We start from the raw sequence: 106,994 nt of genomic DNA on the forward strand, positions 1-106,994 counted from the left end.
CATCTTCTTTTTTCTTCTTTTTTGTGGCGAGTTAGGGCCACTAAAATTTTTGAATGTGACATTTTGGTGGACCAGAAGATATAATGTAGTGGCCTGAAATAATTGCAAATGTAACAATCCATCCTAAATCTTAATTGCTCCATCAGCCACCAAAAAAAAATTTTTTTTTTTCTAATTTAGTAGCCGGACATCAATTTTTAGTGGCCCAGGGTCACCAATTATTAAGTCCATTCAATTGAACTACTGCCAAACTAAAGTCTCCTGACAAAATACAGGTACATATGAAATCATCTTCATGTTATTCATGGAACATACATTAGGTCCTATGTACACTGTATTACACCTGGAGAAAAGAAATTTCCATTCTCTGCAAATGAGTTTACATCTAAGAGTGCTAGCAACAAAAAAAAAAAAGTACATGTAGGGGTAATACCTGGGGGGCAGTCCTCAATGGTACTGGTGGTAGGGCACCTACTACCAGCGGGGCAGCTCAGACACACCCCGCCCCCTAGGAGGGCATACTCCCCACTGACACAGTCCGTGGGGTCTTGGGTGGGGTCTGTGCACGCCTTGCCCGCCGGGCAGGGGACACAGTCCGTCTGGGCACTGTTGGTGATCTCGTTGTAGCTGCAACGGGTGCAGTTGTCCGAACCAAGGGGGGCGATGTACCCCTTGGAGCAGGCAACAGGTGACTGGGAGGGGTCAGTGCAGGAGTGACCCTCTGGACAGGGGATACAGGCTGAAGCAGCAGCACCACTGCAAAAAAAAAAAAATAATATATAAATAAATAAATAAAAAAATAAATGAATAAATGAATAAATCCACAAATAAAGACACAAAATTATGCACATTATATCTGCACATAAAACACAAGCCTCAACAACTACCGTAATGACTTTGTTGTTAGGTTTCACATATTTTGCAAACCTGTAGAATACATTTTTCTTAATGAACTACTAATTTACTTGCACAAGACTTCATTGTAAAAATGTCTCTAGATTACAATATCATACATTTCGAAGCTTACATACTTTTATCAGTCAACAACAACAAAAAAGTTGCGGCAGCACAAAAGGACGACTACGTAAATACATTTCATACATTGTGAATTCAAACTATCATTCCAATAAATTCAAGTCACTTTTAAAATTCCTTGTACTTCAGAAGATAATGACCATACTGTTACCAAAGCACTTGTTCCAGTTATTATATTGACCAGGAAAGTCAGGCAAATCAATGTATAACTGCCTGAAAGTTAGTAGCATGAGCAATATCATAACATGAAAATCAAATGTGACATATGTTTATGCCATGTCTTTGTTTTACAGCTAGCCAACAAATTTTTGGAATAGATGAATTATTTTACAGTGAGTATTCAACACAAGTTTTTGTTAACCCTACCAAAAGGCAGAAACTCCCATACCCGTAGGGAATATAACCATGTGCCACTTTACAGAACTTTGCTAATCTGAATGTCGTTGTAGTTTTTTTTTTTTTTTTTTTTAAACAGGTATTTGTGTTTAACATGGTCCCTGCAAGAACTACATACATGTACACCGTAGTACCTATACATGTACATACATTGTATGTGATACAATGTCACCATAAACTTCAGTTTAATCTCTTTCTCGATCATTTACAGTATTGTACGTAACCATATAAGCCTTCAAACTGCACACCATGATTCATTTTAAAGCCTGACAGTGTGCAGAAAAACCATCTAATACTGGAAAGGTCCACTGAAGGCACCCACTGGTTACATACACGTACATTGTACATGTACTACCAGTACCCGTACTTAGGTAACTGGGTATCATACATTTACATACAACAGCCAACATTTCTTTACACCTAGAGAAAAAACTATGCTGTTTCATAGTGTCATAAACTGCAGACACAAAAATTATTTAAGGGACATTAAAATAAAGTGACATATGAGTACATATACATACTAACTACAACAATTGTGAATGCTGCTAGCAAAACAACAAAAAAAAAATGGACTTGATCATACTATCAGGTGTATCAACATTATTCCCTCAATTATCAAGGTTTCAACTCTTTTGCTTCCTGCGATTTTTCAAATGTATACAAGGAAAATGATGGGAGAAATAATCAAATGATCAGTTTTCAGACAATTATACTTCATGTAGATTGCATGAAAATTTGTGCAGATCATAAACATTACAGGTAAGGTATTATAAAAGTACAGAGAAACTCTGTGAGAAAACTCAATCCATGTGATAACAGTATTTGCATGATGTAAATGATCTTCTATTGCGCATCTAGGTTGCAAAACGCATGTTCATAAACACCCTTTCTCCCTCTCTCTCTCTCTCTGGTGGCTTCAGTTGTACAATGCTCGACTGCCCTCGACTTCAATTGGGAATTTGCGATTACGCACCAGCGGTCTGACCACACAATAGCCCAGTGTGGTCTCTCTATAACTACCATTAAACTGTTGATCAGTGCACACATTCCCACACAATGGAGTGCTGCCTAGGCTACTGAAAATAATGAAGCACCGTGTTCGCTTGCATCACAAGAAACTTATCAAATCAAACCATTTGATGAATGGGCTGGGAAAAGTTGCGCCCTACTAAAATGTACATGGCTTTAGTTAAGAGACTTGAAAGAAGAACATATAAATCAACTACATTAAACATAAATAAGAAGTAACTAAATTATATTTTGATTTTTTCATTCACAAATAGCTATGCAAGATGGGAGGTTGGGCATATTGTTGCATGAACTCTAAGCTCATTTCACTCCATTACCATACTACAATGTAGTTGTCATAAATTGCATTGTACGTAAATAAATATTCACTGGCTAACCATGACTTGAACAGACAAAAAACAACATCAAAAAGTCCCCGAAACTTTAAAAATCACATTTTCATATTTTTAATGGTTTTCAAAGATTATCATTTGCTGTGAACTCATGGCATACAATGTATTGAAGCAAAACTGGCTGATTTTTCCATCAAACTTCAACTTACAGGCCGGGGCCAATCATTGGAAATTCATGGAAGTCGCAATGATTACATTTACTTAATAAACAGCAGCCAAGGACCAACTACTCATTTGTGAGTATTGAAGCAATTACTACATGGTAACCATGATTGTAATAACTTCCAGTCATTGCAAACACCTAAAATGCAAAATACATGTAGGTCTCATATATTAATCATCCTCTGAAGAGAAATCATTTCACATAAAACTGTCCATATCACACAACAATCCCATATCCCCATGACCAGTATTCTCCACTGAATCTGATACAGTTCGACCTCGATTATCCGGCCATGTCGGGACTGGCGCTCATCCGGATAAGCGAATTGGCCGGATATGGGAGACACAATGTTAATGTATATAGTATAGCTGCCGTACAAGCTGCCGTCCCAGTGCACTGGCAGCTAGGCAGATAGCATACTCCGCAACAGTGGTGTAATCTATGCTAACCTGCCCAAAATTGTAGTCCCTTCTTCACAAAAATAAAGTATATATATCTTTATGTGAAAATCATACACGTTTTACCTCATTAGATATTGAGAAACCTATCATGCACATCTTATGAAATTAGTGAAATAGATCCATGAAAGTCACTGTTTTTTCTCAATTTTTGGATGAAAAAAAAAAGTCCTTCACTGCGTGAACGTGTCCAGAAAATAGAGATTTCCGGATCGAACTGTACAATGTTCAATAGACTAAACAACAGTCCACCCAAAAGAGAATTCAATTTGATAAAATAGGATTTTTAGCCAGCAAGGATATAATTTGAACACACACTCACACACACAAAAAAAAAAAAATTATGAAGAAAATATATTCATATGCGATTGTTTAGAAAATCATAGTCACTGTGAATTGCTGAACAATGGCACTAATAAAATCACTAAAAAAAAAAAAAAAAAAAAAAAAGGCCATCTTTCATTATTTAAAGTGACCTCCATGCCCTCAACACTCATCCCCGGGAAAAGATGGCATACAATCATACAACAGTGTTCCTCTTCATCAAGGTGTATACACCTGGCAATAAGAGGGTAATAATGTAGCAGAGCCCGCTGGTCCTCTACAGCAGCACCAGCACTAAACAGGCTACTTTGGTTCTATAACCACATGAAAATATTTTTACTTTCTATCATCAAATGGAATATGTACTGTCTGCATAAAACTGCTGCAGTACAGATGTATTTTAATTGCTGTAAATACATTTCACTAATTTTTCTTTTTCCACAAATCAACAGTTAATCATTTCCTACAAAACTGCTTTACGGTAAGACATTTTCTCAAAAGGGTTCAAAATTCATCTTCTACCATTTGGAATTGCTAGCAATATATCGGAAGGGGCTACCATGAAACTTGTCTGGCTGGCTGATGTGATTTGCCAGGATAACGAGTTCTTTTGGAGTATTTTGAGATCAAAGCTTTAGTAAAATGCCATAGCTTTTCACATATTTATTTTGTATAAAAGTTTCTTCAGGCACTTTGCATTCAAAACTGGTCCTTACTAACTGGTAGAAAGTCTTCTGCTTTTTTTTTTTTTTTTTTTTTTTTTTCTATCAAAGATCCTTATACCAAAAGCAGCCTTCCAGTCACTTCTGAGTTGAGTTTAGTTCATTTAATATTTAATGCACACAGCATTTTATATCCTACATTTGATAAATGTTGTGACAGTCTAAGCACAGTTATATCATTGCACTCAATTTGCTAAATTGCATCTAATCACATGAGCTTGTCCACACTACATACATGTAATCATCAAATATACATTGTACACATATACATTGACAATGATAAGAGTCTGCCAAAACAGACTAATCCTGCAGCAATGAGTGGCAATAAACTCATCAAATACTGTATCTATAATGCTAGTCTCTGAGCCATACTCTGTTAAAAACCATTTAGAGACTGAATTGTTTGAATACAAGAAATGTATGCTTCATAACCTGAATTCATATCAGTATGGAAAATGGATACAAACATATAGGCACATAATTCATGAGCCTTTTTAAATGCTCAATTTTATTAATTATCATTACCATGACAACTTCCATAATCTCTTACATCAATAACTGAAGTTGCTGTCTGGTGAATCAGACTAGGACACATCCAATACTCTAAGGCTGGGAGACAGCTATTCGTCACTGTAAATTAATTGCATTGTCTATTGATGAGGTGAGCTTGCTCAGCTTTCGCACAGCCACAAAAAAAAAAAAAAAAAAAAAATGCAATATTCAGGGGCTTGATCAATTCTTTTCTCAAATAATGGAATATGCCAATATGAAGGGAAAAGTGTTGTATCTGCAAACACTGTACCAGTATTGTCAGTGATTTAGACCAAATATTTACCAATGTCTGGACTGCATGTACAGTAGCATGGGGACATAGTCAAATAAAAAGTGTGACAACACAAAATGAATCAAGTACAGACAGGAAAAAATGTTCTTAGTAATATTAGTATCAAGAAAACTCCCCGCAATTGGTAGTGCAAATATTGTACATCCATCATAAAACTGTGAATTTAATCCATCCCCTCTCCATTATGTATGCATTGAATTCAAAGAAATCAGTTTCAAAAGGGTATGGGGAAGGATACTGTATGTCAAGAATATTGCAAAAGAATCAACATTTTTAAGAGGCAAAATTGGCTGTTGTTTTTGTTGTAGATGTACAAGGAGATTGCAGTCCGTTATCAGAAAACCTAGTGAATCTGTGTAACCAAGACAATGTTCTGCTTTGACCTTTTTTTTTTTTTTCAATATTAGCAACAAATTACTGGTTTTAATAAGAAACTGAAAACATTGAATACTGTTGCAGGTTAATACTTTGGATTACCCCAACCTTGTTTGATGACATTGCAGATGAAAACGTCTTTGTTATTGATGGGTAATATGAGTTGTTTTTTTTTAAAGACTTACCTCCAAACACAAAAGACTACGGATATACAACTCTACATGTAGTTCCCTTTCCACAATATCTTCTGATCATACCTATTTGAGGTTTCGATCAAATGCTAAAAAAAAAAAAAAACAAAAAACAACAACAACAACAACAACTTCCAACCGACCATTAGCAATTTGACAGAAGGTCGACCAACTACATTCACACAATGGTAGCCATGGGAACACAAAGCTCATGTGGAAGGGAGGCAAAATGTGAATTTCACTTCCTTTATTCCGAATCCAATCGCATGGGTTGGTGGATAATAACAATGATGAGGAACGGTGATAGGTACACTGTATACGCCTGCATGCACACAGCTAATTTGTTCTCATTGGGACAAAAGTTGATAGTGAATAACAATGGTTGACAATTTTTATTAGCGTTAGTTCGATGAGGATCACAGCAATTGATGGGGTACCTCCTTTCTCGCATACCTACATGTAGGCTTCCCAATACAGTCCAATATACAAACACAGGAGTTTTTCTAGCATTATCAGTCGAGTGTTACATACACTCACGAAGATGCATGGCATTATCTTATACATATGAGTATGTATTCAAGATTTCTTAAACAAATACTTGTCGGGCTATACTTCTGATGATATCTAGATACAAAAGTCATACCAGATGAATATTACATGTATCTTCAGTCAGCCAGAAAGAAGTCAGTACTGTAAGCACTGAATTTTTTGCGGTACATTAATTTTCACATATTTCGTGCTTGTTTTGGCTAGCATAAATTCAATAAACTCGAAAAGATATCTTCTCAATTTTATCCCCACATTTTGAATGGGTTGACAATTCCGCAGTGCAAATTCAAGAACCTGCTTATATTTTTTTGATGCGCTCAGCACAACAACAACAAAAAAAAAACCACCTCACATTTCTATCAAGACTGCTGTTTGGAAGACCACTGCCCAAGGTCACAATCCCATCTTATCTTACGAGGCATTTATACTTTGTCAGACTTGAAACACTCTTCAACCAACTAATAACTGTCCAATAATCTAAGATGACAACTGTGATGATTATAATGATACTAAAAGTAACAAGTAATGCAAATAATAATGATGATAATAATAACAATAATAATAATGCTGATGATGATTATGTAATAATAATAATAATAATAATAATAATAATAATAATAATAATAATAATAATAATGATAATAATAATGATGATAATAATAATAATGATAATAATATTCATATCAATAAGAACATATTAAGCAATGATGCAGATAACAAAGAATTATGCATAATACACATAGTTAAGAAATCATTAATTTCATTAACAATAATCGTGACAATTACAATCACCAATGTTATTGTCATCATTTCATTACCAATTCTGTGCCTTCATTCCAAAGAGGAAAAAATGAATAAACAATGAAGATGTATTCCTGTATGAATGATGCTTAAAAATGAACAGCGGTTCTCACCTGTAGTATCCCTGGCTACAGGAGGAACACGAGCCATCCCCCAGGCGGCTGATGTAGCCCGCCCCGCACTCCTGGGTGCTGTTCCGGTCCGGGCAGGCGTACCCCGCAGGGCACTCCTGGCAATCGATCTGGCCCTCGCCGTTGGAGTAGTAGCCCTCCTCGCACAGCACAGGGTCCTGGTACGGGGAGGGACACTTGTGACCGATGGGGCACAGGTTACAGGTGTCACTACCATTGTAAGAGTACTGGCCTGTGGAAAGGTGAAAACCATTCATGGTACATTATGTTACATATCCATCCTTTGCACACTTCATTGATAATGTCCATTCTTTATGCAATTGACATGCAGACATAAAATGAAAAAAAAAAATAACACTCACCTATTTCAAAACATCAAAGTGTGAACAAACAATGTTAAAAAAACACACACACAATAATGAACAAGGTTAAGGCTAAGTCCAGCATCCAAAAAAAATTCATAACTGGGCTGCATAGATTTTTTTTCCCCTTTCTTTTATGGATTTGATTACTTTTTTTTTTAAGTTTTGCATTAACAAGTAGTATAAGAATTTTAACATTCATGTTGTTTGTTTTCACTGTTGATTTGTTTTGCTTTGTTTTGTTTTATTGTTTTTTCTGTTCTTTTAAATAAAATGGATACAAAAAAAAGAAAACATGCCACATTTCTGGTGTAATCATCAATGATATTTAAAACTTTCCTCACAATTCCATTTTCTGAAAATTCTTGACATTTGTCCTCACCTTGACCGCACTCTATGGGCTCCGAGAGACCATCGGATGGACAGGCAAAACCGGCTGGACACCACTCGCAGAATTCGGCAGCATCACGGCTGTAGGTACCCGCAGCACAGTCCTGAAATCAAGAATTAAGCCTCTCTCATCTTTAACATTTACATCCATGCAACTGAATCCATTTCTCTCAAAGAAAGCTCATACACTGCAAACTTTGATACCATATCAAAAGAAAAATGGCACTGCATTGTTTCATTCAAAACCTTAACAGAAATTCACTTCAAATTGCAGTTTTCATCTACATCATAATAAACAGAGTAGCTTACTGCTCTCATAAAATTAAGGTACATCCTTTGTGAGAAGTCCAGAATGAAATAGTATTGAATAATTTCCATCTAATCAAATAACAACAAGATTTACAGATACGATGTACACTTGTAGTGTGTGTCAGGACAGATTTTAGGCTGTTAAATGCATAAAAGCGAGAATGTGATATCCTGTTTGAACAATACATGTTGAGCTGTCATGGTGCAGTGTATATACCAACTGTACTTTGTAATCAATAAATGGAGACTAAAATATATAGTATGAGATCTATACACGTTTCTTCCCTTATTGATTTTACTGCAGATTCCTGGCAAGAATGGCTTTCACTTGTAGTACATAGTGTATATTGACAAACCTAGATGAATTTTGTGTGTGTGTGACTTCCCTAATTTTTGACATTGAATTCAATATCCTCGATGAATATTCACGATGCATGACATTCATGAATATTCATAATTATGACTGGCAGGAGGAGTAAGAATGTGATTGGTCAATGAGGCAAGGATTAAGTCTCACCAAGCAGTCCGCCTCTTCATCCTGACTTGAGAGGCTGTTGTAGGTCCCTGCAGTGCACGGCACTCTGGCAGCATTCCCACCTGCACAACTGAAAGAGAAAACAGAAAATCAATAGCAAATTAACATTTTTCTGCTTGTACAATGTACAGTTGTACATATCATACAGGACAGTGCTACATACTGTACTGCCCATTTAAACATTGATTTTTTTTTTCTTTTAACTTCTGAGATCCATACAGGACAGTGCTACATGTACATACTGCCCATCTAAACATTTTTTCTACTGTTTTTAATAGTGGGATCCATAGTAGGACAGTGCTACTACATGTATACTGCCCATAATTTCTAGTGTGCTGGAAATATTTGGAGCGATTCTACAGTGTGGCATCAAACATTGCACAATAAGTATAGCATGATGCTTTAATATCATGATCCTAATCTTACCCCATGATACGCTATGTCCATCTGAACATGTCATAACAATGCACAAAATGTACACTGTATAAATTGTACCTTGACAGAGTAACATCGTCACACACTGAAATGACATCTTTTACACGCACATTGATGCCACATGGCTGCAAACAGTAAACACTACAGTGCACTCCTGTTATAACGAACATGGTTATAACGAAATGCCGTTTAGAAATAAAAATCCAGCTCACAAAATTATCGGCTCTACACATGTTTTCTTATTGTTTATTCAACGCTGCACACTGGCACTGGTCCGAGGGTCCCTGACGTAAAAATCACTGTCAGACCAGTAACTTTTTCAAGATTGGACCAGTAACAAATGGAAAAACTGGGTACCTACTGGTTCGAAAGACAGGTCAGACCAGTAAAAAAAAAAAAAATGAGTTAGTGTGCAGCCCTGGTTTATTTGTTTGGTTAGAACGACATTTAACGAAAGAAATCTGCCAGTCTCGAGGACTTCTTTATAACGGGAGTCCACTGTATGCGTAAGTAAGAATCTGCTAACATTCAGAACAAGCAGAAATATATTTGTAGACATCACTGAATGTATACAGTAGTCACTTCTTGATTTCATAATATCTGTTTTGTGTACGCCCTGCCATTTACAACATACAGTACAAGTGTAAATGCCATAGGGGTAAAAGTCTTTTTCCTTTGTCTACTTTTTTTCTTAAATTATGACAAAATACATGGTATGCAAACCTAATCACAAGTCTTGATTAAGCACTGAATGCTACAAAAAGCAATTAGCGATCATGCCATAAAAACAATTTTATCAACTACACTATTAAAACAAGCACTAAAGTACTGAAAGTCCACTAACACAGTTTTGATTCAATATCTACACTGTAGTTGTTGGAATAAAATTTGATTAGAATAGAATTGACCTGTGTATCTTAAACTATGTAGCACCGAGGTTTACACATAAAAGTCAAGCGCTCACAATGTCATCATAAACCTTGACAATAAATATCAAGGAGCCAAGGAAATATTGATTTTTTTTTCTATCCTGCACTCAAAGGGGGAAAAAAAGAAAAGAAATTGAATTGGAATACAATCTTTGAAAAAAAAATGAATAAATGATTTCCAATTCAAAACTTTTAAAGTAAGTACTGCAAATGCATTTTTATGGCGGTCTAGAGTATTTGTATTCAGCAAGCCTTTGATAACACAAGGCCCAGAAAAGTTTTACAATGGCTTCAGAAAATCAATATCACGTCTCCTCTATGGCGCACAGTGTACAGATAGAGATCTGGAATTATTGATTTTTACTAGAAGTGATTTATAAATACACTTTTGAGGCATATCACTTACAATGTGTACACAGGTGTAGTCAAAACAAGATTTGTTGTTCGTTTCAGATCAATGATAAATTGCTAGAAGTACTGCAAGCTACATGTAACACAATTTACTTCAAGGGTTTGATACATTACGGAGCCCTCTTGGCTGACTTGCTCTTACTAGTACAACATACATGTACAATGTATTTCAACCAAATATCAGTTCAGTAGGACATCTCGGGTGAAAGTCGCCATGAGATACTAGCTCAACCATTTGCAGAATTTTACATAATTATTGAACAATACTTTTTGAGTTTTTAAAGAAAAAAGAACCATTTTAAATTTCTTTTTAAAGCAGGCTGTACATTGTAGGTACGTAGTATACATGAATTATACCATGAATTTTCTCCGAATGTTCAGAAAGCATTGATTACAATCCTCATGGTAAATTTAAGACAATGATGTTGCAACTTCCAGCTGAACAACATTATCATCATCTTTGAAGATCTTAACATTTCTAAAAGGCTCTGTTGATGGTAATGGTGATGATGATGATGATAATGATGATCAGTATATTATTCATACTACAGTACATACATGTACAAAATACGTATGTGACAACATGAATGTCCTTTAAAGGGGCCCTGAAATCCAAATGCGTGTTGCTTTGTGTTGATTTATGATACCCGTAATATCACTTTTGCGGTGAAACGAATATCTAGAAACATTCCATATATTTTTAACGATTTTTTTCTTCTATTTTTCTTAAGATTACTTGGGAACGCCCACAAAAAAAAAAAAATCCTTCCAAACCAATATTCTTGAGATGACCTCATCTGTCAATCATTGCTAAAGTACTGAAATGTTTAACAAAGGACATTGGAATGCAGCTTCCCCTTGACTCAGGATAACTTGCATGTTCCCTCGCCATGTCTTTTACTAGTCACATTAATATCACAGAAACATGCATCTTTAATCTCCATAGAAACCTTATAAAAATGTCACATTTGTTTGAAACAATGCTTAGTGGAACGACTCAGTAGACTGTTAGTATGCAATCTTGAACATATCTTTATCCATCATGGCAGAAAGGCAAAATGTCTTGAACACACTGTCATGTAGGGCATTTTTAAACTTCACACTACTCTGGATTTACTGTACAATTAATGCATTTGTACAGTCAGGTTTTGCTTTCTCTCTCTCACTCTCCCTCTCTCTGCCTAGAGGGATAATATTATGCTCACATCTATATTCCCACACCTGTCACTAGCTTCTATTTTACTGCCTTAATACAGAGCTTGGCACCTTGCTATTTCAGCATCTGTGGTACATGCATTATTGATTGTTTACTCGTTGCTATGGAAAACAATGGCACTTCGCAAAACGTGCAACCTTTGATAATACATCGTATCCGGGAAACAATCTTAGACTTTGGGCAATTCCCCTCGTTAATCCTACTAGTGTCAAGACATGCATTGCATGCACGTTACAAAAGCCAACATGTACTAGCAAGTCTATACAGAGATTAAATGTCATTTGGTATTAAATACATTTAATCTATATCAAGTACAATTACATGTTACCACCTTATTACAAACGTGATGTAGCCATATTACTGTAGTTATAAATTTACAGAGCTCTGTGCAGACCATTAAGTGTATTTATACTGTACATGTATGTACACACTGTATTCTTGTGTAGCACTGCAAGAGCTCCTGATAAAGATCAAACAATAAATGAACAGTTAAATGAATAGATCAATACATTTCATCTCAATTTAATGATGCTTCAGTTTGGGATTTCCTGAGTTCTAATGTTATTCCAGAGTTTGGTGGCCGCATGGGAAAATGCTTGGTCTCCTTAAATGCATGAAATGTTCTTTCTGTCCTTCTTTTTTTTTCTTTTTTTTTTCTTTTTTGGGCTTCACTATTGATGTCAGCAAAAACTGTCGATGAGAATTTGCTTTTTCCTCAAAACTTTCAGATTACTAAATTGTTTTAATCTTTTATGGATGGTTTTGCTCCTTGTTTTATTTTCATCCATGTCTTACTTTTTTTCTTCTTGATTTTGAATGCTTTATATAGCCTATAAACATACTCTTGATGCTAATGAATGCAGAATCAATTACTAGTAACAGGTGGATGATGTAAAAACAACAAATTGAAATTAACCTTTCATAAAACCTTTCATAAAAAGTATTTAGAGGAACTATGCAATGTACAGTACACTGATTGTAGTTGCCTTCCAACTGAACTGATGAAAGAATGTTTGAAAATGCACATACAGTCTGTACAGTACAATTGTATTGTCACAAATGTACACACAAGTAGTTATGTACATGTATCAAGGCTGTATGCATGGTTGTTTAATGTGTATGTACACAGGGTGACCAGATTAATGGAGAACATTCCATATGATATAGATATAGTACATACAGGCTGACCAGATCAGTGGAGAATTTTCTACATGGTATACAATGTAGCTACAGTACATGTATGCATGTGACAGGAAATACATTATAGCTCACTCAATCTAGAATGATTTAACCCATTCCAGAAAATTCTAGGAAGTGCTGGCTGAGTGAGGCACTGCCCTTGTAGCCCAATGTGATTGGTAGTTAATTTTGGCAATGATGTTATGCACATATTAGGCAGTGAGTCATCCAGGATTCCTGGAATTTGGACTTGCTGGTATGTTCAGGTATGTAGCCCCAGGTTGGAGAAAATTACAGAATGTACTAGAAAGGGGTGAATGAAGCCGGAGAAATTCTGAGGTAGGGAGAGTACCCAACACCTCTGCTCTGAGAGTTACGTCACTTCTGGCTCTGAAGCGACTTGTTATAGTCAGTCCTGTGTTACCTGCTGACCTGCTATACAAACTGTGTTTGTGGAGATAAGGCCTGGGAGACATTTTGCCTGCAGAGAATTAATTTGCCTACGTTGGAGATAGACTCCATATTTTAGTGTCAACGGACATTATTACGGCAAAGCTGTGACGGGCTGGATTCCTTGCTGGACATTATAAAGTGAATCATTATTCAACGCATCAACTGGACGTGGTCGTCATAACATTTGGATTCTACACGTTTTGCTGTGGACATCTATCGTGGATTTTTACCCCGGATTAATACCGAGGATTATCACAACCTGCGCCTTTTTACGTCTGAGGTATCATTCATCGGTGCATCGTGGATCATTCATCTGTGCATCGAACATCGTATCTGGACACTGTCAAAGGATTACTTGCTTTCAAATTTGGCAGTACTACGTGTAAGTGATGCCACTACCGATTTATAATTGTTTCTATTGATTATTATTGTACTGATGTGAGATCCGATTACGAGTCTGTACCCACAATATCACTGTTAATAAACCGCCTGAACATTAGTTGATTGTTTCTTTTGTGCGATCATTCTCAGAGTGATTTTGGTCGTAACAGTATGTATGAAAATGAATCCCATCTAAATTTTCACTGCATACTCTAGATGTACGCTTCAATTACATATATGTAGATGACCGTATGCCCCAACAGTTCTAGTTTCTAATCATTGATACAGCTGTACATAACCTGTGGAGGATTGACAATCTGTATGAATGCTGTTTAGAATAAACCTCTAGAAAATTTCAGATATTTTGTTTAAATCCCACCGTAACTTTGTGTGTACAAGTGTAGGCTACAGTTGAACAGTTGAAAAAAAAAAATGATCATTATATACAGTATGTTGTGCCATCCCAAATGATATGCTGCTTAATTAAAATTTTTTCCAGTGTATTTTTTATTGGGCAAGTCCAAGATATCGCGCACCTTACGTATGGGACATTCAGAGATTTCAAACCTCTGAAAAGTAATGAAGGAGCACTTGGATTTTATTGTTTATCATCAGGAGGACTGGTATCCCTGAGAAGAATATTGTGTTTAAGTTTGATGTCATTTGACCTTGGGTTGATGGTTTTATTAAGAAAAATATGCCAACTTACGTATGGGACCAGAGAAAAACTGGATTTTTCAAAATAAAGTTTGAACTGAAAATTCTCTGAAAGTACCTTACTGATCAAGTTCTGTTTGGAAGTGAAGAAAGGTACAATACTGAAGTATCTTTCAGCAAAGTTTCACTGCAAAAGAATAAAGCATATTTTCATGAAGTTGGTTTAATCAACGAAAGTACACCTTACGTATGGGACATGGCTCAACTTACGTATGGGACATTTGTCTTTAGTGCACAAATGCATTCATGGGATTGACTTTAAATTTCCCCATAGTGTCATATTCAGTTCCACAAATCATGCTACAACATGTAACAAATGAAATAGACTTCTAGGTGGGTACTTTCCCGGTTCAGGTACCTAGCAAAAGCTAAAATAAAACAAATAAAAGTAATTACCAATTTATAATTAAATGTCTTAGTTTGGATTCCCTCATGCATCAACACTGTCCTCATGATGTCTACACATACAGATACAGTATACTGACACTCTATTTCTAGCCCATTTGTAATTACTCTAGTCAATATTTTTTCATCAAATGAAAAAAAAATAAGCGAATTCTAGCTTGTGACCTTGATATAGCATACATGTACATGTACAATAACTAATTTGTAGTCTTGATAATTTCAACTTTAGAATCAAATGTCATGTACAATGTAATTTGCAAATACAGTTTGAAGTGGGTACTTTCAGTAGCTCTAGGCTTACCTTGCAAGTTGTCTAAGTTTTTATAAAGCTTTATAATTGTTTGAAATGCAGCACAAAACACAACAACAACAAGAGTACTTCATTTTGCTCTGTAATCATCATGTTTTGCCATGTGAATTTTAGCTGAACTGCAAAATCAATCAAATTTTAATGAAAGTTTTAGATTTTAAGGAGATAGAAGAATGTATGTACCAATGCTGTTTGTTTTGTTTTTGTTTTTTTTTTCAAATTGCTTGGCTTCGTGTCTATGAAACCAAAGACGACAAAATTTGTGTTACTTTGTGCATACATACATGCTTGTGTAGTGATACAGGAAAGATTATCATTTGCACATTCAAATCTAGATTTGAAACACTTAAGTAACTCACTGATCTGCAAATTACAATTTTGAATAAATTCTAATAACCTCATTTGATCATACACTACCAGATTGCAATGTATGTTGATAATTGTGTAGATGTGGGGTACAAAGTAAGTATGGGTTGATGAAGGTGTCTCAGAGCACATCTGTCTCTTCAAACACAAAATAGAAAAGAAAATTGAATTCCCTATTTGTTTGTGTAATTTGTGTTTTTAGCACTCCAACCACAGAATCAGTATTGATATTGTGGTTTATAGCAAATGTAAACTATAGTCTTCATTTTACAGGATTTTCAGAAATCATGTTCATGACCTTGATAAGTCATGACATATTCTGAGGGTGAGCAGTTGAAATATTAACAATCATATCAAAATAAAAAGTATTCTCATAAGGTTTTTCCTTTGCTATCAACTCTAGTACTGACAAAGTTACCTGCTCACACCTTAAGTGATTTTTCTTTTCAGTAAGACCTATAATGTTGTCATTGATGCGCGCCATAAGCACAATTGTTTTGATTTCGCTTTTGAGGCTGTACAACCTGTGGTACATGCTGAACAGTGTACTGCACCTAAAATGACACTCAGAGAATCCCATTCTTGGACAAAGTCATTTTGTAGAGAGGTAAAGTTGAAAATGATAACTGAATTAAGAAAATGTCCAATATCAAAATGTTAACGGGGAATGTTAATTTAAGACCAGCTGCACAGCCTGTAATGAAAATAAGAAAATACAAGTATAAATGAATATTCTTTATTTTCCTTTCTTAATCATAGAATGACTCAATAATGCTGTTCTTACACTCTCCCTGAGGTCAACTGAGTAGGAGAGGCAGATATATAGACATATCCTTCAGAGTAGGTGCAAAGATAACCATTAACCAAACAAATGTAAGGACATATAGCATCCATGTCAAAAGGCGGTTTTCCCATTCACTTTGCATGTAATGTCCCATACGTAAGGCATTTGTCCCATACGTAAGCAGACTTTAATTAGTTATAAGATGAAGGACTAATTAAATTTCCTCATTTAGTTTTGCTAATCTGGAGTTGAAATGAATAAATTAGAACTTCCTAAAGTATGATTGGTCAATGTTACAAATCTTCAGAAAAAACTTAAAAAAACATACTCAAATCCTTACGTATGGGACACTATGTTCTGGGAAAGTGCATAATTTGCATAATTAATGTGCTGACCTTGTCTTACCAATTGCAGATTATACTAACTCATACAGGGGTCATGTCCATAAAGGAACTAGGTCAAGGACAAATTCAACTGATTTTAGATGAATATTTATAATTTGTCCCATACGTAAGGTTTGTTTTTGATTTATGCAAATCAAGGCCATATTTCTTGCATAAATTTGCATAATTCAATATTTTCTTTGCTGGAAATATATGATTTAACTCTTTGGCTACAACATGATATCAAGAACTTTTTGATAAAATCAAGATGAATTTTGAGCATCTGAGGGGACATTATCTTGGACTTGCCCTATTCCATTTTAATTTCACTCGACGAAACACAGTCCATTGTCAATGAAATGTACACAGAAATTGTATAAAAAATCTCATGTCAAGAAGACAATAGACAAAGATGAATAAACTTTTTTCTATTAAACACACACACACACACACACACACACACACACACACAACTTCTGTCCCCGTCCAAAATCTATGGAGAGTGTATTCAACCTCTTTGATCATTGGAATAGAAGCTCATCTGTCATTCTGCTGATGCGTGAACAGCCGAGATCTTCAGAGGTACATTGTAAACACAGACCATGTAGTTTGTATTGAGATCAAAAGTTTAATGCCATTTTCAATTCAATCTGCTTTGATCATTTTAGCTTTCACAGAAATTACTGTATGATTTCCTTGATAACAATTAGCAGGTGAATGAATTATTCCACAGAGAGAGAGAGAGACACAAACACAGGCAAAGAGACAACCTTCAAGTGGTTCTTGATCTCTGCCACCAGTCCTACAATTGTAGCCTTAAAAAGGGGAAGCTAAATAAAACCTGGACCATGTACAAACGGACTGAAGCATAGTCTATACTGGGATAGTTAAGAAAGCAAGCGAACCCTGAGTAAACAGCAGACAAAGAGGCGTGTTTTCGCTTTAGCGTCCAGTCGCCATGACACTGCATGCACCTCCACTTGGCGTATATGTATAAAGCTCTCTCGGTGCGCACGAGGTTTTTCCGCACGGCAAGGTTGAGTAACTACAAACTCTCAACAACAATTAGTCTGTGATGCCTTAAAGTGCCTTGTTCTATACTGGGGAAATAACAGGCATTTCCATCAGTTGAAAGGCTACTGTGCAAACACACAGCAGGACAAACAGACAGTTAGATTCAAATTGTCTCCCCTCTCGGGATTGCAAATCCTGGCCCAATTGAATAGTTAAAAGGTTTTGATGATTTCAATAGTTGACGGTAAACCTGATGACACAGTAATCAATGCCATTCAGCATTAACCGACAATCTATCTTTATCTTCTATCAAATGAATTGGTGTATTTTTCTCTTCTAAGTAAACAAAGACAAGAGCTTAGAAGTTCTTCATTTCTACACACACGTACGACACTTGACTGATATACAGTGGAATGTTTTAGTGAGGTCATACAGTAACTGGACTTTGATTCCAGAAGAAAAGGATACTCTGATTCTTGCATTCATGCATGATTCACTACCCTTTTCTATTCCCTTTGATTCAACTAAAAACATATTTTTATTGACCATTGCAGTACACTTCTTGTAACAGCTAAACTGCAATATATAATGTGACTACACTGTGCACAGTGGATATTTATTTTCCCCTTTTGTACCATGTATGACAATCAAATTATACCAACATGGGACTGAGGCATGATGGTATGTATTCTCAGTCATTTCACAGGAAACTTAAGATACAATCATACTTGCAGTGCCCAGCTGTAATTGTCTTGGTACAGTGTATGTCATATAAATTATGTTTCACACAAATATCTGGGAATTGGTAAGTTTTTGCTCAGGAATGTACAATGTAAATTCTACATATTATGAAATAAACACTTGGATTTTATCATCTCATATTATGAAAGATGATTTTAGCCATGGTCTGAAATTGCACAGTTTTTTTTTTTGGGGGGGGGGACAAATCGTATCTTCAGTCCAACAAACAGAATAAAAGAAGTTTAAATTCTAAAACTGAACTTAAAAGGAGAGTGTTTGTATGGAAACTTTACGCTTCATACATACAAACCATATACAATGTATAAAAATGATGATTCTGATTCTCATATTTACATATCATTCTAATTTCAAGATAAGTGACAATGTCTTTACAAGTTTTAGAAATCTTCCACTGACCAGCACACAAATCAAATACTAAATTTCAGTTTCTTTTTAAAATGGAAATAAAATCAATAAACTACAATTTCTTGTAACATTCAAATTGTAAAATTATTGTGGAGTTGTTCCAATCAAACTTTTAACAGTCAGGAATTTTTAAAGGAGGAGAAGAAGGAGATGGGGAGGAGGAGGAAGAGGAGGAAGAAAAGAGAAGAGGAAGAAGAGGAGGAAGAAGAGGAGGAGGAGAGAGGAAGAGGAAAAGAAGGAGGGATGAGGGGGAGAGAAAAAGAGGGAAGAGGGAAGAGCATGACTGTAAGAAGAGGAGGAGGAGGAGGAGAGAAGAGGATGAGATGAAGGAAAGAGAAGAAGAGTAAGAGGAATATATATGAAGGAAAGAAGAAGAAGAGGAGGAGGATGAGACAGGAGGAGGAGAGGAGGAAGAGATGGAAGAGAGAGAAGAGGGAGGAAGATGAGGGGAAGAGGAAGGAGAACAGGAAGAGAGAGAAGGGGGAAGGGAAGAGAGAGGAGGGGAAGAAGAGAGGAGAGAGAGAATAAGAGGGGGAGGAAGAAGAGGAAAAGGGGAGAGGAGGAGGAGGGGGAAAAGGAGAGAGCAGAGAGAATAGAGAGGGGGAGGGGGGAGAGGAGAAGGAGGAGGAGAGAGGAAGAGGAAGACAAAGAAGAGAGGAGGAGGAGCTCAGGAGAAGAGGAGGAGGATGAAGAGGAGAGGAACAGTACAGAGAAGGAAGGAACAGCAAAGAGGAGAGAGGAAGATGAGGATGAAGAGGAAGAGAAGGAGGAGGAGAAAAGAGAGAGAGGAGAAGGAGGAGGAGAAAAGAGAGAGAGGAGAGGGAGGGAGGGAGGACAAGGGGAAGAGGGAGAGGAGGATGATGATGAAGAGAGGAGTAGGAGGAAAGAGGCAGACAAAGAAGAGGAGAGGGGAAGAGGAAGAAGGCAAGGAAGAAGAGGAGGCAGAGGAAGAGTAGGAAGAAGAGGAGGAGGTGGAAGGGAGAAACAAAGTTCTTGATGAGAAGGTAGAGCAAGAGGAGGAGGAGGTGATACGGTGGGATGAAGATGGAAGATATGACGCCAAGGAGGAGATTTATTGAGAAACTTACTAGTATCCAGGGGGGCATTCGACGCAGGCTGTGGCATTGCTGTCCCAGTACTGACCCGCAGTACAGCTGGATACACAGTCAGTTCCGCAGTCACAAACTCCTGTCAATTGGAATGAACAGTCAATGTCAATGCAAAACAAACTGAGCTACAACTGTAAACGGCTCATCCCAAGTACCAGAGAGATGGAAAACACTGATCCAAAGTGCATACGAGTATACGATGGACGCGGATCACTTGCGCGATATCTGACTTCCCACAGAAAATTGATGGCAAAATGGACTACAACTTCCACCAGTTTGTGAGTTAAGAAATACAACTGTACTGTGTCTACTCACTGCTCAGATACATGATACATTGTACTATACATGTCTGAAACAGGCTGTGTACAACACAAAATTTTCTTGCATTAATATATAAAGTTGGGTTTTCATTTTCTTGTGCATGACAGTTTCTTACAGAATGAATACTTTGATGTATTACATGTATGGGGAATATTAGGGAATTGTACCCATACACAAGGTTTGCACAACAGGATTGTAAATTCCGGGGTTCCCCACGCTGATCTCACAACAGTTTTAATGACTTGTGAAAGAGGCAATCACATTCATACAAACTGTACTTCGATGTGTCAGGATTTTAGATGGCCTGACAATTTCATTGTAATTTTTAATAAGAGAAAGAAAGATCTCATCAATGGCACAGGGGCTTACACTTTAAAGGGACTGTACAGTACTGGTTGAGGTGGGGATTCATGTTTTGAACATTCCTAAGTGAGATAATGAAAAGCCTCTTATGAAATATGAAAGAGCATGTAATTTTAAGGATTTAACGTTTATTTGATGAAAATTGGTGTTCAAATGGCTGAGATATCCAAAAAAGTGCTAATAATAAAAGGCGACATGCCACAACTTTATTAGGATCTCTTTGTTTCACCTTGTTTTTGGATATCTCAGCCATTTCAAAACCGATTTTCATCGAATAAACTTTTGATACCCCTTAGAACTGCATGCTCTTAGACATCTCATAGAGTGGTTTCTGAATATCTCACAAAATGTTAGAAGCTAAATCCTCACCTCGACCAGAACTGTACACACTCTTTAAGTCCTTGAAACCCAGGGCACAGTAAACACATACAGTAGGCACCACAAGATTTCTTAACTCTATCTGGCTTAATCATCAACATCTAAACATTAGCATACAACTTGTAGATACAAAGTGTATACTTGATATGCATTGCCGGAACCTTCCTCATTATACAAACTGTGATTGCACCACTGTGAATGTCGATCCATTAACTACTCGAGGTGATTTTATACAGTACGGAAACCCAGACCAAAGGGCAATGTTCTGATGATTAATATTTGAAGAACCTTTGACATTTCTCTCGAACAGGATGCTTTTTGCTTGCAATTTGACAATCAATGTAACTTTTAAATTAGACCTAACTTGTATTTAATGTTAGCATAAATTTAATTTCCAAAGTTTCCCCGTGTATACAAAGCTTTATGTAATTACAGTTGAACATCATTATGCCCAGATTAGCTGTGTTGCACTGCTACAATGAATGTATTTTGCCACAGCTCAAGAACCTACATGTACACATGTATCTATAACAATCACAGTGGTCAGTAATTTTAGACGCCTACTGTGGGTGTTACTGTGAGTGGTAGTGTTAGTATGCATCTTCACCAGCGTTTAGTGTTGTTGTAGGGTGTGTGAAATTGTGAGACTTTTTATTAATACACAGCATGATTCCTTCTTGACCGAAAGATCGGTCTGTATCTGTCCGTCGGCGAATGTTCCGCGGAGACTGCGTCTGGCTTCACGGATCCCCTCCGTATACAGACCGAAGTCAATGATTGCGGCTCCTGTGTGGAGCAGTCGCGCACAGATCAAACGTTACGATAAACCAAATTTCAGACAGCTTTTTTACATTCAAACAATTTGACATGACATGACACATTATGCAGCAATATTTGGGATAAATTTCTCAATTGTGCAATCGAAATACTCACATAAACTCGGTTATAACGTAGAAATTTTATCGATATCGCAACATCGCCGTTCGCAAGCTGTAAGTCGCCATTTTGAATCTGTAAGCCAATCACATGCGAGGTACGTGTTTTAGTAACACAAACACGTAGAAACTACCTCGCATGTGATTGGCTAATAGATTCATAGTGTATGTTTCTGGAGTTTGAACGTGACGACGCGACAGGCTGTGTTTTACGTTGAAAATTCTTCTAAAATGTTGGATTATTCATTAATCTGGTGAGTGTAATGTATTCTTAAAAGGCTAATTTCACTATACAAGCTTAAATTTGCCGACCTAGGGCCGTGAATTAGACGCAATCGAGAAGGGTGAGGTACCTCACCCAATTTTCCATAGAGACAGTGGTTAAGAACATCCACACAGCAATGGGTACTGCAAGCTTCCGTCTGTCTACGGAGGACAGCGTTAATGGCAAAATATAAAAAAGAGTCCTCCGGACAGACGGATCTTTCTGTCTAGATTCCTTCATGAAAAATAATACATCAATCTGCAATAGTCATAGATGGATTGATAACATACAACAGTGGTTTATATAGCGTCTAGTAAACTGTTAAGCAGAACCTTACCTGCAACACTTTGGGTGTTAAAAACCACACAAAGAATCACGATGGCAAAGATTTTCCAGAGCAGGGGTAAATTCCAATGCATGATCCACGGGCGCGCTGCCCCGTCACCCCAGGGCAGTGTGTTCACCCGCGCGGTCCCCATCATCGCGTGGGTAGCTTCGTCGCCGTGCAAATTCTTCGTAATCACTTCGACTTTCTCTTCTGACACTTTGATGAAAGAAATATGTATCTTATCGTTGAATAAATTGCAATGTCACCCTCATTATTTCCTTCGTCAAATGCTCTCCATGTTGTTTGGTAAGATCATCGACCAGCGATGCACATTTTTTTTCTCCGTTCTCGGAGGGTTTTGCGTAAACTTGGTCAAACTTCCTCGATCTCGCGTATACGTGTTACAGGTGCCTGTTAAAAATCAGTGGGCTAGGCAGTACTGGTATAACGTCATGGTTGTCTTGGATCCATGTACACTATCTATGGACCGATTCCGGATTTGGGGGGACTCGCGCTCGCGCGATCGTCGTACAATGTATTGTATGCATAGCAATATTCAATGGCCTGTACAATGGAAAGGGTGCCGTTTGTATTATGAGATGGTGGAGGGGGAACGCTCGAGTGGTTCTATGCACCGTGGAGTCTTGCGTAAAATTGGTAGGGAATCATGACGTAAGTTCGAGTGTCCCATGTCCATTATTAGTATACAACTGTACTTCGGAATGGTCTTTTGCAAGTTCTTGGTTGACCAGTCTTTGATGCACAACTGATCCTTCCACTCCAGAGAAAAAAAAAAAAAAAAGGAGTTATGATTCGCACTTCAAGACTCAGTCAAGAGTGCATATTGATTAACATTTTTGATAACGCGAGAAATTTGTCATTGGTTACCTATATGTGCATGGGTTTGTATGAAATACCTTTGACTTTAGTAGTCATGTTCATGTTCATATGAACATACAGTGTGTATGAACATATGAACATAATATGTTCATTATTATGAACATACAGTGTATATGAACAAAAAGTTCATATGAACATATTCATATTCATGTTCATATGAACATACAGTGTGTATGAACATATGAACATAAGTTCATATGAACATGTTCAATGAACTATATGAACATATTATAGTGCTCCACGTCAGCACAGCAAAGCTGGAATTCAAAGCACATCATGTCGATAGTCTTTCTCGTTTCCACTTCTTCCATTTTTGAAGCAACACGGATGAATGACTTCACAAGAACATTGTTAGTATCTCAGAGTTCTAAGAAGAGGTCAACGATACGAGGTTTGCCTCACAGGACCTATTTAGAGTCAATTTGAAAACAAAGTATGAATTTCAATTTTCATTATAGGCCTATCTAACAAAATGAGACCATGTGTCATCATCCTATAGTTTCATGTGTTTAATAATCTAACTGAAAGAGACACAGACGGACAGACAGACAGACCCCGAAACAGACAGAAAAGAACAGTCAGAGTTCGTAAATCAAAATGCATCACTGGTTTGATGGGAAAGAAATCTATTTCCTCCTTATATGACACTTGAAGAAAAAAAGAATGAAATTGAACATTTAATTTCTTTTCTCACTTATTATAAATAGATACGACTACTTTAATGGAAATCATAAATGAGAAAAAAATAGTGCGCTTCATATCATAATAGCTGAGTAATGGAAACGTATAAAAAAAAGGAAAGCAATGCAATTTCTGCTTTTTAGCTCCCCCTCCACTTTCAGCATGTTTAACACTAATGCAGTAAATAGCATATAACTATTTCTTCTTTATTTTATCGTGTTTATATAGTATTTCGATGTATGTAAGTTTAGGCCTATATTTTTCTACATTATATGTTTAGTGCATTGACACTCTATGTTGAAAATGAAAATGAAAATAAATGAAATGGGGTAAGATGAACATTATGGTAATGAAGTAGTGATAACGCAGATGGCTAGAGGGAGATACACGTAGCCCATAATGGGAAATGCCCGCGGGAATCCCCACAGAGGTCACACCACGACACGTCTTCAGTCAAACAGAAAGAGTCGTTCGAAACATGAGGTGTGAATGCACTTTGTTGGCCGTATTTCATGAGATCGACGAGTCATCCCAGGTCTAATATCATTGATGAGTCCAGAAGGATATGGCGAGCTTTCAATTCAACTAAATTTGATGACTTTTCCTAACATTTTATTGCAAACATTTTGATATACATGAATAGCAATGTCCGATATATCGCTCGGTGCCATGGCAACCACAAACACACAACCCGATCAGTCCCATTGACACTGTCTTGTAGCGTGTTTTTTTTTTCAGTTAATAATTATGATATACTGGAATAAATGCATTTTTTGGCTATACGTTGGTGAAGGGCCAAAATATTCTGATTGTGAATGGCCCCGAAATTATCTTCTTATTATATTTTCTCTTTTTTTTTTTTATGTGGTAAAAGGTATTGAAAACACCACAAAACACACAAAAAGTCGCCAGACATCATGGATTTTTAGTAAAGGGCAGATTCTGAAAGAGCAGACTCTATATAAGCTTTAAAATGATGTATAACTCAATTCAATTGGATTCTCCTAACCTATATGAATATTGGAAAGAAAGCACACACTCAGGAAAAGTGTGAATTGAGAAAAGAGGCTCTCAAGTACAGTGTGTATAATTCAAGCACTTAATCTTTACCAAGCTGTGCTGCCTGTGCGATGAATGGGACAAAAACAGGAAGTAAACCACCGGAGTAACAACAATGAAGGGATTATCAAATTGAACTGAAATTGAGCATGCCTTATTAACACACTCTGCCCATAATTAATGTTAACTTTCAAAGCAGTAGGGTCATCCTTTCAAAAGTTATTAGAGTTGAAAGTGAAGAGTGTGCACAAGGTTTCTCAGAAATGAAAATTGGACTCTAACGACACATCTAATCACAGTATTCTACCAAAAATGTTCGACATAAACTGATAAAAAACACACTTTCCTAAAAGTTTTATGATCCCAAATTCTAACATAATGTAGAAGAAGACTTGTTCTTTCAGAAAATATGAAAAAGTCAAGATCGGCTAGGTTGACCCATTTCACCTATTTTCAGTCCTCATTCAAAATCAGTGTGTGCGACTTTTTGTTCGTTTTGTGATGCACGGTCACATATAAAGGTAATACATTGTTGGCCGAGAACGGAAGGGTCCTATCAGAGTTCTAAGATTTGAGCTTATAGAAACGGAACAATCAATTTTCATGAAATAAAATGTCTATTCAGTCAAAACTGGATAGATTTTTAAGCATTGTTCCAAATATTTGGTGAAATGTCACCCTTGTGGTTGGGATTCTTAACATATTTCTGAAAATGAAAGTGATTAAAAATTGACTTCATATTGTACCAAGAGGAGATCGAGCTCTGCATTTTCATACCAATAACTAAGTACCCCCAAATATTGCGATAAAGTCCTTCTCGTTCTCAGGGAAGATGTGATATAATATAAATCATTGAAAAACAGTAGTTTCCGAAGATTGCCCATTTATTTTGTATTATTTTTTATTTTTATGTCTCACAAGTTTTACCTTCATGATCATTTTCTATCATAATCTACAAACTCAAGATTTTCAATATGAAAATATGACATGTGATACCTGTATTAGGGCGTACCTGTATGTACTTATCCCATGGTAATGAACAGCACCCCCATGTGGTGACCTTGAACAATTTTAAATTTTAAATTGTTCTTCTTTTTTGGCAAATATGAAAGTGATTGTTCTAATGATAAAGACAGTAATGGGAAAACATGACTTCAGCATATTTTCAATGTATTTCTTTATATTGTGGTGAATAGCGCCCCAATGGGTGACCTTGAAGAATTTCAAAGGTGGGTGCCGTATGGTGTAGAGTTGTTCATACCCAATACCGAAGTGTCAACGATGACTCAAAGTAATACAACAAAAATTATGAAGAAAAACATCGTCTTGGCATATTTTTATGTTTCTTTAAACTTGTATAGTGGTGAATATAGTGCTCTATGGGTGACCTTGAGAGGTGGGGATTCAGGTTTATAACATTCCTACTCATTTATGCGTGAGATAATGAGAAACCTCTCATGAAATATGAAAGAGCATGTAATTTTAAGAAGTATTCAACGTTATTTGATGAAAATTGGTTTTCAAATGGCTGAGATATCCCCAAAAGTGATAATAATAAAACGCGACAGGCCACACATTTTATAAGGATCTCTTTGTTTCACCTTGTTTTTGGATATCTCAGCCATGTCAAAACCAATTTTCATCAAATAAACTTTTGATTCCCTTGAATTGCATGCTCATTCTCACAGAGTGGTTTCTGAATATCTCGCAAAACGTTAAAAGCTAACAGAACTGTACACACCCTTTAAAGGGAAGATAAACCCCAAGAGCAATGTGGATTGAGTGAAAGCAGCAACATTAGTAGAACACATCAGTGAAAGTTTGAAGAAAATCGGACAATCGATGCAAAAGTTATGAATTTTTAAAGTTTTGGTGTTGGAACCGCTGGACGAGGAGACTACTAGATGTTATGACGTATGAGTGGACAACAATACCAAGAAAATATAAAGAAAATTCTACAAAAATCCATTTTTCATGAAAATTACAAATTCCATTAACTTGATATTGACATATGTTAGGGGTAGCAATTATTCCCCCTGCTTTCTGAAAGAGGTTGGTCCATTGCTCTTTCATAATTCTAGAAAAGTGAATTTTTGTTGAATTTCCTTTATATTTTCTTTGTATTGTTGTCCACTCATACGTCATATCCTCTAGTAGTCTCCTCATCCAGCGGTTTCAATACCAAAACTTTAAAAATTCATAACTTTTGCATCGATTGTCCGATTTTCCTCAAACTTTCACTGATGTGTTCTACTAATGTTGCTGCTTTCACTCAATCCACATTGCTTTTTGGGTTTACCTTCCCTTTAAATTCGCGATCCGACTGTGATTCGCGAAATTCGCGAAAATTAAACCCTCGCGAAAATAACGGCATATACAGACTACATCAAATGGTAAAGAAAATACAGGGGAAACTGCTGCAATGACTTGGAGAATCGACCTCTTCTAACATACTCTGCGGGAAATATGGATTGAAATGAGAGATTTATTATAGTTCGTCATAAGGTTCAAATAACGTTTCTAGTGTGATATATACATTCATTCATTTTTTTCCTCCTATACTTTAAATGACCATGGCATATTCAATATCTCGAAATATGTATATTTTTTTATTCAACATAGAACTTCATGAGTGAAGACAAAACGTATTTGGGATATAATAAGCTGGCCTAAAAATGATATTCAGTTTAGACGTAATTGGCTTAGCGACGCAAGTAAGCAGGAAAGAATAAGAGAAAGAAAGAATGAGATAGATAGATAGACAGACAGACAGACAGACAGACACAGAAACACACACACACACACACACACACACACATAAAAATAGGACACGTATAGCCTGTTATATAGGTCAATGAAACAAAGAAGGCAGATAAAGACATTTGAAAAACAGGTTAGAGATAATAGTTATATAAATTAAGTTCTCTGGTTTACCCTTTAGCGGGTGTATTATTTGAGATTGCGCACGATTTAAAGGGCCCATTATATAAGCGTCATTATAGCATTGATCATTTTTATTACAGTATCTTAATTCGTGCTCATTACAACTATGGTTTCCTTTCTCGCCTCCGTTTCGAGGGCACGTTTTGACATTCTTGATTATTCCTCCTTTAATCTGATATTCTCATTCCCTCACTCCCCCCCCCCCCCCGCTCTGTCTTTATCGTCGTATGTTTTCTGTCGATTTTTCGCTCAATGTATGCTTTCCAATGTGCATCAGAAGCGACCCGCTGATTGAACGAGTTTACAACCTTGTGTTGTCTGTATAATCAAACGGACAATAGAGGGCAGCAACACCAATTCGGTTACCATTACTCGCGGGATGAGGAATACTAGTACATGTATTTTTTATGCAGGCTGCAATAAAATAAACCACAGATTGGGCATTTCATGCCCAGTGCTTAAACCCGTTGTATTTTATCCTATGATTTGCAAAGTCAGTTATTTTATTTTATTTTACATTTTACTCAAATGACAGTTGAGATTTTTCTTGTTGAATCGCATCACCCAATAATCTTTTTATCATTCTGTGAATAACCCAATTATTCATAACAGTCTTTCAAGAAAAGAAGGAGAAGAAGAAAGAAGCAGCGCAAGAGGAAGAAGAGTAATTGAAATGAAATAAAAATGTAATTTCTTAAGATTAGGAACTTATTCTGCTCTCCTGTACAAAAATGAGAATGGTGTTAATGGCTCACAATACTCGGTGATATGAGCCATGATTGTATATCAGATATGTTAATTTCATCACGGAACAATCATAAGCTAATTATCGTGAATGACACTGCATCGGTTGAACTTTATTGTGAACTCCGTGTGTGGGCGATTGTAATTATCAGTTTTCTGAAGACCTTGAAATTGTTAATCAATAATAATCATTGTGATTATGTCTGTATGTGAGCCTGTGGGTGTAACTGTGATATTGTGTAGGATCTATGTGAATGTGTGCGTGTGTGTGCGTGCGTGCGTGAGTGTGTGTGTGTGTGTGTGTGTGTTCGTGTTTGTGTGTGTGTGTGTACGTGCGTGTGTGTGTGTGAAGTAGAGCGCGCTATAGATAGGCGATTATTTTCGGTTGACTGTTTATTTGGCAGCTTATATTGGCAGTGCTTGGCACTGTATTGGGAGCACTGGAAAGGTGTACTGTTCAACATTATTATTGTCTGCATAGAATTAGTATCGTCTGCATTATTATCGTCTGCATTCTTACCGGTATAATAAATGTACCCAATTCTTCGCAATATCAATCCAGGCTGGGTGCGTCTTATCATTACTCTTAGATCATGGAATCAAGTTTGCTTGTGTCCACGATGGCGCGTGATTTACTTTCATTTTTTTCTTCTTTTTCCCCCTTTTTGCTTTTAGTTTTCTTTCCTTCTAATTTGATTTTATGTCAGTTGACATTGATTTCTTTGATTTGGTTTCATGAATCTTTTCGTAGTTTCATTAAATCATTATTCGTTCTCTTATGTATTTCTGAGGGCCCATATCGTACAAGCTTTGCTTTATAGTGGGGCCCTCCGTTTCCATTATCCTTGTACCATTGTGTACTATGCATAGTTTATGTATATACCTTAGAAATGCAAATATGTTGTAACTCATGATCACATGTATTTTGTTAATTTACGTTTTAGAAATTGTTACACATATGTTCTGTTAATGCATTGTGTATACTTTTCCCCGTTTATTGAATGAAAACAGAAATAAATTGAATTGAATTGAATTGAATTGAATTGAATTGAATTGAATTGAATTGAATTGAATTGAATTGAATTGAATTGCATTGCATTGCACTGAAAAAAAAAAAACACAACTTGACACAGAATATACAGTATTGCGTGTAGATCGAAATTGCATTTCACCCATTCACTGCCATTAGGACCCATTGTTGCAGCGGGTAATGTTCGTTATTTCGAAGGTTCCTTATTTCGAAGGTTCGTTACACACCGTTCGTTAACGAAAAAAAAAACAATAAAAAATAAAGGGTTCGTCAATCCGAACATTACGAACGAAGGTTCGTTACACAGAAAATGAAATAAGGTTCGTTATTCCGGAGGTTCGTTATTCCGAAAATTACAGAAGGTTCGTAAATCCGAAGATGAAAAAGAAGGTGCGTACTACCGAATTTTCGGAATTACTCGTGAACCCGATTTCGTTTCCGGATTGACAAACCTTCGGAATAACAGCTTAAAACCGTTGGAGCAGCTATTCCAGTCATTCATAAACTCGTCCATTCGAATCGTTGTCATTATAGGAGGGAAGGAACGTCGAGGGTTCAATCAGTAGTATTAATGAAATTTTAATGAAACAACTACTGTACCATTCTGTTGGTAAAATGGCACTATACTAGAAAAATGTGGTTATTTTTTTTAAGTATTAAAGAAGTATTTAAGAACGAAACATCGCAAAATTCAACACCGAGTTCCGATATCCCCCTCCCTTTCCAATTTGAGACGAATGAGGGCGCACTCCCTCAAAAGAAACATTCGTTTACATTAGGAATACTGTGATGGTGAGATTAGTTGTAATAATGGTGGACATTTACACGTTTATATTGCATAGCTACTACTGAATGCGCATTACAAAATAGTAAAGTCGTGACATGTATAATCCTAAGTAGTATTGTTTTTGAAGATTAGTTTTTATCTTGAATTTAAACCTGTTAAGGTCCAACGGACTTTTTTTTTTCCGGGTGGCGGGGGGAGGGGGCTGCAGAAAGCGAGGTGTCAAGGTCAATGATCAGTATCTCCAAAGATGAGGAATGCTTCACATAATTATATATACATATTGCCTACACACAAACATTTACTGTATTATTTCCTATAACGTTTTGCAACAGAAAATCCTGACCTCCCAGTCAAACACATTTTTAGTTGTAATAACTAAGTTAATAGAGTTATAAGGTGACGTTAAGTTGCAAAATGATGAAAAACACTTTATTTTAATTTTTATGTACAAACCAACCGAAAAAAAGTTGAGAGGTGACTTACAGACCTGATCCTAAGTCATAAAAATACATTTTAACCTTCTATAGCGTTCGTAATTTGTAAACGTAAGTACCGTGTATATTGTCCCTGAGTTTACTATGATTTACCCAGGGTATAGTCTTCTAAAAATTATATTCCAGAGGACCCTGCCGTTATGATTAGACCCCTATATAATGGTATCCCATAAAAAAAGCATTGTCAGGTTCCCATTTCTGCACATGGGGCGAGTGAAAAATAACCTTATAGGTATATCAATATGTTGTCTAAAGACGCTGGCACTTAACAGGACTCGAACATGAGGATGATGATGATGATGATGATGATGATGAGGAGGAGGAGGAGGAGGAGGAGGAGGAGGAGGAAGAGGATGAAGATTATGATGGTATACACTGCAAAAAGTCCGGTGTTAGATATGAAACACCGAGCTGGTGTTAAATTTCCGGTGCTCATTCATGGTGTTAGATTAACACCTCCGGGTGTCATTTCAAAATTTAAAATTGTTTTTTTTTAACAGTTTCTTAATTACTGCACTTCTTGTTAATTTTGAACTTCAACAAGATGATAAAGAATTTTCCGATGTAGTACTTAATTTTTGAAAAAAATGTGGAAACACATTTACACCACAGTAACGCCAGTTGGTGTGGTCCCCTATTAAAGTTGGACGGGTGTTATACCATTGAAATTAACACCACCAATATCAAATCAACACCATGCGGTGTCATTGTGTCAAAAATATCACCAGCCACAGTGTCATATTAACACCACGAAGTGCCAGGTGAACACTTTTTAACACCATCACAATACATTTTCTACACCTGTGGGTGTGGTCCTCTATTGAAGTTTGACCGGTGTTAGATTTAACACCCATGGTGTTAAATCTAACACCGATGTTTTTACAGTGTAGTGATGAATGATAGCAATGATGACAATGAAATAATAGCAACGATGACTTTGAAATTACATGAAGTATATGAAGAAGATTCAAACAAGGAAGATGACAAGAAAGAATCTCCCTTTTTTTCTGTTTTGCATGGCGAAGACTAAATCTGATAATTCAGAAAGGCTGAAGATACTAAGAGGGGCGAAATGATGAATGCATAAACAAAATCAAACAGATCAGAACTTTGCTTACTGGTAAGCCAAACACATACTATTGCAATCACCAACAAGGTTAAGAATCATAATTTAACTTCATAATACCAGTATACAGTTCCAACAGTTTGCTAATGATAATTCTGTGAAATATTATCATCTGTCTAAAATTAGAAATTATATATCCGTTGATTCTAAAATTCAACCATAATAATGCAGATGTGTGTAATTTTGTTGTTTTCAATTCGTGTGAATTCAAACTTGCTTTGCGTGCACATAAAGTATTGTATATAACACACGGTAAGTGTGGGCGGAAAGTACTAGTATATCACCACATTATGTGGCCAATTCATTAGAAACTATATATTATTCATCAATCCTCGCACGAAACTCGCACCAGTGCCACGAAGATGTAGATCCTGTTTTGACAGCGAATGCAACAATGATGATACACGTATCTGGAAATAATGCGTGCATCAGGGACAATCATGGGGTAACCCCTCCGGCAGAGAACAGGTTCAAAGGATCACAAGATCACAACGGAAGACTAGTCATTTTGTATTTACCAAGGAGTTAGTATTTACTTATCATTGTCCCTCATTCGGTATACGACCAAGCCGGAGATAATTCTTACGTGGGGTAATAACAACCATTGCCTCAGACCTCGTATTGATCCCAATTTGCATGACAAAAGCTCACCTCCCGGTATGCCTTTTGACAACAAGTTGTAGTCTTTTTCAGTGGAGCCCTCCTCTTCCGTGTAATCAGCGCATGTCGGTCGTCTGCTGGCATCTCACTCGGGTGTAAAAGGAACGGTGCAGTGGAGCGTCGCCATGAAACATGTGTAACTATTAAAAAGACTCATAAAGGCATTCGAACCCATATCATTGATTGTACATTTCTGGTCAGTGACAATGCGTGGTGTACACGCTTAACCTGTCGTTGCTTTTTCGTGTTAGCATCGGATACCTGAGCATTACAAGTTGTGATAAAAAACATTGCTGTTTTCCTGGTTTCAGCTGAACTGGATATTAGTGACGGAGATTGAGGAGAGAACATCGTGTAATGCGATGTTTATGACTTATGCTTCAGCGAGCCTGCGTGAATATCTGCAGAGATAAAGAGAAGATTGAAATTGACCGATTGGGATCGCACCCCGTTTGGATTGCTCTGTTTCTTGGGGGTATTGCCCCTATGACATTGTAAAAATAAAATAGGACAAGCATTATTATGCTCAAATTTGACTTCGTGCAATAATCGTCACAAGAGGACCTCACGAATCTATCAATTCAGCTTTGTCTAGCTTACAAGTCTTTGAGGAGTTGATCATCTGCGTAAAGGAAAAAAAAAATGTTCATCACCGTCAAATATGGAGGTGAGTATATCTATATTTACTGCTGAGACCAACCGTACATTGACAACAGCACGTAATATAAGACAACTGATTGAGTCATTAATGTCATGCATTCATGAGTAAAGTCTTATGTGTATCGATTAATGAGTGTGTCCAAGCGTCCAAAGTTCAATTTATTATCTCGTCAATTAATATTTGTTCTGCCGATGAACAAACTGCATGTATGCCGAGGTGTAATAATCACCCAATGATATCGTGAATGACTTGTCATAATTGGGTACTAGTACCGGTACTCGATTGTCGGTATGAATTCAGCGTATATATGCCTATACATATTGCAATTCGGCAGGAGTTCCATTATTATGTACTCCGCGAAAATTGAAAAAAAAAGGTGACATGAATAATTAATATGATTAAATTTAGATGGCTTAAGGGTTATTTCTTAGAGTTAAGGGTCAGAGTTTAGGGTTAAAGTTTAGGTTTGGGTTAGGGTTATTGTGTATAGGGTAACGTATTGTTGATCTCGAGTCGATGTCCTATAGGGTAAGTATAGACCCCAGAGTCCTACTACTATGTTGGTGGGGGTACAATCATATAACTCTTTCCTGCAATTCATAATGATGTGTATCATGACTAAAATTTATGCAAAGACCGACACAAAACTACAACAGTTGCAATCGTACCAAATGTAGGTTAAAGAGCACATTCCTGAAAAAAAAAAACAACGTGGAAAGCTGTGTGTTCTGCATTATGTTATAGGGTATTTTCATTATTATGCTTCACCGATAATGTTGAACATAGCTAATTATCTCAAGACCTATAATAGAACAGGGAGGGAATATCTGTCTTCAAAATGTCAATATACAATTAAGAAACTAACAGCTATAACATAATAAAGGAATGTAACTGTGGATTCAGATTTAAGGAGACATCAATCATGCTCATAATTATACTTTATTAAGGAGACACTTTAGGGAGAGGAGACAATTTTGTGCCTCCTTACCGTTTTCAAATATCCAATTCAATCGTATGCTTTAGTGCTGTGAGACATAACTTACCTATACATTGTCTCCCTAGAGCTAGCTGGATCCAATATATATATATATATATATACACGTATATAAGTAAAATTTACTATATTATATGTATACACATATGTGTGTGCATGTGTATGTGTGTGTGTTTGTATATATGTATTATATATACATATATTGGAATAATGTACTTTCAGTCTTAAAGAATTGTCATTCATCAGATTTCTTAAAAAACGGTCTAAAAATCCACTTACTTTATTTTCATCTTTTTGATTATCTACAGCTGTATGTTTTTGTTTTCCTGTACTTCCTATGCTTCTTATAACCTTCTCTTTCTTGATTCTACATTTGCGCATTTAGAGCTCTCCACAGAGTGGATTTGTCGCAATATTAATCATATCGACTATTACAATTATTTTTTATTATTGTTGATATCATTATTATTATTATTATTATTATTATTATTATTATTACTATTATTATTATTATTATTTTAGTCATCATCACTATCATTATCATTGCTATAACCCTACCATGTCGCTACATTATGAATGATGGATCCTGTCACGTAAATATGAAGAAGTAGAAGTCTACATGTGTATATATATATATATATATATATATATATATATATATATATTATATATGTAATACATATATATATTATATATAATAAGAGAGTGTGTGTTTGTTTATGTGTGTGAGGATGTGTGTGTGTATGTGTGTGTGTGCGCGTGCATGGACCTAACAGCTAGGTCCATGGTGCGTGTGATTTATAAACATAAAATGAGCCTGATGAAAGCGGATCGGTACATGCCAAGTGCGTTCAAACTCACCCAAACATGCTGAAACATTTTTCTTTTTCAGCTTTGATGCAATAACAAGCAGGTTTTGGGTTTGTTTCTTCAACTAGCGGAGGATGAAATCCATACACGTTATTCAGTTTCATCATCAATTACATCTGGAGCAAGATAATCGCAAGTGTCAATAGCGACCTACACGTCGATATTTGTTCCTTCGCGGTCTGATTAGCACATAGAAGTGATATAATCGAGTGGCGGATCCAGAGGGGCGCAACCGGCGCACGCCCCCCCCCCCCTTTATTTTTCGTTAAAAACAAAAGAAATAAAAAGAAAGAAATGAAATGAAACCCGGAAGTGGCACCAGAAATATTAGTTGCGCGCCACCCCCCTTTACAGAATTCCTGGATCCGCCCCTGTAATCTATAATGTATATAAAAAAAAATGAAACCTTCGCGCATAGGACAATGCTATTGTAATTCTCCACGCAACAAATTGCCCCGTAGTAAGACGAAGCATGTATGGGACAAGGTACGTCCGTGGGCGAAGAGATGACGTTTCGCGCGTTGGTTCTCTTGTATTGCTCCAGAATCAGGCAAAGTGCCTAGACTCCTGCAGCACAAAGCAGTTTCAAGATGCAGAAACCGTAGAAGCCCATTAGTCTGTGAGACAGAAAAAAAAAGGACAAACGGACTAAACATTGGCTGTGGAATTCTATAGCTGTTAAATGAAGCCAAAGAACGCCCAATTGAAGAATGTGGTTATCACAAAGGCTAAGAATCAAAGAGAGAAGTGGTAGAAGAGATTCCGGAACGCATATTAAGGAGAAACACTTTAGCAAATAAAAACATTGCGATAGGTAGAAAGATGAGTGTTTACCACTGCCATGGCGATGAAAGTAAATGGTGGATTACACAATAAAGCCATTACAGTGAAAAGGATACCTCTGCCACGGAAAACAACTAGGCCTATACAAAAAAAAAAAGTGAAAAGAATGAGTGCATAGAGCAGCAGCAAAAGTAGAAGGAGTAGTAAAAGAAGAAGAAGAAAACGTTTAAGAAGAAGATAAAGAAGTAGTAGAAGTTGTAGTAGAAGTTGTAGTAGTCGGGTAGTAGTCGGGTAGTAGTAGTAGTAGTAGTAGTAGTAGTAGTAGTAGTAGTAGTAGTAGTAATAGAATGAGAAGAAGTAAAAGTATATAAGTAGAAAAAGAAGTATAGTGTATAGAAGAAGATAAAAAGTCGACGTTTAGAAAGAGAAGAATTAGTAGTAACAGCAATAGTAGTAGTAGTAGTAGTAGTAGTAGTAGTAGTAGTAGTAGTAGTAGTAGTACTAGTAATGGTGGCAGTAATAGTAGTAGGAGTAGAAGTGGTTAAACTATACGAGAAAGAACGGAAGGAAAGAGTGAAGAATAAAACGAAAGATGTGATCGAAGAAAATAATAATATAGACTCAGAAAAGGGAAAGAAAAAATAAGAGACAAAGAAAAAACGTGGAGAAGTAAGAAAAATGAAATGATGGTATTGTCACAGACTGATGTTGAGGCAAGGGAGGAGGAGGAGAAGGACAACGCGAGGGTTAAAACTTGAAGGAGACGAAACATATTGAATCCTACAGCTGAATTCAAAGTGTGGAAACGCACACCACTGTTGTGTTGACCAGGCGAAGGGAGCTGTATGCTTCTCTTCAATTAGCCCAAATCGAGTATATACTATTTACCTTGAGCAAACAGGGTTGCGCCATTCACTGCCAATGACCAGTTGGTCCCTTGACAACCAAGTACGCCCCGAGATGTTTGTGGTTAAACTTTACGGACATCCTTCTAGGGTTGGGTAAAGACAGTGTGGCTGAGCCCAAGCTCGATGCAATATTTACTTTCATCATTAAATTGATCTTGGATGTTGTTTTAGTACCCGGCAGCCCACAATCATGTTATAGAGCTACAGAGGGAGATTTATACTCATTTCGGTTTAAGCGCCCACGTTGCCACTGAGACACACAAAACGTAGAAGCTTTTTATTTGTTCTGTATGAAAAGTTTAATTGCAGGATGGGTTAAATGCCATTCTTTAACATTTAAATGCAACTACATCATCAGACAGAGAGAAATAATTCCTTATCAGTGATACCTCACTTGTTATATATAACGACTAATATATACTTGAAGTTATGATTAAAAATATTCCACATTTTCCATGTTTTCTTATTATTTTTTTTTTTTTTAGCAGGTTTAAAAAGCAAATATCTCAAATGAACACGAATGGAATTAAGTCGTTTTGTGATCAAACTTTTCATGTCTATACCTTTGTATCTTTCCATCCATCCATCTATCCATCCATCCATCCATCTATCCATCCATCCATCCATCTATCTATCTATCTACCTATCTATCTATCTATCTATCTATCTATCTATCTATCTATCTATCTATCTATCTATCTATCTATCTATCTATATACATGATCTATAATCTATCTATATCTATCTTTTTCCTATCAATCTATACATTTATATACGTGTCTATAATATAATATCCAGAGAGGATCAAAAGGGTTAACATCATAATATTGAGGAACTCATCATTTTTCTTCATAGTGTGGTACATACAATTCATATGCTGATGATGTGTTGATATACGTCCTTTCTTATCTCGTCACCATGGTTACAGAAAAGGAGGAGGCACTCTTCAACCCGTACTGCAAGACTATGTTACTACTGGAGGACATCAAGAAACGATGCAAATGCAGTACTGATGGTAAGTCAATCTGTGCCACTTGCCATTTTTTTTTTTAATTTCAAACACCCACGTACATTCGTTGCCAGGTCAACTAAGCCCCCCCAAAAAGAGAGAAAATAATGACAAAAATAACTCTAATTACTAATTAATAAGTAACCATGGAAGAAGTCACTAAATATTCCGATAAGCTCTATGAGAGAAACCTTCCTGGTAATAATATATATTTTACTTATAGAGTGTTGATATACCTCCATTATTCTCACACAGACATGCACGCACACACACACGCGCACACACACGCACACACACACGCTATCTCTTTCTCTCTCTCTCTCTCTTTCTCTCTCTTTCCTTTCATTACAAGGTCTGTATGGATTGTTTGATTTAAGTTGCCCTCAGAAGATGAAAGTTTGTACTTGCGAGGAATTGTTAAAGAACGCTATGCTATGTATCTAACGATATAATGACCACTGATGAGTATGACTGGATGTCTTTGGATGTGAGTTAGGAATGGCATCAACAACATGGCGACTTTCGCTCGTACAGATAGCAGGTTCTCTGACTCGTTCAGCTAATCAGAAGAGCAATGTGTCATATTAAAGAACATGACTAAAACCATTTTAGCGCTTAGAAATATGATATTAAGCGCTTTATAAATGTTGTGTATTATTATTATTATTATTATTATTATTATTATTATTATTATTATTATTATTATTATTATTATTATTATTATTATTATTATTATTATTATTATTATTATTATTATTATTTCAGAGTCTGAACGTTACTACTCTCAAATTAGTTTATTGCCCTCTACAAAAACAAGTACAACGACTTTCCTGTTCTTCCAACTCTGCTGGAAAGAACAGTGTCCCGCAGTGTGACACACAATGTGAAACCTAGTGTAAACACATGGTGAACACACTGTAAGATCTTTTCACACTCTTAAATTCGAGCGGTTTTTTCTTTTTGAACAAATTGCAAATCATCAATTCACAATGTGAAACAGAACATTACTGTGATGTGAACTCTCTGTGAAAAACCACACCATATTGTGAGATCATTTCTCACACCGTTAAATTCGAGAGTTTAAAAAAAATTCTGCCTGAACCATTTTTTAGACGAGGGATGTAGAAATTTCCCAAAAGAGATTTAACTGGAAGACTCTTTGAAATTAGATACATACTTTCATAGTTCATTATATTTTAAAAAAAGCCATTGTGGAGTTGTCATTTCTACATCCCTCGTCTAAACATGTCTAATATTCCATAAATGGCACAGGCGGACATGGTACAAGGAAGAAAAAGATGTTGTGGGTTGATGTTGTTTTTTGTTTTGTTTTTTCTTGTAGAGGGCAATAAACTCTAACATGTGTATAAGGCCTATATTTTCAGACAGAGTTTTAATTGCTATTGCTTCCAACGAGAGTTACCTCAGGCCAAACCAGTGCAACCCCGGGGGTTGTTTTGACAATTCATTCCCGACGAATATCGATCTGGCCATTATGTCCGCCTGTCTCATACGACGCCGATCGTAAAACATGATTGTTATCGCGTAATATCGCTATCGATCGTCCGGACCTCATGTCTGCGATTCCATAAAGCACATTTCTGAAAGTATCTCCTAAGCATGAATCTCTAAGTCTTTACGAGATAGGTGCTAAGGCTCTTACCGAGCCGACAAGATCGATTTTACATGTAACACAATGTATTTTGTCCTTTCGACAAACAACATCGAGCATACAATAAGCTGTGCCACATTAATGGCCTCTTTCCAACATTTAACGGAAAATTGCAGGCCAGTTAAACGTTATCAAGTGTGATAATAATGAGTAAATTCTTGCGACCGCAATAGGGAAATTTTATCAAAATCGGGGGGGGGGGTGGAATTAGGGAAGTTGTGACATTGTGTGTTTCACAAATTTCTGCAAATTAGAAATCAGTTTGACTAATTTCTACAGTTGATATGAATATGCAAATGAGTTAGCTGATGATGTCATATCACCTCACACTATTTTCCACTGATCGTGTACCAAAGCCTTATCGACCAAATTCAGATTTTCTGCTATTTGGGTATAAATGTGATTCCTGGCTGACTACCCTCAAAATAATGATATATCAGGATGTGAGATTGGAGCACAACTGCGTCTGACCAAAAACTGACATTTATGCACTTGTTATGTACACTAGATACTGTATAATAGGGCAAATTTTGAGGGGGATGACATAATCAATTCACAATATGCGTATCCATGTTGACTGTTCAAGAACTGTTTCGTGAGAATTGGCGAAACTTCACAATTTTATAACTATCTTAATTTTTCATTCGATTTTGATCAAACTTTCACTGTTGTGCTATATAGTAAGATTTTGCTCTTTATTTAGACTAACTTTTATTTGTCCTGGATTTCGTCGTCAACATATCTTATTTTTTATTATTATTATTATTATTTTTTTTTTTTTTTACTCGGGTATGGACTGATCACGTAGTTGTTTTCTTTCTTATGATTACTTTTAGTGCAAGTGGACCTCTCAGACCAGGAAGGTAACGTGAAGCACCTGACCGACGCCCCTCTAAGATACGCCAACGAGCTCCTCAAAGAGAGAGAATCCTTCGTCCTCATCAGGGTAGAAAGTAAGATGCAGTTTCCATGGCAACCTATGCACCATGAAATTCTACACATTGCCCATCACTTCCGCTGCCTTTTTCATCATATTTTGTTGTATTTGGAACGACAAAAACAATCTCACTTTTATAGATGCAGGCAATAATAATCGATAATTCGCTGAACAAAATTGCTCCAGCAAAAATAATCTCAAAGTGATACTATATCTCTGCCGATCCGCGTGCTTCTGCATGTTTTCTAGAGAGATTTGCGTTCATTTTACGCCATAAGATATTACGTACGTTTCCATGACAACGACGAATGTTTTCATATCACATGTGACTGATTATAACAACTCACCTGAATCTAGGTGTCATCATGGTCATCTGCGAAGGCAATGAAATTTGAAAAGTTTGTACTTAGGTACAGTGAAAACCAATTGTAGCAAGGTCCAGGAGACCGTCGATATTACCTCGTTATAAGCGATTCGTCGTTATACATGTTTTGTACACATAAAAAAGAAACTACGTAAACATAAAGTCATTTATACAGTACGTCAGTTTATTTAAACCGTCAGAGAAAAATGCTCATACAGAAAGCTCAGGGGCATAATAATTTCTTTGTAAAAGTGAATGCAGGTAATGGCTAAGTTGATGCCAAACATAATTACATGTGTGTTGTGTGTGATAAAGATTTTAATAAGCACGATAAGTATCTTTTTTTCACTCAATTTCGATGTGTCTTTTTCCAATAACTGTTACAGAAGGGGAAGATGAGAACCAAAAGCCGCAGTACACACCGCTGCTGAATGACGACCAAGCCATTGACGCAGCCTTTCTGGGTAAGACCAGGGGGCCGTTTCATAAAGCTGTTCGTAAAGTTACGAATGACTTACGAGCGACTGGTGATCAGTTCCAATGTGCTACACTTATCAGAATTTCCATAATTCAGCACAAGAACTGATCACCAGTCGCTCGTAAGTCGTTCGTAACTTTACGAACAGCTTTACGAAACACCCCCCAGGACGCAGACAGTCAGACGTAGACACGCTTGAAATGTCATGAAAACATGATACATTGTAATGGCAAACTTATGACAGAGTAGGAAGATTTGCTTTCCTTAATTAAACAAATCCCAGTAACGTTATAGATGATGAAACTTTTTTCTAGCAAAAAGAAGAAGAAGAAAAAAAAATAAAAAAGAAACATGGTGACCGTGTTGATGGATACTGAGTGACATATAAGTTAGGTCCTATATTCTAATCAATATAATTACCTAAAGTACTTCTAATGTGTAAAATTTTAGGATTTATCTGCTTTGAAACGGAAGGTTGTATTAGTGAGTTCTAACAGACTTTTTATAATCAAACTATAATCACAATATATGAACTCAAAACAATTCAGAACAAAACATTGGGCACTGTATCCAATGCTAATTTTACTACCTACAAATCACAACACTGTATAGTATTTCTTTGATGATGTCTGTCTTCACTTTCAACCTCCTAATGAAGCATAAAACTTACCGTTGAATTTCAATGGTAACTACCGTCAAAATTAGGCGTCACAGCCAATCAGCATCAAGGATTATAAGCTTTACTGCTAATTTGAAGACTTACCGCTAGAAAGGAGCAGTAAGTCCAGCGGTAAGGGTTTTATGCAATAGGGCACTGTTTTTCTTCCTTATATTTTCCTCTCTTTTCTTCCTCTCCTTCCTCATCTCCTATTTTCTCTTTTTTCTCTCTCTTCTCCTTCTTCTTTGCATAATAAAATTGTCAGTTTTTCGTCAATCTGTCTCAATAAAATCGTGTTGTTTGATAACGTATAATGTTATATTAAATGGGTTAGTCAAATACCCGTTAGTGATTGGCTAAATACAGTCACGTGATGAAGGTACATTCGTTATGTTATCGAACATTCTTGTAATGTTCTCCCAAGGGAAAACATTTTCACGTAACAAATGACAGAAGGCCTAGGACCGCGCGCGCACAGTGAATTTGGCTCTGCGCGAGCGAGCGAGCGAGTGCATTGTGCCGGTGGTTCGGTTGACGTTGACGTACGTATTTGACGTATTTGACTAACCCATGTAAAATATAACAGATGGTGACTTTTGTTGTCGGGAACATGTACCAAACGTTCCACCCTCAGGGGTTGAAATGCTATTGAGGGAGGTTATAAGTCCCTTGACTTCGTCTCGGGACTTATAACCTCCCTCAATAGCATTTCAAACCCTTCGGGTCATGTGCCACTGGCACATGACACGATCTGCATCCCGGTATAGCTTCCTTGGAGCTGCGAATGGGATTACTGCAACAAGTAACAAGTGGAACATTCGGTATGTTCCCTCCCCCGCCAGTCATCATCTATATAATGTGTGTGACCCATGTGCGGTAGGCCTAACGTTGCTGCCTTCTTCCTCCATTATAAACACCTGGGCCCTGTTTCATAAAGCTGTTCGTAAAATTACGAACGACTTACGAGCGACTGGTGATCAGTTCTGATGTGCTATACTTATCAAAATTTCCATCAGCACAAGAACTAATCACCAGTCGCTCGTATGTCGTTCGTAACTATACAAACAGCTTTAAGAAACATCCCCCGGCCATTCATCTGCATTTCTACCACCACCGTCCCCGCCCTACATTACTATCAAATACGAGCTAGCACAGGCATCTCCTGTTATAACGAAGTCTTCGGGACCGGCAATTTTCTTTCGTTATATTATTTCGTTATATCCGAACAATTATAAAGTGTATGAAAATATCTAGATAATTTTGGGCCCTGAACTTTACTTCGTTGTATCTGAAATTTCGTAATAACCGTGTCCGTTATAACAGGAATGCACTGCAAAATGACATTAAAGCACTTTTCATGGTTCCTCGCTGCGCAGCTCGCCTCTCGACCAAAGACAACCTCGGTCTCCACAGCGCCAAGACGAACATGCGGAAGAAAGGTCGCAGCTCCGATAGAGGGCGCGATTCCCAGCGAGGACGCACTGGAGCAAAATCCACGACGCCGACAGGCAGACGAAAGTCCGAAAAGCGATGAAGGGAGAGAAAGACATTCTTACCACCTATGAACTTTGACCTTGATACAAAGACAATCATTCGTCTCTGGCAGCTTGGCCTTTGGAGTATTACGTCACCAACTGCAACAGTTTGGTTTTGCGTCTTTCTTTATAATGACAGAAGCTTGATATATGACTACTGGTATAATTTTTAGCGATTATAAACGATTTGACGATCGCAAACGACACGATGCGAGGATTATGTCATCGGGTGACTGAAGGTACGCAATGTTTTCCTGTAAAACATCCAGTTATATTAAAAGCATAACTTCATGATTCCTGGATTTTGAAGAATACGATGTGGTAATTAATGAGGATTAAAGAAAAATCCAGTCTACCAAGTAAAAGATAATCTTCAAAGCAAACAAACGAACTAGATAAAGACACCAATCACCGCCTTTCTTGTAATGCGAAGTTCGAGTTCGATTGATGTCATGTAAAATTATGTACATAATAATTATATTTTTGTTTTTATGTATAATGCTATTCATAAGACACAGACGTACTGGTCTCTTAAAGCTATTTGCTGCCTTCATATCAACTTCTCAAATTCACTAGGCCAGATCAGTGGTGATTACTGAACATGTCATCCTTGTTTGCATACCAGAGAGATAACTCGGGTTACCACAGCACAACTCTCTAAAAACTTATTTGATTATCGCAGTACACTGGGAAACAAAGTAGCTCGTTCCCTCTGTTCTGCGATGAAATAAGAAAGTTAAATTGGACGAACAGAATGACAAAGGTGACAAAGGTTTCATCTAAAATCGGATCCAGTGTAAGAAAGTTGTCGAATGTGAAAGTTTCCATTTTTGTATGAAACACTAACATAAGTTGTAACTGCATAGACATCCTCACGTCACATGTCATTCACAGATGCATTCACAACTTTTCATAATAAGTTATCTTTTTAAACTTAAATCGGTAAGAATAGCCTGTTTCCTTTTTATCAAGTTATACTCCTGTAACCTTGCAACGGCGACTTACAGGTATAGGAAAAATTCAGTCACTAAAATGCATCCACCGAATATTGTACATATTTTATTTTGTGAACAACATGATGTCATCGTCTCTTTCAGCATACTGGCAACTATTATTGTAATCATAAATTTGGTGAAAACAGCTGAAATTTGAACATTTCTTTACTCTCTCATTTTTCTGTCCACTCTGATGAAACGTCTACCATTTTGTTCGTCAGATTTAACTTAATTCCATCCAAGTCCACTAGATTGTGGTGTGGGCACGAGCTTTAATCCGATCCTGCTTCACCCACGTGTATGATATCATAGTAGTACTGAGGCACTAGATTTCTTGTCTGCTTGTTGGTAAATTGCTCTTAAAAAAGAACTCTCTCTAAATAATTATTGTGACAATCAAGCGTTTTCGACAATCATTTCCATCGATACATATTATGAAAGAAAACATGCCAAGAAGACAAGCTCTTACGCATTTTATGTCAGTGCTATAAGTTATCCCAGTTATGTTCGCATAATGCCAACCCAAGAGTGTGAAGTGGATGTAATCTTGTGGAAATAGCGATAACGTGGTTATGAACACTGGTTACAAATGAAGATGTCTAAATTATGTAACTGATTGAGATGGACACTCCATCGACTCACATCATGATCGTCATTACATGGTTTGAGAAAAAAATGATTTGCATCCACGTGTATTTCGTCACTTTTGATCAAATAATTTGTTTGTTCTAATTACTCCCACTTGTACACTATACTTACTTCAAATGTATAGAGTATCGTGATACGCAGAAGCATTAAAGAAGTGTATAAATCACAATCATCTAATTTTGCACGTTTCGGTTGTTTTTTGGTTGTTTTGACATGATACTCCTGGGTCCAACTTCACTTCAGATGTTGGGATAGCAACTCTTGCTAGAATAGCGATTGCCCACAGCAACATCCAATCAAGAAGCTGGATTCTTCTCATTACCATGACAATTGTTATCCCAGGAAGAGTTACCATCAAAGCAACCTCTCATGAAATGGGGCCTGTACACTCAATTCATTACCTATTTTCCCCTCTTACTCTTTTACACACCCGTGAAAACACTCAGACAAACCCGTACACATACTCGTTGAACTTTTCAGACAACCGAACAAAAAAAAAAAGATTGCTTCTTCCAACGTTACCTTTTTCTTCTTTTATTTTCATATAGAAACAAAAACAAAAGATAGTCCAAAATGGACATTTTATGAATGACGTTTCCAACATTATTACTATTCTGTAGGAACAATAACACCATGAAGAATGATTCAAAGCATTAACTGTTCATTTTGGAAATGTGTATAGGTGTCTTTGTTCAAACTCATGCATACCTACGTAAGTAAATACTTCCACTTATTAATAAGAGGAATTAGTACCGAAAGCTAATCTTTTGCCTACTGACAGACTGATACGCACAATTCTTTGAGAGCTGGTAAAATAGTTCCGCCCGATACTTATTCCTGTGTCTCTTTCTTAATGCATGCAATCTTTGCTCATGACATCATCACAAAAACATGGTAGAAATAACGGAAAGTTGTTTTTGCTTTGCGATGTTGAATCTATATCTGCCATGTCTGCAGTATTAGCTTCAGTTGGATACCAAAGTTTTTTAAATTTGACGTAGGAGCCAACAATCTAAAATGTCATTCACAGCCTCGAGACTCGTGGAAAATAAACATACACACAGTAACTGTCCTGGAGATGAAGTTATCTTATTACTGAGGAGCTGAAATATTGATTCATGTTGGCCAAATATACTGCGGGCCGGGTCGCTCATGTAATATATCGTTGCAAACGCACTACGGAGGTGGCCTGGGTGATGTTAAAAAGTCAAACTCTGAACAACTGAATAGACGAGGAGTTTTATGGCTTGATGACGTCATAAAGTGTACTACACGGAAACATTGTTATAACGAGATCACCCGTACCGTTGGTTTAACTTCATTTTAAGCGCTATCTCGTTCTACAATGCTTAAAAATTATAGACCAGCACAGTACAGCGCTGTACATAAATGGAAAATTGCGACTGCCGAATTCACCTCATTAAAGCGGTAACTCGTTGTAAGCGAGCTCGTTATAGCACGGTTTCCCAGTATGACATCATTACAGTGCACTCTCGCTATAACAAACATGGTAAATAAGGAAATTCCGGTTACAACAAGGTAAAAATTCAGGCAACAACATTATCCGCTCTATGTATTGTTATTGTTTATTTGTTCGGTTATAGCGAAATTTCGATATAACGAAAGGAAACTGCCGGTGCCGAGTACCACTCCCGACCTTCATCTACTACAAAATCCTCAGCATGGTCTCGTCACAATCCAGACTCTTACATTAGGATTTCAGTTCGTTTCTTGAAGAAGCTTGTTTTAATATGATTTCAAAACAATTAGATATGAGTACCTAACATATATTTATGTTTTTTTTTTCTTTTTTTCTTTCTTTTTTTTGGGGAGGGGGGCACTGTTATGTACAGTTATATGCCTAAAGCTTCCGAATATTTACTTTGTAGGCGTGTTTATGGCGACGAGGAACTCACATAACCTGTTTTAATGCAATGTACGTTTCATCATTTAGATTCATTTTGCGTGCATTTGTTGATCATTAAGGCAATCGTCTCACAACATAATATATCTGGTTGTTAGAAACGACATCTGTAAGACATGATTTGATTTATATATGAAATAAATGGATTTAGTGCTATCCACCTCGATTGTTTTGTTTCGGTTTTTTTTTTCATTAACTCATCATCAGTCAAGTCCAACTAATGTCAGTTCATAACCACATGAAAATGCTTCAAAGTAACTATAAATGCGTATATGAAACGTGCGGAAGGCTTCTACAATATCACGCCAACGTACAAAAGAGAAAGGTATGCAAAAATCATTCACGATGTAATATAGGCCTACATGTAGTTGTAATTAATGGTACAACGGTCGGAATAGCTCTTTCATTTCGTTTACTTCATCGTGTTGAGTCATAGACAACAATCACGCACTTCGCGCTCTACAATTGAAAAAAACAATAGAGAATATCTAGGCTTCATAGTTAAGTATATCACAGAACAAACTTTAATTCTTTTGGTAAATGTATCTTACTGTTTTAGACAATTCTGAAAGGTTTCTTGCTACACTTATGCTATCGACTTTAAATCACGTAATATTTTTTATTAAAGGTACCATTAACCCATTGAAGACGAAGTGATTTTGCTATAACACGCATTTCCCATAAACACATGCTCGAGATATGCTCTGGTCTAATCTTGAACGGATTATGTAAACCACCGCTGCATCGTCAACCATTTTGAATAGCAAGTGCGTGATGACGTCACAAACCACATACATTACTCCAACAAGTTGCTTGTCCAACTCACACTTTCTATTCCTCTTAAGTTGAAAGACGATTGCTGATGTCCTACGGCCATGACGTAATAGAGGACGCTCGTAAAAGAGCGAGGTGCCGTAGATAAACCAGAAATAGCTGGTCGATCTGTATTGGAGCAATGGAACATGATTTTGCAAAACAACAACAACAACAAAACACACTCGCAAAAAAATGAAAAGAAAAACAAATTGTCGATATTCGCAAAAAAGGCTATAGGCTCCTATGAGAATTGAAGGCACAGGGAGTTTTATCATGTACGCTAAATCTGTCAAATTTCTAATACAATATGCTAGCAGTGATACCTTCTTTAAGTGCAGCAAGTGAAACAAGCAGCGCAATCTGTTATCACCAATGCGGGTTGATGGGTCATTAGCTATATAGACCTTCGGCATCTCGGATATTGCATTTATCAGGCTATGGAAGTGGAATGACAAACACACAACACACGAAAACGCGTCGGAATACAATGTACAAGTTTGCGCTTATTCAGGTGAGTTTGACTATGTTTTGACTTCCTTGCAAATCAAAACGTTGAGAAGTATTTCTTCTAATCGTATAGACCATGGAGTGTGTAAGGACATTCTGTTGTATAGAGGCTTTACTCCTCCTGTTATTGCTCTGATCGGGAAAGGGCAAAAAATGCAATCTCATTGTCAGCGATTAAAGCAGCAAAGCTTCTCTCCGACAGACCGATACCCCAAGAGTCAAACCCCTTACGACATTGTCGGGTGGGGACCGTCGAACTGGCGATGTGGCTTCCGTCCTCGCCATTATATTTATCCAACATAACCTGCGCGGCTGTCGCCTGATCCACGCTGTGGAATGAGAGGACCCAGAGGTTTCCCTGTCGATCGCAAGATACCCGTTCGGTGCGCGCCAAACCCGTTCGCTGACACAAGCTGCCCTCAGCGTCGAAAGTGAGAACAGCGTCGTCTGCTACGATCAAGATCTGGCCGGACGCGGAGACGGTCATTTCCGACACGCCGCTTGGGATGGGGTAGTCGAGGTCAAGCCGACATGAAGCACGCCCTCCCGATGGTGCGAAGACTACTACGAGGGCTTGTTCTGGGATGAGGAGAAAAATACTGTCGTGGATGTCGACAGCGATGGCGTCTACGAAATCTTCTCCTTCGATGTCGAATGTAACCTTCCTCTGGAGTGGCGACCCGTCTGACTCGTACATGTGCAGCCTGTTTTTCCTGGTGAGAGTCACGAAGCGTCCATCCGACAGCACACCGACATCCCTGGCGGATATGTTGGCCTGGATTTTGAAGCGACCCCCGTCGGCGTCGAACACTTCCATGCGTCCGTTACGGTAGCCGGTGATGAGACCGCCCTTAGAGTCGGTTGCCATGGTTTTTAGATCACCTGATATTTCGACGGTCCTCGTCAAGAAGCATCTCTGTGGACGCTGAATGTGCACAGACATGGCTGCATGTGGAGGCAAGTTGTAGGTGAAAACAGAGGAGAGTTTCACTATTCAACAGAAACTTATGTCTTGATGTTTGAGTGCAATAGAAAGAAAACGTTCCTCATACAGTACTAAGTTGGGAAATGATTATGAGAAAGAAATTGAAGTCGATGAAATGTGGACTACTTTGCTGGGTCAAGATAACATGCAATACATTTCTAACTGGGATATTTGAGACCCAAGTTGCTGGGGTTTTTTTCAGATCTCGGCCGCTGATGGCGCGATCGCCACAAAATTTTGCCTGAACATAGAGCCGGATGTCACAATTACAAGATTACATGGTCATACAAACAATTGAAAAATATTGTTTTTCTATTTTTTATAAACTAATTATGCAAATGTATGCGTGAAATCATATTTTCACCTGTATTTCCATTAAAGAGACTGACTGCAAGGATTGCTAAATTTTGGTGTCAGAATTTCTCAAGATACATGATTTTCTTGTAAAAAAAAGCACAATCAAAATAAATTTCTTTTATTGTTTTCTTAATTTCTTATGTATTTAATTGTTTTTCGACCTTTTGTTTCTGTTGATTTTTACCAAAATTTGTTGCAGGCACTTTTTCAAGCTTATTTACATTTGAAATGATTAATTTCCATGATTAATTTCCATGATTAAAAGTTGAAATAATCTAATCCATATCAATTTATACCAAAAAACCCCATGCAACCAAACAAACACAATTTGCATTGGATATGCAGACGATATCATGAATTTCGGGTTGCATTGCATATGCAAAACATTACGTAACTTCAAAACGGTTAACCCGGACGTCGCAAATTTGGTTTCAAAATATGCATGTAACTTCAATGACAAAAATCATGAAACGACGTGGCAGAATCCTTGCGCGTTGTGGAATCATGGCGCGAAATGTCGAGGGGGAGTCAATTTGACCCCCCCCCCCCCAGTTTTCATAGGTTTAAAGTAAGTTTTATTGGACTCCAAAAACAGATACACCCAAAGATGGCAATACCTTGAGGTTATTACCTTTTGTATTCCTAGTCCCCCTTGCCTGTTTAGATCTTTGGTCCTGCATTTCCCCGATGTGAAGGACCAAGGACGTTGGTAAAGGTAGTTTCTCGAAGCGCAGATTCTTGATGGTATTGAGAAGCCGTCTTTCCTCCATTCTAGACGGGACCTTCCTTGCCAGTCCCTGTTTCATCCGCTCCGAATATTCCTTGAATCCAGCCACAAGCTCCTGTGGACTTGCATCCAGCAATTCTTCTGCCGAGCCAACGAGTTTGGTAACCATCGAGATCGCGTCTGCTTCCCTCGCCATTTGTTCGTCAATCAGATTATTGAAAGAGCTCCTTTTCATTTCAATTATTTCCATATTACCTTCTCTCGCTCCACACAGCTTGCTGTGCATAGCTCGTTGATGCAAGTCATAGGCTCTCAGGATTTCAGCCACCACAGCGTCTGCCTTGTCATTCCCAGTTTTCCTCATCGTCTGCAGGTCTGTCAGATAGGCGGTGTGAAGCTCCGTCCACTCCGTCGCCTGGCCAAGGAGACGGACGGTCTCATCCGTCCGTCTACGGCAGACTTCGGCCAGAGCTTTGATTCGACGAGGGTGCCCGCCATGATCTGAGAGCGCGCATTCTGGGCAGACGACCAGTTCACACTTTTCACAAAAACGACTGCATTCAATCTGAGGATGTACCTCGCAGAAACACTTGCCTACACTCACCTTTTCGTAATGTGAAAGCGCTTCCAAGGCTTTGTTGACGAATAGATTCGATTTAAGGTTTATTCCACCATACAATGGATAGGGTAATGTTGTCTTTTCGCGGCACATCGGACAATCTACGTGGTACGTGAACGAATAAGACTTCTCGAGACTATTGAACGTACATTCAGTATGGTGCTTCAGTCCATTTATACACTCTTTGCAGAAGGTGTGCATACAGGACAAGATTTTTGCGTCTTTCATCCGTCCTAGACATATCCCACAGTCCAAATGCGAGGCGATAGAGTCTTTGAGCGTGACCAAAGACATTGCTCTGATAGATACGGCTCCTAGTCGATTCGATCGCTGTAAACTAGGCCGTGTACGTGTACCAGGTATGCACTGTAGTCTAGTTAGGCTCATAGATTAACCTTCATAGTATCGAAGTCAAAGAATGCGAATACGTATTTCACATTCTGACTCAGACAGAATCACGTAAGATTTCCATCACTCTGCAACACTCATGGACAAACACGAGAAACAGACGAACCATGCAGAGCAGTGTGATGCACATATTATTGTGAGCACTCTTCGTTGACAACGGCCAGGCCAGCACGCGACACATGGATTTGTAGGCATGATGAATGCCTTTTCCCTGACCTGCGGGTCATTGCAATTTTGCCGCGATATCCAGGCGTTTTATGATTTTTCACAAAAATCTTTCAATAGATCTATCCCACTCCCCACCCCCCCCCCCCCCCCCGTCGTTAGTAGTCTACCTTTGCATATACATCTATTTGTACACAGAAGAAATGAAAGACATCTCAAAAAGGAAAGGATGATGATAATTAAAACGTGCACACATTAGGTAATAACTTTAACATAGGACCTACTGTGCAAAAGGTGATACGTGAGTGACCTGGTAGGCCTACTGAGATGAGTGAACATTGACACGTCGGTAATTTGACGGGAAAACAAAATGTTATTTCTTTCATTATCCTGAATAAAATTAGAGATATGATTATGACATTGGTGGACCTCGTATAGAGAGAGAGAGAGAGCCAGGGAGGGGGGGGGGGGAGATCACAAAAACACCAACTTAATTCGTACAGTCCAGATCTGAACCTGACGTATTATAATTGATTAAGGATAGACCAAGAAACCTAATTAATTTCATCACACGTTGTTTATTTTTCAATAAGCCAGTTCGGGGTTCCACTTTGAGCATGAGCAGAAAAAGGTCATCAGTACCGGCAGAGCATGTTGGTTTTTTTATTCACAGAGATAAGCATCTGTGATGTAATGATTATTCAAGTGATCATTATGAGTGGTGCTTGCTAGCACATCCACCTGACAGCAAATGCGATATTTGACAATATCAATAGAAAAAGATTGTTAATACATTCAATGCGAAATAATGAAATGGATGCTTTCCAAAGTGCTAATTGATGGATCATTCTGGTCACCTGGTCTACGCAAGTTCATTCTTTCTTTGAACATGACTGATGAATTCCATAAATTGTTACGTCGGGTAAGCTGAAATACCTTCTCTCGCTTGAAAACTCGTGGAGTGCCTAATCAACTGAGAAAGAAGAAAGGTCATTTGTACCGATGTGCCCATGAGCTAACCCCGAACTGGCTTATTTGCCCTTGTCTATTATAATAATCTTATTCTACAGTCGATTACAAACGACTAAAAAAAGACTATGAAAGACCTCGCGGTGAAAGTGAGACGAAGAAACCGGGGAATTCCCACTTATATGACTTATATGTCGCAGAGCACGTGTGCACTAAAAATTGCGAATGGTCTCGAGCGCGAGCGCGATTCACACGAGAGAGGCGTTCTATTTTCAACGAGACGAAGCCGGGTTGAATAGTACGCCTCATCTTTCATCGAGTGCGAAATCTCGTTCCATTTTTCGATAAAGACCATACACTATTTTTTGTTTTATACAACATAAATGTGATCTTGCTGGAATTGTTATTTTTGGGCCCTATACACTCAATTCAATACCTATTCCTCCCTCTCCCAACCAACAACAAACACAAACCCATACACATACTCGTTGAACTTGTCAGACAATCGAAAAAAATAAAGATAGATTGCTTCTTCCAACGTTGCCTTATTTTTATTCTATTTTCATATAAAAACAAAAACAATAGATACCACAAAATGGACATTTCATGAATGACGGTTCCATCATCGCTGATCATTATTCCTGTTCTGTAGACACAATAGCAACAGGAAGACTAGTGATTCAAAGCATTAACTTTTTATGCTTGAAATGCGTTTAGGTGTCTTTGTTCAAACTCATAAATAAGTACATACTTGCACTTATTAATAACAGGATCTAGTACCAAAAAACGAGTCTTTTGCCTACTTTTATGCATAATTCTTTGAGAGCTGCTAAAATATTTCCCGATATTGATTTCTGTGTCATGACGTCATCACACAAAGCACGGTAGAATGAGCGGAAAGTTGTTTTTGCTTTCCGTCGTAGAATCTACATAAATACATCTGCTGAATTAGCTTAACCTGGTTCATACTAAATTCTGATACACAGGCCACCAGGTTCCCGTATGGAACGGGTTAACATGCATGGTGCCAAAGTTTGTTTGTGTGTGTGTGTGTGTGTGTGTGTGTGTGTGTGTGTGTGTGTTTGTGTTTTTTAAATTTGACGTTGGGGTCTTCGATCTAAAATATCATTCATAGCCTCAAGACTCATTGAAAATAAACATAAACACAGCAAATGTCCTGCAGATGAAGTTATCTTAATACTGAGGAGCTGAAAATTGATTCATTTTGGCCAACTGGGTCCGGGTCGCTCACGTATATTGTTGCAAACGTAGCATGGAGGTGGCTTGGGAATTCCTAAACACAAACTCTGTACAACTGAAGAATAGACGAGGGGAGAGAAAGCTTGATGACGTCATAAAATGCAGTACACGCAACCCGTTATAACGAGGTCTCCAGGGTCCCGTTTTATCAAAAGATAAAATCGATTATAAATTCCCTTACCTCACAGACTGCCAGAGACTTATGATAGAAATCAACTATATAATCAATTATAACTCTGCATAAAACAGGGCCAGGATCGTTGATTCAACCTCGTTATAAGCGCTACTTCGTTAGGGACCAGTAGGATACATTTAATGGAAAATTGGTACTGCCGAATTCACCTCATTGCAGCGGTAAGTCGTTGTAAATTTTAATAAAACGCGGTTTCGCTGCATGGCATCATCACTACTCTTATATCTACATTGTGACACTTTCCTCGGCATGGTCTCGTCACAATCCAGACTCTTACATTAGGATTTTAGTTCAATTCTTGAAGAAGCTTGTTCTAATATGATTTCAAAACAATCAGATATATCACGTAAATTGCACTACAGCGGTATCCTTGGTCATGTTAAAAAGCCAAACTCTGTACGATTGTACAACTGAATAGACGAGCAGATATACGGCTTGATGACGTCATAAAGTGTACTACACGGAAACCTCGTTATCATGAGGTCACCAATGATCGTTGATTTATTCTCGTTATAAGCGCTACCTCGTTCTACAAGGCTTTATAGAAATTAGAGACCAGCACAATACAACGCTGTACGTAAATCGTATATACGCTGTACGTATATATCTTTTCATTTTTAAAGCGCCATGAGCACTGAAAAGTGGACCTGTGCGCTATACAATTACCGGTAGCCACTATTATCATTATCAAATGGAAAGTTGCGACTGCCAAATTCACCTCACTTATATAGTTACAAGCGAGCTCGTTAAACCGCGGTTTCCCTGTATGACGTCATTACCACTCTTGCATCTACAACGTACACTTTCCTTGGCATGGTCTCGTCACAATCCAGACTCATACATTAGGATTTTAGGTCGTTCCTTGAAAAAGCTTGTTTTAATATAATTTGATAACAATTAGATATGAGTACCTAATATAATCAAATGCATTTTTCTAGGGGGGGGGGGCATTGTTATGTAGTATTATATGCCTAAATCTTCCGAATATTTATCTTTGAGGACGTGTTAATGGCGACGGGGTATTCACATATACGGTAACCTGCTTTGATTAATCCGCAATTTATCATCACTTGGAATCATTTTGCATGCATATGATTACAATTTAAGGCAATCGTTGTATACTTTCTGGTCATGCTGGTTGTGAGAAAGGACATCTGTACACATTAAGACATAATTTGATTTAAATATCAAATAAACGGATTTCTGCCATGCACTTTGAGTTACGACCATGCTTTTTTTTCATTAACTCACTATCAGGCAAGTCCAACTCATGTCAGTTTATAACCACATGAGAATGCTACAAAATAACTACATTGTATAAATGCGTATATGAAACGTGAGGAAAAATTCTACAAGTAATATCATGCCAATTTACACAAGAGAAAGGTTCATAGATTAACCTTCGGGTATCGAAGTCAAAGAATGTACAGTGTAGTTACAATTGTCTGATTATGGTATAACGGTTTGAATGGCTCTTCCATTTTCGTTTGCTTCATCGTGTTGAGTCATAGACAACAATCATGCATTTCGTGCTTTACAAATAAAAAGAAATCAAATACAGAACATCTAAGATTTGTAGGATATTACAGAACACTCTTTACAACTAACTAATTTGGTAAATGCATCATACTGTTTTATACAACGCTGAAATATTTCTTACTATACAACTGTTATCGATTGTTTATCATGTAACATTAACCCATTGAGGACGAACTGATTGTGCGAGGGTAACACGAATTTCCCATAACCACCTCCTTGAGTATACTCTGGTCTAATCTTGAACAGGTTAAACGATCGCTGCATCGTCAACCATTTTGGATAGCAAGTGCATGATGACGTCACAAACCACATACATTACTCCAACGAGTTGCTTATCAAACTCACACTTTCTATTCCTCTTAAGTTGAAAGACGACTGCTGCTGTCCTACGGCCATGATTTAATGGAGAACGCTCGTTAAAGAGCAAGGTGCCGTATAGATAAACCAGAAATGTCTGGTCGATCTGTATTGCAGCAACGGAAAAAAGAATTGCAAAACTAAAAAAGAAAAAAAAAATCACAGACAAAAAAAGAAAAAAAAAATTACCGATGTTCACAAAAAGGCTGTAGCCCCCAATGAGAATTGAAGGCACAGAGAGATATTTAACCTGTCACATTTCTAATATAATACACAGTGAAACCTTTTATTTTTTTAACTGCTGCAAGTGAACCAATCAGCTCCATCAATGCGGGTTGATGGATCATTAGCTGGACTTTCGTTATCTCGGATATTGCATCAACAGATTATGGAAGTGGAATGGCAAACACACAACACAAGATAGCGTGTCGTGCGGAATACACGTTTAAGCATCAACTGATTTTGACTATGGTTTGACTGATGCTTGCAGGTCAAAACGATGAGAGGCCTCTCTTCTAATCGTATAGACCATGGAGTGTGTATAAGGACATTCTATAGAGGCTTTACTCCTCTTGTTATTGCTCTGATCGGGAAAGGGCAAAAAATGCAATCTCATTGTCAGCGATTAAAGCAGCAAAGCTGTTCTCCGACAGAGCGATACCCCAAGAGTCAAACCCCTTACGACATTGTCGGGTGGGGACCATCGAGCTGGCAATGTGGCTTCCGTCCTCACCATGATATTTATCCAACATAACCTGCGCGGCTGTCGCCTGACCCACGCTGTGGAATGAGAGGACCCAGAGGTTTCCTTGTCGATCGCAAGATGCCCGTTCGGTGCGCGCCAAATCCGTTCGCTGACGCAAGCTGCCCTCAGCGTCGAAAGTGCGAACAACGTCGTCTGCTACGATCAGGATATGGCCAGACGCGGAGACTGTCATTTCCGACACGCCGCTTGGGATGGGGCAGTCGAGGTCAAGCCGAGATGAAGCACGTCCTCCCGATGGTGCGAAGACTACTACGAGAGCTTGTTCTGGGAAGAGGAGAAAAATATTGTCGTGGCTGTCGACAGCGATGGCGTCTACGAAATCTTCTCCTTCGATGTCGAATGTAACGTTCGTCTGGAGTGACGACCCGTGTGACTCGTACATGTGCAGCCTGTTTTTCCTGGTGAGAGTCACGAAGCGTCCATCCGACAGCACGCCGACATCCCTGGCGGATATGTTGGCCTGGATTTTGAAGCGACCTCCGTCGGCGTCGAACACCTCCATGTGTCCGTTGCGGTAGCCGGTGATGAGACCGCCCTTGGAGTCGGTTGCCATGGTTTTTAGACCACCTGGTATCTCGATGGTCCTCGTCAAGAAGCATCTCTGTGGACGCTGAATCCGCAAAGACATGGCTGAATGCGGAGCCAAGTTGTAGATAAAGACAGAGGAAAATTTCACAACTCAAGAGAAACTTCTCTATTCACATTACGAGCACAATATCTACAGTGAGAAAGTATTCCATTCTTATACATATAGAAATTAAAGGCAAGAAAAAAAAAGGAGTAAAGCCAATGAAATTCAATAAGGTGCATCATTACAAATCAGCATTTTACTCTATTTTGGTGGATTGATTGTCTGAGGTGAGAATATATCTTGCATGGTATTACTTGGTAGCATGAGGATCTCACGCAATAGGGAGGCTGGCCGGACTCGAATATAAGCGGTAGTCTCCATAAGGAATTGTGTACAGCTTAAACACTGATCTCTATGTAAAGTACATACACAGCCGAAGAATGTCGACTGGTCAGAAGTTGAACGCTATACCGATGACCATGCGCTGAAGGGAATATTCAGTTATAGCAGGCCTGCGCTATTCGTGGTCTTTGAATACACTCTGGTGGGCAACGAACGAAGATCGACTAAATCAGGCCAGCACCCTGCTCTCCCGACAATACAGGGGCTTGAAAGTGGGTTTTTATTCCAAACAAAATCTAAATATTTATATAAGATGACGAAAATTGAGATTTTCACCTTTTGTCATGTCATAATTTCTGGCTCCCCTCGCCAGTTTAGATCTTTGGTCCTGTACTTTCCCGATGCGAAGGACCAAGGACGTTGGTACAGGTAGTTTCTCGAAGCGTAGATTCTTGGTGGTATTGAGAAGCCGTCTTTCCTCCATTCTAGACGGGACCTCCCTTACCAGTCCCTGTTTCATCCGCTCCGAATATTCCTTGAATCCAGTCACAAGCTCCTGCGGACTTGCATCCAGCAATTCTTCTGCCGAGTCAACGAGTTTGGTAACCACAGAGATTGCATCTGCTTCCCTTGCCAAATGTTCGTCAATCAGATTATTGAAAAAGCTCCTTTTCATTTCAATTATTTCCATATTACCTTCTCTCGCTCCACATAACTTGCTGTGCATAGCTCGTTGATGTAAGTCATAGGCTCTCAGGATTTCAGCCACCACAGCGTCTGCCTTGTCATTCCCGGTTTTCCTCATCGTCTGCAGGTCTGTCAGGTAGGCGGTGTGAAGCTCCGTCCACTCCGTCGCCGTGCCAAGGAGACGGACGGTCTCATCCGTCCGTCTCCGGCAGACTTGGGCCAGAGCTTTGATTCGACGCGGGTGTCCGCCATGATTTGAGAGAGCGCATTCTGGGCAGACGACCAGTTCACACTTTTCACAAAACCGACTGCACTCAATCTGAGGATGTACCTCGCAAAGGCACTTGCCTGCACTCACCTTTTCGTAATTTGAAAGCGCTTCCAAGGCTTTGTTGACGAATAGATTCGATTTGAGGACATGTCCAACCAGGGAGGTGGAAGAGATCTTCCATCTCCCTGGTCCACCACGGACTGAAAGGAGTACAGTTGTCTTTTCGCGGCACAATGGGCAAACTAGATGGTACTTCTTCGTGTAAGACTTCGCGGGCCTCGTATATATACGTTCAGTATCGTGTTTTAGTCTATTAATACACTGGCAGCAAAAGGTGTGCATACAGGTCAGGCTTTTTGCATCTTTCATCCGTCCAAGACATATCCCACAATCCAAATGCGAGGCGATTGAGTCTTTGAGAGTGACCAAAGACATGATTCCGGATTAGAATTCGGGTAACGACGTGGAAAAAAAATCGAATAATTATTTCTCATCTAACTCATAATCATCCAACTCCCTACAAGGTTATTGCTATCAATGCGTGTGACAGACAGTTGACAAAACACGGGGAGAGGGGCATATTATCCCGGAGTGCCAAGCTCGATGTTCATAGAAGCAATGCGAATGAAGTTATATTGGCCAACTCTCGTTGGTGATCCAGCTATATATAGCTACATGAATGCAGAGAATGAGAAGTGTGTTTGTAATTATTATCATTTTTCCCAAACCTATTGCAAGCGACTAAAACAATAGGACCTATAGTGGTGAAAAGAAGAAAGTTGGGTATTCCCATTTCGGCAGCCCGACGTGTGCATAACACAAGACTAAACTATTTATTATCCATACTCTTATTGTGGGATCTGTATTTTTATCTGAATGAAACTGATGGGAAATTCTTAATCATTTGAGTTTTAGTTTTATATCTTAAAAAAAAAAATAAAGACCCAAGAGGCCGCCGAGAGGCAAACAATGATACAAATTACTCTGGGGTATTTAGTTCCCTTTAAAGCAATATTTATGTTAGTGTATCTACAGGGAGAGAGAAAAAAGTCATTTAAAGTGAATTGATACTGCATGGTTATGTCATGTAATCTGATAATTATAACAACTTACAAACAAACAAACAAACAAACCCTGAATTGCAAAAAAAAAAAAAAATAATCATCATATTTAGACATTCTTACGTAACAGTAGCAGCGGTCACGTCCACAAAAGGAGAGTGAATATTTTGAAATCGTAGGGAAAAGTCATTGGGAACTCACCATTAAGCAACAGACAGGACACACGGAAATTCGTGTAAAGAGTTGACAGTCTCGAAATTTTGTTTCTTGCAAGAAAAACATAGTACGGTGAGGGCGTCCTGTCAGATATAGTACGGAAGTTGCGCAATTCTTCATCCAGCCGCAGCGGATATTGCGCAGTGAATGGTTGAATGTGAAATCTGTGACGATACACCTCTAGTCTGCAAGCACAAACCCATGTCGGTCGTGAAGGAGTCTGTGCCAATAAAACATCTCTTTCACACAAAACTCAACTGTAACTGTTTCAGACAAACAAAGGTTTCAGACAAATACATCCCCTGTGTGTTGCGCAATGAGTATATTTTGCGTTGTGTATTTCAAAAGGAACGCAAACCCAAAGAGCAATGTGGATTGAGTGAAAGCAGCAACATTGGTAGAACATATCAGTGAAAGTTTGAGGAAAATCGGGCAATCGATGCCAAAGTTATGGATTTTTAAAGTTTTGGTGCTGGAACTGCTGGGTAAGGAGACTACTACAGGTGATGACTACAATAATCATAAAGAAAATAAAAAATTGAATTCAATAAACATTCATTTTCATGAAAATTACACACTCCATCAACTTCATACTGACGTTATGTTAGGGGTAGCACTAATTCACCCTGCTTTCTGAAAGCGGTTAGTCAAGTATTCTTTCATTTTGCTAGAAAAGTGAATTTTTGTGAAATTCCTTTTATATTTTCTTTTGTTGTCCACTCATACGTCATAACCTCTAGTAGTCTCCTCATCCAGTGGTTCCAACACCAAGACTTTAAAAATTCATAACTTTTGCATTGATTGTCCGATTTTCCTCAAACTTTCACTAATGTGTTCTATTCATGTTAATGCTTTTACTCAATCCACATTGCTTTTGGGGTTTGCGTTCCATTTAACAGTTTTAAACATTGTGGACGAGGACAACAGAAAAAGGGCATGCTTAGAAGTTATACTCTCCTGAATTAGAGGTTATACTCTCCTGAATTTCAACTCTAACACACAGGAAAAGCGCTAGGATACAAACATATGACTTATGAATACTTTCATTTACAACACACTCACAAACACACACACACACACACATACGCGTCTATGGTGGAAACCGAGGACCTATTTTACCCGTTAGAATTTTACCACATAACCGAGGACCTGTGTGTCAGTAGGACTCTTGTCAACCGAAGACTCATTCGTATATTACCATCCAACCAAGGACTAATTACGATAATGCTAATCGAAGACCTACAAACATGTACCCCTACATGCAAAAGCATGCAAAAGCAGACCGTTTGGAATGGTCTGCGAACCGAGGATGTCCTCGGTTCTCTGTGTGTCCTCAGTTTAAATGTTAAGTTTGTACTTGTGTCCTCGCTTAACACCATGGGTAAGCGATTACACACACAATCTCACAAACACACAAACACATACACAATCTGTATAACAGAACTTTAATCTGATTCAGAAAACTTTAGAAATCACGTTTTCTTACGTAACAGTGGCACTGGTCATGCCCCAAAATGAGGGCGAATACATTGGAATGGTAAAGGAAAGCCATTGGAATTCACAATAAAGCGATAGGCAGGTCATGGCGATATATAGGGATCGACGTAATACTGAGGAGATAGTTAGACCATAATAAAGTGGAGAGATGTTTTTTCTTGCTGTTGTTGTCTTGCTGTGCGAGCATGGCACGGTGAGGGCGCCCTGTCACATACATTGCAGAAATTGAGCAATTCTTTATTCAGCTGCAGCGGATATTGTGCATTCAAATAATGGTTGAATATGAAATCTGTGACGATACACCCCTAGTTTGCAAGCACAAACCCATGTCGGTCGTGAAGGAGTCAGGCTGTGCCAATAAATCATATCTCTTTCACAATCCTCCACTGTAACTGTTTCAGACAAACTAATACACCCCCTGTGTGTGTTGCGCAATGTGTATATTTTGCGTTGTGTATTTTAAGTTTTAAACATTGTGGACGGGGACAACAGAAACCATGGCATGCTTAGAAGTTATTGGCTCGAATTCACGAAGGTGGTACAAATGAAACCATGGTTTTAAACCATGGAAAAAAAAAAAAACAATGGAGCGCCAAGTGTAGCATGGATTATTTCGTTACGAAATTAGTCATTTCGTCAATGAAATGACTATTTTGTCATGAAATGACAACATTTTGTAACTTAATGAACATTTCGTCCATGACATGATAATTTCTTTAACGAAACGGTCATTTTGTCGACGAAATGACCAATTTCGTAACGAAATATAGTGTGCGACAATTGGCGCTCCATGGTTTTTGTCCATGGTTTATACCATGGTTTCATTTGTACCATGCACCTTCGTGAATTCGGGTCATTATTGAGGTTATATTTTCCCGAATTTCAACTCTAACAAGCAGGAAAAGCACTAGGATACAAACATTACAACTTATGATACTCTCATATACAACACACTCACAAAAACACAAACGCACACACACACACACACACACCATCTCACAAACACGCAAACACACACACAATCTGTATGACAGAAGTTTAAAGGCATAGTTTACCATTTGCAGATGAAATAGAAACCCAGCATTAGTGCTTTAAACTAGTTCTAAAATGCGAGTTAGGGATAGAAACAACGACTGTAAAAAAACTGAATCCGTATAATCGATGTTAAGTATTGTTAAATACACAAAATGTGAACAATAGTTATAATAAGAATACTTCCAAATTAAACCGTCTACAGTTACGGTTTATTGAGAAAAATACTGATATCTCCTTATATGTTAGGCTTTATTGCACAACTTTTATATGGTAGGTCGTTTTGTGATACAACAGACCTACACATGTGCATCAAATGTGATATCTTGAACATTTTTAAAATCACTGCTCCCAAAGGTAAACTGGACCTTTAATCTGATTCAGAAAACTTTAGAAACCACGTTTTCTTACGTAACAGTGACACAGGTCATGCCCACATTCAAGAAGTGAGCGTGAATGCATTGGAATATGGTAAAGAAAGCCATTGGAATTCACAATAAAGTGATACTGAAAGGCAGGTCATGGCGATTTGTGTATGGGCATCGACGTAATACTGAGGAGGTACATAGCTCGCCTATAGTTCCTCCCTTTTAATGGAGAGATTTTTGTTGTTGTTGTGTTGTTGTTGTTGTTTTTTGTTGTTTTTGTCGTCTTGCAGGGCGAGCACGGCACAGTGAGGGCGCCCTGTCACATACATTGTAGAAACTGCGTAATTCTTTATTCAGCTGCAGCGGATATTGCGCATTAAATGTTTGAATGTGAAATCTGTGACGATACACCCCTAGTTTCCAAGCACATTGTGCCAAAAGCAATGCTTTCGTAATCCTCCGCTGTACCAACTGTTCCCGACAAACTAATACATCCCCCGGGTCGTGCATTGTATGAAAAATCCACCCAAAATAGATTTAAGCTTAATAAGAAAGACTTTAAAAAATCCTTACACAACGTTCCCAAATGAAAAAAAAAAAAAAATCGGATAAGAAATAAGGAAGACATGACATTTTGCAACTTTACATTTCTTCGGAAAACATTTCTTGATCAGTTCTTATGAATATATACAAATGAGTGAGTTGGTGATGTTGGTGCAGGGCCCCCTAGGATAACAGTGTTTAAACCACTGATGGGGCTACCCTGGGTAAAGAAAACTGAATAAATAAATAAATGTCATGCTCTTACAGTTTTTGCGTGTGTTATATATAGAATTCGGAAATATCGTCATTTTTTGATAGCTAATTCAGGTAATTTGCTAAAGCGACATGTATTTGAGTTTACGTTTGTTCTTTCTTTTTTTATAGTGGGTAGTTGTAAGGCAAGTTTTATTTTCATACAGCTGAAATATGACATTATTTTTGTCGTTTCTCTACATGACATGAATAAAAAAATCAGGGGGCATGACACTATCAACTTGCTGATTTGAATATTCATAACAACTGGTCAAAAAGCGTTTTCAGGAATATTTTGAAATTTCAAAATGTCCTAACTTACTTATTTCTCATCTGATTTCGATCATTATTTAACTGTTCTGCAGAGATTTGTTTTCTCTTTCCTATAAAATTGATAAATTTTTGAAATGGATTTTTTCTTCAACAGTTGTTACATTGTGGACGGGGACATCAGAAGGAAGGCATGCTCATCGAGGTTATGCTCTCCAAATTAACACTCTAACAGACAGGAAGAAATCATTACTAGGATACACATGACTTATGAATACTCTCACATCATAACACACACACACACAACACACAGACACACACAAATTGTTTGCATTCCTTAAATGTGGGATTAAAAAAAAAACTTACTTATCCCATCCATTTGATACAACAGACTTCAGTCTAAATACATAAAATTAAGTACAGCACACACAAAAACACAAAACAACAAACAATTTAAACAAACAAACGCACACAGTATACAAACACGAATATATATTCATTCATACACTCATTCATTCATATTTGCATAATATTTTTCATGTATACAACTTAACGTCAGAAAGACATGTCAGGTTGATACATCGAAAATTCACTCATATTGTGCATAATGCTACAGGCTTAGCCTATATTTGCACTTTGATGAATTCATTTTATTTCTCCATTTCTTTTCCATACATGAATGTAACACAGAGTCAGATGAACAAAGGATGTTTCATGAAATTTCGGACACACGAATTGAAAAGTGCTGAAAATTTCGTGTCTCACAATTTTTTTCACCACGAAATTACAATCGGACACGATAACATCTGCATATTACATAATACAACGATGCCACCACCTTGCAAGATACCCACTGACCCATATTTACCATAAATTTACTTTCACAAATTAAGGAGAAGTACATTTTTACTTTTGCATCAAATCCTTACACTGTTGACATAACCAAGTAAGTATCTCCTTGCTAATTTACATTTGGTTGTCACCAAAACTGTTTCCCCCCAAATCTGAATCGCCGTGATTATCATCACTTGTCTTACTTGATTTTTTTTTTAACTTTTACCATAGCTTACAGTTTTCTTTGTTTAATTCATCAAAAGAAAGAAGAATGCGATATGAGGTCATCTCACGTGAACAAAATCCACGAGTCATAGAGCCCACGAGTTAGACGTTAAAAAAGGGGGTCATGGAGTAATATATACAGCCCATGAGCTCGACATAAAAAATAAAACAAGGTCATCAGTCATACGTAGCCCACAAGGTATACAGTCCATGTGTTCAACACTAAGCAAATAAAGCCCATTAATTCGACACTAGGTAAAAACAGCCATCGATTTCGACATTACAACACGGAGCGTCGGTCTATATGGGCCTTGTTTGTGTGGTGTCGAACTTATGGATTGTATATGACTCATGGGCTGTATGATATGTGGGTGTCGAACTCGTGACGTGCAACTTATGTCGTACTGAACGCTTTGGTGCCAGACAACTTAATTGCACCTTGGCACTGATTATATGGGGAGAGAAAATTAATTCGTTGCCCACCAAGGTACATTCGGGAAAAAAGACTATCGCCGAGCTGCTAGAATATGTGCATCGAAGCATGTGCTCGTTGGTAACTGGTTGGCTCTAGTCAAGATTCTTATGAAAGTCGCATGTGCAGTTTAATATGTACAGATCAGTGATATAACTGTACATAATTAAAGCCTACTATGTACTAGGGATTCCCAAATACATCCGAATCTGGAGAGCCTTCCCTTTTCGCGCCATCGATCACGTTACCAGGTCCATAATTCATAAGACTGAGGTTGGGTATATACTTTTATTTCTGTAATCGAAAGCTTAAGTTATTATTGCTTAGAGGGAACCTGTACAGTACTGGCTGAGGCACTGCCACAGCGTTTCTTGGTTAAACTGAGAGAAAGAACACGAAAAAAACAAACAAACAAACTAATTGTCTTTTGAAGTTGATAATCGTTTCGAAAATAGTGTCATCAACACATGGAAGGACTGTTTCCAAACAGGGTTATTTCAGGAATAGCTACAATTGACAACATTTTTTTTTTTTTTTTTACTCCCAGACAGAAATAAACTTCACTAAGGCTCGACACAATAAACCCATAGCGTAGCATAAGTCATCCTTCCGATGCACATTGTAGTTGCAGATTCTCTAACCGAACCGGAAAGCCATGCACGGAAAGTAAGTATAGGACAGACCCACTTAACCCACCATACGAGTTATATATACATTGCATGAACATAACATGTTTGCAACTGATTGACAAATTGCGCTACATCGATGTATAGGGCCTGATGTAGGGCGATTTGTCAGTCAATCTGTTGCAATTAAAACATCTCGACGGAAGAATTTCACGAATTTCATAATATGGTTGTGTTAAAGACATACTAAAATCTGCTATAGGAAGTTTAATCAATGGACTAGTGATATTGTGAAGACGGATTTCTAGACAACTGAACTTTTCATCAGTTCTTATCAAAAGACAATCTGACAGAAACACACACAAGCAAAAGAGGAAAGCTGTGTTAATATAAGTGGGTCGTATCGACTACAAGTATCATAGGTTGAAAGGAAACTGTTCCTTATGAAAAAAAAAATTGTTATTAGAATATGTGAATAACTTACTTTAAAGTTCAATTCATCTTCACATTCATCATAAAAATGGCACAGAAACAATTTCAGTTATACAATACAAAACTGATAAAACATGAATTAGTTAAAACTTTGCCTGTACAACAGTCTGCCTTGATATAAAGCACAAAGGTATGTATGTATACAGTCATTTGACAGTATAGTGATGGGCTATGTTCAAATTACAAGAAATAATTATGATGAGATCTAGGCTAAAAGCAGGCCTAATTGTTCGGTCGGATATAGGGGAATAGCTTTATTACTGACTAGGCAAAGATTTCGTGCGGAATCACCGTGATAGGTACATTTTATGGTATGTACGGTAAATTGTATTGTATACCATTAATATACGATTACACTAACGCGGTAATTCGCTGGCAGAAAATTCTTAACGAAAGTCACGTGGTAAACCACATATCGGTAAAGATTATATTCCTTACAAAATACATGAAGTGACGGCCACATTGAAAGAGTTGTTTTGGCATTAAGGGATTTATAATAGAAACCAACTATTGCATGGAGCTGTCCAAAATGTACCGTACTGAAGAAAGGAAAGAGTGGCGGCGAAATATAAGCGGAACACTATAATAGCAATACAATCATGACAATGCCATGGTTTTTTAACAGAAATAAAATAAAGAAGCAACATTTCATGAACTTGAAAGTGATATGCAAGATGTAGGAAATTGAATAAAGCATAAAAAAAATACAAATACGAAGTGTAAAGAGAACACCCTAAACGTTTATACAACTGTGTGAACACATTTTCTTCTGATTCTCTCTCTCTGTCTCATGTTATCATAATATCATACTTCATATATCATATATCATATACATGTATCGACATCATACATCATATATCATTTTATGCTTATTTTATGTACCCATAGTAAGCACATTCCACGTGTTAGAGATAGACCCTATATGAAGTCATTGGAGGACCTAACGTATGCATGCTTGTCAATTGCGCTGGACCTCTATATTATACATCTGCAACTGAAATGACTGTGTGAATATCCCTATGTTTCATGTTCCCTATTCATTTCGTCAGAAAGTTTCATCAAAAACTGAATTAGGTTTGGCAGAAGAACGCAATCTTTTTCTTTGAAATCAAAGCAGCAAAAGTGGTTTCTGACGTGCAGACACCGCGGAGTTCGAATCCACTTCCACACCGCGCAATTGGGTAGAAAGTGCTGGCGAGACAAAAACCGGTCTTCGTGTCATATTTCTTCAACAACAATCGCAGTGCATCCGAATCCACCCGCTCCTGAGATAGGACCCAGCGATTTCCGGACACATCATAAGAGTAGCTGTTGGCATCTCCAGGGACAAGTGCGGTACCCTCCCACTTACCGCTTTCTGGCGCAAACCGGAACACGACATCTACAGTCACGATTGTTATCTTGTCGTCTGACGAAACGGACATTTCTAAAATGTCCCTGGGAATAGTACAGCCTTGAATGTTTTGTCGACAGAGGGAACGGCTCGTTACATTGTAATACAAGATTACGTTTTGTTTCGGGACTAGGAGAAGAATGTTTTCGTGGGAGTCCGCAGCGATGGCGCTGATGAAATCTTCCTCTTGGAGATCAAGAACGACTTCATGATCCAATGTTGTGTCTCTTTTCCCATATACACGTACCGTGTTTTGACCAGTCAATGTAGCGAGGCGACCGTCCCCCAAGACTGCAACATCTCTTGCTGGGATTCGTTCGGGAACTCTGTTTCTGTCACCATTTGGATGGAGAAACTCCATCCTGTTGTCACGGTAACCAATGATGAGACAACCACTGGGATGGGCTGCCATAAACTTTACTTGACCAGAAGTCGCATATTTGTCTGTCACTGTGAAGTTTGTCCCGTGAGCTGAAAAAGTCAGAAAAACAGATAAAATCATGGACGCATAACGATAACTATTCTTATATGGCATAACAACGATTCGTGAGCTGTATCCCAGCTAACGCAAGGACGTTTCAGGCGCGGTGGAGCACCCCAATTATCTCGCAGAAATCCATCGGCAGCCGAGCCTCATTTGCATAAAGTAAACAACATGTACTCGCGTAGTTGAGAAAAAGTAAAAAACTTCTCAAGCTAATAACAATTTAAGGAAACCTATTTTCGGATTAAAATTGAGTTAGTTTGAATTTGAAAACATGTCCGAATATGCACATATAACATATTAAAGGATTTGACAATGATAAAATGTGAAATTTTAGCGAAAACCTGGCGAGCAAAATTACCAAAAATATGCCTCGAAAATCATCCTAAAATTCACGAAGTGTGATTGCGGAACCAAAGCGCCATTCAAACAAAGTCCATCGAAATTTATTTATCTGCATGCATTTTAAATTTCATACCGTAATATTCCCGGCCATGGTTGTGTCGGAAAAAAACAGAAGGTGATGTCAAAAATGACACCAACGCAAAGCGTACAGGTCGGTCCCATGTACATATAATCGCGTCACTGTAGCGTTGCATGCCACAGCACACACAACGCATTGCTGCATGCAGCGTGCGCGACAGCAGCTCAGCAGTCACCGCCGTGCGGCACTCATTAAAATTGACTGCGTCACATGCAAACCAGCAATGAGCACGAAATCCTGAATCTCACGTACCATGCATGCCCAATATTACGGGAAAAGAAATGACGTCATTTTCAATTGTTTCGCTGACTACAATTTTCTATTCCAAACCCTGTAGAAAAAAGTTGATTTCTCAAAAAGTACAGGTGGAACCAAGCGAAAACTTTCATCATAAATGGATTGAGGCCTGATGAACTTATGTTGCCAATTTCGGACACATGTCATTGGAGCCCGGCCATAGTTCAGTCGGAAAAAAACAGAGAGCATGTTTTGCGAGAGGTCATTTTCAAAACGCTTTAATATCTCAAGTTCTAGTGCAGCAAATTTCATAATTTTTTCATCAAAAGGAAGGTTTTTCAAAACTTAGATAGTGTGGGAAGTTTGAATTTACTAGCGGCACGCATAGCGGCACAAGGAGAAGGTAAAGATTTGACTTTTTCATGGACACAGTTTCGGGCAGCCGTGGATGCCCGTTGGAAATTCAAATAGAACGGGGCGATAATGAGATGCAAATTGGGCTGCTCCACCGCGCCTGGTTTTCTGAACATTCTTGAAACATTCCAAGTTCGTTATTTGGACGTTTTGTCAAAACGTTTTCAGAACGTTTTTTTTTTTTTTTTTTGAAGGTTTTCGACTTATTTAAAAACTTTTCAAATGGACGTTATAAACACTTTTTTAAACGTTAAGAAAACCAAGTGAAAAGCTTTCGGAATTTTGAAGGACCTGCAGAAAACCTTTTGAACGTTGTGGACGTCCAGAAAACCTTTGAAAACCGTCTAGAAGTCAAAAGTCATTATAAGAACGTCTAAAAAGTCTTATGACCCTTTCAAGAACGTTCAGAGAACCTTCCACATCCGTCTAGAACGTCTAGAAAACCTTTTAAGAATGTCTAATGTTTATTTCTTTTAGGGTATTTATAAAAATTATAGTTATGAGATTACAGACGGAATCTGAGATTAATACTTTGTCGTGGTTCAGAAGTTATTTAAGTCATCGAAAACAATATGTTGCATTTAAATCCAGTCACTCTTCATATTCTAACGTGTCATGTGGAGTCCCTCAGGCATGTCAGGGATCTATCTCGGGCCCCTACTTTTTTGATTTACATTAATGATATTATCAATTCCTCTCCTCGTTTAAAATTCATTTTATTTGCAGACGACACCAACGTTTTTTATTCCAACAAGGACATTGTAACACTGGTTGATACAGTAAATTTGGAATTAAGTAACATCTCGAAATGGTTTAGAAGTAACAAGCTTTCACTGAATAGTGATAAGACACGTTTTATACACTTTCATACGCTTCAATCCCAACCCACCCTTCCTCAAAGTATTTCTATTGATGATACAAACATTGCTGAGAAACGTTCAACCAAGTTCCTAGGAGTGGCCCTAGATAGCAATCTGACATGGAATACTCATGCCCAGAATATTACAACAGCAATATCTAAGCAACTGGTGTTTTAAGGAGAATAAAATACTAAATTAACGATCAAACTTTAATAATGTTATAAAACACTTTATTTCTACCGTATGTAATGTACTGCAATATTGTATGGAGCAACTGTAGCAAAACTTAATTGAACACAATTTTTCTTCTCCAGAAAAAAGCTCTTCGTATATGCACACATTCAAATATCTTGGCTCACACTGATCCCATATTTTATCGTCTAAAAACTCTAAAGGCCCATGATATACATTTATACCTAACTGCCACATTTATAAACACACTCGAAATTTATTACCATTTTTTCATAATGCCCTAGTAACCAATGACCATATTCACTCATACCCTCTCCGTCGTTCCCATGATTTTCATTTAAGTAATCCGAAGCTTTTACTTGCTTAAAAATCGATCAGACATCACGGTGTGGATACATGGAACACTCTTCCTGAGGAGTTGAAACAGTGTGCCTCTTTATTTTCATTCAGAGCAAACTTAAGGAAGCACATTTTATTACAGTATACTTCAAATACGAACTATAAAAAATAATTTATATGACTAATGTTGGTCTCCCGAAAGCAACATCGCATATCGTTCCCTCTTCCAGCAAACCAATTCTATTATTCGAAATTCCAGCCTGCCCTTGTGCACTTTCAAGCACTTGCACGCACATTCACCACCATCACACATCAGAGTTTATTTTTCCTTACTATCTTCGCAGCAGAATTTGCATTGTTACGAATCTACTACGTCCCTACCCTTTCCTCGGGCCGGCCATCTTTTCAAGCAGTACTTACAATGGCGGCCCTCTGCATAATCGCTTCTTAACTACAATTGTTATTGTAATCCCTGCTGCACAGACATGCATATTGTATATCATATCATTAATTTTCTTTTATATCGTTGTTTATGCAAGTCAATTGACTCTTGTCTTGAATATATTTGTATATTTTCCACATGTGCATGATTATGTAACTTATGTAAATTGATTTGCAGAAAATAAAGTATCTATCAATCTATCAATCAATCAAATGTGTCCTTATCCTAATATTATATAATTCCATCCTAACCTATTCTATTATGTCCTACTATCTATACTCTACCCTATTCCCAATTGATGAATCTAGATCACATTCTTTTTTCTGTATATACCACCAAAATGTTGTGATGCATGAGGACATGGTTACTAAAATTAGATCACACACTCCTTAATTTGAATATTCATAATTATGTATGAATATTTATAATAAAGAGATGTACAGAGTAGGAAATAAAAACGTTTTTTAAACGTTTATTAAAGACGAAGTCGACATAGCAGACCTAATAAAAACGTTTTGTGGACGTTTACAAAGGACGAAGACATTGCAGACATAATAAAAACGTTTTGTTTGACGTTTCTAAGACGTTTTCCAAAAAAAAAACTGTGCTTTGCGATAAATGCTAAGTCCCCAATTTGACGTTGTATGTACGTTTTAAAAACGTCCATTTTATACAAAGACGTACGGAACCTACAAAAAAACGTTCTGAAAACGTTCTGTGTTTGCTGGGATTATTGACCTCCAGAAAATTCATTCTAGGTTTTGCAGGAAATTTCAATATACTTACATTCAGACGGTGAACCTTAACCTCGTTGACGTAACCTCGAGGATAAATTGTATGGGGCGCCAAATGTCGCACGATCTATTTCGTTTCGTTTCGTCAACAAAATGACATACCCTCAAGGTTGGCTATCCTCGAAGTTGGCTATCCTCGAGGCTAAGGATCACCGTCCGAACGTAACTGTCATTTCAAGGTCTTATTAAAGGTATTAGCCCACATTTGTAAACCTGCAGCAATTGGTCTCATAGTTAGCATTGAGTTTGGGTATGATTGCAATAACACCTGTGCAAAATTTCGTTCCAATTAGTCCATTACTTTCATAAAAATAAATGAAAATGCACCGTATGCATGCGTATAACGCTCGCTAGCTCCGGTCCACGTACGTACTACATGAATGCGATATACATGTGTAAGTTACATGTACGTAGCTAGCCCGCGCTCGTAACTCGATTTTGGGTCGGGTTGACCCGGTTTGAAAATTGATTTTAAAACGATGATTTTCTCTCTTTTATCGAATGGTATAGACAAAGAGCAACAGGTGAGGTATGTTACTGTTATAACTTGTACTTGAAGTCATATTGGACCTGTTTTATGCAGTTTTGATTTTCGTGGGTTTGCAAATGTGGGCTAATACCTTTAAGATTAAAGATTGGGGTATATAAGAATGGGGTATAGAATGAGATTCAAATATGTGCACATGCCATCTCACTCAAAACAGGTAGCAATGAACGCTGCTGCATGTTGTGGATCAATAGAAACCAACAACGGGTCTCCCATGGTTATACACGTTAATTCGACGAGAACCAAATCGCTGTATACAATACCTTTCGCCTGTGTCGATTCAGTATACGAAGCCTCCCGAGTGGGAAGATGCAGTAAGCGGGGAGAGGGAGAACTTCGAATCGTAGAGCCTTGATGGTTTCGAAAAGGCGAATTTCCTCCGCCCTGGATGGTACAGGTCTCTGATCCATATTTGTTTTGAGAGTCAAGAGGGTATCTTGATCCTCTCTGCTTAATGAAACGAGTTCACGCGGTTCCATGTCCAGCAACTCTTCTACCTTTTCAGATGATTCGGTGACTCCGGACATTGCTTCTGCTTCTGTCGAAAGGAGATTGTCCATCAAAGCATTAAATGAACTTCTCTGTGTTTCAATTTCCGCTACGAGATTCCCTACTGTCGTGAAGAGCTTATTTCGAATAAGGTCTAACTGGTTTTCATAAGCTGTGTTGATATCTGTTACCAAGCTGTCCAAGTACCCGTTTCCCTCCTTCTTGTTCCTATCAATGTTACTTGCGTAATCCTTGTGAGTGTCTGACCATTCTGAAGCGTCCCGTAGCAGTGCAACTATTTCATTGGTCTTGTGGCTCGCAACCTCATCCAGGCTTTTAAGGTGAGACATGTGCTCAGAATGTCTGTGATCGGAAAGGGCACATTCCGCACAGACAACCAGCTCGCACTTCTCGCAGAAATGACTTCGTTCAAGATTCGGATGTTCTTCACAAACATCTTCATCGTTGGTTGCTTCCTCGCTCTCCTCAAGAATCCCTAATATTTTGTTTGCAAGCAGATTTGGTCGGGAGCTGTTGAAAGTGTGCATCTCGCGACATACCGGGCATCGCATTTGATATCCTATTTGATGATTAAATAATACAAGAGGTTGTCTTTCAAGTTCTGTAAGGCACTTTTGGCAGAAAGCATGCATACAATTTAGGTGTCTAGCGTCTTCCAGGTGACCCAGACATATCCCACATACCAAGACTTCAGAGATTGATTCTCGTAGTAGCTTCGCCGCCATGATTCATAAACTCAATTTTCTATGTAGCCAATACTGTTTTGGATAACACTGTCTCCCCCGGGTCTGGTGCAATAGAAACGTGAACACTTCAAACTCCGCACTTTGGACAAAACCCACTCGTTTCGCAACACAATGGATTATGATTGTAGACTTCCTGTGTAACCCGTGATATACTCTACTTTATGCGTGCAGGATTGTGTGACCAGGTTTTCAAATTAGTGGAAGGGAGGCCCGTAGTCGTGGGAATTCCCCGACTCGGTTTGTTCTATTGTCCTGCAAGAGACGTTTACCATGCTGTGTTTCACATCTCTTCTGAGTTAATTATGTCATGTTACAATATTTGGTAGTCATACACATGTCTCTTTTCCCACCTTCACGTGATGGTCAAAATCTCTGACAAAGTAGTGGCCCAACTGAAATATTTCAAATAGTTGATCAAAATGAGAGCAGAGGGAGAGAGAGAGAGATCTTGTAAGTGATGAGTACGCAATAATAACCACCCCATTCTAGCAATTTGTTGTACGCCCACTGGCACTATATAGGCCTAAGGTTTCAACTTGGAAAATAAAAGAACAAATAGTCCACTAAAAAGGAAGACGTCAGCGAGTTTAATGACAATGATTCATTTCGGAAGACAATGCCAACAGGAAATTCGATTCACGTATTGTTTCATGTAGCATAAACCTCGCCATGTATTTATATCAAAGAGTGTGGTGTGCCACTCGATTTAAAGGCAAATGTGACCGGCTCTGCCAAAACCCTAAACTTCTAGGCAAAACTCAAATTTGAGTTATCGGTACTGCTGGATTTCCTATAATGTAAGCTTTCATTTGGTACCCCTTTCATGAAAATCCATGAAAAAATGACGAAGTTATGATTTTCTAATATGTTGCAAGTTATCAAAAACAAAAATGGAGAAAATGAAGGTCAAAGTTCAGCATTCACTTTAAATATTGACACATTCTGCAATCACACATTAACTCATTGACAACGCTATCAGCCAAACATCCAATGAAGCTAAAATTTGGTACAAACAGCCTTTACACATGAAACAAGGTCATCACAAAAGAAGAATCAGATTCCATGATATTCAATGATGTTATTACACAATGAAATACAAAGAAAATAACAGGTGTCATCGAATGCAAAACTCCAGGACCTCTGTGATTAATGACGAAACTTCACAGTGATAATAAATATGTTATTATACGGCTGTGTTTATTAAAGAAGTTACGGAATACCTAGTACGAAGGGGCAAGTATGATGGAGAGAATTATATACAATGAGAGAGAATACCGATCTATATATAGATTATATTTGCTATCATTCTCCTATTGAAAATTGAGAGGACTCCACATGATTGCCACCAGATCAAATTACTGTTTGACAAACTCAGAAACCTTGTTTTATGAAAAATTAATACTACACACCCTTAAAATCTATTAAAGCTATTAACAAAGCTATCAACATTGATATTTCCAAATCCTGTCTTCTTTAAATAATGCAATTCATCAATGCCCAATGTGATGTGGAAATATTATTGGAGTACTGTATTTGAACTAAAATCATGACCCTGCATGTGGCGTGTTTGTGTGAAAACATGTTCTTTTCCTGTGAGTTCTATGATTCATTAATGTTGATATGGATCAGGAAGTGATGTATGTATCTGAAGAATTCGGAATGAGAGAAATAGACATGGTAGATTATGTATTCAACACCATTTTGACAGTGATGGATATAAAGGCTGGGCCTCAGTTTTTCTTTCTGCTTGTTGTTTGGGGAATCCCATGACCAAATTTGGTCATGAGATTCCCCAAACAACAAGCAGAAAGGGGGGGGGGGGAGAGATATTTGACACTGACTATAAGAAGTGATATTCAGTGTAGAACAATATAGATCGGTACAACTTACAGGAATAAAGTTAAATTGTCATAATCACATAATAACATTATTATGTAATATATAATTATCATAGGTGATTACCGTATGACTCCTTTTGAGCACCAAGACAGATACTTTTGAATGAAAAACAAAGAAAACGCTGCCTTTAGAAATATCGACATGAACCAAATATTGGAACTTTGCTAGTCCGTAATTATTGTTTTCAAAATAAAAATGACAAACTCTTCGTATCACCTGGGATCCTTCCAAAGTTTTGGAATCACAAAGTCAACAAAATTATGTAATCGCGGACAAGGTTGCATGGCAAGGTGCTTGACTTGATAACGGCCCCATACCACTGCATGAAGTATGTGTTGGTGTTAGGTGAAGGAGACGAGAAAACGCAGACACAGGCACGTAAGGAAGATGCACGGAGGAGGCTCAACGATCAGAGACGGACGATTCGAATAGGTGTTCATCTTTTGGTGGCGCTACATCGGGCAACTAAAATTCAAAATGATTTTGTATTGCTGCTGAATACCTAATAGGCTCTCCATAACTTGTCTCCTAGCTACTTCTCTGTACTAATGAGTGTACGTCAGCGATGGCCAGCATTATGTTGTGCAGGGCTGACTCTTCTTTTGCCCAATGTACCCGCCTGAAAAACATATTTAAATTTGGGTAGACCCTTTTCTTTGGTTCTGCCATGTCTGCGGAACTGTCAACCATACCCACTTTGGAATTGTAGCAACCTTGGTACCTTCAAAAACACTAAACTGAATATCTACTCTCTTTTTTTTCCAGCAACTCTGTGAATGATGTATGACACAACATAATGGGAGCTGGGCGCCTTTAAATGTTACAGATACACTGTACATGTATATGGCGCTGTATAAATGCTAGTCATATCATCATCAACATCATCACCATCTTTGCCATTACTCTTCATCATCATCATCATCATCATCATCATCATCATCATCATCATCATCATCATCATCACAAGTTGTAATAATGGACCTTTTGGAGGACTTCCTAATCGGTAGTCAAAATTAAAAGTTCACTTTTAGTCCTTTTTTTAACATTTGATTTGTTAATGAGAATAAAAGTAAGCTCATAAAGGAAATCTTAATATGGAGTATAGATAACAACACATTGATATTTACGATGAACAAAATGAAATTAAGGAAATTTAGATTTATTTTGAAGAATATGAATGCCAGAAGTTTCATTTCTGTTTCATCCTGTATTCGGTTTGCAAGAAATTCACTGCGAGAAAATATCTGAGCCACGTGGCCAGAATGCTACCAGTGTCATACGTAACATGATGACAATGTTTTAAAATGGACTATATCTGTCTGTTTGTCTATAAATGAATAGATGTGACAGAGCGATTACACAATTCACTTATTCGTTTACTAATGTGACACCCCAATGATGAAATGTACAGCAAGAAACTAATTCAGGCGATATCACTGTTGGGTTTTATTACTGTTGATCCGGATCAGGCTTACAATTAGGATAATCATCAGCATAACGGTGATTAATGTACCGATGGATGAATCACCATTAAAGCTCTTTTTAGTTCCCAATGGGTTTGCAATTCTTCTCTATAAATATACATGTATGCACTGTATCAAAATACCATCTACCATGGTAAATAAAATATGAAGAATCTATCATGTTTATATTCTGTGAACATAAATATTATGTTCAAAGCTCAAAATTTCATGATTCAAGCATCTTTAAATGATATGGAAATTATCGAATACTGGCTTTATATTAGGCCTACATGAAGTAGCAATTTACTTTATTAATTGTAATAACAATTTTATATAATAACAATTTATTTTATTATACAATAGCGATCCCTGATCAGTTCTTATCATGCATGCTGAACGACGAAGGGATGAACGCGGGTCGCTTAAAGAGATCGATGTCGAATTACCAGGGAGCAAATGAGCCCCGCGAACACATTAAGGAGAGCGTCCTAACAGCTGTAAGACGAAATACACCCGAGGTTTGGTGGTCCAATGAAAGGAAATCGGTCAAAACTCCGCCCATATGGACAAAAAGCTTGCTCGTCATTATGAACTACATGTATTATAAACAGCCGTCTGGAGAAATGTATCTTAGACTATAAACAGTCTAACACTATCCAGGCTCTCTTTAGACAACTGTTCTATCACAAACATTTCCCACATTCGTGACATTAATATAAAGCGTCTCATCAACAGCTTAATGCGTTGTTCTTACTTGGAAAATTGTATACCCATTCTAATGTATTAAACATCACATGTGCTGTGTAGGGTGCACCATGGAGTCTTAATGTACATTGAATAAACTGATTCAGCGTTTGTCTTCAATACAGGTTGCTGAATCGACATAATGCATTGACCGGCAAAATGTACTGCTTCCAAATCTAACAGTCCGTGCTTCAACTTGTTAAATCCACTATATCAATGCTAACCTTGAGAATAAATTTATCTAGAAACTAGCTTTTATACAGAAAGATACTTTATCGTGATACAGAAAATATGCATGTTTCTAAGAGAAAAAAAATCCACGTGATGCGCTTATCTCTGAATTAATTTCAATGCAGAAAAAGCATGTATCTCCCTGCTGGAGAGAACTTAGTGTCCCACAGTGTGAAACACAAAGTAAAGAAAGCACAAAGTGAAACACTGTTAACACATTGTGAACACACTGTCGAATTATATTCACACTGTTAAATTCAAGCGTTTTAACACTGTGATCCCACTGTGAATCATCTATATACAATGTGAAACAGAACTATGTACGTGAACTCGCTGTGGAAAACCAAACCACGGTGTGAAATCTTCTAAACACTGTTAAATTCGATCGTTGTTTACGCAGCCGACTATGTCAACACATTGGCCCGAATTCACGATAGTGGTACAAATTGAAACCATGATTTGAACCATGGACAATTTGTACGGAGCGCCAAGTGTCGCATGGTATATTTCGTAATGAAATGACAACATTAAGTCGACGAAATGATAATTTTCGTTTGCAAAATGAGCATTTCGTCAATAAAAATGGTCATTTCGCTGACAATATTACTGATTTCATAACAAAATAGGCCATATGCGACATTTGGCGCTCCATATAAATTGTCCGTGGTTTAAATCATGTTTTCAAGTGAACCACCTTCGTGATTTCGGGCCATTGTGAACACACTGTCAATGATTGTGGGGCACTCCGTTCTTTCCAGCAGGGCTTGCTCATAAACATAGCGATGGCTTGGCTTTTCAACTTCATTATTCTTTTTACGTGCAAAACATTTCCTACAATAATATGAATTATAAAAACAAATCTGATCTCACAGTATGGCATCACTGCGACATGGTATAGGATGTGACAAAAGTAGCTGTTTGGCCAGTAGAACAGCTGAAGGAAAGCAGTATGTTGTACAGTAGGCCTATACTCACGCTTGCGTGTGGCCTCATACCAGCCAGAAAATTGGCCACAAAACACTGACTGCAATTCATGTACATCACCCAGCTCCACTGTGATACGCTGGCACTAAATAATCTATTATGTACCCAATGTCATTGTTGAATATACCATGTAATTCTCCACCTGGCTATCTAGACTTAAAGGGCCAATCATGATGCTTTTGATGTTGTACATACATCGCTGATGTCATGCTTAGATTTGTGGAATATTTGTGGTCCGTGAGCAGATTAACCGATACTCTGAAAACTACGAAACGAATTGCACTATTAATATGTCTAGTTAATGCCTGCTTCCTTCTCTCGTTCTACTTCCTCGAGCACCCACAATCATGCATTCTTATGTGAAGATGCGATACGTCATCATCCTCATTCATTGTGATTTGTCGTAAATTGTGGAATCATTCTCATTCCTCATACCAATTACATGTACTATCAATTCTGAAACATCCGAAAGGTCCTTTTTAACATTAATATAACGTAGCATCAGGCTAGTGAATAAGCCAAATTCATCTTTGCAACCTCTCCTACTAGAATAGTATACAAGATGCATGGGTGAGTTCGATCATTATATTGGATTTACAGTAATGTATTTTACTGAAAACTGTAGTGTTAAGATATAGACAATTATAGGAACACTTTCCGGTGTGGTAAGCTTTGTTCATCTTGTTCATAGAGACTTTGATAGCAGCTGCATGATTTTTAAAACCCTTGTCAGCATACATTTTTCTTCATCGATTTTCTTTCTTTTATTTTTAAGAAATCAGCGTTTGTGGGCTATTGAGCCGCCTCACAATCAAATAGTTAAAGAGGCCCCAATACCAAATGTTATGTCGCATAAAACCACAAGAAGCCAGATTCTGATCCTGTCAAACATTTTCAGTATACTAAATTCTTTGCAAAAATAATGCATGCCACCAAATTACCGACAGGAAAATATGAAGGCCTACTTTGCCTTCGTAGCCATGGTTTTGGTATGGTTTCAATCGCTCTAACTGCTTTCAACATCTACCTAAAATCTAAACACCTTTCACGCAAAAATGGGGGTGTTCTATTATACTTTCGCCCTTGAATTAATCTCAGTGAACGTGTTTCATCAAACTCGTTAATTTTTGTAAAATTTTGAAATCTGGGTAAAGATCTCAAGGGAAAACGATAAACCCGAAGGCATACCATATTATTTCAATAAGATCAGGCAACTTATGTTATATAGAGAAGACAACAGTGCATGCGGAATTTTGGGATTCCTACAGCCAGAGCTTTACATACAATGACCACTGGCATAGCCAAGTGGTGTGGGAGGGGGGGGGGCGATGGGGCGTTCACCCCCTCCCCCAAGATTTGGACCGAGGATTTGGGGGGGGGGGGAATGCGTGTATACTGTATTCATGTACATGAAGCGGGTCTCCCTTTCAACCTTTCATCAAATAAGGTCATATTTTTTTCAAAATGTGCACCAGATCGTTGAATTTCAATTAGTGAAAATGCAAAATTTCTCGTGCTTGCGAGGGTGTATCCCCCTCCCAAACCCTCCCCCTATATGCCTCTTTCCCTAGCCCTAGTACACTTTTTAGATTTACAAAGAATTCTAAATAATTCTGAGTGCACAAGACTTATCACTTGTATTCCGTGAACTCAAAGTTCCCTCATGTACGAGGGGAATATCCCCTTTTAATCAACCCTTTCCTCCCTCAGTTCCCCAGGTCAGTTTTTTTTTTTAATGATAATAATAATATAATGTTCTTATATAGCGCAATTCAACACAAAATAGGTTCTCAAAGCGCTTTACATACAATAAAACAAAGTCACAACTGAAAAGTGGCAAACCACATATCATAACAGTATAATTCTAATACTACTGGAAAGTTGTTAAATAATTTCCCATATATTAAATCAAATATGCGCACACGAGATATCTTAATTTCAACTTAAAAAAGGCAAAAGCTCAATTGTACGGGAAGGGTGGTGATAACACTCGCCCACACCTTCTCCCTGCTCGCCACCCCCCCCCCCCTCCATGCATACAAGTATAGACTGTATAGACTGTATAGTTTTCCAAATATGCCACAAAATGTGTACACCAAAACGTTTAACTGCAATCAGAAAATTATACAGAATCTCCTTCCACAGACTTTCTAGACTTCTCTTCTTATTGACAAATTTCCAGACATTCCAACAAAAGTGTGCGCCAGATTGTCACGGGGACGTCATGCGACGTCTTCGAGACGATTTCTAGCCCAGTGGTGGAGACATCTCCGCGACGTCCCAACATCGTTGCCGGTCTGTCGCTATGAGGTCCAGCAAAGCCACGACGCGACGTCTTGAAAAGTCTCCGCATCTTGGCTTCAACAAAGGAGACGTCGTGGAGACATATCTGAGACCAGCTAAACACTGTGGAAAATGTCTCAGAAAAAAAACCAAAATGAATAACATTATTTAGATTCTCTCGCGACTCCCCGGACAACTACAGGAGACCCAGCTATAATCACAGTCTCCAGTGTGACGTCGCGTGGGCATCTCCGTGACCATCGAGATTCGAGTTGCCATCATGAATTATCATACAGGTCGTCGTCCAAATGGAAGAGGGAAAGTCTAACATCAAAGAGAGAAGCAGGCAGTTGAGGATAGGGGGTACTAATATCCTTAGGGTTCATCTTGGAAATCTCGCTTTAAAAGACGGCAATCGGATTTGTGCACTTACATGAGAAAGGGCGGTCTATTAACAAGTAAACAAAAAATATAAAACAAAACAAAAAATTACTTTCACGAGTTATCACTGTTATATGTGATAGAGTTAAAGGATAGTGTCGAAATTATAAAATGAACTTTTCACATTTATAATCCAATTAGTTTAATTACTTCTAACACTTCATCTGAGTGCAAATTTTGTATCTGTTCTCCGTTAGTGAGGCAGTGCTGGTGTACTGGGAAAGTTGATATAAGCCTAAATAGTTAATGATTTCAGATACCTTCCTTTATCTAAGATGTTCATTTCTGACAACTAGAAATTTATATCAACTGATAAAATTTGTTTTTATCGTAAAAGTGGAAATCACACCTCTTGGATATGACGGTTTATGCATACATATATCGCTTTACGAATGTTGGGGTTTCTGAATGCGTATATGAATGGATTCGCGCAAGAGTTGCAGAATGCTAGGACAATAAACGCTTGATCTATTGGCGAGTTGAAGTACGATTCCGAGAGGGGATCAAACATGTGAACCAGATAACTCGTGAAGAGCGGACCCAAACATATTACATACACAACAAATACAATGAAGAAAATCTGGAGCATGCGTTTCTTGGCGACAATTAGATGTGTAGACCTGGGGTTTCCTCTCCTTGCAAGTATGTTCGTGAAAGTTGACGTTAGACTGACGTTTAAGCGCGCAAACTGTTAGTACTTGGATCGTCGTTATGATGACAATCGGGATTATGATGAAGAACACATACTGCATGAGGGATACAGCGTGTTGAACGTTTACAGACGGATAACCCGGCACACACTCCCCTTTTTCTACTTTTGATAAGATAATCAGGTCCAAGCACATCGCACCTGCACAGAACCATATGAGTAGGATGGAACGCATAACCCTCTTGGGCGTTACAATCATCTTAAACTTGAGTGGAAACGCTATGGCAAGATACAGCTCGAGTGGTATCAGAGTTAGAGTAAGTATTGACGCAGCGATAGAAACCCCTGTGAAAAGTGACGTATATACCACCTTGCAGTACAGATTTCCCAGCCACGAGGCAGGAACTCTAGACGCTTGAAACGGGAGAGGAATCATGAAGACGGACGTCAAAAAGTCGGCGACGGCCAACGCTCCGACCAAAGTGTCGCTTGAGCGACGTTTGTGTCTTCCTCTGAAGATGACGTGGATGACTAGGCCGTTGCCAATGATCCCAAGCACGGCAGTTGTCGTCTGAGCAACCGTGATCCACGTCCAGGTCAATGACTGCCACGCCCATATTGGCTCCACCCCTTCTGTATCTTCAGGCTCATCAAGATTAACCTCATCTGTGGGGTTCGTTAAGACGTCTTTACTTTCGTAACTTTGAGTTACAAGTTCTTCCAGCAAAGTTGTGAGATACGTTGCTCCCCGATTCGTTAAAAGATGAAGATGATTTGGATGAAAAGACCCCACCGAAACGGTGGAAATCTTGATCGGGCGATCCACAGATGTGCTACCGGCAGACGACAGAGGAACATGCGATGCACTTTCCACCATGAGGTGTGTTTCGGTGTCCTTACCGCTGGCTGGGTAATGTCCTCTTAGCAGCATAAACGTAATGAGAATACGAACGATGCTCCCGGCCATTCTATGTAAGCACGCTTGTGTGATTTCAGCTGCAATAATGGTATAAACATCATAAGAGAAAGCGGTGATCAGTCTATTTCATCTAGTAACAAAACAGAGTACGCCCTATACATAATTATATCATCATTTAGAAATGGCATTTTAAGATAATTACATAGCAAACTAAAACAAAAAATACTACTTGGCGCCAAACGTCAACAGTAAGAGAGAGAGAAAAAAAATGAAAACATCCCATCGTAGTTTTGGTAATGAAATAATTACCAATGTTCCGGTTTAATAAACACATGACGTCTTTCCATCATGATTAACATAATGTCATAAGTACAGAATTCATGCAAATTTACACACAACAGTCTTTTAGCCCAGTTCTGATTAAAAACCCTGATATCATTAGTTTTTTTGAACTCACAAGCTCACGAACTGATACTTGGCGTTGATGTAAACGACACCAGTCCTCAAATGTCACCCACAGAATACCACCTCGAAGACGATATAATTTCATTATCTCAGTCAAATCCAAACCAATTTTTTATTTCACACTTTAACATAAGGAGCATAAACAAAAACTTTGATCAATTCAATATGTTCGTGAATCAAGTTAGATTTGATAGTCAAGTTATCGGACTCAGTGAAACCTGGCTAAAGGAAACATCACCTTCTTCGCTATTTACCATTGATGGCTTCACACTTTTGACTAACAACAGGGCAGGTAAAAAAGGCGGTGGAGTTGGGCTTTACGTCACTCAAAATTTGAATTATCAACTCTTAGACGAATTTAATTTAATGTCTGAAGTTATTGAGAGTATTTTTATTGAAATTAGGGTTCCAAATAGAAAAAGTATTGTTGTAGGTGAAATATACAGACCTCCAAATACAAACCCCACTGAATTTACTGAATCATTATCCGTACTTTTAGCTGATACATATTTTGTGAACAAAAATTGTTTTATCATGGGTGACTTTAATTTCAACCTTTTAGATTGTCATACCAACTCCACATGCCAAGATTTCCTCAATGTGATGCTATCCGAGTCTTTTTCACCTCTTATAAAGAAGCCCACTCGAATTTCTGATGTCACAGCAACTCTAATTGACAATATTTTTGTTAATAGTCCCCTTTCTAATATCACGTTTGGTATAATAGTGTCTGATGTATCCGATCATTTTCCGATTTTCGTTGTTATGCCCAATTTTAACATAAGTAATGCTTCTTTTCATTCGCCCAGTTCTGGTTTTCGAGAAATGTCAGAAACTAATCTTAGTAGACTTAGGGAGAGACTAAGATCCGTTGATTGGTCAATTGTTAATAACCAAAGCGATGCAAACTTAGCTTTTGAACACTTTTCACAAATACTGTCATCTGCATATGATTCCAGTATACCCGTTAAGCCATTTACTCGTTCAAACCGTAAAAAAGTTCCCCAAAAACCTTGGATTACAAAATCTCTCCTTAGGTCTATTAACCGTAAAAATACCCTTTTCTATAAATACAGAAGTGATCCTAACAGTCGAACTCGGTCTCGGTATGTGCATTATCGCAACGTTCTTACATCATCCATGCGTTTAGCCAAAAGAATGCATTTTTCAAAGCAATTTATCAAGTATAAACATGACATCAAGCGCCAGCATGTTTGTTTGTTGTTAATGTTATTATCATTGTTGTTTATAATGTTAACGCCCTCCGGTGGGCAATCGTGTTAAGCGTCTTGGCTGCGGTAATAAATCTACACCACAACCGTACCTGGAATCGTCCGGTGTTTTCTTCTCGTAATGGCGTGGTGGCATCGTTTGGGATCCGAATCTTAGGCCCGATTTAACGTCCACAGGAATCCGAACGGGGAGAGATCTCGCTCGACATAAAAGGGGCCGGACGTTCAGCAAAAGCGCTGTGATAGTTCCAGGTACTGATTTCACCTTTGTGTGTGTAGTCCCATACATACACATTGAAAATGTGTGATGCATCAACGCAGCGATGCGCCGCAGCGGCCAAGTCCAAGGCATCCGCACCCGCACCGACACATCGGTGCCCCGTGACTACTGTCGGAACCACGGCAGCTGACACATCGTGCACAACCCCCTACTTCCCCGGAACTGTTGGTCTCTACCCTCCCGTGGAGGTCGACGTCCACTTGAGAAGTGGTACACCACTGAACATCATCAGAGTGTCAATGGCAGAGAAGTTGGAGTTGGATATTGTGGTTGATTCATATGGATATGATGATCACTTCATTCATGATTACTGGTCTATTGGAGATAGTCTCACGCTCCCTGATAGTCTCATGCTGACAAAGATAGTAGGCCTGACCTGCTTCTCTATTTATTGTAATGGCTTACAGATGTTGTTTGATGCCATCGTCGTGAGTGATGACAACACAGATAAGGACATAATTGGCGGCGCCCCCTTCATGGAAACAAACGACATCTCAGTGCGCCCCTCAAAGCATGAAGTCACATTCAGCGATGACTCTGTGTTCACATACAATTGGCATTGTGATTATCCTCCTTCCTGTCAGCCTATTCATGCAAGTGACTATGATAACCAGCATCAACCTGTTTGCAAAGCAGCTGACAGCACGCCTGATTCCAGTCACCTTCAGCTTTTAGCTCAGTGTGAGTCTAGCTCTCGCACCAAGCGTTTGCCTGCCGCCCATGCTGGACTTCTACATACAGAGCAGGAACACTACCTTGAGTATGGACTTGGCTCTGATGACTGTCACCATCCTGTCAATTGTGATCCTCATTGCCCTACTACTAGTACTACATCCCCGTCCGGCTCCCAGCTGGAAGGCGTGAATGACCCTCCACCCTTGGCTGCTACGTGCCCAGCCTTGCCAACGCACACCTCATCAATCCCATGCTCTGGCACCCCATCGCCATCTGCTGTCATGATAGACATCGCACAGACTCCCCAAGACAGAGAAGGCCCTGCCCATGCACATGGTCCACCCCCTGAGGCTGAAGCCATGGACGTTGGTCTCCCAACAGCGATGCAATACCCCGGTAGTGCCCGCGTGGGTGCACCTGACCCCAAGCTAAGGGTGCCCTCCAATGTTGTCCCTGGCACTTCCTGTCACAATGGTGATGTCTGCTCCCTGACCGCTGTACGGGATACCTCTGATGCCCATCTTGGTCCTGTATTGCTATATCCTTTGTGTACCAGCACCAGCAGTTTCCCTCCTGACAGCTCGACTGATGTGCACCACATGTCACCCATGGGGTGGGATACGCCTCCCCAGCCGTGGCCTGATGATGTTCTCGAGCATTGTCCTCTCGTCACTAGCCAAGTTTTGGTACAGCCAGTCCCTGCCCTTTCTGCTCCTGCCCCCTACCTTGCGTATGATGACAACCATCCCCCTGATGATTCCAGCCGGCCACCGTCCACCATCCCCCTACGGGCAGTACAAGCTCCTTCCCTCTGGATGAGTTTGTTGCTCCTTTCCTGTTCCCATTCGCGCCCCCCTGATGCCAGCAGCCCACTGATGTCCTACATGCTCCATGCGGCTTCTTTGGCCCACACCCTGATGACTCCCTACCCCAAGTCATGCCCCTCTTCTATCTGTGCTGCCTATGCACCTGGATAGTGTGGCCCATTTTGTTTTGTGTATATTGAGTATAGACAATAGACTTTGATGGACATGTTAATCATGCAGTAACTCATTCTTTTGTGCTTTATGTACAGATGAATAAGATGTTTAACATGCCTTTTTATCGTGTATACATGTACGATTGTATTTCATTCTTTGTAAACATTTACGGTTGTTGGTTTGTTGGTTTTTTCATCAGAAAGTAAATGTAATGTTTCAGTTGTCAGTATTTGTACCAGGTGTACCCCCTTTTTATAGATACACGTCTTCCTGATTATTTTTGTGTTTTCATTAAAAAAAAAAAAAAACAAACAAAGACAAGAGAGAGAATAGATACAATTGTACTGTACTGCTGTTTATCAGTAATGTCCTCAGCTTATTGTTTGCTTTTCACCAATGTAGTTGGTGTACTCATGTGTTATGATCGCTTTCATTGCTGCAATGCAAGTTTGTCCCTGTCATACTCAAGCCTTTGGACTCTGTCCTCTTTGTACATATGTAAGTGTGTTGTGTTCTTAGAGGGTTCTCTATCTTTTATAAGATGTGTGGTTTTACATCATTGGGTAAAGCCAATTTCATTTCTCTGTTTTGGATGGGAAACCAAATCTGTTTTTATACTTCTTACACTTTACCCTCATTCGGGTATTTGTACTTTCTGTTCAAATTTGAGATCTGAGTGATTCCTCATATGGGATTTTTTTACATAGGTTTTATGCAGATCTCTATAATTATTTTGATCTGCAAGATCTGTATAATACTTGTTTTAGTTTCAGATTATACAGGTTTTATACCTCTTGTCGATAAAGTATTGTGTATATTATGATTTATTATTGCCTTTTCTGTTGCTGTAACTTGATTATTACCCAACAGATTTCATTCAGACTTGCTAGGGAGAAGTATGGGTGATCATTCCACATGAAGGACACAACAGTTTGTGGTAATGGCGCCCTCAGTGTTCCAACTTTGGATGCCAATGCTTATTTCTTGTGTGTGCTCTATCAGCCACATTTTTTATAAGATTTTTTTCAAATTTGGTAAAAAGGTGCTTTATAGTGAAATGAAGATGCTCATATTTTTTTGGTGGTGGCACCTTCGTTTGTTCTGTCTTTATACATGAAAAGGTAAATTCTACAGGGTCCGCATGTGTGTGTGCGACCCTACCTTGTTTCTTGATTGATCTTTAAAAAAAATTTTTATGTACATGTATCTTAGTCAAATTTATACACCTACATCTATTTGGATTTTATTGTATCCTGCAACAGTTGCCATGTACCAAATTGTGGCCTACAAAGTAATCCAGATGGAGTATGGGAGATGGGTTCGGGGGATACATGTGCTCGATTGCGAGTGCTTCTAGTTTACAATTTGCAGTGAACAGAAAGAAGTGATCTGGGCAGCACTTGTTACATAAATATGCTCTGTGTTTGATATTACATGTAATTGCATTCCAAATGTTATATGCATAATTTTGAAGATAATATCTATGCAACAGTCAAGTAAGTCACTGTTTGAGTGTAGATTTTTAGGTTTGGTTTTTAAAACAATCCTTATGTTACAGTTTGCTAAAGTCACCCATTATTTGGTTTGATATATGAGTATAGTTATAGACCCTGTGTTTATGCTTGTCCAGCATTCCCACGTGTGACTCTGTGTTTTTACTAACAGTATACCATGCTGTAGTAGAAGTATAAAGTAGTTATTGCAATTTTTTTATATGCATAAGTATTGTATCATTTATGCAGGGAGCTGTCTGTGTATAATTGCTTAATGAAGTGATTTTGATGTGTATTATGGGTAATATGAAGTGCATGCATATGTCATAGCTTCGTGTATTCTTTCCATGCATACGTGTATCATGTTTATTTTTGTAAACTACAAGATGGTGGATTTTAAGTATACTGTGTTTGATTTCACTAGTGTACATGTGTGTCAATGGAGATTTTAGTCTCTACGTACTATGATTTAAAGCGTTAGATAGATATTTTTATAGGGATGGAAGAACACATCTTCTGGCGGTAGTTATGTTTTTTTGTCTCGATTATCTCACACTCTCATAAAGGAATTGAAGAGAGAAGGTGGTGAAGATGGTATGTACATGTATGTTAAATGATGGTGTGGTACAGTTGTTTAATTTTGATACAAAAGTTTAATAGAGTTTGAAGTGATTGTTACAAATTTATTATGATTTATCTTAGTGCTCATGTGTTATGTAAAAGGGCATAAAAGTATTGTAATGTTTGCATATTTGCAGGATAAGTAGATATGTAAGTTATTTGTTGTTTGACCTTTCGTAATACCTGTTTGGGAATGTTATGACTTATGTATGTATATAGGTTCCTTTTTTTCGTTGTTACAAGCTGGTTTTTGACTTGCTCAGCAGTTTGACAGACTTTGATAGTTGATGTGTAACATCAAGCTGACAGTGCCAAAAGAGATGATGCGTTATAAGTGTTACTCAATTGTGATGATATTTTATTAGGTTAAGGGTCAGTTGATGTTATAAATAAAGCTTCCTCTCTTTGTGTTTGAGTAGGATATTTTGCTCCATTTTATTGGAGGTATAAACTGATGTTGTTTATACAGTGTAGTAGACATGTTGCCAAGAATTACTTAGAATCTTGTTTGACATGCCGAATTGGATTTTCAGAGAGAAGTATTGTATTGAGCTTTGTAAGCAAAGGAGAAAAGAAGTAGTCACGCCAGCATGTTTGTTTGTTGTTAATGTTATTATCATTGTTGTTTATAATGTTAACGCCCTCCGGTGGGCAATCGTGTTAAGCGTCTTGGCTGCGGTAATAAATCTACACCACAACCGTACCTGGAATCGTCCGGTGTTTTCTTCTCGTAATGGCGAAGAGTACGTGGAAGGTGATAAATGAAGCGCTGAACACTAAAAAGAACATTGAACCCCCTAGGCATATTATCTATAATGATAAGTATATTGAAGATCAAGCTGATGTGGCAGAAGTATTCAATGAATACTTTGTAAGCATAGGACCTAATCTTGCCAGCAGTATTCCACACTCAAACGCTGATTTTTATTACTTTTTAAAAGACCAGAATCAGCAGTCTCTTTTTTTCGAACCAGTCATTGAAGAAGAAATCAAAGATATCGAGCAAAATTTGAACAATAAGAAAAACTCTGGATGTGACGGAATCACCAATTTCCTCCTTAAAAACATCATTAATGAAGTAGTTACACCATTAACACACATTTTTAATTTATCGTTATCTACTGGCATAGTTCCACAAAAAATGAAAATAGCTAAAGTTGTACCAATTTTTTAAAAAGGACAAAAAGAATCTGTGATAAATTATCGCCCTATTTCTTTGTTAACTTCATTTTCAAAACTTCTTGAAAGGTTGGTATATACACGCACACACAAATTTCTCGAAAAGTGTGAAGTTTTTTGTAACTCCCAGTTTGGTTTTAGGAAAAACCACAGTACGACCCATGCCTTACTCACTTTTATCCATAAAGTTGCTCATGCTATAGATGATGTCTCCCACACTATTGGAGTTTTTCTTGATTTTTCATAGGCCTTCGACACAATTGACCATGATATTCTGATTTACAAGCTACGACATTATGGTATACGTGGGAAGGCTTTGGACTGGTTTCGAGATTATTTATCAAACAGAAAACAATTTGTGAGTATAAATGGTCGTGATTCTCAGTTAAAGTTAATTTCATGTGGTGTTCCACAGGGCTCCTTACTAGGCCCACTATTGTTTATTTTGTACATTAACGATCTTCCTAGTTCCTCGCCAATTCTTTCCTTTATATGTTTTGCTGACGACTCCAATCTGTTTTTTACACACAGAGATCCTTATACTCTTGTTAACACAATGAACAAAGAACTTAAATCTGTGCAATCTTGGATATACGCCAATAAATTGTCACTTAATGTCGATAAAACTCATTGTATGCTTTTTAGCAACAGTCTTAAAACCCTTCCTTGTAACATTAAGTTTAATGAAACTGAATTAAATCAAGTTAGTAGTATAAAATTTCTAGGGCTTTTTATTGACAGTGATTTGTCTTGGAAATCCCACGTCAGTTATCTAAGTAATATTCTTTCCAAAAATACGGGTGTTCTTAACCCGTTGAGGACGAGTCCCGAGTATACTCGGGCAGGTGTCTATGGGAAATGTGTGTTGTAGCAAAATTAGTCCGTCCTCAACGGGTTAATAAACTGAAGAATGTTTTTCCAAGTCAAATCCTGCTTAATCTTTATTCTACATTGATTACTCCGTACCTTAATTATGGTGTTCTTGTTTGGGGGAATGCTCCTAGAAATCTTCTTGACATACTGTTCTGTGTTCAAAAACGCGCCATCAGAAAAATCAACCATGTTGGATATTTGTCCCACACGAATGATTTGTTTTTCAAAAATAAGATACTGAAAACATCAGATTTATTTAGTTACAACGTCGGCATATTTATGTATAAATTTTCTGCCAAGGAGTTACCGGATGTTTTCACTCGCATGTTCAGGAAAAACTATTTGATTCATAATTATCCTACCCGCCAAAGTGACGCATTTCACCTTCCACGTACTCGAACAATTTTCGCTAAAAAAACGATAATGTATACGGGCCCTAGATATTGGAATGACCTCTCCCCCGAAATAACAAGCTGCTTGTCTTTATATTCCTTTAAACGCAAATTAAAAGAGTCTTTATTGAGTGCATATCTTGCAGAAACGGAATAATTGTAATGTCTTATGTAATATTGTGGTATGTTATTGTCCGATCAAACATTCTTGTCAACACGCTGAAGATTCCATTTTAAGGTCTTGCTGTCAGGCTCTCCGAATTCATCATTATCAATTCCACATTCTACTTCGCTTCCCTCTCCTCCTCTTTCCCTCTTTCTCTCTCTAGCTTTCTATACAGAGCTTGACGGCGGACACCAAATGGCTTGATAGCTGTACATGTTACTTCTTGTGTACTGATAATATCCTGGCGATAGCATTAATGCAACAACAGTTTATAGTGTACATTATGTATATACCTAAGTAGGCTTTATGATTATGCTAATCATGTTGTTCTCCTGAAACCAATGATATCTCGGTCACAGTAATAGTTCAAATTTTAGTTTTGTTTTTGTTTTTTTCTTATTTGGCACTCCTACATCATCTGGTCTTATCTACTATCCGTTCTCCGTTTCTTTTTCACAAACACTGATTACTCGGGGCTTACAGCCAAACAAGCTTGCTTTCATGTAGGTCCCGCCATACTTTTCTTTGATCAACCCCATCTCGATTTCGAATTTGACCAGTTATTACATATAATTACTGTGTTATCACCATGTATATTGTTGAGTTTTGCACATTGTTTACAAGGTGAAAGAACTTGTTTGATTTCTGTTATAATGTCCACAAATGAGAAGTATGGAAATAAAATGAATTGAATTGAAATTGAATTGAAAAATAGCATTTAGTGTGATATGTTTGAGTAGCTTGCAAATGCTATGGCCATATTTCAGGATGTATAATGTCAAAACGCTTTTATGTACATAATCATTAACATTAATTTCATGAAGAATTTCGAGATTGAAAATTTTGCAGAATTTAATCCCACAAACAGCGCAATTCTAAACTGACGTACAGTGAGATTCTGGAAACCCTATTCACTTTGCACTGTGATCCGTCGGGCTCCAGTCTCCGTTATGTGTAATACGGATTTAAGAGGAGACTTCGGGATGAATTTTTAAAGATTTTTGCATTGTAACATCTATAAAATTGTTATACTTCCATCATATGTCATAAGTAATAGAATACAGAATTCATGCAAAGAACATGAAGATCTGGATACGAGTTTACAGTGATTGGTTTGAGTAATAAGAATGTTTCCAAAATTGCTAACAAGTTTCAATGAGTAAGGATGATGACATAGCAGCTTCACATAAGAATGTATGACTGAGTGATCAAGGGAGCAGCCCAAAAGATAACAGCATACATAAACTCTACACAATTGAATTCGTGAAGCAAGCATTATCATAATGACAAGTTACAATCAGTGTACCATGTGTGGTTTTTTTTTTTTTTTTATAAGCGAATAGAGTTTTTCTGCTCAAGGACAGCGATAAATTTCACAAATCTATACATGGCACAATCAATTTATGTACTACAGTCACGATGTGAAATTGCATAAATTGTCTATAGACTGCCGGAAGATTGAGTCCTATACTTAGAAAGAATGTTTATGTAGTTAATTTGGAGTAGCAGAGTGACATTCTATTACCTTTTTTTAAAGTAAACATTTATTTCCTTGTGTACTTTTCAAAGCAAAATTTCAAAGTAAGCGGTGCATAGCATACTCACCGAGAGTCATAGATGCAAATCAAGTGGACAAATCCCTCCGAAACATCGATGTAAGTTCGTACTTGCTTGGAACATCATATTTATACCTCTCATCGACTAAAAAGAACGAAAGAGTATCACCATAGTGTTGTCATCATTGCAGAAAACACTGCGCTTGCGCATTAACGGTTTTTTTTTTATATAAAAGATTTTATGAATAAAGTTTCTTTGGACGTTCTTATCGCATCCATCTTACTTCTTCTTGTCCTTTTTGTTACAGTTTGTAGGAAGGTGAGGCAGATTTTTTCATCACTTCAGCACGATTACAGTTTTGATTTAGTTTTCTCTAATTTTTTCTCACTCCAGCTTACCATTCCACCTTATTTCAGAAATTTTTAGTCTTCTTTTCTTTTCCTCTAGTGCTTTTCGACATCGAGTTGACTAAAAATAGATATGTATATGTATGTATGTATATATGTATATATGTATATATATATATATATATATATATATATATATATATATATATATATATATATATATATATATATATATCACAAAAGCACTGTCGTCATTGCAGAAAAGACACTGCTCTTTTTCTTTTCTCCATGAAAGTAAAGGAGATTTTATCATCACTTCGGCACGAAGACAATTTGATTCAGTTTTTTTTTTCCTTTTTTTTTCCTCGCTCCATCTTTTTATTCCATCTTACTTCAGCATTTCTTTCTTCTCGTGCTCTTCGACATCTGAACGTGTCGTCTTGTCAGAGCAAGTTGACCTGTAATCCGCTTTTACGTGGTTTTCTAACTGATACTGTTTTTGCTTGTTTGTCGATATTGGTCTCTAAGCAGATAGATTTGTAACTACAAGCGTATTAAAAAAGGTCAAGAGCGATCTTAATTCGTCTTACAATACAATTATGACTACAAACGGTTACTGTGTCCATTTGATATAATAATGCGATCAAATGCGAGAAAAAACTCAGCCAGCAGCCATTAGCTCACTTATATTCATTGTGATGAAAACGTCTTGGCAAGGATGATATTCTGCATCTTTTCAACTACAGTCTGCTTGCACAGCGGGTCATCTTTTTTTTACATGTCTAAAGTTGACCTCAGAACACCGAACAATGCCCCTAAAAAGATAGCGTCACACTCATCCGGTTAATAACCTTTCTTTTCCATCGTATTGTATGTCTGCTTTAATTTCAAAGCCAGTAAAACAACTTCAGAGACTACGGCGTTGGAAAAGCAAGTGTGAGATGATCAGGGAAAAAAACTAACAAGCACGAAGATAGGAAAACGGCTAATGTCTGAGGTGTTGACTGCCAAAGAAGTGAAGGAGAGTGACAATGTTTAACGTTCCTTTTTTTTTTCTGGTGAAAGTGAAGACCTAAGAGATACGACAGCTGAATTCGGGGATTTCGTTTTTCTTCAAGGCTTGTAATAGGGAGCGGTAGACAGAGGATTGATTGATTGATTGATTGATTGATCGATTGATTAATAGATTGATGGATGGATTAATTGATGGACGGATGGATGGATGAATTTTATTTTCCGTATAAAAGAGTACGACTGGACATTCAAGGATACCATCGTGACATTGCTGGTCTTCCGTGGGGTCTAAAACATCAAAATTACAACAACAACAACAAAAACCAAACACACACACACACACACACACACACAATATTAATACATGAAATATATAAACTAAAACATATAAGTATGAAATGAAATATGAAAACATGAAAGTATGTAATACATAAATAGAGGGAAAATGCATATTACAATTGGTACATGCAAATAACAAAAGAAAGGGATATAAGGTAAATAGGGGAGAATAATATATACAACAAATCATAGCATATTATAACCTGCACTAACTAAGATAATACAATTCTTTCTCATTGACAAATAAGAATTAAAGAAAAAAGAGCTGAAATGAGTATTGGGATTATTTGGAGACGAGACATGGTTATTATCAGAGAGAAAGTCAAGAGTAATCGAAATTTAGGCAAGAGACAGCGTGTGATTTATTAGTTGGATTATGCTAATTACAACATGTGATCGGGAGAAGTTGCTTATGCCTACAAAATGTTGCGATATCTTAACCATGGTCGCTTGGTGGAGTCCTGCTTTCTAGTAACACTCCTCCAGTTCTTTCCACTCTTTTCTCCTGTCAAATGATGTATCATTATCATTTCATTTCAGTTATTTTCTGTATCCAAATGATATCAACTTATTCCAGAGGAAGACCTGCACTGGACATAAACAAGATGCATAGTAATCTTCCGATTTTGATAGGTTTCTGAGTTCGAAAGAATATGAAAATGTGCAGTGATGCTTTTCTCTATGTCTGCCTAATTGTATACTTGAATGATTACAGATATTATGCATGTTTGGTTTTTGAGTGTATGTGTGTGTGTGTGTGTGTGTGTGTATGCGTGTGTGTGTGTGTGTGTGTGTGTGTACGTGTGCGCATATGTGTGATATCTGGTTTGGTGAGGGGTTGTTTCCTTCTGATTGATGTTTTTGTCTCTTTTCCTTTTTTACAAACGCAAACAGAAAAACTGCCTAGAAATGAATATCATTTATTAGTGTAAAATTGAGCAAAGAAAACGGGATTCGAGCATTGAGAATTTAGGATTTCCGGGATGAACACTGAACTAGGGCTTTTTATAGCTCAGTCGGTAGAGCACCGGACTAGCATCCGGAGGTCTCGGGTTCGAATCCTGATGGAAGCCCATTTTCTTTGCTCAATTTTCCACTAGTAAATAATTTTCCTTCTTTTTTTTTTACATACAAATTCTCTCTTTTTCATTCGTAATATGGAATTTATGTTGTAATGAAATTTGTGTTATGTTGTCACAAATTAATTTGTATATTGTGTATATGAAACAGAAAGAAAGAAAATATGAAAGATTGACAAAAACAACAATGTGAATGTATGGGGCACAAAGAAGAACAACTTAATTTACATACTTCACGTACATCAAAATGTCCTAATGATAGAGGACAATGACATACGAGGACAACAAGAAGATGTATAAAAACGTTTGCACCTTCTGTCATTTAGGAGAAGGCTTATAGAGTGAAGACTTGGCATGCACAGTTTCATACCTTCCTCTTCTTCTTTCTTCAACTCCTAGGATGGTTTCATGCAATCAACCTTGTGCGAAAAGTGCCATCACTTTCATGTTAATTGAAGTTGTTCATGAAGACGTATAAAGAGCTTTAGATTTGCACGCGGACGTTTAAGACGACAAATGCGTTTGCCGTTCTCCTCTCTCCCTGCGTCGTGTTTCAAAGTAGCTTTAGATTGCGCGAAGACGCAACCTATACCAAGTAAAATGGCGCCCCAATAGGATCACTGCATCAAGTAGCTCTCTGCAGTTTGAAAATGAGCGGACGCAAAAAGAGCCCGGAACTTTCCGTGCAAACTATTACGACGCGTGGTTGATTATAATATAAGCAACTTTGCGCTTGTGCAAAACAGTTTTTTTTTTTCCTCTGAACGTACGCGTCGCGAAAATCTACAGCTCCCTATGGAATGTACGAGCGGCATGGCTGCCCCAAAGTCGCAAAAGATCAAAATTAGCCGCATATCAGCTATCGTATATACCAAGCCAAGTGATGAGAGAAATCCCTTAGTTTATTTACTTGGTCGAATAACCCCGACATTGTGAAAGATAATTCATTTGTTTTGAGAAGACGCAAACCCCCCCCCCCAAAAAAAAAAAAAAAAAAAAAAAACTATAGAGTAATATAATTTTGCTCTTGTTAATTTGACAATGTGTTTGAAAGTGCGTGCTGTCTCGATCGCGTTTCAATTAGCATGCTTAGCCTACAATTTGCCTTTGTGTGCCAAAAGACTTATACCGAAACAAATCATTCGTATCTTTGATATCTGTTCACCTTCATGCATGGAATCAACTGATACATGTATTCACATTTATGTTTCATTGCTTGAACGCCTTCTGCTGTTATTGATAAGAGTGAATCATGGATAGTGGATAGTTTTTGTTTTCTTTTGACTTTTACTATCTCTGCAGGTATACTTCCTGTTGTCCGCTCATGTGCCAAATGAAAAAGATCACTCTCATCTGATATTTGTGTGTGTGTGTGTGTGTGTGTGTGTGTGTGCGTGTGTGTGTTGCCCTGTGCTTAATTACAGCCCTTAACATCAAACTTAGTCATATTTCTTTGATTCAATACTTTTTTTTTTCATTCATAAGTACATTTCAATGCAAACAGAAATGCAACATTCCCCAGTCGGCCTGCAAGAGTGTACAACAATGAGCGTTATCATATTTTCGTTTCATTTCATTTATTGAATTTCCAACAATTCGTAATTACAGCACAAAATATGCATACACATAGTTACATAAAATCAATGAGGATAATTACTTATGACAAGGGAAAAATAATGGTGTAAGGAAATACAAGTATATAATGTGGCATTCAAAGCATGGAAGAAAAGTTTTTGAAAATGTAATGAAAACTCAAATTAAGTGAAACATCAACCATGCCAACATCAACTTATTATCATGGGTCTTCAATACCACTTATTTACTTGTTTGTTTATGTGAGTATTGTGGTGGAAATTCTACTGTTCGTATATTGTATGAACACAAATGATCAAAGTATACGAATGAACGACGATACAGTGGAATCAATTGGCAATTATCATTCTTTCAAGGTGTAAGAATAGAATGTACGTTTACAATACATTCAGCAAAAAATAGAGAGACCCACTAAAAAGCAGTACGCGAATATCTGTGGTCCCTTAAAATTTGTAATAAATGGATGATAAATGAACTCCATTACAGATGGAGTCCACAGTTCAAGAAGACATATTTAGGACGTGATATACAATAGGACAATTATCATAACAAGTGAGATAAACAGTGACAGTTAGGTCATTACGAAGATACGAACAAGAGACAGATGAAACATTTACGACAATGCCTACAGACAGAGAAAGAGAGAGAGAGATTTGTTGTAGGAAAGAATAAGGAGATGAATAAAACATTTACATGAAACATGCGTTGTTATCGTTTTGAAGTGGCCTAATATACATTTCTAAAATATGTACTCATGAAATAATAACACATATAGAATGATTACTTGTACGATTTATTTGAAACGGAAATACTCTACGATTGAGGGAACAGATTTCAATTTGCTCTATGGGTAAATAAACATATATATATATATATATATATATATATATATATATATATATATAATTATATTCATATAATACGTAAGTCTTTGTGAGAAATATGATTTCAGCATGTATTTGCTAAAGACGCCGTTATTGCACATTCTTGTCAAAGCATGCAAAAAGGCATGGCAACAACATAAATTGAATAGTTTATGATTTCTGTTGCGAATGAAGTAAGTAACAAGTGTTTCTATAACTAGAATGTGGCAGAGATTATTTTTTTTTTTCATTTCCGAGAAAGCGCAGCAACCTCTTTTCAATCCACACGTGAACGGGAAAACATGAAACACTAAACGTTGGTGATATGACGTAGGATTTCAGTAGCAGTATTATGCAATTCGACGGAGACACCCTTTGGGATACATGTATACTCGTCTAGAGTCATTAAACTCATAAATATGATGTTGGGATTTTAATGAGCCTATAATGCTTGGGTCAGCAGCCAACATAGGCCTGTATCGCACAGTAGATCAGCATTCGGTTAAGGCAGTAACATTAAAAAGGAAAAACCACCTGACCTAGGGTATGTATCCAAAACTCTTCGGGGTGACCAATGATTTCTTGCGTCAAAATACACTTCTTCACCTCGACGTCTTTAATTCTTCCACATGGCTACCCCATTGTGTCGATCGGAGATGTTCGTCATTCCGTAGGTTCGTTAACTCGAAAACGAAGTAAGGTTCGTTATTCTGAAAGATCTTTTTTTCCGAAACACACAGATCATGCAGATTCCGTATACCTAGAGGTTCGTTAATCCAAAAATTAAATTTGGTACGTTAATCCGAACAATAAATGTACCGTTTTTCCAAAGGTTCGTTATTCCGATGGTCAGTTAATCTAAAAACTAAAGATGTGTTCTTATTCCGAAGGTTCATTATTCCGAAGCACACAAATTCCCTATACACACACTCTAGGTTCGTTAATTCGAAAATGACATAGCGTTTGTCAACGCGAACATTTATGACGTTATCCCGACGGTTCGTTATTCCGAAAATGAGTAAGGGTCGCTGTGCCGAAGGTTCGCTAGTCCAAAATTGAGAAAAAAAAAGTTTCGTTAGATAGGATAATTCGGGAAAGTAATAAGGTTCGTTATTCCGAAGGATTTGTCATTCCGATGATGAGAAGGTATCAATAAACCTTCATAATTAGAATCATTATATTTTGGTTTTCAGAATAAGCAACCTTTGGAATAACGAACCTATTTCCATCATCGGATTAACTAACCTTCGGAACACCGAACCTTACTTTATTTACGGATTTAGAGAAACCTACGGAATACCAAGCTTTTGGAATAACGAACTATATGTGGTGGAGACTGTTCCCCTCCGACACCGTTTGAGCTCCAAAAAAGTCACGTTATGTTTTTAACAACGTCCAGATTTCAGAGGTGTATGTGACAAACCTTTGTGAATAATACAGTACGGCATAAAAGAGAGTTGTGGAAAACATAGAATGGAGAAGGAAACGAATACTGTACATCGTTTAGGAGAGAAGATCGCACATTCCATCCGTATCGCAGAATGCAAATAATTGGCAAATGAAGCCGATCGTGAATTCACAATGCTCTGCTACAGGTTAAGGCTCTTTGAAATTTAGCATTTTATGTTGTATTTCCGGCGAATATCCCCTGATCTGGATATGCTGCAAAATCTCAGAATAAAGCAGACTGTCATTGAATCGTCACTGGAAAAAAAAAACAAAAACAAAAAAAAAAACACCTGCGGATCAGTTTGCATATACACTGCCCAAATGCATCATTTTGATCATGATTCTGTATGGTAAATTGTATTGTGTACTTGGTGCATCGTGATTCAAATTACGCACTCTCAGTACACGTAAAGACGCCCTATGTAGTGATGCCAGATCAAAGACCTTTTCTCACTGCACTACATGCGATCATTTGTTGCTAATGAAAATTTAATCATACATTTTCTTTTTTGTTCATCTTTAACATCTATAGGGAACAAACAAATGCTTTAGATGTTCAGATTGAATTTAGAATAATATACGTATTTAGGTTATCAGAAATATCCGTCATTGCAGTGATGACGTTATAAAGAATAACAATGAAGTTACTGTCATATCAATACAGCTGTTTTGGCACTGAGGGTTAATGTTAGTCAAAACTTAGTCAAACTTAGTCAAAAAGAGAGAGGGGATGAAATATTGAGGAAACGCTGTTTAACGTTTGTAATCAAACCGACACTGAACTGAGAGAGAGAGAAAAAAAGTTGACTTGAAAGCTTGCATGAAAATAACATAGAGGATGCCGTAAGATGAAAGAAGCAGCAAATGACGAAATACGAAATGCACAATACCGTATTTTAAATCTCTCCCCTTTGTATCCAATCTATTTTCAGAAAGTATATTCGCCTACCAGCTGTCCATATACGTGCACATGAAGGAAGCCGTTTCTCATTCTCTCTTTACCAGATAATCATATATATTATAATTTATTTATGAGCTTCTTCGTGCACAGAGGATTTCGAGTCTGAGCGATGCTGAAGCCTATTGTTAAATGCCTTGCATCGACATATACAGTTTTAACCGACATGACTGAATAAAATGTCGCAATGTTTCATGTTCCTGATTCATTTCGTTCAGAGATTTCACGAAAGACGGAATTAGGTTAGGCAGAAGAACGCGATCTTTTTCCTAGAAATCAAAGCTGCAAAAGTGGTTTCTGACGTGCAGACACCCCAAGGTTCGAATCCACTTCCACACTGCTCAGTCTGGTAGAAAGTGCTGGCGAGACAAAAACCGGTCTTGATGTCATATTTCTTCAACAACAGTCGCAATGCATCTGATTCAACCCGCTCCTTGGATAGGACCCAGCGATTTCCGGCGAGATCGAAAGAATTGATCTCTCCAGGGACAAGTGCGATGCACTCATACTCCTCGCTTTCTACGGTTAACCTGTACATGACATTGTCAGCCACGATTGTTATCTTGCCGTCTGACGAAACGGACATTTCCAAAATGTCCATGGGGATGGTACAGCCCTGAATGACCTTCTGATGTGTGGAACGCTTCGATACATTGTAGAACAAGATGAACTTTTGTTTCGGGACTATGAGAAGAATGTTTTCGTTGGAGTCCGCTGCGATGGCGCTGATGAAATCTTCCTCTTGGAGATCAAGGACGACTTCATGATCCAATGTTTTGTATCCTGCCTCATATACTCGTACCGTGTTTTTCCTAGTCAATGCAGCGAAGCGACCGTCCGCCAAGACTGCAATATCTCTTGCTGGGATTCTTGATGGAATTTTGTACTGGTCACCATTTGGATGAAGAAGCTCCATCCTGTCGTCACGGTAACCGATGATGAGGGAACCACTTGGATGGGCTGCCATAAACTTCACTTGACCAGAAGTCGCATATTTGTTTGTCACAGAGAACTTGGTCCCGTGAGCTGAAACAGACAAATAATCAAAGGAAATCATAAAAACATTCTGGCAACTTCTGGTTACAGCGTATATAGTACAGTGATCTATAATAATGACTTACAGAATGTTCATTCTAAGTTTCCCAGTTGTATTTACATAATTTCAAGGTTTTAAGGTTTGCGTAAGATATAGAATGAATTTCAAAGATATCAGCTGTCATCTTCCATCAGAGAGATAGCAATTAAATGTGGAGAGAAATCACAAATGATTACACCTGCGTGTAGAAAGAACAGGCCTGGTATGCTATTTTTCTACAAAAGCAAAACAGTTCAATACCTTCAGCCCCTATCGATTTCTCCAAAAGATTGTTAATCCTTCCGAGCGGTAAGATGCAGTAAGCGGGGACAGGGAGGACTTCGAATCGAATAGCCTTGATGGTTTCCAAAAGGCCAATCTCCTCCGTCCTGGATGATACTGGTCTCTGATCCATACGTGTTTTGAGAGACGAGAAGATATCTGGGTGGTCAGTACACCTGGAAACGAGTTTTCGCGGTTCCACGTCCAGCAACTCTTCTACCCTTCCAGAAGCTTTGCAGACTGCAGACATTGCTTCCGCTTCAGTCGCAAGGAGATCGTCCATCAAAGCATTAAATGAACTTCTCTGTGTTTCAATTTCCGCTACGAGATTCCCTACTGTCATGACGAGCTTATTTCTAATCAGGTCCAACTGGTTTTCACAAGCTGTGTTAATCTCTGTTACCAAGCCGTCCAAGTAACCGTTCCCATCCTCCTTGCTCCTTTCAATGCTACTTGCGTATTCCTTGTGAGTGTCTGTCCATTCAGAAGCGTCCCTTAGGATTGCAACTATTTCATCAGTCTTGTGACTTGCAACCTCCTCCACGCCTTTAAGGTGAGACATGTGCTCAGAATGTCTGTGATCCGAAAGTGCACATTCCGCACAGACAACCAGCTCGCACTTCTCGCAGAAATGACTTCGTTCAAGATTTGGGTGTGCTTCACAAACATCTTCAGCGGCCTTGCTTGTTTCCCCCTTAATTTCCGCAATAATTCCCATTATCTTGTTTACAAGCAGATTTGGTGGTAAGCTGCCAATGTTTTGCCTCGCACACCTTGCTCGACATACTGGGCATCTTATGTGACGAACAGATGAAGAAGTACAACCACTTTCGATTTCGGTGATGCATTTTCGACAGAAAGTATGCATACAAGGTAGGTGTGTGGCATCTTCCAGTTGGCCCAGACATATCCCACATTCCAAGACTTCACAGATCGACTCTTTCAGCTTGGCCGCCATGGTTCATAAATTCAACTTCATAAAATCCAATACTGTTTTGAATGCCGCAGATAATATCTTTTTCCATGGACCTGCAATGTTAACAAGGTGAAAATGTCAAACTCCACACTGAGGACTGGACACTAACTACCAGAAAATGAGGGACGTATCCGGACCACCTGTTGTAGATTTTCTTGGATCAACGTCTCATATTATGTATTAGTTGCGACTGGTTGAAAAAATTGCGGAGCGGGCTCTTCACGTACACTCAATCCTCATCACCAGCTTGCTGAGGTTGCAGCTGCAGGTCCTGGTATACAATGGCACAAAAGAAAGTGATTATTATACTATACTCAGTAGGCACTGAATCTTCGGGGGAAAGTCTACATTCAGCTCACATAAGGCCTGCTGCATAAACAGTGAAGACTGAGTGTTTTTTCCCCAAAGTGAATCGTAGGTCTTCTAAATCAAACATAACAAAGCGATTATTAATGTTAATCTTACCTTACGTTAGATTTGATAATGAAATGCAACTTTGACGGTGATAAGACATCTTGCAGAAGTTTGCCTTCGATTTTCCAAGTCAGCATGGCTGCATACATTGTTGCTCAAGACTGAGGGAAAGCTCATATTACGGCCATGTTGTTACATCAAGACATTCGTGGCAGTATGAATCACAGTTCTTAGTGATATGAAAAGATTGTGTAAAAATATAGATTTAGAAGAAAAATATAAAGTGGAAGGGAATGGGAATTGTAGGCCTACCATTGACACTTAACCCCCCCCCCCCACAAGCCCACACACGTCAACACACACACACACACACACACACACGCACATACATACACACACTCGAAAGTTAGGTTGGCTATTCCGAAACGCACGAAATCTGTACAGAGAGATGTTCGTTAATCCGAACGTTGGTTTGTGGAGTTATTCAGAAGATCCGTTATTCCAAAGGTCCGTTATTCTTAGAATGAATTTACGGGTACGTCATTCCGAAAATGAAAAGAAGGTGCGTACTTTAATGCAAATTATTATACATACAAGCCACTTTTTTGAGACAATAAAACCATGTATCAATATTCCTGCAAGGGGTTTGCTTAATGACATGCAATATTGTTAGCATAATACCTGTCCTATGCATTTCTACATTACCCGTATCAATGGAGAAAAAGAGTACAATATTGTTGCCAATATTGTACTCTGCTGTCAATAACGCACTCTAGTATGTTTCTTTATACGCATGCGCAGTATCGCTTGCAAAGAAAACAAAGTGCGGTGGCTTTGCGCGATGAGGTTTAGAAACGCCATAGGAGTACACGTAAATCGTCTGTGCTGTCTGCGGCAGTCGCTCGCTGATGTGCTCTGTACTGTACTGTGCGTATAGATACACGTCCGTTTACAAGTTGAAAGGTTAGATTTTTGTAAACAACAATGGCGACCTCCACAAAAAGGTTGTTGTCGTGGAAAGTGGTTTGTATGTATAATAGTAATAATATTGGATTTCTTTCGTGGTATATCAGATATATTGCATTCATCAACATGAATATTGCACTCGTCTTCGACTCGTGCAATATTCATGTTGATGAATGCAATATATCTGATATACCACTCAAGTGCATCCAATATTTATATTATATTGGATGGCTATGAATGGGATACCAGGGAATATTGGCCCTAACGAGTGCAATATTCCCTGGTATTCCATGAATCAAGGCCATCCAATATAATTATTATCATCTATACAATCAAGTAGAGCAAGCATTTGTAAACTGCACAAAATTACCCGGCTTCTACTCGTCTTTGAAGTTGACTCGGCAGTCACATCCCAGCGCTGAAAAGAGAAACCCCTAAAACTGCGTACATGAAACATGACAACTAGCAAGATGCTTGCGCGCTTGTGAATTGTAACAAAAACGACGCGCACTAGTATCAAGCGTTTGCGCATTCAGCAAGCGCTCGCGTAATAGACGAGACAGAATTGAATATGGTATGATCTTAACGGCAAGTAACAACGGTAGCCTATGGGGAATTAATACGTTGGCCTATGCGTTTCGTTCAATATGCTCTGTTATAAAATGGGTTCAAGAATGTAGCCAATTGGAAGCGCTGAAATGAGTCACGTGTGCTTGTATTAATATTTCTCACTAACATCCACGGCCGACGTCACAATGTTTGCACTAGCAGGGCGCACTCAATCAGTTGTTACAAGTGCGTCGCGCGCTACTATACGAGCTGTCAATCCTGTTAACAACTTCTAGCTATAGTTCGGGCTGCCGGCCGGCCTTTCTTGTGTGCATAACATGTGTGGCGTACGTATACTCTTATACGTACAGGGTACATACAGTACTTTATATGTGCGGGATTTCCGAGTGCGACGTGTTTGGGACGAACATCTTCGGACATCTTGATCCACAAAGGTACGTGAAAAATGTTGTTAGTTTTCGACCCATTTTATAAAACAAATGATGCACAGGATTATTTCGTGGCCTTAGTGGAGACGCAGCTCACTCTCGGGTATTTACAATGTAGTGCATGTTTCACAATTGTAAATACCCTCGAGTGCGCTACGCCTCCACTTACGCACTCTATCCTGTGCATCATTTGTATAATATTGAACGGTAAAAATTGAGCGGACAACAATACGCGTTTTTAATGCGCCGCTAAAACGTCCTATATAGATGATAATATATAATTAACAACTCTTCAGAATAACGAATGGTATACATGAAATACGTTTTGTACTATACCAATGAGGAACCAATACCCTGATTATCCTTTACGATGTGCTACATGGACGCCGTGGCACCCAGGTATTGTCGAAGCAATGTTTTCTTCACATACATCAAGAATTATACGCTGTATACTGCACCAACGCATTCACTACCGATAGATATGTTTTCATGACTGCAAAACAAAGGGAAAGTCAACGCTACCTTGGAAGA

At 38.0% G+C, this 106,994-nt stretch overlaps 3 protein-coding genes and 1 long non-coding RNA gene across 4 annotated transcripts; 1 reads left to right on the forward strand and 3 right to left on the reverse strand.

Annotated features, from left to right (window-relative positions):
* Positions 1–8,173: 8,173 nt before the first annotated feature.
* On the reverse strand, positions 8,174–20,258 carry LOC140229893 (uncharacterized). The gene is made up of 3 exons (XR_011901334.1): positions 20,245–20,258; positions 8,989–9,076; positions 8,174–8,266 (listed from the first exon to the last, which is right to left on the reverse strand). It is a non-coding gene; the product is annotated as an uncharacterized lncRNA (long non-coding RNA).
* A 13,636-nt stretch (positions 20,259–33,894) lies between these two features.
* LOC140229951 (uncharacterized protein CXorf65 homolog) lies at positions 33,895–44,153 on the forward strand. Its single transcript, XM_072310151.1, has 5 exons — positions 33,895–33,946; positions 38,424–38,510; positions 41,013–41,129; positions 41,864–41,941; positions 43,990–44,153. Exons 1-5 carry the CDS (start codon positions 33,922–33,924, stop codon positions 44,145–44,147), a joined length of 465 nt encoding a protein of 154 aa, XP_072166252.1. The 5' UTR covers positions 33,895–33,921; the 3' UTR covers positions 44,148–44,153.
* Positions 44,154–48,214: 4,061 nt separating this feature from the next.
* On the reverse strand, positions 48,215–49,906 carry LOC140229952 (uncharacterized). Its single transcript, XM_072310152.1, has one exon. The coding sequence runs from the start codon at positions 49,904–49,906 to the stop codon at positions 49,163–49,165; it is 744 nt and encodes a 247-aa protein (XP_072166253.1). The 3' UTR covers positions 48,215–49,162.
* Positions 49,907–57,192: 7,286 nt separating this feature from the next.
* Positions 57,193–57,936, reverse strand: LOC140229876 (uncharacterized). The gene has a single exon (XM_072310084.1). It carries the CDS (start codon positions 57,934–57,936, stop codon positions 57,193–57,195), a length of 744 nt encoding a protein of 247 aa, XP_072166185.1.
* Positions 57,937–106,994: the final 49,058 nt, after the last annotated feature.

This window comes from Diadema setosum, chromosome 6 (assembly GCF_964275005.1).
Source record: "Diadema setosum chromosome 6, eeDiaSeto1, whole genome shotgun sequence".
Taxonomy (NCBI): Eukaryota; Metazoa; Echinodermata; class Echinoidea; order Diadematoida; family Diadematidae; genus Diadema; species Diadema setosum.

Coding starts and splice junctions, on each gene's coding strand:
- LOC140229951 (XM_072310151.1), top strand. CDS start 33,922: ATGTTCATCACCGTCAAATATGGAG. Junction 33,947..38,423: donor CATCACCGTCAAATATGGAG/GTGAGTATATCT, acceptor CCATGGTTACAG/AAAAGGAGGAGGCACTCTTC. Junction 41,942..43,989: donor CATTGACGCAGCCTTTCTGG/GTAAGACCAGGG, acceptor CTCGCTGCGCAG/CTCGCCTCTCGACCAAAGAC.
- LOC140229952 (XM_072310152.1), bottom strand. CDS start 49,906: ATGGCAACCGACTCTAAGGGCGGTCTCATCACCGGCTACCGTAACGGA.
- LOC140229876 (XM_072310084.1), bottom strand. CDS start 57,936: ATGGCAACCGACTCCAAGGGCGGTCTCATCACCGGCTACCGCAACGGA.